We start from the raw sequence: 115,651 nt of genomic DNA, 5'->3' as shown, positions 1-115,651 counted from the left end.
GCAGTTTGTCTTGAACGAATCACCATTCTATGTGAATGGCTTTAATGCATACTCGCTGATGGTCCTTGTCATTGATCCTTCCCACCATCACAAAATTAGCTCAGTCCTTGGAGAGGTTGCTTCGGTAGGACTTACTGTAGGCCAAACTTGGGCTTTCAATGACAGATGTTTGAGGGCTTTGCAAATATCTCCTGGCGTTTATGATAAACAAGTGTTCCAAGCATGAGGAAGAACTATACCTTTCAAATTTGAGACATATAGGGTAGGTGGTTCACATTTATAAAATTGTATTCTTTTCATTTTTGGGCTCTAGATTTCATTGTAAGCGAAGCCAAGTGAAATAAAATTTCACTGATATTGAGTTTGGTCAATAACTGGGACACATATGGAGGCAAAGCACAATATGCAACGTGGGGGTGAAATGCTGGTTTGAATCTCCCCTCCAATGATGCATTCTTCTTTGATCCAACCTTAAAAAATTACTTCAAATCCTATATTAAGGTCTATAGCTCGAACCCCAGGAGGGAGTATGTTATTTGTATAGTAAATATACCTTTTTATTTCACTATCAATTTAATTAGAACTAGTTAGAAATTTCAAGCTACATTACTTTCATTTAATTTCTTCGGTTTATTCTGATTCTTCTCTACTGATGAGTGTGGGATTGGTAATGGAGTTTGTCACAGTCAATTCCATTTGTCAATTGGTGAGAAATTTTTTATCTGGTGTTTCCACTGGTTCTTTTCCCTTTGGTCCCAACAGTTTCCTTGTTTTGTGGTAGGTTTTTTGTAATCTCATGACATACTCTTTTCCCAAAACTCATAAAATTTGAATTTCAAAGAAAAATATAGTTGACTACAGAGATATTCACAGGTACCCTTGTTTCCCTTGATCAAATTATCAATGGCATGTAGTTTGTCTTGAACAGATCACTATTCTATGTGAATGGTTTTAATGCACACTCGCTGATGGTCCTTGCCATTGATCCTTCCACCAGACACAAAATTAACTTAGTCCTTGAAGCGGCTACTTCGGTAGGACTTACTGTAGGCAGAACGTGGGCTTTCAATGAAGGATGTTGGAGGGCTATGAAAATATATCCTCGTGTTTATGATAAACAAGTGTTCCAAGTATGAGGAAGAAGTACACCTTTCAGATTTGAGACATATAGGGTAGGTGGTTCACATTTATAAAATCATATTCTTTTCATTTTCAGGCTATGGATTTTGTCATAAGCGAAGCCAAGAGAAATAAAATTTGACCGATATTGAGTATGGTCAATAACTTGGATGCATATGGAGGCAAAGCACAATATGTAACGTGGGGGTGAAATGCTGGTTTGAATCTCGCCTCCAATGATGCATTCTTCTCTGATCGAACCTTAAAAAAATACTTCAAATCCTATATTAAGGTCTATAACTCGAACCCCATGAGGGAGTAAGTTATTTGAATAATAAATATATTGTTTTCTTTCACTATCAATTTAATTAGAACTGGTTAGAAATTTCAAGCATAATTACTTTTATTTAATTTCTTCGGTCTATTTTGATTCTTGTCTACTGTTGTGTGTGGGATTGGCACTGGAGTTTTTCATAGTCAATTCCATTTGTCAATTGGTGAGCCAGTTTTTATCTGGTGTTTCCACTGGTTCTTTTGCCTTTGGTCCAAGCAATTTCCTTCTTTTGTGGTAGGTTGTTTGTAATCTTGTGACATACTCTTTTCCCAAAACTCATAAAATTTGAATTTTAGAGAAAAATATAGCTGAATACATAGATATTCACACGTATCCTCATTTCCCTTGATCAGGTTATCACAAATCTGAGAGTTGTTATGGAAATATACCAGTTTTATGTTTGAGTTTGTTTTGATCACGCGGATGGAGAATGAATGGGAGCCGTCATGGAGTATGGTGGGAAGAAATGGCATGTTGTTTGTCTTGAACGGATCACCATTCTTTGTGAATGGCTTTAACGCATACTCGCTGATGGTTCTTTTCGTTGATCCTTCCACCCAACACAAAATTAGCTCAGTTTCAAGCTACAAATTTGATTAGAATAGAGTGGAAATTTTAAATAGCAGAGATTTTCAATAATCCAAGATTCATACATGATGTAACGATGACATTTTGAGTTTTTCTCAATACTATATCAATCTAGATTAGTTTTTCCTAATGCTGTATCAATTCAGATCCTCAAATATTCATTTATAATTATGGATTATCTAACTTTTTATATTACCAAATTCTCACCATTTAAAAACATTGTTACAGAATTACATCACTTCCAGACCTGTTAATTTATTTTTGAATCCAGAGAAGCAATAGCTTTTCACTTTGTATAAACTCTTTTTTTATTTGAATTTTATACTTCGACTGGATCTATCTCAATTCGTCAAAGGAATATATATATATATTTTTTGTATATATTCCATGGCTTTAACACTACTACTATGTTATTTTGTCAATTAAATTATTGCAACAACCTATGGAAAAATGAGATAGGAAACTCTGTTACAGGGTATAAGTACAAAGCTTAAATCAATAAATGACAGTTGAAACATGTGGCAGCAAAAAATAAATACATCCACACTATCAAGTACCGATCTTCTTTTATATCTTTGTGCTTTGCATTATTTTACACAAAATGCAAGATTAGAATATCTCTTGTGCCCTAATGCCAACACCAAGGATCTTATATCCTTTGCTCTAATACTTGTTCTGTCTTCTCTTGTTGTGTGAACATACTTCTTTTAACTCGTGATGCATTGTATTGACTGTAGCATCCTCTCCCCATTTGCAAGCTATTTGTGCATCTTTGAACTCTCCTACCAAAGCAATGCACCACAACTTCCCTGTGTATTTTGAGGTAGGTCACACTTATCTGCATAGTGTAGTAATTGTAGTTTTCTTTTTGTAGCATAATTTAGACTGAAGTTATTTAGATATCTGAACCCTCGTCTGTTGACTCCTCTGCAGTATTTATTCGACTCTACAAAGCTTATCAGCGTATTGCCTTGTGGTCACACTATTCACATGCATTGCTTGAAAGAGATGCACGAGCATCTTCAGTAAGTTTCATATGTGGCCTGTTTTGTGTCCTGGCTCACAACCTCTTGTTATGACTTCTAATTGAATGGGTCGACTCGAGCTAATTGTACCTGCTTTCTGTGAACAATGAGTAATTGTGTGCTACTGTAATCCAGTAGAAGTCGTGGGGTAGCCTCTTTGTGTCCATGACCCAGCAATAAATTTCTGTTGGCACCCTTTAATGCAGTCGGTTTTATTTCAAATTTCTCTCTAACAGCGAGGTCTATAGAACAACACTTGTGTCAAAACGAAGCTGTCCTGGCTATCAACTACCTTTCTTTATGATTTAGTTCTTTCATTATACTAAGTATAGTTCTCTATTGAAGGAGGGGAAACTTTGGGCATTCTCCTTAATTGAAGGAGGAGAAACTTTGGGCATTCTCCTTAATTGGTAAAAAAAAATGGAGTGGATTCTCTCTGTTGCTAACGTTGGAAACCTATAGTTGGTGCATGTGTTCTTTATGTGGAACTAATTTCAATTCTTAACTTTATCTTCTTTAGAGCTGAAAAACTATTACATATTATGCGGGGCTATGGTATCCCACATATTTGTTCTATTTATCCCAAATTTTGGCCATAAGCAAACCTATCTCATCTCATAGAACAAGAAAAGAGGTTGTGCCAAAGTGACCTCTTTGTATTGCTAACATGAGAAGAGTATTTCTGTGTGTCTCTCTATTTTCTTCAGCTTAATTTACTTTCTACTAAGACAATGAATCTCAGGGAATTGAAGTGTGCAAAAATAGCATTCATTAACGTGGGGCTATGACATTTCTGTTTTTAACTGTGAAGGAATTCATCCTGGTCATTTGTTGTCCTTAACATAAATATTTAAGGTAGTGAGTGTCTACATTGTTTGACATGCATACCCATACTGTATTTGGTATTTCTTCTTTGAAATAGAATGGAGATGTTAAATACACTGTTCTTTAATGTAACATTTATACCTTTTATTTATTATATATAATTTTGATATATTCTTATTGGTATCTCCATGCATCTTACAAAGTGGTGAAAAATGTGCCATACAGGGATGATTTTACTGATGTGTGTTTTCTTGATACTGATAATTGATGGCAGATGTTCACACTACCGCCGGAGATGCCAAATAAGGGCTCTGTGTTGTAATGAAGTCTTTGACTGTAGGCATTGTCATAATGAGGCCAAAGTATGCTTCTTTTTCTTTACTTCATTTGTAGCTATTTCAAGTTCAACGGTTGTGTTTGGTTTATATACTTGTTAAAATAGAACTAGAAAATTACGTCTCTTCTAATTTCATTTGTGAGGGTATAGTATGGACTGATCTCACATCTGCACAGAATTCAATGGATGTCCATCCACTTGACAAACATGATGTACCACGCCATGAAGTTCGAAAGGTAAGGTTCTATCTTGTTTTCCAGTTAGATGTTATTCATTATGATGTTTATCTTAATGCTCTGGACAATATGTATTCTTTGTAATTAGTAAAGATTTTTTACGTTGTAACATCATAATATGTTCTGAAGGTAGATTTGAAAGATGTAAAGATTTAAATTTTATTCTTCTCAAAAGATAAATGGTCAATTATCTAGCAAATTTTATCTAACTTGCTGGATTACTATATTGCTTTTGTTTATTTATAGTTATTCTCGTATGTTTGCAGTATATTTCTCTTGTTATTTATAGATATTCTTGTATGTATGCAGGTTATCTGTTCACATTGTAGAACTGAACAAGATGTAAGAGCTGAGCCTTTTTAATTTTATGTACCTTTTTCTAGGATGTTGCTACTCTATCCGCTTGAAGGATTGCCACCCTTGTGTGGAAAAAGCAATGCACCACAACTGCCCTGTGTGTTTTGAGGTAGGTCACACTTATCTGCATAGTGTAGTAATTGTAGTTTTCTTTTTATAGCATAATTTAGACTGAAGTTATTTAGATATCTGAACCCTCGTCTGTTGACTCCTCTGTAGTATTTATTCGACTCTACAAAGCTTGTCAGCGTATTGCGTTGTGGTCACACTATTCACATGCATTGCTTGAAAGAGATGCACGAGCATCTTCAGTAAGTTTCATATGTGGCCTGTTTTGTGCCCTGGCTCACAACCTCTTGTTATGACTTCTAATTGAATGGGTCGACTCGAGCTAATTGTAGCTGCTTTCTGTGAACAATGAGTAATTGTGTGCTACTGTAATCCAGTACAAGTCGTGGGGTAGCCTCTTTGTGTCCATGACCCAGCAATAAATTTCTGTTGGCACCCTTTAATGCAGTCGATTTTATTTCAAATTTCTCTCTAACAACGAGGTCTATAGAATAGCACTTGTGTCAAAACGAAGCTGTCCTGGCTATCAACTACCTTTCTTTATGATTTAGTTCTTTCATTATACTAAGTATAGTTGTCTATTGAAGGAGGGGAAACTTTGGGCATTCTCCTTAATTGGTAAAAAAAAATGGAGTGGATTCTCTCTGTTGCTAACATTGGAAACCTATAGTTGGTGCATGTGTTCTTTATGTGGAACTAATTTCAATTCTTAACTTTATCTTCTTTAGAGTTGAAAAATTATTACATATTATGCGGGGCTCTGGTATCCCACATATTTGTTCTATTTATCCCAAATTTTGGCCATAAGTAAGCCTATCTCATCTCATAGAACAAGAAAGGAGGTTGTGCCAAAGTGACCTCTTTGTATTGCTAACATGAGAAGAGTATTTCTGTGTGTCTCTCTATTTTCTTCAGCTTAATTTACTTTCTACTAAGACAATGAATCTCAAGGAATTGAAGTGTGAAAAAATAGCATTCATTAATGTGGGGCTATGACATTTCTGTTTTTAACTGTGAAGGAATTCATCCTGGTCATTTGTTGTCCTTAACATAAATATTTAAGGTAGTGAGTGTCCACATTGTTTGACATGCATACCCATACTGTATTTGGTATTTCTTCTTTGAAATAGAATGGAGATGTTAAATACATTGTTCTTTAATGTAACATTTATACCTTTTATTTATTATATATAATTTTGATATATTCTTATTGGTATCTCCATGCATCTTACAAAGTGGTGAAAAATGTGCCATACAGGGATGATTTTACTGATGTGTGTTTTCTTAATACTGATAATTGATGGCAGATGTTCACACAACCACCGGAGATGCCAAATAAGGGCTCCGTGTTGTAATGAAATCTTTGACTGTAGGCATTGTCATAATGAGGCCAAAGTATGCTTCTTTTTCTTTACTTCATTCATAGCTATTTCAAGTTCAACGGTTGTGTTTGGTTTATATACTTGTTAAAATAGAACTAGAAAATTACGTCTCTTCTAATTTCATTTGTGAGGGTATAATATGGACTAATCTCATATCTGAACAGAATTTAATGGATGTCCATCCACTTAACAGACATGATGTACCGCGCCATGAAGTTCGAAAGGTAAAGTTCTATCTTGTTTTCTAGTTAGATGTTATTCATTATGATGTTTATCTTAATGCTCTGAACAATATGTATTCTTTGCAGTTAGATGTTATTCATTATGATGTTTATCTTAATGCTTTGAACAATATGTATTCTTTATAATTAGTAAAGATTTTTTAGGTTGTAACATCATAATATTTTCTGAAGGTAGATTTGAAAGATGTAAAGCTTTAACTTTTATTCTTCTCAAAAGATAAATGGTCAATTATCTAGCAAATTTTATATTCCCTTCACTCGCCGGACGCAGCCCCTGACACACTGCAGATTTGTTTTGCTGCAGGTTTTTCTCCAGGGCACCAGAGTCCGCCATTGCTGCAGAACGACAGTCAAACTCTCTCCAGGCTTCATCACTCGAGGGCTTTCCGAGTAAGCGAGATCTTCCATGATGACTTTAGAACTGGAAGACCGGGTCCGCTGGTTATTCGGAGCTGGGGTTCCATCCCTAGGCACTTTCCAGGGTTTTGTTTATTTTTCTTTTAGAAAGAGAATTTGGTTCTGTAACAGTTTCATGGTATGAGACCGAGAGTCAAATTAGTCCAGCTCGGCATATATTTTTGAGTTTGCTCCAAGGGTTTAGTTTCTGGCTTCCAAATCGCAAGCTAAGGTCGTGTCGGTATCATTCTAATCTGTAGATGTAATTTCCTTTTTCCTTAAGCTTTAGACTGGACGGTTCTGCGGATTAATTCCAGAGATGGAACTTGTTTTCTCGAATTTATCCAACGAGATCTTTTGAAATGTTTGTGTACCAATCCTGATGATGAATCATTTCTCATGTTTGTGTACCAATCCTGATGATGTATCCGAATTTATCCAGCGAGATCTTTTTGAAATGTTTGTGTACTAATCCTGATGTATCATTTCTCTTATTGCCGGTTAAGGGTTTTGTTTTCCCCATGAGAAGAGTTTATCATAAAACTGTGATGTTGAAATTACCGCTTGCATGCAGTTATTGTTCACTGAATAACTTAGACAGAGCTTCTCCCATTTAGCTGTAAGTCGAGATTCTTACATGTCTCTACTGGTTTGCTAATTCATGTTACATATATTTTATTGCGCAGAGTATTACGTTTGTGGGTATCACGTCTAATACAAGGTTTTCTGGGTTTCTCATTGCTATTACGGAGTTTCACTCTAAATTAATTTATGTCTGTTAATTCAATCTTACTGCAATGTGTTAGAAACCCTTCCACATTAGAAACCCTACACTCCAGGAGGGAGTATGTTATTTGTATAGTAAATATACCTTTTTATTTCACTATCAATTTAATTAGAACTAGTTAGAAATTTCAAGCTACATTACTTTCATTTAATTTCTTCGGTTTATTCTGATTCTTCTCTACTGATGAGTGTGGGATTGGTGATGGAGTTTGTCACAGTCAGTTCCATTTGTCAATTGGTGAGAAAGTTTTTATCTGGTGTTTCCACTGGTTCTTTTCCCTTTGGTCCCAACAGTTTCCTTGTTTTGTGGTAGGTTTTTTGTAATCTCGTGACATACTCTTTTCCTAAAACTCATAAAATTTGAATTTCAGAGCAAAATATAGTTGACTACAGAGATATTCACAGGTACCCTTGTTTCCCTTGATCAAATTATCAATGGCATGTAGTTTGTCTTGAACAGATCACTATTCTATGTGAATGGTTTTAATGCACACTCGCTGATGGTCCTTTCCATTGATCCTTCCATCGGACACAAAATTAACTTAGTCCTTGAAGCGACTACTTCGGTAGGACTTATTTCGTAATCTTAAATCAATTTAAATAATAGAAACGAGACAAACACTAAGCGATGTTATTTTTTGAATAATAACGCTTCGTTTATGAGAAGTTCTCATTTTGCTTAAGATTAAAACATTTAATATCGAGCAACTATATACGTGGAAATCCAAGTTGCACAAAATCAATATATCAATTTCATTTCGAGATGCAGCAAAAGCTTTAATTATGCGAAATAGGGAGATACAAGGGAAGCACATTGAAAACCTTTTCCTTATTGACGCACTTCACACAAATTTAAAAGATTAAAACATTCAACATTATTCGAACTTCATAGCAAATATAATTACTAAAATTAAAAAAACTCTTAACTACAATTCTATTATGTATTCTTGTTAGATGTATGTATGATATAATATAGGAGCTTAAAGCATAAGTATCAAACATTAAGCAACACAATTACAGTAACAAAACTATATCGAGATTCAAATTCCAATCATCATAGCTATGATTAAAATAAATACTATACACGAAACATATATTTGAAATCTAAAATTGTTCTTGAATATTCATTTTCATTGTGATCAGTAACAAAAGATTAGATATAATATAAAATTTAAAAGCATATCCTCGAAAACTTATGTTCTATTAATGTTTTTGAGCAATGTCACATAATTTAGATCCATACAAGATCTTATGCAAAACATTAAGAACCCTGATTTTTAGCGGAAGTCGCTTATATCAGTAATGAAAATGCCCAACAACTCAACTCATTCACTATGATATTCTGGCATCTTCTCTTGAACTATTTGCTCCAACATTCCAGGGAAAATGAGTAAACAAAATAAATTATAATTTGTCTTTTAAACAAATATATTTGGTAAGAGGAAAGCATGTGCAAATGGAACAATTATTTAAGTGAACCTACATTTATGTTTGATGTTTAAAGCAAACATCAAAATCTGGCTACCCAATCATAAAAGTAAATGCGTTTGTCCCAATGGGGACTAGGATTGGGATCTTATGAACTGTAATATGGAAAAAGGTATCTGTAAAATAAAACAAGGAACTACATCGCTCAATTAATTTAGGCGACATTAACATAACTAACAAATCTCAATAATTAAATACTAGTAAACAGAAAAACGAATGTGCCAAGATTTAAGGACACTTACAATATGTGAAGGCATGTACTATAATTATTTAGCTATCAACTGTGTTTCATATCCATGATGTCTTGAACGAATCTCTCCAACATAGCTTTAATGAAATCTTTCATTGGACCTGTTGTAACATGATTTGTTTTGATAATTTAAAATTTGCTGATATAATAGGTTTTAGTATTTTAGAAATAATAAATGGGTCTGCAAGAGCAAATGCGCCCTCAAATGTAAATTTGAGTTTCATTAGCTGGTTGATTTAGTTAATCATGCATTTAAACATGATTAAATGATGTAATAAAGTAAATTAAAACATGGTTTACAAACCACTGAGAATGAATTTTCAAAAAATGAAAGAGGTTTTTGTTGATAACATCCTCATGTACAAAAGCCTCTCTCAGTTTTGTAACATCTATTATGGGTTGGGAGATGAAAATGCATCTTTGAAGGAATATTTTCCAGAAATTTCCCATTTTAGTCACCTTTTTGCAGAGGATAGTGTGACTAAAAAAAGATGAATATTTGGAAACTGGAAGATGTTTTGGTTCATAAGATTCCAGAATACAAAAGCCTATTTCACTTTTCACACAGGTGTCAGGGGTTGGTATATACACTCTCATCATGTTTAGCCTATTTTTCCGACTGTGCAATGTTCTGTTTAAGCCACCTTTTTGCAGAAACTATTGTGGATAATTAGAGACAATTCTTGAGAAACTGAAGGAGTTTTGTGTTCCTAAGGTTCTAAAGTACAATAACCTACTTCATATTTTACTCGGCTATTACATAATCAGAGATACAAATACATCTTCAAAGCCTATTTTTCGGGCTGTGTAAATTCCTTTTTAGACATCTTTTTGCAGAAAGTATTGTGAACAGTTGGAGCCGAATTTTGGGAAACGGAGAGAGGTTTATCTTAATAACATATTCATATATAATAACCTTTCTCAATGTTTACAAAACCATCTCGGACTGAGATATACAAAGGCATGAATGGACCCTATTTTGCAGGATTTCGGGAGGAAAATGCTCAAAGACAATTAGGCCACCTCATCAACTAAGAGTTGCAATTCAATTCGAATTTCTCTTTTTTGTAAACAACAATGCATAATGATAGTGCCAAGTAGATACATTAGTTTTTAATGTCCTATATTTCGGTTCTATTTGTGTAAAATAGTTTAAGATATTTGTAAACAAATCTTGATATTTTTTCAAGATATTTTAGTTTAGAATTTGTATAAATACTTCATTAATTGAAGTAATTGGGGTTGGATTTTGATGCCAAGGCTCTTAAACTATGTAATAGCTTCTCTTGTAGAATTCTAATGAAAGCCTTCTGGCTTCAGTTATGACAGAATTTTGTGTTTCTCGTATGTCTTTCTAGTGTTTTCATAACTTGTTTCTACATATGTTCAAAGCAATTGTAGGAAGGTCTAGGTAAGCTAGATTAAGTCTTAATCTCCTTGTAATTCCCTGCAAAATCATAACCTTTAGAAAGAGATTAGCTTATTAGACTATCTGTCTGAAATAGCTCCTCTTGGAATCGGTTTCACTTTGGCCTTCTGTTAACTTTGAATATGTTTTTGTTGGGCTGTAGAAATCTTCTACACGCATCTAAATTTCCCTAGTTGTTAAGTAGTTAGTTTGACTGCTCAATTATTAGGAATCTCCTTACATTCTTCTACCATAATTCTTGAAAAAGATGAGTCATTCTGTCAGGCTAAAAGTTGACACTTTCAGAAGGGACCCTGTGAGAGAGGCCTTTAATCACGATTAGGGATTATCATTGATCGCCAACCATCCCCATTAAAACCATAAATCTGGCCATTGTGCTTCAAAGGTTGTTGTTCAGTGACAGGTGAACAACGTTAAACAAAGCCTCGTAACAACTAAGGGAGACCCCTTTGGTTCAAGGGTCAGCTTGAACCTAAAGGCTGGTTGAGTTGGTTTCCTGGCATAATTTTTTCAACCAAGGACTACCTATGTGAAACAGGTACAACAGGACCTATTATAATCTTTAGCTTAACATGTTCATTGAATATTTGCTTCTCACTCTCTATAGCCCCTTTTCGTAAATGAGCAGCTAAGACAAACTTCTCTTCATTAATACTAACAAAAGTAATTAGGCATTTGCTAATTTCTTCTGTAGTAAAATTAGTTATATCATCAAACTCTCTTTCCCTTGACTCTTTTAGAATTTTCAATTCCACTATTAGTGTATCTTTTGTGATTAATTTAGAATCGTGTATGATGCGTGGAATATTTAGATCTTCAATAATTTGCACCACCTTTAGAACACATCACCTCTTCTATTCTTGATCCAAAATGGATCCTAAAAACCCTCTAAGTCTTCAAAATTAAAAACTATCGCAAAAGGATGAATTTATAAAAATGGCGGATTACACTATCGGGCCTGAAAAACATGAAGAAATGGCCAAAAATAGAGTTATCAGAGGCTTGGACAGTGATGCACAGGAGCTGTTGGATATGGCCGATCAACGGTCCAGATCTGATCGGCATATCGCAATCGGCAATGGCAAGCGGAGGCTATCAGAGGCTACCACATAAATGTTGCGACATCGATCAAAATACAATGGAGCAAAATACAATGGAGCACTTATACAAAGGCCCGGGGACTATGCGATGTGCGATTGCGATATCGCAATATTGCATCGGAGAAACACAAAGGAGTGGGGTCGATAACAAATGCGACTGCGATAGCCGGACCCGATAGGATTATGGATGAAATTTAATATATTTTGAGTTCTGGGAAAAGTGCTTTTTATTTGTATTTCGCATTTTCGTTAAATAAACGAAATACAAAGGGAATGCGCCCGATGCGATGAATCCGGACCCGAAAGGGTTTATAAATGCAAATGTATATTATTTGAAGTTCGCCATAAAGCCATTCGACGGTATTTTCAGTGTTTTATTGTATTTTTACAAATACAAAGGAAATGCGAATTGGGCGATATAACGGACCCGAAAGGATTTTTATACGCAGCGAGATGTGTTTTGAGTTCTGAAACGAGCGGAATTTCGGGCGGGCCTTAGGTGGTAAGTGGTATTGGTCGGGCTCCGCCCGAGCCCATACACTGGCCGCCACGTGGCTAGGCGCCGGAGAGAGAAAACCACCCTTTTCAGGCGGGTAACCTCCACGCGCATAAGCCACCCGAAATTGATAATAACCGTTGGATCAGCGATGACTTGCGATAGCGCCCAAAGGCGGATGAGAAAGGAATCTAGGGCGGATTCAATAATTTTTGAAGTCTGATAAACGACAGATTGGTGGATTTTCCCGTGTTTTAGTGTATTTCTCTCTGTAAACAGAGAATGACCATTTTGAGGATTTTAAAGGCGCCGATGGTCCTTCCATTACAGAACAGGTGGCCACCATACCTGAAGATGTTTAGCAATGATTGCTAACGCTAAGAGGGAGATTTAAGCGAACAGAGGCTGAGAGCCAGAAAGCCTAGAAGAGGAAATGAACAAACATTGCTGATTGGATTTAAAGCCACAAAATGATAGAGACAAAGACAAGCAGTGCTGAGACATAGAGAAAACAGAGACAGAGAGCGAGTCTGTGTACTCAGAGAGACTTGAGGGATTCAAGTAAACTCCTGATGTTTTGTATATGTGTGTTGAGACTCAAGTTGAGCTCACTTTTGTAAACTTTGCTCTTGAAGACATAATAGAGAGGTCACCACTGAAGGCTGGACCAGGAGACGTAGCTCAGGAGTTTTGGGTGAACTCCATATTAAACTTGTTGTGTTATGTGTGTTTGTCTATTATGCTTCTTTAACTGCTTCCTTATCTATGTTATTCACAATCTTATTGATCCATTACACTAAGTAATATAGGCAAATCCATGCACATGAGTCTGTAATACCTTAAAGTAATATAAGATCTCATTTTCAGATCAAGTGGTATCAGAGCTTTAGGTTTGCTAAGGTTAGACAAGCTTGTGCTGGATTGTTGAATGCTGACTAGGTCAAAGCTCAAACTAGGAGAAGGAGAACTTGTTGAGGCCAATCCAGAAATTGGAAGAGTCAATTCTAGGAGGAGAATGGCAGAACAAATCCCATTGGAATCAGAATCTCAGTTCATGGACAATTCATGACCATGAGAGCCATGGTAGAAGAGATGTATCGAGAATTCAAGAAGGGTCGAGGTGAAAGCACTTCGACACCCAAGCAAGACAAGGGAGCAGAGGAACCTTCTCTAGATGCCCCAGAGGGCAAAGGGAAAGGGGAAAGCTCCCTCCATCATCTCCTTCACCATCACCTCCATCATCCTCATCTCTTAGCCTTGAAAAGAAAAATAAGAAAACATCTGTGATTAAATTAGATGTAAAGTTTGATTTGCCAATCTATGATGGAGAATTAAATGCAGAAAAGCTAGATAACTGGGTTAGACAGATTGATGTATATTGCAGGGTGCAGAACATTGATTCAGAAAGGAGAAAGATTCAACTGGCTAGCCTTCGCCTTGGAGGAACTGCACTAGTGTGGTGGGAAGTAAAGACACAAGCTGATTTGAAGAAGCATGGTAAAAATCTTTCTACCTGGAATGAATTTGTTTCTACCATTAAAAAACAATTCTATCCACTAGATTATATGCAGCAAGCAATGATAAGTTGGCAAACTCTTCGCCAATTAAAAGGGTAAAGTGTACAAAGCTATACCCAGGAATTTAGAAAAAGAGCTTTAATACTAGGAATTTCTCTAGACTCACCTAAAACTTTGCTGAAGTATATAGGTGGTCTGCATAACTATTTGAGGCACACCATTCTCATGTTTAACCACACTAGCCTAGATGATCTATCAGTTCAGGCTACACATCTAGAGGTTAGAGGCAAGAATGTGAACCCAAAGATTGGGGGATGATCAAAACCCTCTGCAAGCAAGAACAAGGAAAAGAAGAAGCTGAAATGGAAAGAGAGGAAGGCAAATGTTATACAGAAAGACAAACCTTCATGCACTCACTGCAAGAAGGAGGGGCACGATGATGAACACTGCTAGTCTTTGGATCTGGAGCTGAAACCCAAGAAGTTTGGTGGTAAGAAGAAGAAGACTGTTGCTGCTATTCAGAAAGACTTGGGGTCAGACTCAGGTGATGAAACAACAGTCACAACTACAGGTATAAAAGGTAAAAATTCTGAAGCATCTACAAGTAATTCTGCTCAATCTATTGATAATGAAGATAATGAGAGGAAAAGTCATGAGCTTTTTCATATTAGAGTTATTTCCAAGCACCAAAAGATTGATACTTTATTTGATAGTGGTTCACAAGTAAACTTGATTTTTGAAACCATTGCAAAGAAGTTGGGCTTACTAACAACACCTCACAAGAAGCCATATCCATTAGGTTGGGTATGTGATAAAGAAAAACTACAAGTGACTAGACAATGTAAACTTAGGTTTGCTATTGGAACAACATTTGTAGATGAGGTTGAGTTAGATATAGTTCCCTTGGATATATGTGGTATTGTTTTAGGAAGTCCTTACTTGTATGATAGAAAAGCCATTTTCTATAGCGCTGAAAATGAGTATCAACTCACTAAAGATGGAACAGAATACATTGTAAGAGCTCATAAACTCAAAAATAATTACACTCTCATAAACTCAGGGCAGATGAAAAGAATTGTAAATTCATGCAAGTAATTTTTACTAATGGTTGTAAAGGAAGAGAACCCTGATAAAACCAATGTATTTGAAGGCTGTGATGCTAAACAGAAAGCTGATTTAGAAAAATTTGTTTCAAAATATGATATCATATTTCAAGAACCTAAAGATCTGCCACCCAAAAGGGAAATAGTACAAGATATTCATTTGCAACAAGATGCTCCATTGCCTAACATCGGAATGTACAGGTTATCCGCTTTAGAGAATGCAGAGATCAAGAAATAGGTACAGGAGCTGCTCGATAAAGGGTTCATAAGACCAAGCACATCACCATGCGGATCTCCAATCGTGTTGGTGAGGAAGAAAGATGGTTCATGGAGGATGTGCATTGATTACAGAGCATTGAATAAAATAACGATCAAGAATCGTTATCCTCTTCCTCGCATTGATGATCTATTAGTTCAGCTGAAAGAAGCAGTTTACTTTTCCAAGTTAGACTTGCGTAGTGGCTACCATCAGGTCAGAGTTGCAGAACAAGATGCATGGAAGACTGCTTTCAAAACAAATCAAGGGTTGTATGAATGGCTAGTTATGCCTTTTGGCTTAACTAATGCTCCTGCCACTTTCATGAGAGTTATGAATGATGTACTCCGACCTTTTATTGATGATTTTGTAATTGTATATTTAGATGACATTCTTGTTTTCAGCAATACATGGGAATAACATTTGAAGCATGTAAAGCAGACTTTAGATGTTTTGAAAAGAGAAAATCTCTATGTGAAGCTATTAAAATGTGAATTTGGCAAAACATCTTTAAATTATTTGGGTCATATTGTAGGGGGTGGTGAATTGAAGATAGATCCCTCTAAGGTTGAAGTCATTGTGAACTAGCCTAAACCCAAATCTGCTACAGAAGTTAGGAGTTTCCTAGGAGCAACACAATATTGGAGAAAGTTTATTGCTAACTTTTTCTTGATTGCAGCTCCCTTACATGCTTTAACAGGATTGAACAAAGTGTTTCAGTGGGGAGGCAAACAGCAGAAAGCCTTTGACACCTTGAAAGAAAAAATTAGTACAACACCAGTACTAGCACTGCCAGATCTTCAACGACCATTTGAGATTGAAACAGATGCCAGTGACTATGCCATGGGAGCAGTGTTGATGCAACATGGTAAACCCATATGTTATCATTATGCATTAGTACAGAGTGTGCAAAAGTGGAAACTTTACCTAATGGGTAAAGAAACAATTATACATACAAATCATCAACCACTTCAACATTTACACTCACAAACTAAATTGCAACAATCAAGACACTATAGGTGGATGGGTTTTCTACAACAGTTTCATCTTGTCATCAAGTATAAGAAAGGCATACACAATAAGGTTGCAGATATGTTATCAAGACCAATCATAAATGCATCTACTATACTTAAGCATAACTCTGTATTGCATGAAAGCTACATTGAACAATATGCTCAAGATGTAGATTTTAAAGATGTATATGAAACTTTAATTCATGGAAAACAAGTAGAAGAATAGGATTATCGTGTTAAGGACCAACTCTTATATCATTTGGGAAAGTTATGCATTCCTCAAACTGAAAGCGTTAACATAATCTGAGAAGTACATACTTCTCTAATATCAGGTCATTTTGGTGTAAGTAAAACAGTTTCACAGCTGCAAAGGTTCTGTTATTGGTCAAGAATGCATGAAGCAGTTTCTAGATATATTAAAGGGTGTACCATGTGTGCTAAAAGCAAGCCCAACAATAGAAAATTAGGCTTGTACACTCCACTTCCAGTCCCTTCTTGTCCTTGGGAAAGTGTTTCCATGGACTTTGTTGGGGGATTGCCAAAATCTAGAAAAGGTCATGATTATTTATATGTTATTGTGGATAGGTTCAACAAAATGTGTATTTTAATACCTTGTAACAAGCAGATTAATCGAGCCCTAGCCGCGCGCTGCTCTGCACAGCGGAGTCGCATCAGAGCCACAGCCGCCATCGATCGACGCAGCCATGAGCGGTCCAGGGGGCGGGGAGGCCGCTCCCACCCCTCCAATCTCATCTGCAGAAGATTTTAGTAGCCTGTTAAAACAGCAAGGGAAGAAATGCAAATCTTCAGAGGCGCCGAAGTTCATCAAGAAACTGGAAGAGATTCCAGAGATTGCTCTCCCAGAGGAACAATCGATCAAAATCGCTCTGGCTCTGGCTGACAGAGGCCTAGTAGGGCAGTTTATGGGCCGCTGGCCATCTACAAAAATCACGGACGAATGGATTCAGAGGAACTGGAGACCTCAGCTAAAAAACAATGTGATCTGTTATGCTGTGGGACGAGGCTACTTCATTTTTGAGTTTACAACCAAAGAAGATCAGGATTTGGTGTTCAGAAACGGGCCGTATTTTATGGGAAATCAAGGTCTGTACCTAAATAAATGGAGCCCCGACTTCGACCCCTCCGTAGATGTCCCTAAGGAGGCGCCGGTCTGGGTTCGCCTCCCTAACCTCCCGATACGTTGCTGGAGCTATCAATCCCTGCAGAAGATCGGAAATGGGCTGGGTCGTTTCATTGATAAAGCTGATCATAAGGGCCAATATACCTGCGCCAGAATCTGCGTGGAAGTCGATCTGGAAGCCGGTCTGCCCGAAGCGGTCAAGCTCTCAGTAGGAGAATGGCAGCACTATCAGAAGCTGGATTACGAGCAGTTGCCGTTCAAATGCCGAACCTGTCATGAGCATGGACATTTCCAGCGTGACTGCCCAAAAGCTTCAACAGGGACCACGGTTGAAGAGGAAGGATGGAAAGAAATTAAAAAGGGAAAGGCTGTCCCAAAGCCCCCGGGGCAGAATTCCTCTGCATCGTTGGGGAAACCTCAATCTAATCCAAAGCCCAATGCTGATTTCAAAGATTGCCCCTCCTCAGGAGAACAGGTGGAGACCATGGAGACTCAAGAGGAAACTGGAAATAAGTCAAAGCAAGTGAAAGATATTGAAGGCGAATCATCGGCTCCTCCAGTTGATGATGGTCAGCAGGGGAAAGAAGGAAATGAAGAGCATATCAGCCTCGCCTCCGAATCAGAGGAGGACTCGGAGGAGAGAGATTCTGAAACAGATAACTCGCAAGTCACTCCTATTAAATCGACAAGGGGCCGGAAATCCAAGAAGAAACAGCGGGAGGAAAAAACTTATCTAGATGTCCTCCAAGGTTCTCAAAAAACCCTCAAAGGAATGATGAATACGAGATCTGGGCGCAAGAGTAACAGGGCTCCAAAAGGAGCCTCAACCCCCCAAATCAGTAAATAATGAAATACGTCTCCTGGAACTGTAGAGGATTAGGCAGCAGGTTGAAATAGGAAGCCGTCAAAGACACAATGAGAATATATGCGCCTGAAATCCTTCTCATCCAGGAGACTAAGCTGGAGGAACCCCCTCTCCTCCAATCCAGTGAAGTATTTTGGCAAAAAGGTCAAGGAAGAGCGGTAAGTGCAAGAGGTGCTTCTGGTGGAATAGCCACCTTCTGGAACAGCTCCATTTATGATCTCATTCAAGAAAAAAGCAGCCCCCATTGGCTTTTCACTCAGCTCCTTCACAAAGATTCTGGTCAACAAGTAAGTATGTTTAATTTATATGCTCCCGTTTTGCCAGGGGAATTTTTTTTTTGTTGGAACTCGCTTCAATCTTTTCTTTCAGAACAAAATCCAGGAAATATTATCATTGCAGGGGATCTGAATGTCACCCTTGCTCTTGATGAGAAAAAGGGAGGCTCCATTGTCAGGGACCCTGCTAGAGAATGGGTTGAAGATATTATGCTGGGTTGGGACCTGGAGGATATAAAACCTACTTCAGGCAAATTCACCTGGTCCAACAAAAGATTAGCCCCAAATCATATAGCTGCCCGTTTGGACAGATTCCTTGTCCATTCATCCTTCCTGACTTGCGGTCTAATGGCCACTTCTAAAATTCTTCCAAATCTCATTTCTGACCACAAGCCCATCCTCCTTGAGCTTTCACTGGATGGCAATTTAGGTCCCATTCCATTCAGGTTCAGCCCATTGTGGATACAGCAAGAATGATTTCAAGATGTTGTTTCGGATGCCTGGAATAGGCCTGTCCATGGCTCCCCTTTCTATGTGTGGGAAGAGAAAATTAGAGTTTTAAAAAGAAGCCTTAAGGAGTGGGCAAAAAGAATGGAAACACCTACTGCCAAAAGAAAAGAATCTCTCAACAACCTTGCTGCCCATCAAACAACAATGGAGAATAGTCCTATATCTCAAAATCTCCTTCAAAAAGAAGTCGAGCTGCAAAAAAAGGTTCACAAATCTAGCAGGGAGGAGGAAGAATTTTGGAGACAGAAATCTAGAAATTTATGGTTAAAGTCCGGAGATAGGAACACCAGCTTCTTTCACAAGCAAGCCGAAGCCAGAAAGCACTTCAAAACAGTTTCTGAGATTCAATACCAAAACACAGTTATAAAGGATTTTGATGGCATTAAGAGAGCTACTTACTCATTCTTCAAAGATCTTTATTCGGCTCCTGAAGAAAACCCTATAGATCCCCAGGCCTATTCGATGGATTTAATTCCCAATAGCGTTAAGGATTCGGATAACGCCATGCTGACTGCTCCGATCAGCTTGGATGAAATTAAGCATATTCTGGACTCTATGGAGCCTGATAAAGCCCCAGGTCCTGATGGGTTCACTGTCAGGTTTTTCTTGGCTTGCTGGTCGACAATCAATAAGGATTTACTGAGAATGGTCAGAAAATCCCAGAATTGTGCAAAGCTGGGCGGTGGCATCAATTCGGCATTCCTAGCATTGATCCCAAAGGAGAAAGGCGCTTCCGACTTTAGCAGATTTAGGCCCATATCATTGTGCAACTCTAGCTGCAAGTTGGTCTCCAAAATAATTGCCAACAGATTAAAGAATATTTTGCCAGCCATCATCCCTGAAAATCAAGGTGGATTCATAAAAGGAAGAAAGATTTTGGATAACATTGTGCTGGTGCAAGAAGCTGTCCATTCAAGTTGTCAAAGAAAAGAGAAAGGTATGGTTATAAAGCTCGATCTGGCTAATGCTTTCGATAGGGTAAGACATGATTTTTTGTTTAATGTAATGAAGAATCTAGGTTTCTCATCCGCCTTCATAAACTGGGTGAAAGCCTGTATTGCCTCGCCATGGATCGCACCTCTGGTCAATGGCCGCTCAACTGACTTCTTCCAAGCCTCTAGAGGCCTCAGACAAGGCTGTCCCTTGTCTCCTCTCCTTTATGCTATTCAGGCCTCGGTTCTCAGTTTCCAGCTTGATCACAATCAGAAGACTCAAATTCTTCCTGGCCTTAGAACGACTCAGAGGGTAAAGGATATCAACCATGCACAGTTTGTAGATGACACTTTGCTGCTTGGAGGAGCCAGCCTAATCTCTGCCAGATCCTTCAAGAAAGAGCTGGACATTTACAAATCGATCTCAGGAAGCAAAATTAACTATTGGAAATGCTCAATCTATGGCTGGAACTGCACGACTAAGGAGCTGTCTGACATTGCAAGGCTTCTAGAAATGGATGGAAATCGTAATTGGGAGTCTTTTAAATACCTCGGGATCCCAATCTTCAAATCCAAACCCAAACTAACCCATTGGATGCCGCTGCTTGATAAGTTAAAGAACAGAATCCAATCTTGGGGTGCCTCATGGCTGAATAATGCAGGGAAAGTCATACTGATGAAGTCAGTCCTTATAAGTATGCCGCTTTACCAAAACTCAGTTCTCCTCGCCCCCAAATCCTTTCTCAGCAAAATGGACAGTTTGTTGAGAAGGTTTCTATGGGAAGGTGGGAACAACAACGACAGAAGGATCCACTTAGTGAACTGGGAGACCATCAAGAAACCTCTGCTGGAAGGCGGCCTCCATCTTCGTAACTTGGCTGCTCAAAACCTTGCTTTGGGAACCAAGATCTTGTGGAATTTAGTTTCCGGTAAATCTAGTTGGAGCAAAAGAGTCATCTGGAAGAAATACTACCAAGGACAGCGCTTGAGATGCCTGGATAAGCCTCCAAGAACCTTAAAAGGATCTCCAATCTTCAATCTCTGCAGTCATGCTATGGAGCAATTCAGCCAGCAACTTTACTGGATCCCAGGTAATGGGAGAAAAATTAAAATCTGGGAAGATTCAATTCTGGGAGACCAACCTTTGATTCAAGTGGAGGGGCTTGCAAATATCAGAGCTTGGCTTCAGTCCGCCAACTTGCACACCTTGTGGGACATTTCCACCTGGAAGAACGATCCTGATAGGCTCTGGGATTGTTGGAATTTGGGAGAGATTCCTCATATGTTGCAGGGGGAAGCTTCACTACTGCTGGATCTGCTCCAAGGCAAGTCTCCCTCAAAGGCCAACTCTAAAGACAAAAGAGGCTGGGGCTCCCTCTCAGGCTCTTACACAGCTGCCGAAGGTTACAAAAGAATTATGGCTGTCCCTTATGCCCCTCCTAACCCAGCAATATGGAAATTTATATGGGATTTCCCCTCTCTCCCCAAAATTGACTTTTTCTGTTGGACTGTTGCGCACAATAGCATCCTCACCAGAGACAATTTGAGAAGAAGAGGGATGGAAGGGCCCTCCAGATGTCCCCTTTGTTTGGCTGCTGAAGAAAATGTCAATCATCTGCTGTTGATCTGCCCCTTTGCTCAGGTAGTATGGAGGGGAGTTCTGAGGTTAAACCATGCAAATTTTGTTCTTCCAGAAAGCATCTCTAACCTATTCCGAACCTGGGTCATTCTATCTCCCTTTTGCCTCAAAAAAAAAAGTCTTCTCAAAATAAGCTGGATGTGGATCCCTAAGTTTATATGCTGGAAGCTGTGGTTGGAGAGAAATAATAGGATTTTCAGAGGAGAAAGCTGCAACCCTACACGGGTAATTTCTAAAATCAAAGCTATGTTAGGCGAGACTTTGGAGGCTAATTCTACTTCCAGGAATGAATTGAAGTTGGTCAAAGAAGAGGAGCAATGGCTCCAAGACCTGGTTCCGAATTTGAACGAAAGATCCACACCTTCTGCTCCTATCCACGCCAACTGGGAGATCAGACTGGAGGAACAGGAGTTTATAAAGTGGAGATCAACCTTAGGTGAATACTGTTTGTTCTTTGATGGGGCTTCTAAAGGAAACCCTGGGGTGGCAGGCAGTGGTGGGGTTCTCTTGAAACCTGGAGGAGCAACAGAATTTCGATTCCACTGGGGCCTGGGCACCGAAACCAATAATAGAGCAGAGGCTCTAGCACTGTGGCAAGGGCTGAACCTGGCAATTAATCGAAACATCCTCTCTCTCTGTGTTTTTGGAGATTCTAGGCTCATCATCCAGGCAATGTCCTCGCATAAGACTCCTCATCAGATCCATTTGGCCACTGTTATCAACAAAATTCAACTCTTTCTGCCCAAGTTCAGGAAAATCTCCTTCTATCACATTTTAAGGGGGCTCAACTCTGAAGCAGATTTAGAGGCCAACCTTGGCTCCCTCTGCAACCGAAGAGCACTGGTGGTTAATTCGAGGGAATCCATCTGTCCTATTCCATAAGGTTCTTGCTATTCGATCTGCTGTTTCTGATCCAATGGTTATTTCGATGCTCTGCCCTCCTCTGCTTCTTGGGTCTTTGCTTTTAAGAAGTCTTGATTTCAGGTCAGACATCCCTCTTATCAATACCCCTATCTTCTGTCAAATCTCCTCTAGCGGATTCAAATCTCCTCTAAAGTCATCTCAGATCCAGCCCTGAACCTACCCGGCACCAGAACATTGATTTCCGCTCATATCTGAACACCCTCAAAGCTCTTAATCCCCTAATGGAGGCACTCGTTCTGTAGTTTCAAGAAACGCATTTCTGTGCGATGAAGATCCTCAAGCCATCTGTATTTCTGTGCGATGAAGATTCTCTTAAGCTCGATTCTCCTTTGCTAGCTGGTACAGGGATGGTCCAAAGAAGTCCATTGACATCAGTCGTTACAGCGTTCATAGCCGGGCAGCTCCTTCACCTATGCGGATTCCTCTCTTATCAAATCATCTAATGCTTCTATAATGAATCGCCTGTTGTGTTAATTCTTGTTCTCGGCGTTAGTATTGACAGAACAGTTCCTTTGCTAGCTGGTACAGGGATGGTCCAAAGAAGTCCGATGACCTCAGTCGTTACAGCGTTCATAGCCGGGCAGCTCCTTCATCTTTGCGGATTCCTCTCTTATCAAATCAACTAATGCTACTGTAATGAACCGCCTGTTGTGTTAATTTCTGTTCTCGGCGTTAGATTGACAGAATAGTTATGAACTCTCTCCTTTTGACAAGCTGAAATGTAAATGCTAGCGGCAGGCTTTTTGCCGCCATAAATAAAATCTATAACCGTTAATGTCAAAAAAAAAAAACAAGCAGATTACAGCTGAACAAACAACAAAGTTGTTCTTTCAGCATGTATGGGTTCATTTTGGGTTACCCACTTCTATTGTATCTGATCAAGATTCCCGATTTGTTGGGAAGTTTTGGTCAAGTCTATGGGAGTTGATGGACACCAGATTGAAGAAGAGCACAATATTTCATCCACAAACAGATGGCCAAACAGAGGAGGTCAACAAGATAGTGATCCAGTTGCTCAGGGGCTATTGCAGCAAGCATCCCAAGCTTTGGGATGAACATTTGTGTTATGTGCAACATGCTTACAACCATGCTAAGCACTCTTCTACACAAAGATCTCCTTTTGAGACTTGTTTTGGTTTTACACCAAAGTCTCCCTTGGATTTTGTCTTTAGTAAAGACATAACAGTTGATGGACATAGTGATGTGGACAAAGCAACCAGGTTCATTGAACATATCCAAGAAATTCACTAGGCAGTGCAGGAAGGCATGACAAGCATCGAATTGAGCATAGCTTCCAAGTTGGTGATCAAGTCTGGCTGTACATCAACAAAGATAGAATGCAAGGTGAAGGTAAGAAGTTGAAGCTAATAAGGTATGGTCCTTTCAAGATACTTGAGAAATGTTGAAAAGTGTGCAACAAGAAATTCTTGTTGAGATTGCAACAAGATGATGGAGCTTAGTGAAAAGAGTCGCCTTCACTAAGTGGGCCCGCAGGCTATTTTTGGCGCAAGTCTATTTTTAGACTATGTCTATTTTTAGACATATGGATCATGTCTATGTTTATGGATGATTGATCAAGTTGGGAAAAATAGATGGACTTCTATTTTTGATGAAAGTGTGAGTGATCACAGTGTGAGTGATCAAAGTCTATTTTTAGACTGGCTGTCAAAAATAGAAAAGTCAAATATTATTATCTCACAATAATATTTGGACTATAAACTTGATCTTATTCTCTTGGAGCACTTCAGTTTGAGCTACAGAGGTGGCACATGCAGCTGTCAGAAGGAAATACGCTTTTCTTATGAGTCAGTTGAGTTGTTGCATGCATGACTTCAGTTAGAACTCAAGTGAGTTGAGTTTAGTGGACTGGAGGTACAGTTGATGGAGTTGTGTTCAGTTTGACTTAGTTAAACTAGTTGTAGTTAGTCTAACTGCAGATAGACTAATGATGAGTTGTTAAACTAATTATTAACTCATAATACAACTAAATAATACATCAGTTAACTCAGTTGCATGTCAGTGCATGTTCAGTTCAACAGGGACAAGTGGTAGAGAATCAGATTGCTATCAGTTGTGACTATAGTTGTGCATCAGATCTTGCACAATCAAGGGATTGAGTATGCCAATGAGTTTTCTCACGTATTTGGCCCACATTTTAGCCTTTGCTCACGTCCACAAAGAGTGAGTGACTATTTTGCAGGTGAAAAACGAGTTTGGGAAGCCATTCTCATCAGTTCTTGAGCAGGTATTGAGTAGTGGAGGCAGGCAAGCAGTGGAAGAGATTTGGAGATCAGATCTGAGCTGTATTGTGTGTAACAGAGGTGGAGATACTTGTGAGAAGTATTATGCTGTGTAATGTTACATGACTCAATCAATATAATATACAGATAGTGTGGGGTTTTTAGCGAGATGCTTTCCCCGGGATACATACTGTGTTTATGAGTTTGATTGATGCTTCTATGTGTGCCTGTGAATGTTTCTGCTTCTGTAAATTGATGATCAACGTAGAGGAGATTATGTATTATACATGTTCCGCTTATAATTGTATGATCAGGATAATCTCTGTGAATATGTGTTAAATTATTCAAAATTTCTACATGGTATCAGAGCTAGATAATTGTAGAAAAAGTTTCTACATGGTATCGGAGCTAGATAATTGTAGAAAAAGTTTCTACATGGTATCGGAGCTGCTTGATTTGTAGAAGAGATTTTTACAGGATATCAAGCGAGGATTGATCATCAGATCTACTATTCAGAAAGTGTTTACAATTTATTTCTTCAGGCAGAGTCTGTAATCGGGCCAGGTAGCCTCTGGATTCATCCTTCTTTTGGAAGGTGAGATATCCGGTGAATGCCCATACAGTCGATCTCTGTACAAGAAATACTTTGTTCTCACGAATTCTAGATCGGAAGCGGTTGAGTTTTGTGCTGGTGGAATTCGAATTTAATTCCAAAGCAAGAGATAAACTCAGAAACATTCAGTGTGAGAATGGAGACAGTATGCCCCAGTATCTCACAAAGTTCACTCAATGCCGGGATGAGCTGGGAAGTGTGGGGGTGACTGTCGGATGAGGATGGTGAGTCTAGCACTCCTTGACCTTCCTAAGAGTTGGCATAGCTACCAGGACTTGGTGAATGGAAGGGAGAAACTGCCAAATTGGGAACGACTATGGTCGGATTTGATGCAGGAGGAGATTAGACGGAGCACCAGAGACGGTTCTTCATCCATGCAGGATGAGGAGAACTGTGCCTTAGCGAGTAAGGCGAAGAAGGGGAAGGAGAAGGTTTCTCTTTTCGAATCTTGTTCTTCCAGTGATGGGAAGAAGGTTGACAAGTCGAAGGTGAGATGCTTTCGTTGTCATGAGATTGGTTCACAGGTCAGGAACCTGTATGCTCTTGAGGTTCAAGATGCATGCAAAGCCTTGAGCAGCGAGGCAACTGATGGAGACTTGGTGGTTGAGAGGGAGCGTATATTACCTCTCAACATGCAGAGCCAGAAGAAGTCTCAGACGATTGTGGAGGAGCCACGATTGGTGCAGCAGCTTCAGGAGATTGTGGAGGAGCCACAACAGGGGAAGCTGAGAGGAGATCGAGTAGAGACATCTACTCATCCAGAGACCTCCAGTAGGGGGAAACTTCAAGCCAGGTGGGCTGAGGGATCGCATGCATCCATACCTCCAGGTAGGAGGTGGGGTGATGTGGATTGATCATCCCAAGGAGGAGGGGCAAGATCCTTGAGGCACCCAACCTCTTGGATGAGACCTTGCTACGGGAGCCCCAATGTGTAGTAGCAGGAACTGACTGATTGGGTAGAGACAGATGCGGATGGAGCGGCAGAGAGAGCGACAGTGCAGGGAATCCCAGGACAGCGCATAGCTAGCAGGCTGTAGCAATGCGAGAGGCACAAGTGTTTTGCACAGTGCTAGGTGGCACAGAGAGGTGTGCAATGGTGCGAGATGCATGGAGATGTTGCAGTAGCGTAGATGTCAGAGAGGGAGCACTTGTCAGCAGCAGGTAGAGCTTCAGCATCAGAGGATGTTTCTATCCCAACAGGGAGGTCAGTTGGGAGGTGCAGTGCGGATGCAATGCTGGGAGATAGAACCAGCAGCAGCACGGATGCAGTCAGAGATCAAAGTGACAGAGGCTAGAGCAGTCAGATACTGAAGAGCACAGAGATGCAGAGTTTCAGTCGACAGAGGCAATAGCAGTCAGAGACTTTGATGACAGAGCAAGTGGACCGGCCAGATGTGTTGCATGGAGAACATTCCAGAGTTACAGGATCGGGTTTGAGAGGAAGCCTTTCTTGTTGAGAGGGAGTGTTGAAAAGTGTGCAACAAGAAATTCTTGTTGAGATTGCAACAAGATGATGGAGCTTAGTGAAAAGAGTCGCCTTCACTAAGTGGGCCCGCAGGCTATTTTTGGCGCAAGTCTATTTTTAGACTATGTCTATTTTTAGACATATGGATCATGTCTATGTTTATGGATGATTGATCAAGTTGGGAAAAATAGATGGACTTCTATTTTTGATGAAAGTGTGAGTGATCACAGTGTGAGTGATCAAAGTCTATTTTTAGACTGGCTGTCAAAAATAGAAAAGTCAAATATTATTATCTCACAATAATATTTGGACTATAAACTTGATCTTATTCTCTTGGAGCACTTCAGTTTGAGCTACAGAGGTGGCACATGCAGCTGTCAGAAGGAAATACGCTTTTCTTATGAGTCAGTTGAGTTGTTGCATGCATGACTTCAGTTAGAACTCAAGTGAGTTGAGTTTAGTGGACTGGAGGTACAGTTGATGGAGTTATGTTCAGTTTGACTTAGTTAAACTAGTTGTAGTTAGTCTAACTGCAGATAGACTAATGATGAGTTGTTAAACTAATTATTAACTCATAATACAACTAAATAATACATCAGTTAACTCAGTTGCATGTCAGTGCATGTTCAGTTCAACAGGGACAAGTGGTAGAGAATCAGATTGCTATCAGTTGTGACTATAGTTGTGCATCAGATCTTGCACAATCAAGGGATTGAGTATGCCAATGAGTTTGCTCACGTATTTGGCCCACATTTTAGCCTTTGCTCACGTCCACAAAGAGTGAGTGACTATTTTGCAGGTGAAAAACGAGTTTGGGAAGCCATTCTCATCAGTTCTTGAGCAGGTATTGAGTAGTGGAGGCAGGCAAGCAGTGGAAGAGATTTGGAGATCAGATCTGAGCTGTATTGTGTGTAACAGAGGTGGAGATACTTGTGAGAAGTATTATGCTGTGTAATGTTACATGACTCAATCAATATAATATACAGATAGTGTGGGGTTTTTAGCGAGATGCTTTCCCCGGGATACATACTGTGTTTATGAGTTTGATTGATGCTTCTATGTGTGCCTGTGAATGTTTCTGCTTCTGTAAATTGATGATCAACGTAGAGGAGATTATGTATTATACATGTTCCGCTTATAATTGTATGATCAGGATAATCTCTGTGAATATGTGTTAAATTATTCAAAATTTCTACATGGTATCAGAGCTAGATAATTGTAGAAAAAGTTTCTACATGGTATCTGAGCTAGATAATTGTAGAAAAAGTTTCTACATGGTATCGGAGCTGCTTGATTTGTAGAAGAGATTTTTACAGGATATCAAGCGAGGATTGATCATCAGATCTACTATTCAGAAAGTGTTTACAATTTATTTCTTCAGGCAAAGTCTGTAATCGGGCCAGGTAGCCTCTGGATTCATCCTTCTTTTGGAAGGTGAGATATCCGGTGAATGCCCATACAGTCGATCTCTGTACAAGAAATACTTTGTTCTCACGAATTCTAGATCGGAAGCGGTTGAGTTTTGTGCTGGCGGAATTCGAATTTAATTCCAAAGCAAGAGATAAACTCAGAAACATTCAGTGTGAGAATGGAGACAGTATGCCCCAGTATCTCACAAAGTTCACTCAATGCCGGGATGAGCTGGGAAGTGTGGGGGTGACTGTCGGATGAGGATGGTGAGTCTAGCACTCCTTGACCTTCCTAAGAGTTGGCATAGCTACCAGGACTTGGTGAATGGAAGGGAGAAACTGCCAAATTGGGAACGACTATGGTCGGATTTGATGCAGGAGGAGATTAGACGGAGCACCAGAGACGGTTCTTCATCCATGCAGGATGAGGAGAACTGTGCCTTAGCGAGTAAGGCGAAGAAGGGGAAGGAGAAGGTTTCTCTTTTCGAATCTTGTTCTTCCAGTGATGGGAAGAAGGTTGACAAGTCGAAGGTGAGATGCTTTCGTTGTCATGAGATTGGTTCACAGGTCAGGAACCTGTATGCTCTTGAGGTTCAAGATGCATGCAAAGCCTTGAGCAGCGAGGCAACTGATGGAGACTTGGTGGTTGAGAGGGAGCGTATATTACCTCTCAACATGCAGAGCCAGAAGAAGTCTCAGACGATTGTGGAGGAGCCACGATTGGTGCAGCAGCTTCAGGAGATTGTGGAGGAGCCACAACAGGGGAAGCTGAGAGGAGATCGAGTAGAGACATCTACTCATCCAGAGACCTCCAGTAGGGGGAAACTTCAAGCCAGGTGGGCTGAGGGATCGCATGCATCCATACCTCCAGGTAGGAGGTGGGGTGATGTGGATTGATCATCCCAAGGAGGGGCAAGATCCTTGAGGTACCCAACCTCTTGGATGAGACCTTGCTACGGGAGCCTCGATGTGTAGTAGCAGGAACTGACTGATTGGGTAGAGACAGATGCGGATGGAGCGGCAAAGAGAGCGACAGTGCAGGGAATCCCAGGACAGCGCATAGCTAGCAGGCTGTAGCAATGCGAGAGGCACAAGTGTTTTGCACAGTGCTAGGTGGCACAGAGAGGTGTGCAATGGTGCGAGATGCATGGAGATGTTGCAGTAGCGTAGATGTCAGAGAGGGAGCACTTGTCAGCAGCAGGTAGAGCTTCAGCATCAGAGGATGTTTCTATCCCAACAGGGAGGTCAGTTGGGAGGTGCGGTGCAGATGCAATGCTGGGAGATAGAACCAGCAGCAGCACGGATGCAGTCAGAGATCAAAGTGACAGAGGCTAGAGCAGTCAGATACTGAAGAGCACAGAGATGCAGAGTTTCAGTCGACAGAGGCAATAGCAGTCAGAGACATTGATGACAGAGCAAGTGGACCAGCCAGATGTGTTGCATGGAGAACATTCCAGAGTTACAGGATCGGGTTTGAGAGGAAGCCTTTCTTGTTGAGAGGGAGTGTTGAAAAGTGTGCAACAAGAAATTCTTGTTGAGATTGCAACAAGATGATGGAGCTTAGTGAAAAGAGTCGCCTTCACTAAGTGGGCCCGCAGGCTATTTTTGGCGCAAGTCTATTTTTAGACTATGTCTATTTTTAGACATATGGATCATGTCTATGTTTATGGATGATTGATCAAGTTGGGAAAAATAGATGGACTTCTATTTTTGATGAAAGTGTGAGTGATCACAGTGTGAGTGATCAAAGTCTATTTTTAGACTGGCTGTCAAAAATAGAAAAGTCAAATATTATTATCTCACAATAATATTTGGACTATAAACTTGATCTTATTCTCTTGGAGCACTTCAGTTTGAGCTACAGAGGTGGCACATGCAGCTGTCAGAAGGAAATACACTTTTCTTATGAGTCAGTTGAGTTGTTGCATGCATGACTTCAGTTAGAACTCAAGTGAGTTGAGTTTAGTGGACTGGAGGTACAGTTGATGGAGTTGTGTTCAGTTTGACTTAGTTAAACTAGTTGTAGTTAGTCTAACTGCAGATAGACTAATGATGAGTTGTTAAACTAATTATTAACTCATAATACAACTAAATAATACATCAGTTAACTCAGTTTCATGTCAGTGCATGTTCAGTTCAACAGGGACAAGTGGTAGAGAATCAGATTGCTATCAGTTGTGACTATAGTTGTGCATCAGATCTTGCACAATCAAGGGATTGAGTATGCCAATGAGTTTGCTCACGTATTTGGCCCACATTTTAGCCTTTGCTCACGTCCACAAAGAGTGAGTGACTATTTTGCAGGTGAAAAACGAGTTTGGGAAGCCATTCTCATCAGTTCTTGAGCAGGTATTGAGTAGTGGAGGCAGGCAAGCAGTGGAAGAGATTTGGAGATCAGATCTGAGCTGTATTGTGTGTAACAGAGGTGGAGATACTTGTGAGAAGTATTATGCTGTGTAATGTTACATGACTCAATCAATATAATATACAGATAGTGTGGGGTTTTTAGCGAGATGCTTTCCCCGGGATACATACTGTGTTTATGAGTTTGATTGATGCTTCTATGTGTGCCTGTGAATGTTTCTGCTTCTGTAAATTGATGATCAACGTAGAGGAGATTATGTATTATACATGTTCCGCTTATAATTGTATGATCAGGATAATCTCTGTGAATATGTGTTAAATTATTCAAAATTTCTACAAGAAAATTGGTGAAAACGCTTTTCGCCTTGATTTGCCAGCTTATATGCATATCTATTCAGTCATTAATGTATAGAACTTGAGACTATATGAACCTGCATTGATTGAAGATCCTGAAGAGCAAAGTCAGTTGCTTTCTATTGATGATCTGTTGCCTGAATATCTCAATGAGTTGCAGTAAGACACAGTTCTGGACAGGAAGGTGAGAACTACGCGCAGAGGGGATATTGAGTACCTAAGAATTGGAATCAAGGGTTCAAAACCAAGCAGTGCAAGATGGATAGAGATTGGACAAGTGAGGAAGCGGTATCCTCACTTGATTGATGCTTAAAAACCACCTTTTGGTGGTCCAAAATCTTTTTCAGTGGGAAGGCGTGATCCAAAATGGATCCTAAAAACCCTCTAAGTCTTCAAAATTAAAAGCTATCGCAAAAGTATGAATTTATAAAAATGGCGGATTACACTATCGGGCCTGAAAAACATGAAGAAATGGCCAAAAACAAAGTTATCAGAGGCTTGGATAGCAATGCACAGGAGACGTCGGATCTGGCCGATCAACGGTCTAGATTTGATTGGCATATCGCAATCGGCAATGGTAAGTGGAGGCTATCGGAGGCTACCACATAAATGTTGCGACAACGATCAACGTGGGTCAACGAGGACCGTCAATCAAGTGCGCAGATCGAGGGCCTAGATTAGCCCGCAATATCGCGTCGGCAAAATACAGTGGATCACTTATACAAAGGCCCGAGGACTATGCGATGTGCGATTGCGATATCGATATAGCATCGGAGCAACACAAAGGAGCGGGGCCGATAACAAATGCGACTGCGATAGCAGACCTGATAGGATTATGGATGAAATTTAATATGTTTTGAGTTATGGGAAAAGGGATTTTTCTTTGTATTTCACATTTTCGTTAAATAAACGAAATACAAAGGGAATGCGCCCGATGCGATGAATCCATACCCGAAAGGGTTTATAAATGCAAATGTATATTATTTGAAGTCCACCATAAAGCCATTTGACGATATTTTTAGTGTTTTAATGTATTTTTACAAATACAAAGGAAATACGAATTGGGTGATATAACGGACCCGAAAGGATTTTTATACCCAGCGAGATGTGTTTTGAGTTTCGAAATGAGTGGGATTTCGGGCAGGCCTTAGGCGGTAAGTGGTATTGGTTGGGCTCCTCCCAAGCCCATACACTGGCCGCCACGTGGCTAGGCGCTGGAGAGAGAAAACCACCCTTTCGGGCGGGTAACCTTCGGGCGCATAAGCCACCCGAAATCGATAATAACCGTTGGATCAACGATGACTTGTGATATCACCCAAAGGTGGACCCAAAAGGAATCTAGGGTGGATTCAATGATTTTTGAAGTCCGATAAATGACAGATTGGTGGATTTTCCCGTGTTTTAGTGTATTTCTTTGTGTAAATAGAGAATGACTATTCCGAGGATTTGAATGGCGCCGATGGTTCTTCCGTTACATAACAGGTGGCCACCATGTTTGAAGACATTTAGCAATGATTGCTAACGCTCAGAGGGGGATTTGAGCGGACAGAGGCCGGGAGCCAGAAAGCCCAGAAGAGGAAACAAACAAATAGCGCCAATTAGCTTTAAAGCCATAGAATGACAGAGACAAAGGCAAGCAGTGCTGAGATAGAGAGAAAATAGAGATAGAGAGCGAGTCTGTGTACTCAGAGAGTCTTGAGGGATTCAAGTAAACTCCTACTGTTTTGTTTCTGTGTGTTGAGACTCAAGTTGAGCTCACTTTTGTAAAACATTGCTCTTGAAGACATAATAGAGAGGTCACCACTGAAGGCCAGACCAGGAGACGTAGCCCAAGAGTTTTGTGTGAACTCCATATTAAACTTGCTATGTTATGTGTGCTTGTCTATTATGCTTCTTTAATTGCTTCCTTGTATATGTTATTCGCAATCTTATCGATCCATTGCAGCAAATCCATGCACATGAGTCTGTAATACCTTAAAAGTAATCTAAGATCTCATTTTCAGATCAATTCTTTATGCTTTAACATTCATAAATAATGTTTTTCTAGTCTGCTAATTCTTTTAGACCATCTAGCTTTGATCTGCTTCATTCGATTAGCATTTGGGAGTCCTCTATTTTTTTTTGTCTAGATCAGACAACAAACCAAGCCTTTGACTAAAAGTAAGTAAGTCATTGTTAACGAAATGCTTGTCTTCGTTAACATTACTTTTAACCAAATTGGAAAATGAGTTAATTCCCTATGCTAAATGTAGCAGATCAGAAGCTGTTTTCCATGCATGTTCAATGATTTCTAATCTTTGGCATATATTAGTGATAATATGATATTTGACTGCATTAAGGAGTTTCAGAGCTTTATTAGGTCCATGGGATGTGCTGGGAGTAGAAATTGCAGATGGTAGCGTCCGTATTTCCAGTAGAGTCGTTAAAAAAGTACCCAGATTTAGAGCATCTTCTAGCTCTTTTATTCTTGCTTTCAGTATCAGGTTCTCTGCTTCCTGTTGGCCAATAGACACTGCAAGTGTGTTACTAGTAGCTTGATGCAATCTCATGAGTCCATTGGTTGCAATTCTAGACACATCAACATTCGTTTCTACTTTATCAATAACTTTTTTTATTTGGACCTTTACTTTTTCAATTTTCAATTTTTTACTGTCCTTGTCATAGTTTGAATCTTGCAAAATGATAAGGCGATCATCGAAAGTCGTAGCTTATTTGGAAATTTGCTTCATTATTTTATGTTTTTATGCTAAACAAGTACTAGCCCAATCAAGTAGCATAACGCTTTCAATTTCCACGTTCATAGCTTGTTCAATGCTTGTTGTTTTTGGGGGACTTTTAGATTTGGCTGATTCAGCGATGTGCATTTTGTCTGGAATGAATGTCCAAGGAGGCTCTTTGTCATCTCCGCCAGTTGACAACTGATCGTTAATCAATTTTGCATTTGTAATATCCTTTCTCTTTCTTTGACTGGAAGATGAAGTCAGACTGGTATTAGACGTGCAAGGTGAAGATTGTTGCGGAGGGTTTGTGCCTCTTTTCTTATACTTTGTTTATGTGTTGATGTTCGCTTCTTCAAAAATTTCTCCAGTACTCATTATCAATTCTTGATTGTTGCTTGGAGCACTACGACTCTCTTCGCTTTTCTCTACAACTCGTATAAACAAGTTCTCGTATTTAACAACACGTAGGTGTGTGATAAATATGCCTTCTGGATCAAAGCCTTATAGGAGCTTTAGCTTATTTTAAATGAAAACAATGCAAAGACTTTGCAAGCTCTACAACATGAGCTGCATTCTTCATAGTGACTTATCCAACGTTAAATGAAAAGGAAACATTTTTTTTCTTTTTCTATTCAAATTTAACTATCCAATCATGGTATTGTTTGTAGACTTCAACAACAAAATACTTATCTATAACAATTCTTGGAAGTAATAGTGGTTTACCTTTAAATCCATAAATTTGAATAACTGTATTATTTTCTCTTTCTTCGTGTACCCCTTTTCTCCATAGGAAAACTTGGGCTTGGGCAGACATTTGATGGGGATCTTGTCGAGTTATCATGTAAATGATCTGCTTTACAAATACATCTTGGATTAGATAAAGATTTAAAGCAATTTTTTGCTTCCATACAATGGGATACAAAAATTGCATCAGTTCTTCATTAGAAGTGAATTTACATTTATGGGGAAAGTCATGAAAGACATGAGTCAAGACAAGGGCTGTTATCAAATACGCCATCGTGAAGAATCTATTCCTTTTGGACAAATTCACTAACTGAAAAGCTATTCATTTGAAATAAGATCAACCTAGTCAAATAAATAATCTTTTTTTATATGAATAATAGAGCAAATAGAGAATGGATTTTGGGACATTGAATGTAGTTTCTTGGCCCATGAGACATGCACAAAGCCAACAAAAGTCTCTAAATGATTGTCTAAACAAAGAAATATCTAGAACAAAAATATCAAAAGGAACTTGAGAAGTTGGTGAAATGAATTCCTAAATGATGTTCATGCCCCCTGCTTGTGACTCCATAAAACTATTTGCTTCCGCTAATTTTAAGCATATATCTGGTTTTCATAGCTTGAATATGCATCTAGGTGCCTCAGGAATCAAAGGAATAGGAGTCTTCTTTGTTGCTAGCATAATTTTTCTCTTGTTTGAATCAAAATTCTTTGCGCACAAATATATAAATTCTATAAAATCAAACACTTTTGGAATGCATGCAACATTTGCTAATCCACTATGTTAGTGTCGGTCTTGAAAGCCCTCCATCAGTGATCAAAGCTCTTTGCATTTGCATTAGTAGGTGTCTCATCAGTGTCAAAGTTTGCATCCCGTTAGGCATGCCATAACCCTGATGGAGGAGCTGGTCAACTCATACCCCTCTTGGCTTTGCTGGATCAGGTCATATCAGTCATTGAGTTTTTTTAAGCTTGTCTTGATGTGTCTTAATGTCAAAATTCTAGGTCTAGGGTTTTGGTCATTTGTCTCTGCAAGGTCATGTCTCTGAAAGTCCTTGAGTGACCAGCAAGCCAGAGGGAGGATGGTAAACATGTTTCTTTGATATTCTCATTATGTACAGTTCATTTTTAAATTTGGATTTAAAAACTCTGTTTTTAAAGCCAAATTCATGATAAATTTTTGTAAAAAGAATAAATTTCCAAAAAGTCTTCAAAAAGGCAGCAACAACCCTGGTCCCCTTGCCACAGTCCTTCAGATGATCTACCTGCAAGAAAAAGCAAGTCAAAGCACTCAAAAAGTCAACTTCAGGATAAAGGAAACCAAAAAATCAGTGTTTTAAAAAAGTGTCAAAATAGACTTTATAAAGTGGGTTTATGGATGAAATTTTTTCAAATGAAGATTATAAAAGGTAATATTCCCTCCTTTCACTCTCATTGTGCATTTCAAAGCTTTCAAGAGAGATTGTGAGAGAGTGATAGGCGAAAGAGGCAAAAACACAGTGATTTCGGGCAGTTAGCAGTTGCGCGACCCGTTCAAGCCTGTGCGCGACCTGTTGGGTGGTGCGCGACCCGTCCAGGGCACTCCAGCAGTGTAAATTTAATACGGGCGCGACCCGTTGGGCTGTGCGCGACCCGTTGGGGAGCCTGCGCGACCCGTTCAGCTGTCTGCAATCAAACTTCAACCAAATTTCCTCAACCTCCCTTCAACTCATTTACATTGCTCGAGGAAGGGTCTTACTCATTGTTTTGGAGGTTGATGATGAAAATAAGCTTGTATGCTATGATTCTAACCTCATATCAAGCGAATGAAAAGACTTATATGGCTGCTTGTTAATGTTTGTAAAATGCTAGGGTTTTGTGACTGTTTCAAGTGATTTTGTCCCATTTGATTCCCTCCCTTCTTTCCCCTTTCATTCACAGTCATGCTTTCATCTCTGTCCCATATTATTTGTACATAAAATGTAAACTTTTTCCCCCATCCCTAATCTATAAACCCTACCCCTCTCCCAAGCACACAAAACCCTAATTCCCTCTACCATACACATGCAAAAATAAAGGCCAAAAGAAAAGATATATTTGCAAATAAAGAAAAGAGTCATGTGAAAATAAATGTTGCTGTATATCTAAAGTCATGTACATAACCCCTACATGCCCTTGACATCCCCTTGTACATGAAAACCTTCCCTCTATGTTAAAACAATGTACATGTACTCCTTATCAAAAAATTTGCCTTATGATACACATGAACTCCTATAAGTAAATTTGGTGTATGGTTTCCCTATGTCCCTATTGATACATGTATGCTCCTTCCATGTTTACTATCACACATGTTTTTTGTCCCATATACAAACATCTTTGCAAATGATTTCCTAAATTCAAATACATGTTCCTATAAGCATGATCATTTGTAAAATTTCCCTTGAAATTCCCTGTTATTTTCATGTATTCCCATTCCTTGTTAAGAAGTTCCCTCCCCTAACATTTCCCTCATGTTTGGTTCCCCTTGAAACAGCATAGATTTCAGCATCTTTTGCAGGCAGAGACAGCAGTTCATTTTTTCCACTTTGCTCCAAAACCATGTCAGAAACCGAAACTTATGAGCAAAGTGATGACCGTTCATCATCTACAGAGGTTGAGGAACAGAGGAGGCCTCGTAGAGGAGGTAAGGGAGGACATCATAAGCGGGAAGAGCCTACTTCTTTGGCAGAATTACAGGCTTGTCCTTTGGCAGTGAATTGCTTCCGGTACATGTCTTACTATCAGTTTTGTGAGAGAATCTCTCAGATTCAGCATCATAGAGAGTTGGCCCGCTTGTTTGTCTTACACCTCCATGATGGACAGGTCACTCTTGCAGGGGTGAACTTCATATTGACACCTGAGGTGATCTCAGAGGCTACAGGGATACCAAATGTGGGTGAGGTGTGGCCTAAGCGCAGATTACTTGATTTTGTTCACTTTGAGCCCTATGTCCGGCCATCATTTGTGAGACTATTGACGGGTGTTTTCCCATTCAGATTTCTCCGGAGCGAGTATGCTCCCCTCATGAGACTTATCATGCATTACTTTACCTGTGAGGGCAGATTTTCACAGGTGTATTCATATCACATTCGCCTGTTGATGCATTTCACCCGGGTGAGGATGATGAACCTCCCGGTCTTCTTGTTTCATAACATTCAGAGGATGGTGCCCATGTTGCAGAGGAAGACCCCGGCTCAGCAGTGTAGGAGCCTTTGCCATTATGGTTTGATTCAGCTCATAGTTTCACATCAGTTGACTCAGCAGGGCATCTCATGGGAGGAGTTCATCTCCCGTGAGTTTTTCACAGTGCCACCTCAGCCACATCAGGAGGCCATTCATGAGGAGGGAGGACCATCTCAGCAGCCTGATGCTCCCGTCACCCGACATGTCAGCTCCATTCCTTTGGTCACATATCAGAAAGGCCCAAGGGCCTTATTTGCAGCAGCTAGGCGAGTACTATCTCCACAGCAGGTGGAAGGGGTCTCGCCTTCATCTTCAGATCAGCGAGTGTTATCTCCACATCAGGTGGAAGGGGCCTCGCTTTCTTCACCAGCACATGTACTGCAGAGGGGCAAAGAGCCCATCATTCATGAGGATCCGGTGATTGATCTTGAGGCCAGTTCTCCTAGCCAAGAGGCAAAGGAGATCATTCATCATCTCAGGGTCGAGAATGATGTTTTGCAGTGGAGACTCGAGGGTGCCCAATGGACCATCACTTATCTAGAGCAGCGGAACACACAACTAGAGGAGGAGAAGGCGCTTGATGAGCTTTGGAGGATTCGTAGTGACCGAGTCCTAAACCGTAGGAGGCCCGGTGATCCATTGCCTGCTGATCGGGAGTCATTGCTCATTCAGGAGAATGCTCACTTGGAGAGGCTGTTGGCTAAGGCCAACCAAGAGAAAAAGCTGTTGAGAAACATGAAGAATCACTATTGGGCAAGAATGCATGTATGCAAAGCCAAGATGAAAATGTTCCAAAGGAGGTTGTCCGAGGCTCTTAGGCGGAGGAAGAAGACAAATCCACTCCGTATCTTGGCTGAGGCATCCCTCAAAGATCATGGCACTCACTAGCATCAGCTACAGCACAAATCCCAAATTTTTTTAAGAATTTTGTGTAATTTTAATATTTTTGGGAAATTTACAGGTTTTGGCTTCTCAACGGGTCTCACCCCCGGTGAGACCCTTTGTCATCATAGCTCCGTTTTGCAAAAAATCAACATTTCTAGATTTTTCATGCAAAGTTACACATGCCTATGGATGGAATTGAGTTTTTATGGGGGTTTGGGCCTCCAGAAGGTCAAAATACAGGCAAAATTTGACTTTCTGCCCTTTTTTTGAGTTGCAGAAGCAGTCTTGGGAGAATTGACTTTTGACTAGGAAAATGACCTCCAAATCCAAAAATTCTAGTTGGGTTGGAAAGTAGACTCAGAGACCTTTCCAACGAGCTATCCTGCACCTAATTCTGACACCGGGAAGGCCTCCAAACAGAGCTCCAAAGTGCGCGACCCGTTGAGGAAATGTGCGCGACCCGTTGAGGAAACTTTGCCAGATTTGACCAGTTCAGCCCAGAAAACGCAGTTTGGCTCCAGTTTGACTTTTTGAGGTGGATGGTGGTCCTCTTGGATGTAATTGTGACACTTTTTGGATACTTTTACTCTTGTTTAACTCTTCTAGAAGATTCTTGCATGTAAATGGTAAAAATTGAATGTATGAACTGGTTTCCAAGTTTATAGAGGCAAGTTGTTTTGACTGCCTATTTTCTAGTGCTTAGTTTAGAAGTGGTTCAAACAGCTCCTAGGATAGTGAGCTCGACCCATGGAGGCAGGGAAAGAGGTTAGATCATCTATATTATGTAATTTCTTGCTCATTTTCATGGTTGGACTCTTGAGGGAGCAGCTATCATTGTACATTTTCACTGTATCTCTGCAATTTTTGGCTAAGGAAGACCAGGGTTTTGCAGTCATCTTTGGGATTATTGTGGACTCATGTGTTGATGGTGTGTTTCTCCATGTTATTGTAAGCTTTGTTATCTGATTCATTTCCTTTTTATACTGCTGCATATTAAACAAATGAAGTGTTAAAGTAAGAATTCATGCTTGCCATGCTCTGCTTTTAAATTTGTTTAATTTCGATGTTTTCTACTGTCTAAAGAGAATTCAAATTCATTGTTTGCTCTCTTTAGCCTTCTAATATTTCATTCCTAACCATCCACTTCAGTCAAAGACATCAGCACTGTCTCCTACCTCGCCCCAAGGAACCCCCTGCAGAAACTGTGTCAAATCCCCGCACCCTAAATTGCAGTTCCTCAATTTGCCACCAAAAACCCCAAAAACTCCAAAATCAACCTTTTTAATCAGTTTACTAGCCTAATATCAGTGTTACCTTGTTGGTAATCTCATCCCATTGAAGATCTACCGAGATTGACCGGAGAGAGCCTTCTCCTGCCCCGTAGGGCTAGCTACGAGGCTAAATGGTTTGATGTAGCCTTGAGGTTTACCTTTCTCAGCCTGAGGTGAAATTTCAAGCGCTAACATACTGGCGACCATACTGGGGAGAACAAACTTGTTTGTGGATTGATGTGTTTGTTTCATAAGTCTTAGACGGAGCCTGAAGTTACGCCAGGTAGCCTTCGAAAACGCTCTTGTTTTACATCAGCGTTAGTAGATAAACGCTGCTTCAGTCAATCTCCGTGAGCTTGTGAATACAACACTTCATTTGCATTTTACCCCAGTACATATATCAAGTTTAGATCTGATTGTTGATAGTGGACAACGATCAGACACTTGAAAGGCTGAAATCATTCACTTGGCGACTCCTTTCACTGAAGAAATCCAGCAACCTATGCTTCATGGTGACTTCACTGCAGGAAGATCAGTAGCTGTGAGATTTTCATGATGGACCTAATTGCAAGAAGATATGCTCCCATGAGCCGAGATCACATTCCAGGTTTTCCGAATAAGATTCCCAAGGTAGATTGGTCAAGGAATTTGCCTACATTTAAAGATGATGGTAAGAAGGATGCTGCTCTTCATCTAGTTAGATTTCATATGCATATTCGCAAATTGAAGGTCGATTTTCCTGAAGATTGCTTGATGAAGATATTCTTGGCCACTCTGGAAGGTACAGCTCAATCTTGGTATGAAAGTTTGCCATCTGCTTCAATTTATTGTTTAAGGGATTTTCATACCGTGTTCTTTGAAAAGTATAAAGAATCATATCCATCTTTGATTTTAGTTCAGAACTGTTGTAGCCATGTACATAATTTTATTGAAAGCCTTGAGAAGTTTTATGAAGATGATAATTTCATGGATGAAGAGATCATGGAAGCCCTGTATGAAAAGCCGTTTCAGCAGCACATAGAAATCTTAGAGGATACTTGTCAAGATCAGCAGGTTGAAGATGGCCATATGGCTGTAATTGATGAAAGAGAAGAGCTTGTTTCAGATATGCCCACAGAAGAAGACAACATGCAGATTGAAGAATGTGATAATGTTAGGACAGCTACTTCAGTTCTAGATTCAGATCATGGTGACCAAGAATACCTTCTGCCGAATCCTGAAAAGGAGAGTTTTGTTGTTGAGATCATAGACAAAGTTCTTGATCCAAATGTCCTTATGCCATCATAATAGAGCCTGCATGAGGAGGTAATTCAGCCAGCTCATGAACATCAAGATGAGATCTTTGTTCAAGTAAGTGAAAACTCTTCTTTCAATCATAATTTGGATAGTTTGATTGCCATGTCATATGAAGATGATCAACAATGTTTCCAAGTTTCAAAAGATCAGGACTGTCATTCAGATTTTTCATGTTTTGAAATGTTATTTCAAGAAGACAAGACTTGTTTGAGCAAAGGGAAACAGAAAGTCTTATCTCCTTTGTCTAAAGAGGAGATAGATCAGCTTTTGAAAGGTCATGCTACAACCCAAGTTAAAGCAAATCGGCAGTGTGCACATGGTCACGAAAGTGTTGGTGAAACTTCTTCCTCTTTTGAAAATGATGACAGTCTTGTAATTAGTTTTATAGATCAGCAAACAAATAATATTTTCTTTCATGAAGATGATGAGGCTGTCATGTTTGATGATCTTGAGGATTGTTTTCTGTTTAAGAATGATTTAGCCCATGAAATTGAGGAATATAAGCTTGAGAGAGACAATATGTCAAAATTTCTCACGGTCAAGGAATTTACAGCCAACACTCATATGGCAGAAGCTTATACTTCTCTGTGCCTTCCTATCAATTAGCAACCCACTGTTCTTTCAGATCAGAATGAAGCGAGTACTTATATTTTTGCAGCTGGATCTCCAAACAAGGTAGTGCTTCAGGATTATCAAGATCCCTTTGGCATTCTTCTGCAAGCATTAGAAAAGATAAATGTTGCCTGGTTCATTATCATAAGCTTTGGTTTCAGTGGTTATTTTGAGTTGCCTACAGGTTCATCGTTTCGCCTGCTCGAGATAAGCGAGAGCAGAAATTTGGTATGTATCCATCTGCTGGATTGGTTACATTGGAAAGCTCATTATACATGATTGTACATATTTCATTAGTATGCAGGTGGTTGTCATCATGATTCCAAATCTTGATGGATTGTTGCCGTTTTTCCAAAAGCTTTGTAAAGTTTTGTTTTAAGTCGGTCATGAGTCATTTGTGTTTGGTCTGTTGAGTGAGTTTTTTCAAGTTATTTCAGTTTGCCATCGAGTCAGTTTGAGTCAAGTTTCAGTTAAGTTTCAGTCAGTTTTCAGTCAAGTTTTCATTCAATAAATGTGTCAAAGTTTTGTGTCAAAAGGTGTAAATAATGACTCCATCGCCCAATGACAAAGGCACTGGCCTGCTCTCCCAGAGGTCTGAGGTTCTTGGTACCTCCAAGGAGCTACCATCCCCATTGGAGCCAATGTTAGTGCCGGTCTTGAAAGCCCTCCATCAGTGATCAAAGCTCTTTGCATTTGCATTAGTAGGTGTCTCATCAGTGTCAAAGTTTGCATCCCGTTAGGCATGCCATAACCCTGATGGAGGAGCTGGTCAACTCATACACCTCTTGGCTTTGCTGGATCAGGTCATATCAGCCATTGAGTTTTTTTAAGCTTGTCTTGATGTGTCTTAATGTCAAAATTCTAGGTCTAGGGTTTTGGTCATTTGTCTCTGCAAGGTCATGTCTCTGAAAGTCCTTGAGTGACCAGCAAGCCAGAGGGAGGATGGTAAACATGTTTCTTTGATATTCTCATTATGTACAGTTCATTTTTAAATTTGGATTTAAAAACTCTGTTTTTAAAGCCAAATTCATGATAAATTTTTGTAAAAAGAATAAATTTCCAAAAAGTCTTCAAAAAGGCAGCAACAACCCTGGTCCCCTTGCCACAGTCCTTCAGATGATCTACCTGCAAGAAAAAGCAAGTCAAAGCACTCAAAAAGTCAACTTCAGGATAAAGGAAACCAAAAAATCAGTGTTTTAAAAAAGTGTCAAAATAGACTTTATAAAGTGGGTTTATGGATGAAATTTTTTCAAATGAAGATTATAAAAGGTAATATTCCCTCCTTTCACTCTCATTGTGCATTTCAAAGCTTGCAAGAGAGATTATGAGAGAGTGATAGGCGAAAGAGGCAAAAACACAGTGATTTCGGGCAATTAGCAGGTGCGCGACCCGTTCAAGCCTGTGCGCGACCTGTTGGGCGGTGCGCGACCCGTCCAGGGCACTCCAGCAGTGCAAATTTAATACGGGCGCGACCCGTTGGGCTGTGCGCGACCCGTTGGGGACCCTGCGCGACCCGTTCAGCTGTCTGCAATCAAACTTCAACCAAATTTCCTCAACCTCCCTTCAACTCATTTACATTGCTCGAGGAAGGGTCTTACTCATTGTTTTGGAGGTTGATGATGAAAATAAGCTTGTATGCTATGATTCTAACCTCATATCAAGCGAATGAAAAGACTTATATGGCTGCTTGTTAATGTTTGTAAAATGCTAGGGTTTTGTGACTGTTTCAAGTGATTTTGTCCCATTTGATTCCCTCCCTTCTTTCCCCTTTCATTCACAGTCATGCTTTCATCTCTGTCCCATATTATTTGTACATAAAATGTAAACTTTTTCCCCCATCCCTAAACTATAAACCCTACCCCTCTCCCAAGCACACAAAACCCTAATTCCCTCTACCATACACATGCAAAAATAAAGGCCAAAAGAAAAGATATATTTGCAAATAAAGAAAAGAGTCATGTGAAAATAAATGTTGCTGTATATCTAAAGTCATGTACATAACCCCTACATGCCCTTGACATCCCCTTGTACATGAAAACCTCCCCTCTATGTTAAAACAATGTACATGTACTCCTTATCAAAAAATTTGCCTTATGATACACATGAACTCCTATAAGTAAATTTGGTGTATGGTTTCCCTATGTCCCTATTGATACATGTATGCTCCTTCCATGTTTACTATCACACATGTTTTTTGTCCCATATACAAACATCTTTGCAAATGATTTCCTAAATTCAAATACATGTTCCTATAAGCATGATCATTTGCAAAATTTCCCTTGAAATTCCCTGTTATTTTCATGTATTCCCATTCCTTGTTAAGAAGTTCCCTCCCCTAACATTTCCCTCATGTTTGGTTCCCCTTGAAACAGCATAGATTTCAACATCTTTTGCAGGCAGAGACAACAGTTCATTTTGTCCACTTTGCTCCAAAACCATGTCAGAAACCGAAACTTATGAGCAAAGTGATGACCGTTCATCATCTACAGAGGTTGAGGAACAGAGGAGGCCTCGTAGAGGAGGTAAGGGAGGACATCATAAGCGGGAAGAGCCTACTTCTTTGGCAGAATTACAGGCTTGTCCTTTGGCAGTGAATTGCTTCCGGTACATGTCTTGCTATCAGTTTTGTGAGAGAATCTCTCAGATTCAGCATCATAGAGAGTTGGCCTGCTTGTTTGTCTTACACCTCCATGATGGACAGGTCACTCTTGCAGGGGTGAACTTCATATTGACACCTGAGGTGATCTCAGAGGCTACAGGGATACCAAATGTGGGTGAGGTGTGGCCTAAGCGCAGATTACTTGATTTTGTTCACTTTGAGCCCTATGTCCGGCCATCATTTGTGAGACTATTGACGGGTGTTTTCCCATTCAGATTTCTCCGGAGCGAGTATGCTCCCCTCATGAGACTTATCATGCATTACTTTACCTGTGAGGGAAGATTTTCACAGGTGTATTCATATCACATTCGCCTGTTGATGCATTTCACCCGGGTGAGGATGATGAACCTCCCGGTCTTCTTGTTTCATAACATTCAGAGGATGGTGCCCATGTTGCAGAGGAAGACCCCGGCTCAGCAGTACAGGAGCCTTTGCCATTATGGTTTGATTCAGCTCATAGTTTCACATCAGTTGACTCAGCAGGGCATCTCATGGGAGGAGTTCATCTCCCGTGAGTTTTTCACAGTGCCACCTCAGCCACATTAGGAGGCCATTCATGAGGAGGGAGGACCATCTCAGCAGCCTGATGCTCCAGTCACCCGACATGTCAGCTCCATTCCTTTGGTCACATATCAGAAAGGCCCAAGGGCCTTATTTGCAGCCTCTAGGCGAGTACTATCTCCACAGCAAGTGGAAGGGGTCTCGCCTTCATCTTCAGATTAGCGAGTGTTATCTCCACATCAGGTGGAAGGGGCCTCGCTTTCTTCACCAGCACAGGTACTGCAGAGGGGCAAAGAGCCCATCATTCATGAGGATCCGGTGATTGATCTTGAGGCCAGTTCTCCTAGCCAAGAGGCAAAGGAGATCATTCAGCATCTCAGGGCCGAGAATGATGTTTTGCAACGAAGACTCGAGGGTGCCCAATGGACCATCACTTATCTAGAGCAGCGGAACACACAGCTAGAGGAGGAGAAGGCGCTTGATGAGCTTTGGAGGATTCGTAGTGACCGAGTCCTAAACCGTAGGAGGCCCGGTGATCCATTGCCTGCTGACCGGGAGTCATTGCTCATTCAGGAGAATGCTCACTTGGAGAGGCTGTTGGCTAAGGCCAACCAAGAGAAAAAGCTGTTGAGAAACATGAAGAATCACTATTGGGCAAGAATGCATGTATGCAAAGCCAAGATGAAAATGTTCCAAAGGAGGTTGTCCGAGGCTCTTAGGCGGAGGAAGAAGACCAATCCACTCCGTATCTTGGCTGAGGCATCCCTCAAAGATCATGGCACTCACTAGCATCAGCTACAGCACAAATCCCAAAATTTTTTAAGAATTTTGGGTAATTTTAATATTTTTGGGAAATTTACAGGTTTTGGCTTCTCAACGGGTCTCACCCCCGGTGAGACCCTTTGTCATCGTAGCTCCGTTTTGCAAAAACTCAACATTTCTAGATTTGTCATGCAAAGTTACACATGCCTATTGATGGACTTGAGTTTTTATGGGGGTTTGGGCCTCCAGAAGGTCAAAATACAGGCAAAATTTGACTTTCTGCCCTTTTTTTGAGTTGCAGAAGCAGTCTTTGGAGAATTGACTTTTGACTGGGCAAATGACCTCCAAATCCAAAAATTCTAGTTGGGTTGGAAAGTAGACTCAGAGACCTTTCCAACGAGCTATCCTACACCTAATTTTGACACCAGGAAGGCCTCCAAACAGAGCTCCAAAGTGCGCGACCCGTTGAGGAAATGTGCGCGACCCGTTGAGGAAACTTTGCCAGATTTGACCAGTTCAGCCCAGAATTGGCTCCAGTTTGACTTTTTGAGGTGGATGGTGGTCCTCTTGGATGTAATTGTGACACTTTTTGGATACTTTTAAGCTTGTTTAACTCTTCTAGAAGATTCTTGCATGTAAATGGTAAAAATTGAATGTATGAACTGGTTTCCAAGTTTATAGAGGCAGGTTGTTTTGACTGCCTATTTTCTAGTGCTTAGTTTAGAAGTGGTTCAAACAGCTCCTAGGATAGTGAGCTCGACCCATGGAGGCAGGGAAAGAGGTTAGATCATCTATATTATGTAATTTCTTGCTCATTTTCATGGTTGGACTCTTGAGGGAGCAGCTATCATTGTACATTTTCACTGTATCTCTGCAATTTTTGGCTAAGGAAGACCAGGGTTTTGCAGTCATCTTTGGGATTCTTGTGGACTCATGTGTTGATGGTGTGTTTCTCCATGTTATTGTAAGCTTTATTATCTGATTCATTTCCTTTCTATACTGCTGCATATTAAACAAATGAAGTGTTAAAGTAAGAATTCATGCTTGCCATGCTCTGCTTTTAAATTTGTTTAATTTCGATGTTTTCTACTGTCTAAAGAGAATTCAAATTCATTGTTTGCTCTCTTTAGCCTTCTAATATTTCATTCCTAACCATCCACTTCAGTCAAAGACATCAGCACTGTCTCCTACCTCGCCCCAAGGAAACCCCTGCAGAAACTGTGTCAAATCCCCGCACCCTAAATTGCAGTTCCTCAATTTGCCACCAAAAACCCCAAAAACTCCCAAATCAACCTTTTTAATCAGTTTACTAGCCTAATATCAGTGTTACCTTGTTGGTCATCTCATCCCATTGAAGATCTACCGAGATTGACCGGAGAGAGCCTTCTCCTGCCCCGTAGGGCTAGCTACGAGGCTAAATGGTTTGATGTAGCCTTGAGGTTTACCTTTCTCAGCCTGAGGTGAAATTTCAAGCGCTAACACACTAGACCAAATCTTATTGTTATTCTTCTCTTCCATTGACAGATTCACATATTGCTGATACACAAATGACCACTGGAATATCTCATCGATAAGAGCAAGTGAGTTAATCGTATCAGTGCAAATAACTTCTTTCCTTCCTCTACTAGCCATTTCCACTTTGTACTTTCAAAATATTCTCTCAATTAGTAACATTTTCAATGCCCTTTAAGTATAGATTTCTTGATATGCTAAATAATCACCATCTGTTACTATTTTGCATGTGAAATCTGTTTTACATGTTACTCTCAATAAATATCAATTGAAGATAGAAAAGCTATTGTTTACGGGAAGTAGTGGAAATAAATCTCGAAATTCTAAAACCATCTACTCTATTTACTTCACACTTTGTTGTTGCTTTAATATCATCGATATACATATTCTAAGTTTTAGAAGTTTAAAAACCAAATTAAATGTGAATTCTTTGTGATAATGGCAACTAGCCTACAAGTTGTCAATAATAACTCAAAGTCGAAAGGTGTGCAAGCACAACCACAAATAAACATTTTGTGGAAACCTAACCAGTTATCTCTGTTACGAAACGAGTTCATAGTTCAGTTAGCACCCACTACTATGTCGATGTCAATTGGCTCTATTTGATATAAACAAATTTTTATACACGACAATACTTACCATTCCCGATTATGTGTCAATTATTGATTCGTTGAAAGAATGCCGAAATGCCTTAGTATTGAGTAAATGTCATTATGCGGAAGATGAAAATGCAGAAAACACATTCCGCACAATGAAATATTTTTCGGTTGTACATGACGCTAATTTGTAATTTTGTGCTCTTTCCATTTGCGTTGTGCTTCGTCCACACTCATTACAAGGACTCTATTTTTTCCATTGTGCATTGTGCTTAATATTCCTTAGTATATGCTTAATATGAATTTCTGAGCTCCGCACAATGGATGAACTTGCACCTCCACATAGATTCCCTTCTGCACAAATAAAATGATATATAATATTGCTCAATATTTTCTCAATATGAATTTTTGGAATCCGTACAATGCATGAATCCGCACCTCTGTACTTCAAACAATGCATAAATTTTTTTAAGACATTTTGTTGATCAACCACATGTTGAGAATGAAAAGGTGCAGGAAAATTGTGAGGAGTTTCCTTTCATTGTGCGCAGTGTGGATGTGACAATAACGCCATATAACCTATTGTATCTGCTACAACGCCCACCCAAATTTTTAGCCCAATGCCAAAATTTTGGGTACCCCTCTGCTTGCCTAGGTTTTGTGAGTTGTGCCAATGACTTTGAATCAAAACAATATTTCATTAACATGGTTTCTATAAAGCACCATTGATTCCCATACTCTTGCGATGCATATGAAATTTTCTCTTGGTGTTCTGTCTTGGATATGGATCTTAGTGATGCATAAGGGTTTATGATGCATTAAGGGTCTCATGTGATTTCAAGGTTTTATCCTTTTGCGATATGCATTGTAATGAGGCAAAGGACTCTTGTCTCAATGATTGCAGGATCAGGTTTGTAAAACACTACTTCACTCGTGTACCCTCAAAACCCTAATTATCATGACAAAACTCTTAGTCGTGTTTTACTCCACAACTCGTGTGGTGCATTTGTTACAATCATTTCATGCCACCTGCATTAAAAATGCACTATCATGTTAGGCATCTTATAACATGTCAGGGTCACATGTAACCAACAATTCCATCAGATTGTTTCACCACCAAATTAATTCCATCAAATTGTTTCACCATCAAATTTTTGTGAAAGTAAGGTTTTGTTTGTATAAGTAAAATGAAGTCTTTAAAGTTTCACCCTCATAACTTTTACAAGAAAAAGCTATGAAAGCTATTCATATCAAGGGTATCTGTAAACATTTTGTATAGTAACAACAAACTCTTTTGGTAACTCATTTTACACTTTCCCACTCACTATGATTTCTAAAGCCTTAATGCTCTATTTCTTAGAAGTTCACCTCGCAACACATATCCCCACTAACACCTTATTATTATTTTGTGCATATAGGGTGAGTAATAGGGCATGTCCCAAATTACAACATGAAGATGATATGAATAATGCATGCCTCTTTTCAAGCAGCGCTACCCTAATTTAAATAATGAGTTCCCTTGATTACAAAGGTTCCCATTACGAGGAATAATGCTCAGGGTACGGTGCTTGGAAATGTAACACATGTTTATAACACATCAATTAGAAATTAATGCATACATCAAACTCCGTGTTGAAGCGTTTTGCAACAAACGATGCAAATGTTGGTATTGTGCTGGGGCTAAAGAGACCTCCCAATGTGGCATGAATTTATAATGGAATTTTAGGCATGTTGGATAGTACTGAAACAAAGGGAAGTTAGAAGTTGAAATGACATTTTCAATACTGTTGTTAGTTACACTAAACATGTTTTAAACTGAATACAATGACTTAGTTCGCAGCAAGAATCTTTACTGTTTCTCAATTGCTAAGGGGTAGCTCTGTTGTTTCAAGACACGATGGAAGTATTTAAGCACGCTTGGGAGTTTATCTGAGGTGGTTGGATTGTACCATCAGATTCGACAGAGAAAGTGTCTTTATTGCAGGTTGAAAGTGGCTCAATGATAACGTTCTCGTATTTTTAATAGCAACCAGCCCTTTGGTAAACCGTAATGTTGGTATATCATTGGTCGTGTGTTCAAACCTCAAACCGACCAAAATTTCGTATTGAAAAAAAAGACGTTCTCGTATTTTTAATAGTTAGAGGAGTCATCTCGACAAAAATTATGGCCTCACCTGTGAATTAATGAGTGAATACGTGTGTCACAACGACGGAGAATTCATCATGGATTCTATTGAAGAGAGAAATATTGTTATTGACTCAGACGATGTCCGTTCAACACATGTCATTAGATTGTATGCAAGTTACTTCTATCGGAAAGATTTAACGTGCTTGATTGGATTATATGTTGGGAAGAGTTTAAAGTTGATTACAATGTACAATGATGGATGAAGAATCACTTGCCCCATTTATAGTTGTTGTAGTCATGATTGTTTTTAATAGTTAGAGGAGTCATCTCGACAAAAATTATGGCCTCACCTGTGAATTAATGAGTGAATACGTGTGTCACAACGACGGAGAATTCATCATGGATTCTATTGAAGAGAGAAATATTGTTATTGACTCAGACGATGTCCGTTCAACACATGTCATTAGATTGTATGCAAGTTACTTCTATCGGAAAGATTTAACGTGCTTGATTGGATTATATGTTGGGAAGAGTTTAAAGTTGATTACAATGTACAATGATGGATGAAGAATCACTTGCCCCATTTATAGTTGTTGTAGTCATGATTGTGTAGACCTGGACACTAAATCCATAGTTTTTATTCCCTAAATGGATTCCACTCTCAATTCTTCCTGCGTTTTACAAAGGAAAGTGTTAGTTTTTATTCCCTAAATGGATTCCACTCTCCATTCTTCCTGCGTTCCATAAAGGAAAGTGATGAGCCATTTATATAGTGTGCCAAAGAATGAATATTAAACTGTGATAAATACACATTGAGAGGTGATCTTGGTGATAACGCACTCAGGTTATGAGGGCCTCTTACAAATCATGAATTGTTGAGTTGTCATGTTGAGAAACTTGGCCCCAATGAGAGCGAATCAAACTTACCTACAAATGAATACTCCAAGTGCATTAAGTAATGTAGTCCCGCCGAATAAGAAACAAAGAAATGAAGAGGCATTGCATAAAATACCTAGTTCAACTACAAGAGAATATGAGTGGCATGAAATCGTGCTTTTAAAGGTGATATAACAACATGCAACACAAAGAACTACCACAAAGGTAATGATTCTATATGTTATTATGTGAACAAAGGTAATGATTATATATGTTACTATTCGAAAAATTTAAAAGAAGTTAGTGAGATGAAATACAACAGTGTACCATAAATTGTCAATCCAAATGAAGAATGCATTTCACATTTCAAAGAAATGCTTGTCTAATGATTTAAGGCCATTTCAAGTTAAACAAAAAACATGCATAAAGTCTTCAATGTCGATATGATGAAAGGTGCATTAGACAAAATTGATCTAGAAGAATTAAAAGAACTTCTACTCATGAGTTGCATTTTTCACTAGCGAGTTCTTAAGTCGCAAAATCACAATGGAGAACCTCAACAATGCGACCTGAAGGTGTGACCTACCTATCTCTCGATTGTGTGACCTCTCCCAAGTTGCTAAGTCATAAAGCTGCAGTGGCGTAAATAGATGACATTTGCGACTTTCGCTACGTTGCGACTATGCGACCTCCACAAGGCACAATCCTTGGATACGACTAGTCACAGGGTCGCAAGGTCACAATTGAGGGAGCCAACATCTACTGTGACCTACTCTCTTGTGGAATCCTGTGACCTTTTATCACTATGTGACCTAAAATTTGCTGCGACCATGGGAATCACCTTCACCTTGCTGCCCTACGACCCATGGTCCTCGGGAGACTTGCAATTCACTCTCAATTTGCAACTTCCTTTACCTTGCGTTCGAATTTTTGGCTAAGGATATGTTTAAAAGGACAAAGGGTAAAGATACTCATACATTGTGAAGGCTGAGTTGATATGTACACTCAGCTTCAACATGATGGTGCCTACCCCTTAGTACGATGAAGTGTATGTTGAGGAAGATGTGGAAACAAAAGTAAAAGGAGAGATCACTACTTGTAAGAAGGGGAAACTATGACTTTGTGTATGTATTTTAATCGACTGGAACTACCTGAAAGAAATTTTTACTTTGCATCTGGGAACTAGCCAAGAAATGGGCACTTTGAGGAGAAACTTAAGATGATACTCACATCAAAAGCGTGACCTACATGAATGTAAATGCAGATAATAGTGATAGGGGAATGAGAATCTTCAAAGGTTGCAATAAAAAATAATGTTGGAATTATGAAATGAAGTGTGACTTGTATCCTCAATAAATCTTTCACACTATTATTGAATCTGATATAGTTACTGTTCATAACATGAACGGGACTTGCAGGTTGAAAACATGAAAGATACTCCAAGGAAATTTGAGAGAGAACAAAAGTTGAACCAGAGGATGATTATAACAATTTAACAAAGAATGATAAAAGGGGAAAACACACATGTAATCTCAACCTCAAAATCCAATTCAAAGATTGTAGTTGGCTACTCTCAATATTGGCAGTACACTAAAATGAGAAGTTTTGGGCATTCTCATTATCTTTTCTCCGTGAAATTTGTTGGAAACATAAATAGCCCTATGCAAAGAAACATGGAATATTTTGTTGGTATTTTTCATTTTAGCATGAAAGTTGAAGAGCAACAATCTTCAAGCATTGATTCATGCACATTAATCTACATGGATTACCACCTGCATTTCTGGATGGATCTTTCTTAGAGCTAGGGATTTTGGCAAACTTAGAGTTGGCTAAACTCTTTTGATTTGGAAACCTTTAATATGTCAGCTAAAGTGCCATAACGAACTCAGATTCTAACATATGGATACAATGCACTCCATGAAGCTTATAATGTGGAATAACACCCTTATTCCAACACACTAGGGATAATTTGGGATATCTATATTGAATGAAAGAACAATGATGCAACATATCAATATTCAAAAGGGGAGAGTCGCAAAAAAATGCAACTGATGGACATTTCAAAATAAAAGGTGCAACCTATAGTCAAGTCGTAGTTTGAATTGTGTATGGGGAAATCACATTATGGGAAAGTGACTAGTCACATAGTCACAAAACCACACATAAGGAAGTTAATGATTTATGTGATATCACCCACTATGCGACCTTCCGACCTGTCCAATCACATGCGAGTTCAATGCAAAAGGAAAACTCATATCCGTATATGCAAAATGCGATTTGGTTGAGGTCGTGCCTCCCAACTGCAACTTGAATGGTAATGGAAGTAATGACAACTCAACATGTGCTAGAAATAATGTTATCGTGGAAAGTGAAGTGCTGTAATGAAGGCACATGGTGAATATTGCATCAAGGGTTGCGTTAAAATAAGAAATGTGTTGATTGATGTCTTTAAGGCTACGCACAAGGGAAACATTATAAAGTGTTATATGGACAAACTAAAAGTTGCATGGATATTAAGGATGCGACTACGTGCTGAGAGGATAATAAAGCGATCAACAATTAAAAAGGAAATATCCTTGTTAAAAGGATGAAATAAAATGATGATGAAAAACCCATCACCCACACTCAGGAGAAAAAAAACTCTTTCTTCCCCTCAAATTGATCATTTATTAATTCATTTTTTTTTGTAGTAATTATTTCTTATCTTATCACCATATGTCCATCTTGAGTTTTAATTGATGACTCCGTGCTTGTAGGATTATGGGGTGTGAATGCGTGATTTAAAAAAATTCGCTACCAATTGGAGCGTGATTCAAGCTTATGAGGATTATGGAGCATGTTTTCCAAAGGGAGACTCATTGCGATTTGTTCCAAAGGGTTGCAACCATAACACATCGAAGCAAAGCCACGCATTCATTGGTGCAATGTTTAATATAAGGGTTACAATCAAGTAGAAAATATCAACATTGGAGACCCCTACATGTCAATGAAGCCCCGGTGATACATATTATGTTTTGATTTGGTGAGAACCATTGAAGGTGAAGGTGATGTGAAAGCTTTTGATCACTTGAAGTTGCCTCAACCACAAAAGGTAGAGGCAAGGAAACAAAATGTTGATTTGCATGGAGAAAGCTAGGGTTCTTACAAGAAGCTGTGTAATTAGGGTTTCAAAAAATAAGAAAATTGGCTCCACATAGCTGCCTAAGGCACTGTGTCAACCTTGGTGGTAGGTATAGTAGCAATACATGGTCATTCAATTCAACAAGTGAACCACACAACTTTGTCTCATGGCCTAGTAACCACATTGTCAACAAGAATTCGAGGGTTTCCAAGAACCCTCTACATCCTCCTCTTCTCTTTCATCATAATATAAATATTTCTCATCATAATGCTGACAACTATGTTGAGACTTATTGGAGCATGTAACAATGATTAGGCATGGGAGACAAGTGAGGAAGTTCAAGAGTCATGAGGGTAGCTAAAGGGTCACAGGAGAAGGTGAACACTCACCTAACCTATATAAGTATACCCTCATGCCTCATTTCAAGGGACTTTAGCACTTGAGCTTAGACTAGGAGTACATATTTGATTTGTGCTTGAAGAGCTAGAGGAACTCAACTCTTAGTAGCTAGTAGGGTGATCTAGGGTGAGACTAGGATTTTGCATTAGAAAATGGCATGAGTAGCCCATGTTCCACTATTGGGATTTGATGAATTAAAAGATATGTGCTTGTATTTGTAGCAACAATAATAAGAAGTCCCCCATTTCTGGCACTGACTCCCATGCTTACTCACAGTGGTTATATCAATTGTCTGGTGTTTTCCCTGTATTTGTATGTGTGCTTTCATACATGCAATATGTTATGGACTAGTTTGTAGTTGTTGCATGTATTCTTTATTTTGAATATGTGCTTACTTATTCCACACCATGCTGGTTTTATTTTGAATATGTGCTTACTTATTCCACACCATGCTGCTAACTTATTGTGAACTACTTTGCAATTGACCTCTGGAATGTTCTTGTTCTTGTATGTTTGAGGTGGTTTTGGATTACTAATCCTTGTCATGTCGTACTTCTTCTTATGGTTGTTGTGACTTCCTTGTATCTATTTTTGCATTTTGTCAATCTTGGGTTGACCTTGTTCCCATTGTCCAGGCACTTCTTTCTTGCCTTCACTCTAACATCTTTTCATTTGACATCCAAGAACAAAACATTCATGGTGGCAGATGGTTCCATATACCAAATGGGGATCTTATCCCAAATAGTGTGAGGTCTAATTGGGATTTCACACTGGGGAGACCCCCTAGCTATTGGTGGCATCCAACATTGTCAACGTACCCGAAATGATTGGCTAAAAAAAGAATTCTTGAATAATGACAAAACACATATTAGTGCATTAAATAGTTATTATTTTCATGCAATATTAAATTAGGTGTCTTTTTAATATGCGTGAACAAGTAATGCTGTGCGGGAGAATGAGTGTGTGGAGAAAGGAACAAATACTTTTTTCGACATTGTTTCGATCCTCCTTCCACACATGTCTCTCCCACACAAAAATATATATTATTAATTAATTAATAATGTGGGACGATGTTACACAGGGAACTTTATTCCATATACATGAAATTGTTAAAACTTTAAGCAAGAATTTAGTATCCAATATTAAATGAAGTGTATTTTTTTGTGTGTGAGAAACAAGTGTTATACGAGAGAATGGATGTGCGGATCAAGGAACAAAAACTTAAATTCGTAATGTGATAGAAACTTTCATTCACAATGTTGTCATAATCCGTATAAATTTCCCATGGATAAATTTCTTTCGCACACCCGTTTTATTAGATGCTGTCAAATACTATATGCATTTGTGATACTGCGTTTGTGAATTAAATGCATGTGAGAAAGAAGTGTTGTGCGAGAGAATGGGTGCACAAAGAAAGGAACAAATATTTTTTTCATGCAATGCTCTGTATTTTCATATGCATTCAATATTATTGAATTTCATAGAATGTGGATGTTGTTACATGTTAAGATTGGAAAATTGGAACCATTAGGCTTTCTTAACAAATCTGTAAACATTTTATATGATGCATTTGACATTGAAATTCCAAGTGTTATCATGATTATGTGTAAACTGTAATGGGAAATTCAAAGCAATGTTGATTTCATTAATGAAATTCCAAGATGGTAAGCTTTATTTTAAATAAAATTGAATCATCATAAAATATTGCGGTCTCTGATCAAAACAAGGATGCATACGCATGTGAAACACATACAAAAAGCAATGATGATAATGATCACTATGATGAAGAACCAGTTACAAAAACACAATAACATGGATTTAAAAATTCGTATAGTATTTATGATCTTTGTTAATTTGTGATTTGTGTCAAATAACAAGTACGCACAATAACAAACACAATCTTTCTTCCGTAAAGTTCTGCACTTTCGCATGCATTCTCCCTCTGCACAGTTCTCGCACACCTTCCTTTCGCACAATACTAACTTTTAAATGATCGAAGCCACTTAATATTAATCACTCCGAATAATGTATCAACAACAATTACCATTTAAAGTGCGAAGAAGCAGAGGAAGTTGTGAGGAGTATGGATTTGAAAGAAAAGATACCATTGTGCTTCTTCCGTAATTGCGCAAAACCACACCTGTTCCTTGCTCCGCACACCCACTCTTCCACATATTCATAATGGGATTACCCTATTACCACAATTTGACATATCACTAGTGTAATAGTTTGTTCGCTTTCAATGTGCAGACGTGGAAAAAAGAAAGTGCAATGTGTGAATCCATCTCCATGCTCCACACAATGAAAGCCAGAGAGTCTTCCATGCCAAGAAGAAACAAGTTGGACGAATCAACGCTTGACTTCTGATGCCCGTTGGATCAAGATTCTATAAAATATATTTCACAAGCAATACAAAATATATTTCTTTGAAGTGCGAATATGCAGAACAAGCTTTGATTGTGTTTCTTCCACACATACGCATCTCCTCACTTCGCATAACAAAATTTTCTTTCGTATGTCACAATGAAATTGATGTATTATTTTTGCGGGGACTTAAATTTGTGAACACACGTTTTAACAATTTCAATAATAAAAAGTAGAAACAAAGCTCAAAAAACCAATAAGAATTGCAATTGGAGCTTTTAGCATTAACAAACACTTTGTATTGTTCTATAGTTTGTCTAATGCTAAATACATATCATTATTCTTAGTATCCACAGATTTGAAGGTCATTCAATCCTAGACTTATTTGGATCTCTGCAAAGATTACTCACGAGTTAATACCGTAATTTCTTTACATCGATCCAGAGTTGTTTTTGCAAACCGTACCCCACATTGTGTGTAATGAAATTCACATGAAGCAGTTGGATAAAATAGAATCGAGGTAATTTAGTATGTAGAACATGAAGAGCTTTTATTGTGTGTGGTTTTCTTTTCACTTTCGCACTCTGCACAATGTAAAAGCTTATGCACAATTATTTATATACATGGATGCATTTACCTGCTCAATCAAAATTATTATTCGCGATTTGCAGAAGAAAAAACAAATCGTTCAAGCATCTTTCATTCTATTTCCGTGTGCAAATATTCCATACAAACAAATATCAATTATCTTCAACGATTCTCTTCTAAAAAATCGTGCTAGTCGTCGTTAGTGATATTCATAAGTGACCTGTCACCAAATTTTCATTTTGAAAACATAAGATCAATATTATTTATTAATGAGATGGATTTTTTAATGAGAATATTCAAAAAGCATATAAGAATTATCATAACAAAATCTAGCCCCAGTTCCATTGAACACAATAGCAATCGTAACACTAAGTTATATGTGATAACTTGGTTGTGTCTTGAATCATGATCGACTTATGAAATGAGATGCAGAGGGAGAAAGATTCTTCCATACTCTACACATCGTATCTACCTTATCAAGATTCTTCCTCCACATTCTGTTTAGCTCCCCACCCCTTGATTGCTTCCTCAACACTTTCGTACTCTTCATAGTTATGAAGATTAAATATGAGATTCTTTCACACTTCGCACAAAGAAATATTTGATGCACACAATGAAAGGTTTTTTTTTTTTTTTTTTTTCTTCGCATTTCCAAACACCACACAATGATCATTACACAATGTGTCATCACAAATGCCATTAAGCACTTGAACAACGTCCTGATTATGCCTCGATTAAACCTCAATTAATTTTAAAATAAATGAGAGTGCCCACTGCAGAAGATTGATTAAGTGTATGTTACATTTCACATATGTCAAATAGCATGAGAATTAAAACTTTGGAGACATGCACAAAAAAACAAAGAAATAGCATGCTTAGATTGGATTTCGATGGATATAAGTGCTCTAGAAAAGTCTATGAAGAGAAAAATGTGTCAAGATATGCAATTGTGAGTATGTACAGACATGTGACAAGCTAAAGTTTGTGCAAATATAAACAATGTACACACATAAAGAATCCGTCGAATTAAAGGAATAACTATCATTTGGTTTCTTGCACAATTGTAAAAGCACATAGTAGTATAGTCTTACTCGTAAATTATTCGTGCAACACAAACATATATCGAAAACTAGTAAATTCAAATATAAAAAGAACACTAGATATCATATAAAAGATCAAAGTATATCCTCGTAAACTTATGCAAAAACATTATCTTAGAATTCTACACAAAACTAGTAAACAAAATCAAAACTAGAACAAAGTAATCTGTATTTGTGCTTGACATGCCTTCAACAATAACCAACAAATTTATAGTAACGAAAAAAATATTAAGATTCAAATGCCAATCACTATAGCTATGGTTAAAATAAACATTATAGATAGAACAAATATCTGAGAACCAAACTCTTGCTAAAAGTTCATTTTCAGTGTCATCAATTACAAGCCATTACATACAATTTAAAAGCTCAAATGCATACACCCATAAACTTATGTTTAATAAATATTCTTGTAGAACACTACAAAATCGAGAGCTATACAAGTTCATATGCAAAACATTATCAAAGAATTCTTGACAAAAATCGTAAACTGTCTTAGTATTATAATAGAGTATTTAGAAATTCATTTTGATTATCATCAATTACAAAACATTAGCTAATATATAAAAGCTCAAAGAAAATACTGGAGAACTTATGTTCAATTAGTGTTTTGCACAATGTCACAAAATTTAGACATATGCAACATCTCATGCAAAACATGACCTTAGAATTCTTTACATAATTGGTAAATAGAACGAGAATTAGAACACTTAGTAATCATAATTGAAATAAGGATTGATTATAGAGTCATGGTCTTGACAATAAGATTTGTTCCATAAATCACTTATCAAAATATCGATAATTAGATCACAAAATTAAATTCATTCATCCCAATGAGGACTGGGATTAGGCTCCCTTGAACGGTAATATAAAAAAGGCACCTGCAATGAAAAACAAGAAACTACATTCAGGATAGATTAGTTCATGATAACTTACCCAAGAAACTTGAATAGCTAAACACCATAAACAAAAAAATGAATGTTCGAAGCTTTTAAAACACTTACAATATACAACAACATAGTTCGTCATTGTTTGACTGCTAGCTACTTTCACAATCACAATTTCTCCAAGGAATTCTTTTACTTTAGCTTCAATGAAATCTTTCATCGTAGCGATAGTAATATCCTATTTCACATGTTCATTGAATATATCCTCCTCAATCTCCCTAGATTCTTCTTGCAATTCCGAAGCCAAGGTAGACTACTTCTAGTTAACACTAACAAAAGTAATTGGCCATTTACTAATTTCCTCTGTAGTAAAATCAGTTATGTTATTGAATTATGTTTCCTTTGATTATTTTAGCATCTCTAATTCAACCATCAATATTTCCTTTGAAATTAATCTAGACTCATATGTAATGCACAGACCATTTAAATCCAAAACAATTGCTACCACCTTGACATACACATCAACTCTTCCACTTTCTATGCTTCCACATTCAAAAGTAATGTCCTCTAACGTTCTGATTCTCTCAAACCATGCAACTTTGATTTTCTTTATTCGATCTACATTAGGAAGTCCTTATTTCTCTTTCTTTAGATGTGACAGTAAATCAAGATTTTGACTAAAATTTAATAAGTCATTGTCTACAAATTCCCTGTCTCCCTCGAGCTCATTTTTGACCCACTCGATATATGAATTAATCCTTTGCCATAAATGTTGCAGATCGAAAGTTGCTTACCATGCATATTCAATAATTAACAATGTTTCAGATATATTATTGATAATATACGATTTCACTGCATTAAGGAAGTTGACCGATTTCTCAAATCTATGGGATGTTTTGAGTATCGAAATTGCCAATGGTGGTGCATGTATTGCTAATGGAGTCATCAACAAAGGATCTAGGTCTATAGCATATTCTAGCTCTTTTATTCTTGCTTTCAGTTTCATATTTTTTGATTCTCGCTGGCTAATAGACTCTGCAAGCACGTCACTAGTAGCTTGATGCAATTTCATAAGCCCTATCGTTCCAGCCCCAAAAAAATCAACATCCATTTCTACTTGATCAATAACCTTTTTGTTGCGAGTTTGTACTCTTTCAATCCTTAATATTTTATTGCCCCTGTCATAATTTTCATTTTGAAATATGATAGAGTAATCATCGAAAGTAGTGAACTCTCCAGCAATTTGCTCCATCATTTTTTGGTTTTCTTGCAAATAAGTACTAACCCAATCAGGTAGTATAACACTATCAACTTCCATGTCCAAAATCTCTTCAATGTCACTTTTTTTACGTAGACTCTTGGATCTGGCTGATTCAATCATGTGTGCTCTATCTAGAGTGACTCTATGAGGAGGCTCTTCATCATCCCCTCCATTTGATGGCCCACCATGAACCATTCTTTCACTTGCAATAGTTTTTCTCCATTTTTGACAGGTAGATGAACTCATACTGGTACCATGTGTGCAAGATTGAGATTTACTTGTAGGTTTTGTGCCTCTTTTTTTGTATCTTCCTCCCATGCCCACACTTTCTTCAACGATTTCTTCAACATCTATTAACAATTCTTGATTTTTTGTTGGTGCATTGTGACTTTCCTCTCTCCGCTCTTTAGTAGTTGGAAACAAGCTCTCATATCTAATGGACTCTAGGTGTCCTTTAGAAAAACCTTTTGGATCAAAGGCTTTAATGATTTCAACTTTACTTAAGTTAAAAGGATCTAAAGACTTTGCAAGATTAGTAGCGTGATCCGTATTCTTCATAGTGACTTCTCCAGCAGTTAATGGAAAATAAATAAATTATTTTTTCTTTTTCTGTTCAAATATAACTAGCCAATGATGGTATTTCCTGTAGACATCAAGAACAAAATATCTATCTAGAACAAGTTTTGGCAACAACAATTGCTTGTCTTCAAAACCGTAAGTTCAATTTTTTGTATTATTTTCTCTTTTTTCATGCTCCCTTTTTCCATATAGAAAAACTTGAGCCTTTGTAGATATTTGAGGAGGCTCTTTTCCAGCTATCATGTAATATATATTTTTTTACAAAGACAAATTGAACTAAACAAAAATTTAAAGAAGTTGCATGCTTCCACAATATACGATACCAAAATTGCATTAGTTCCTCACTAAAATTGAATTTAGGATTACAAGGTAAGTCGTCAAACACATGGCTTGACACGAGGGCTTCTATCAGATATGCCATCATAAAGAATCTATTGATCTTGGAAAAATTAACTAATTGAAAAGCTAAACATTGGAAATGACACCAACCCAGTCGAATAGACAATTTTTTTTGCATGAGTGATAAAGCAAATAAAAAATGCATTTTTGAACATTTGTTGTAGTTTCTTGACCCATCACAAGAGCATAGAGCCAAAAAAAATCCCTAAACAACTGTCTAAACAAAGAAATATCTAGCAGAGAAAGATCAGAAGGAACCTGAGAAGTTGGGGAAATGAATTCTCGAATAATGTCAACTCCACTTGCTTCTGACTTCAGGAAACTATTTGCATGAAATATTTTTAAACACTTATTCAGTTATGGTAACTTGAGTAACCATCTGAATGCCTTAGGATTCAGAGGAATCTTCTTCACTCCTAGCATATTCTTTCTTGTTCTTGAATCAAAATTGTTTGCGCACTGGTAAACAATTTATCTGAAATCATAGGCTTCTGGAATATACCCAGATTTCACTAATCCACTACTCCAAATCTTGTTGCTTTTTTTCTCTTTTGTTGGCAGATTCACATATCGCTCATATGCCCTCGACCAGGGAATATAATAGCACTTGTGTCAAAACGAAGCTGTCATGGCTATCAACTACCTTTCTTTATGATTTAGTTCTTTCATTATACTAAGTATAGTTCTCTATTGAAGGAGGGGAAACTTTGGGCATTCTCCTTAATTGAAGGAGGAGAAACTTTCGGCATTCTCCCTAATTGGTAAAAAAAAATGGAGTGGACTCTCTCTGTTGCTAACGTTGGAAACCTATAGTTGGTGCATGTGTTCTTTATGTGGAACTAATTTCAATTCTTAACTTTATCTTCTTTAGAGTTGAAAAACTATTACATATTATGCGGGGCTCTGGTATCCCACATATTTGTTCTATTTATCCCAAATTTTGGCCATAAGTAAACCTATCTCATCTCATAGAACAAGAAAGGAGGTTGTGCCAAAGTGACCTCTTTGTATTGATAACATGAGAAGAGTATTTCTGTGTGTCTCTCTATTTTCTTCAGCTTAATTTAATTTCTACTAAGACAATGAATCTCAGGGAATTGAAGTGTGCAAAAATAGCATTCATTAACGTGGGGCTATGACATTTCTGTTTTTAACTGTGAAGGAATTCATCGTGGTCATTTGTTGTCCTTAACATAAATATTTAAGGTAGTGAGTGTCCACATTGTTTGACATGCATACCCATACTGTATTTGGTATTTCTTCTTTGAAATAGAATGGAGATGTTAAATACACTGTTCTTTAATGTAACATTTATACCTTTTATTTATTATATATAATTTTGATATATTCTTATTGGTATCTCCATGCATCTTACAAAGTGGTGAAAATGTGCCATACAGGGATGATTTTACTGATGTGTGTTTTCTTAATACTGATAATTGATGGCAGATGTTCACACAACCACCGGAGATGCCAAATAAGGGCTCCGTGTTGTAATGAAATCTTTGACTGTAGGCATTGTCATAATGAGGCCAAAGTATGCTTCTTTTTCTTTACTTCATTCGTAGCTATTTCAAGTTCAACGGTTGTGTTTGGTTTATATACTTGTTAAAATAGAACTAGAAAATTACTTCTCTTCTAATTTCATTTGTGAGGGTATAATATGGACTGATCTCATATTTGAACAGAATTCAATGGATGTCCATCCACTTAACAGACATGATGTACCACGCCATGAAGTTCGAAAGGTAAAGTTCTATCTTGTTTTCTAATTAGATGTTATTCATTATGATGTTTATCTTAATGCTCTGAATAATATGTATTCTTTGCAGTTAGATGTTATTCATTATGATGTTTATCTTAATGCTCTGAACAATATGTATTCTTTTTTAGGTTGTAACATCATAATATTTTCTAAAGGTAGATTTGAAAGATGTAAAGATTTAACTTTTATTCTTCTCAAAAGATAAATGGTCAATTATCTAGAAAATTTTATATTCCCTTCACTCTCCGGATGCAGCCCCTGACACACTGCAGATTTGTTCCGCTGCAGGTTTTTCTCCAGGGCACCGGAGTCCGCCATTGCTGCAGAACTACAATCAAACTCTCTCTAGGCTTCATCACTCGAGGGCTTTCTGAGTAAGCGAGATCTTCCATGATGACTTTAGAACTGGAAGACAGGGTCCGCTGGTTATTCGGAGCTGGGGTTCCATCCCTAGGCACTTGCCGGGGTCTGATTTCTTTTGTTTATTTTTCTTTTAGAAAGAGAATTTGGTTCTGTAACAGTTTCATGGTATGAGACCGAGAGTCAAATTAGTCCAGCTCGGCATATATTTTTGAGTTTGCTCCAAGGGTTTAGTTTCTGGCTTCTGAATCGCAAGCGAAGGTCGTGTCGGTATCATTCTAATCTGTAGATGTAATTTCCTTTTTCCTTAAGCTTTAGACTGGACGGTTCTGCGGATTAATTCCAGAGATGGAACTTGTTTTCTCGAATTTATCCGACGAGATATTTTGAAATGTTTGTGTACCAATCCTGATGATGAATCATTTCTCATGTTTGTGTACCAATCCTGATGATGTATCTGAATTTATCCAGCGAGATCTTTTTGAAATGTTTGTGTACTAATCCTGATGTATCATTTCTCTTATTGCCAGTTAAGGGTTTTGTTTTCCCCATGAGAAGAGTTTATCATAAAACTGTGATGTTGAAATTATCGCTTGCATGTAGTTATTGTTCACTGAATAACTTAGACAGAGCTTCTCCCATTTAGTTGTAAGTCGAGTTTCTTACATGTCTCTACTGGTTTGCTAATTCATGTTACATATATTTTATTGCGCAGAGTATTACGTTTGTGGGTATCACGTCTAATACAGGGTTTTCTGGGTTTCTCATTGCTATTACGGAGTTTCACTCTAAATTAATTTATGTATGTTAATTCAATCTTACTGCAGTGTGTTAGAAACCCTTCCACATTAGAAACCCTACACTCCAGGAGGGAGTATGTTATTTGTATAGTAAATATACCTTTTTATTTCACTATCAATTTAATTAGAACTAGTTAGAAATTTCAAGCTACATTACTTTCATTTAATTTCTTCGGTTTATTCTGATTCTTCTCTACTGATGAGTGTGGGATTGGTGATGGAGTTTGTCACAGTCAGTTCCATTTGTCAATTGGTGAGAAAGTTTTTATCTGGTGTTTCCACTAGTTCTTTTCCCTTTGGTCCCAACAGTTTCCTTGTTTTGTGGTAGGTTTTTTGTAATCTCCTGACATACTCTTTTCCCAAAACTCATAAAATTTGAATTTCAGAGCAAAATATAGTTGACTACAGAGATATTCACAGGTACCCTTGTTTCCCTTGATCAAATTATCAATGGCATGTAGTTTGTCTTGAACAGATCACTATTCTATGTGAATGGTTTTAATGGACACTCGCTGATGGTCCTTGCCATTGATCCTTCCACCGGGCACAAAATTAACCTAGTCCTTAAAGCGGCTACTTCGATAGGACTTATTTCGTAATCTTAAATCAATTTAAATAATAGAAACGAGACAAACACTAAGCGATGTTATTTTTTGAATAATAACGCTTCGTTTATGAGAAGTTCTCATTTTGCTTAAGATTAAAACATTTAATATCGAGCAACTATATACGTGGAAATCCAAGTTGCACAAAATCAATATATCAATTTCATTTCGAGATGCAGAAAAAGCTTTAATTATGCGAAATAGGGAGATACAAGGGAAGCACATTGAAAACCTTTTCCTTATCGCCGCACTTCACACAAATTTAAAAGATTAAAACATTCAACATTATTCGAACTTCATAGCAAATATAATTACTAAAATGAAAAAAACTCTTAACTACATTTCTATTATGTATTCTTGTTAGATGTATGTATGATATAATATAGGAGCTTAAAGCATAAGTATCAAACATTAAGCAACACAATTACAGTAACAAAACTATATCGAGATTCAAATTCCAATCATCATAGCTATGATTAAAATAAATACTATACACGAAACATATATTTGAAATCCAAAATTGTTCTTGAATATTCATTTTCATTGTGATCAGTAACAAAAGATTAGATATAATATAAAATTTAAAAGCATATCTTCGAAAACTTAAGATCCATAGAGATCTTATGCAAAACATTAAGAACCCTGATTTTTAGCGGAAGTCGCTTATATCAGTAATGAAAATGCCCAACAACTCAACTCATTCACTATGATATTCTGGCATCTTCTCTTGAACTATTTGCTCCAACATTCCAGGGAAAATGAGTAAACAAAATAAATTATAATTTGTCTTTTAAACAAATATATCTGGTAAGAGGAAAGCATGTGCAAATGGAACAATTATTTAAGTGAACCTACATTTATGCCTGAATATCTCAATGAGTTGCAGGAAGACACAGTTCTGGACAGGAAGGTGAGAACTACGCGCGGAGGGGATATTGAGTACCTAAGAATTGGACTCAAGGGTTCAAAACCAAGCAGTGCAAGATGGATAGAGATTGGACAAGTGAGGAAGCGGTATCCTCACTTGATTGATGCTTAAAAACCACCTTTTGGTGGTCCAAAATCTTTTTCAGTGGGAAGGCGTGATCCAAAATGGATCCTAAAAACCCTCTAAGTCTTCAAAATTAAAAGCTATCGCAAAAGGATGAATTTATAAAAATGGCGGATTACACTATCAGGCCTAAAAAACATGAAGAAATGGCCAAAAAAAGAGTTATCAGAGGCTTGGATAGCAATGCGCAGGAGCCGTCGGATCTGGCCGATCAACGGTCCAGATTTGATTGGCATATCACAATCGGCAATGGCAAGTGGAGGCTATCGGAGGCTACCACATAAATGTTGTGACAACGATCAACGTGGGTCAACGAGGACCGTCAATCAAGTGCGCAGATCGAGGGCCTAGATTAACCCGCAATATCGCGTCGGCAAAATACAGTGGATCACTTATACAAAGGCCCAAGGACTATGCGATGTGCGATTGCGATATCGCAATATCGCATTGAAGCAACACAAAGGAGCGGGGCCGATAACAAATGCGACTGTGATAGCGGACCTGATAGGATTATGGATGAAATTTAATATGTTTTGAGTTTTGAGAAAAGGGATTTTTCTTTGTATTTCACATTTTCGTTAAATAAACGAAATACAAAGGGAATGCGCCCAATGCGATGAATCCATACCCGAAAGGGTTTATAAATGCAAATGTATATTATTTGAAGTCCACCATAAAGCCATTCGACGATATTTTCAGTGTTTTAATGTATTTTTACAAATACAAAGGAAATACGAATTGGGTGATATAACGGACCCGAAAGGATTTTTATACCCAACGAGATGTGTTTTGAGTTCCGAAATGAGTGGGATTTCGGGCAGGCCTTAGGCGGTAAGTGGTATTGGTTGGGCTCCTCTCAAACCCATACACTGGCCGCCACGTGGCTAGGCGCTGGAGAGAGAAAACCACCCTTTCCGGGCGGGTAACCTTTGGGCGCATAAGCCACCTGAAATCGATAATAACCGTTGGATCAACGATGACTTGTGATAGCACCCAAAGGTGGACCCAAAAGGAATCTAGGGTGGATTCAATGATTTTTGAAGTCCGATAAATGACAGATTGGTGGATTTTCCCGTGTTTTAGTGTATTTCTTTGTGTAAATAGAGAATGACTATTCTGAGGATTTGAATGGCGCCGATGGTTTTTCCATTACAGAACAGGTGGCCACCATCTCTGAAGACATTTAGCAATGATTGCTAACGCTCAGAGGGGGATTTGAGCGGACAGAGGCTGGAAGCCAGAAAGCCCAGAAGAGGAAACAAACAAAAGCGCCAATTAGCTTTAAAGCCATAGAATGACAGAGACAAAGGAAAGCAGTGCTGAGATAGAGAGAAAATAGAGATAGAGAGCGAGTCTGTGTACTCAGAGAGTCTTGAGGGATTCAAGTAAACTCCTACTGTTTTGTTTCTGTGTGTTGAGACTCAAGTTGAGCTCACTTTTGTAAAACACTGCTCTTGGAGACATAATAGAGAGGTCACCACTGAAGGCCAGACTAGGAGACGTAGCCCAAGAGTTTTGTGTGAACTCCATATTAAACTTGCTATGTTATGTGTGTTTGTCTATTATGCTTCTTTAATTGCTTCCTTGTATATGTTATTCGCAATCTTATCGATTCATTGCACTAAGTAATATAGGCAAATCCATGCACATGAGTCTGTAATACCTTAAAAGTAATCTAAGATCTCATTTTCAGATCAATTCTTTATGCTTTCACATTCATAAATAATGTTTTTCTAGTCTGCTAATTCTTTTAGACCATCTAGCTTTGATCTGCTTCATTTGATTAGCATTTGGGAGTCCTCTATTTTTTTAGTCTAGATCAGACAACAAACCAAGCCTTTGACTAAAAGTAAGTAAGTCATTTTTAACGAAATGCTTGTCTTCGTCAACATTAGTTTTAACCAAATCAGAAAATGAGTTAATTCCCTATGCTAAATGTAGCAAATCAGAAGCTATTTTCCATGCATGTTCACTTATTTCTAAACTTTGGCATATATTAGTGATAATATGATATTTGACTGCATTAAGGAGTTTCAGAGCTCGATTAGGTCCATGGTATGTGCTGGGAGTAGAAATGGCAGATGGTAGCGTCCGTATTTCCAGTAGAGTCGTTAACAAAGTACCCAGACTTAGAGCATCTTCTAGCTCTTTTATTCTTGCTTTCAGTATCAGGTTCTCTGCTTCCTGTTGGCCAATAGACATTGCAAGTGTGTTATTATTAGATTGATGCAATCTCATGAGTCCATTGGTTGGAATTCTAGACACATCAACATTCGTTTCTACTTTATCAATAACTTTTTTTATTTGGACCTTTACTTTTTCAATTTTCAATTTTTTACTGTCCTTGTCATAGTTTGCATCTTGCAAAATGATAAGGCGATCATTGAAAGTCATAGCTTATTTGGAAATTTGCTTAATTATTTTATGTTTTTATGCTAAACAAGTACTAGCCCAATCAAGTAGCATAACGCTTTCAATTTCCACGTTCATAGCTTGTTCAATGCTTGTTGTTTTTGGGGGACTTTTAGATTTGGCTGATTCAGCGATGTGCGTTTTGTCTGGAATGAATTTCCAAGGAGGCTCTTTTTCATCTCCGCCAGTTGACAACTGATCGTTAATCAATTTTGCATTTGTAATATCCTTTCTTTTTCTTTGACTGGAAGATGAAGTCAGACTGGTATTAGACGTGCAAGGTGAAGATTGTTGCGGAGGGTTTGTGCCTCTTTTCTTATACTTTGTTTATGTGCTGATGTTCGCCTCTTCAAAAATTTCTCTAGTACTCATTATCAATTCTTGATTGTTGCTTGGAGCACTACGACTCTCTTCGCTTTTCTCTACAACTCTTATAAACAAGTTCTCGTATTTAACAACACGTAGGTGTGTGATAAATATGCCTTCTGGATCAAAGCCTTATAGGAGCTTTAGCTTATTTTAAATGAAAACAATGCAAAGACTTTGCAAGCTCTACAACATGAGCTGCATTCTTCGTAGTGACTTATCCAATGTTAAATGAAAAGGAAACATTTTTTTTCTTTTTCTATTCAAATTTAACTATCCAATCATGGTATTGTTTGTAGACTTCAACAACAAAATACTTATCTATAACAATTCTTGGAAGTAATAGTGGTTTACCTTTAAATCCATAAATTTGAATAACTGTATTATTTTCTCTTTCTTCGTGTACCCCTTTTCTCCATAGGAAAACTTGGGCTTGGGCAGACATTTGATGGGGATCTTGTCGAGTTATCATGTAAATGATTTGCTTTACAAATACATCTTGGATTAGATAAAAATTTAAAGCAATTTTTTGCTTCCATACAATGGGATACAAAAATTGCATTAGTTCTTCATTAGAATTGAATTTACATTTATGGGGAAAGTCATGAAAGACATGAGTCAAGACAAGGGCTGTTATCAAATATGCCATCATGAAGAATCTATTCCTTTTGGACAAATTCACTAACTGAAAAGCTATTCATTTGAAATAAGATCAACCTAGTCAAATAAATAATCTTTTTTTATATGAATAATAGAGCAAATAGAGAATGGATTTTGGGACATTGAATGTAGTTTCTTGACCCATGAGACACACACAAAGCCAACAAAAGTCTCTAAATGATTGTCTAAACAAAGAAATATCTAGAACAAAAATATCAAAAGGAACTTGCGAAGTTGGTGAAATGTAATCTCAACCTCAAAATCCAATTCAGAGATTGTAGTTGGCTACTCTCAATATTGGCAGTACACTAAAATGAGAAGTTTTGGGCATTCTCATTATCTTTTCTTCGTGCAATTTGTTGGAAACATAAATAGCCCTATGCAAAGAAACATGGAATATTTTTTTGGTATTTTTCATTTTATCATGAAAGTTGAAGAGCAACAATCTTCAAACATTGATTCATGCACATTAATCTACATGGATTACCACCTGCATTTCTGGATGGATCTTTCTTAGAGCTAGGGATTTTGGCAAACACAGAGTTGGCTAAACTCTTTGGATTTGGCAACCTTTAATATGTCAGATAAAGTGCCATAACGAACTCAGATTCTAACATATGGATACAATGCACTCCATGAAGCTTATAATGTGGAATAACACCCTTATTCCAACACACTAGGGATAATTTGGGATATCTATATTGAATGAAAGAACAATGATGCAACATATCAATATTCAAAAGGGGAGAGTCGCAAAAAAATGCAACTGATGGACATTTCAAAATAAAAGGTGAAACCTATAGTCAAGTCGTAGTTTGAATTGTGTCTAGGGAAATCACATTATGGGAAAGTGACTAGTCACATAGTCACAAAACCACACATAAGGAAGTTAATGATTTATGTGATCTCACCCACTATGCGACCTTCCAACCTGTCCAATCACATGCGAGCTCAATGCAAAGGAAAACTCATATCCGTATATGCAAAATGCGATTTGGTTGAGGTCGTGCCTCCCAACTGCGACTTGAACAGTAATGGATGTAATGACAACTCAACATGTGCTAGAAATAATGTTATCATGGAAAGTGAAGTGCTGTAATGAAGGCACATGGTGAATATTGCATCAAAGGTTGCGTTAAAATAAGAAATGTGTTGATTGATGTCTTTAAGGCTACGCACAAGGGAAACGTTATAAAGTGTTATATGGACAAACTAAAAGTTGCATGGATATTAAGGATGCGACTACGTGCTGAGAGGATAATAAAGCGATCAACAATTAAAAAGGAAATATCCTTGTTAAAAGGATGAAATAAAATGATGATGAAAAACCCATCACCCACACTCAGGAGAAAAAAAACTCTTTCTTCCCCTCAAATTGATCATTTATTAATTCATTTTATTTGTAGTAATTATTTCTTATCTTATCACCATATGTCCATCTTGAGTTTTAATTGATGACTCTCTGCTTGTAGGATTATGGGGTGTGAATGTGTGATTTAAAAAAATTCGCTACCAATTGGAGTGTGATACAAGCTTATGAGGATTATGGAGCATGTTTTCCAAAGGGAGACTCATTGTTCCAAAGGGCTGAAACCATAACACATCAAAGCAAAGCCACACATTCATTGGTGCGTTGGTTTAATATAAGGGTTACAATCAAGTAGAAAATATCAACATTGGAGACCCCTACATGTCAAAGAAGCCCCCGTGATACATATTATGGTTTGGTTTGGTGAGAACCATTGAAGGTGAAGGTGATGTGAAAGCTTTTGATCACTTGAAGTTGCCTCAACCACAAAAGGTAGAGGCAAGGAAACAAAATGTTGATTTGCGTGGAGAAAGCTAGGGTTCTTACAAGAAGCTGTGTAATTAGGGTTTTAACAAATAAGAAAATTGGCTCCACATAGCTGCGCAAGGCACTGTGTCAACCTTGGTGGTAGGTATAGTAGCAGTACATGGTCATTCAATTCAGCAAGTGAACCACACAACTTTGTCTCATGGCCTAGTAACCACATTGTCAACAAGCATTCTAGGGTTTCCAAGAACCCTCTACATCCTCCTCTTCTCTTTCATCATAATGTAAATATTTCTCATCATAATGCTGACAACTATGCTGAGACTTATTGGAGCATGTAGCAATGATTAGGCGTGAGAGACAAGTGAGGAAGTTCACGAGTCATGAGGGTAGCTAAAGGGTCACAGGAGAAGGTAAACAATCACCTAACCTATATAAGTATACCCTCATGCCTCATTTCAAGGGACTTTAGCACTTGAGCTTAGACTAGGAGTACATAGTTGATTTGTGCTTGAAGAGCTAGAGGAACTCAACTCTTAGTAGCTAGTAGGGTGATCTAGGGTGAGACTAGGATTTTGCATTAGAAAATGGCATGAGTAGCCCATGTTCCACTATTGGGATTTGATGAATTAAAAGATATGTGCTTGTATTTGTAGCAACAATAATAAGAAGTCCCCCATTTCTGGCACTGACTCCCATGCTTACTCACAGTGGTTATATCAATTGTCTGGTGTTTTCCCTGTATTTGTATGTGTGCTTTCATACATGCAATATGTTATGGACTAGTTTGTAGCTGTTGCATGTATGCTTTATTTTGAAGATGTGCTTACTTATTCCACACCATGCTGGTTTTATTTTGAATATGTGCTTACTTATTCCACACCATGCTGGTAACTTTTTGTGAACTACTTTGCAATTGACCTCTGGAATGTTCTTGTTCTTGTATGTTTGAGGTGGTTTTGGATTACTAATCCTTGTCATGTCATACTTCTTCTTATGGTTGTTGTGACTTCCTTGTATCTATTTTTGCATTTTGTCAATCTTGGGTTGACCTTGTTCCCATTGTCCAGGCACTTCTTTCTTGCCTTCACTCTAACATATTTTCATTTGACAGCCAAGAGCAAAACATTCATGGTGGCAGATGGTTCCATATACCAAATGGGGATCTTATCCCAAATAGTGTGAGGTCTAATTGGGACTTCACACTGGGGAGACCCCCTAGCTGTTGGTGGCATCCAACATTGTCAACGTACCCGAAATGATTGGCGAAACAAAGAATTCTTGAATAATGACAAAACACATATTAGTGCATTAAATAGTTATTATTTTCATGCAATATTAAATTAGGTGTCTTTTTAATATGCGTGAACAAGTAATGCTGTGCGGGAGAATGAGTGTGTGGAGAAAGGAACAAATACTTTTTTCGACATTGTTTCGATCCTCCTTCCACACATGTCTCTCCCACACAACAATATATATTATTAATTAATTAATAATGTGGGACGATGTTACACAGGGAACTTTATTCCATATACATGAAATTGTTAAAACTTTAAGCAAAAATTTAGTATCCAATATTAAATGAAGTGTATTTTTTTTTGCGTGTGAGAAACAAGTGTTGTACGAGAGAATGGATGTGCAGATCAAGGAACAAAAACTTAAATTCGTAATGTGATAGAAACTTTCATTCACAATGTTGTCGTAATCCGCATAAATTTCCTATGGATAAATTTCTTTCGCACACCCGTTTTATTAGATGCTGTCAAATACTATATGCATTTGTGATACTGCGTTTGTGAATTAAATGCATGTGAGAAAGAAGTGTTATGCGAGAGAATGGGTGCACAAAGAAAGGAACAAATATTTTTTTCATGCAATGCTCTGTATTTTCATATGCATTCAGTATTATTGAATTTCATAGAATGTGGATGTTGTTACATGTTAAGATTGGAAAATTGGAAACATTAGGCTTTCTTAACAAATATGTAAACATTTTATATGATGCATTTGACATTGAAATTCCAAGTGTTATCATGATTATGTGTAAACTGTAATGGGAAATTCAAAGCAATGTTGATTTCATTAATGAAATTCCAAGATGGTAAGCTTTATTTTAAATAAAATTGAATCATTGTAAAATATTGCGGTCTCTGATCAAAACAAGGATGCATACGCATGTGAAACGCATATAAAAAGTAATGATGATAATGATCACTATGATGAAGAACCAGTTAAAAAAACACAATAACATGGATTTAAAAATTCGTATTGTATTTATGATCTTTGTTAATTTGTGATTTGTGTCAAATAACAAGTACGCACAATAACAAACACAATCTTTCTGCCGTAAAGTTCTGCACTTTCGCATGCATTCTCCCTTTGCACAGTTCTCGCACACCTTCATTCCGCACAATACTAAGTTTTAAACGATCGAAGCCACTTAATATTAATCACTCCGAATAATGTATCAACGAACAATTACCATTCAAAGTGCGAAGAAGCAGAGGAAGTTGTGAGGAGTATGGATTTGAAAGAAAAGATACCATTGTGCTCCTTCCGTAACTGCGCAAAACCACACCTGTTCCTTGCTCTGCACACCCACTCTTCCACATATTCATAATGGGATTACCCTATTACCACAATTTGACATATCACTAGTGTAATAGTTTGTTCGCTTTCAATGTGCAGACGCGGAAAAAAGAAAGTGCAGTGTGTGAATCCATCTCCATGCTCCACACAATGAAAGCCAGGGAGACTTCCATGCCAAGAAGAAACAAGTTGGACGAATCAACGCTTGACTTCTGATGCCCGTTGGATCAAGATTCTATAAAATATATTTCACAAGCAATACAAAATATATTTCTTTGAAGTGCGAATATGCAAAACAAGCTTTGATTGTGTTTCTTCCGCACATACGCATCTCCTCACTTCGCATAACAAAATTTTCTTTCGTATGTCACATGAAATTGATGTATTATTTTTGCGGGGACTTAAATTTGTGAACACAAGTTTTAACAATTTCAATAATAAAAAGTAGAAACAAAGCTCAAAAAATCAATAAGAATTGCAATTGGAGCTTTTAGCATTAACAAACACTTTGTATTTTTCTATAGTTTGTCTAATGCTAAATACATATCATTATTCTTAGTATCCATAGATTCGAAGGTCATTCAATCCTAGACTTATTTGGATCTCTGCAAAGATTACTCATGAGTTAATACTGTAATTTCTTTACATCGATCCAGAGTTGTTTTTGCAAACGTACCCCACATTGCGTGTAATGATATTCATATGAAGCAGTTGGATTAAATGGAATCGAGGTAATTTAGTATGTAGAACATGAAGAGCTTTTATTGTGTGTGGTTTTCTTTGCACTTTCGCACTCTGCAAATGTAAAAGCTTATGCACAATTATTTATATACATGGATGCATTTACCTGCTCAATCAAAATTATTATTCGCGATTTGTAGAAGAAAAACCAAATTGTTCAAGCATCTTTCATTCTATTTCCGTGTGCAAATATTCCATACAAACAAATATCAATTATCTTCAACGATTCTCTTATAAAAAATTCTTCTAGTCGTCGTTAGTGATATTCATAAGTGACGTGTCACCAAATTTTCATTTTGGAAACATAAGATCAATATTATTTATTAATGAGATGGATTTTTTAATGAGAATATTCAAAAAGCATATAAGAATTATCATAACAAAATCTAGCCCCAGTTCCATTGAACACAATACCAATCGTAACACTAAGCTATATGTGATAACTTGGTTGTGTCTTGAATCATGATCGACTTATGAAATGAGATGCAGAGGGAGAAAGATTCTTCCACACTCTACACATCATATCTACCTTATCAAGATTCTTCCTCCACATTCTGTTTAGCTCCCCACCCCTTCATTTCTTCCTCAACACTTCCGTACTCTACATAGTTATGAAGATTATATATGAGCTTCTTTCACACTTCGCACAAAGAAATATTTGATGCACATAATGAAAGGTTTTTTTTTCGCATTTCCAGACACCACAGAATGATCATTACACAATGTGTCATCACAAATGCCATTAAGCACTTGAACAACGTCCTGATTATGCCTCGATTAAACCTCAATTAATTTTAAAATAAATGATAGTGCCCACTGCAGAAGATTGATTAAGTGTATGTTACATTTCACATATGTCAAATAGCACGAGAATTAAAACTTTGGAGACATGCACAAAAAAACAAAGAAAGAGCATGCTTAGATTGGATTTTGATGGATATAAGTGCTCTAGAAAAGTCTATGAAGAGAAAAATGTGTCGAGATATGCAATTGTGAGTATGTACAGACATGTGACAAGCTAAAGTTTGTGCAAATATAAACAATGTACACACATAAAGAATCTGTCGAATTAAAGGAATAACTATCATTTGGTTTCTTGCACAATTGTAAAAGCACACAGTAGTATAGTCTTACTCCTAATTTATTCATGCCACACAAACATAGATCGAAAACTAGTAAATTCAAATATAAAAACAACACTAGATATCATATAAAAGATCAAAGTATATCCTCGTAAACTTATGCAAAAACATTATCTTAGAATTCTACACAAAACTAGTAAACAAAATCAAAACTAGAACAAAGTAATCTGTATTTGTGCTTGACATGCCTTCAACAATAACCAACAAAGTTATAGTAACAAAAAAAATATTAAGATTCAAATGCCAATCACCATAGCTATGGTTAAAATAAACATTATAGATAGAACAAATATCCGAGAACCAAACTCTTGCTAAAAGTTCATTTTCAGTGTCATCAATTACAAGCCATTACATACAATTTAAAAGCTCAAATGTATACACCCATAAACTTATGTTTAATAAATATTCTTGAAGAACACTATACAAGCTCATATGCAAAACATTATCAAAGAATTCTTGACAAAAATCGTAAACTGTCTTAGTATTATAATAGAGTATTTAGAAATTCATTTTGATTATCATAAATTACAAAACATTAGCTAATATATAAAAGCTCAAAGAAAATACTGGAGAACATATGTTCAATTAGTGTTTTGCACAATGTCACAAAATTTAGACATATGCAACATCTCATGCAAAACATGACCTTAGAATTCTTTACATAATTGGTAAATAGAACGAGAATTAGAACACTTAGTAATCATAATTGAAATAAGGATTGATTATAGAGTCATGGTCTTGACAATAATATTTGTTCCATAAATCACTTATCAAAATATTGATAATTAGATCGCAAAATTAAATTCATTCATCCCAATGAGGACTGGGATTAGGCTCCCTTGAACTGTAATATAAAAAAGGCACCTGCAATGAAAAACAAGAAACTACATTCAGGAATTAGATTAGTTCATGATAACTTACCCAAGAAACTTGAATAACTAAACACCATAAACAAAAAAATGAATGTTCGAAGCTTTTAAAACACTTACAATATACAACAACATAGTTCGTCATTGTTTGACTACTAGCTACTTTCACAATCACAATTTCTCCAAGGAATTCTTTTACTTTAGCTTCAATGAAATCTTTAATCGGAGCGATAGTAATATCCTATTTCACATGTTCATTGAATATATCCTCCTCAATCTCCCTAGCTTCTTCTTGCAATTCCGAAGCCAAGGCAGACTACTTCTAGTTAACACTAACAAAAGTAATTGGCCATTTACTAATTTCCTCTGTAGTAAAATCAATTATATTATTGAATTATGTTTCCTTTGATTATTTTAGCATCTCTAATTCAACCATCAATATTTCCTTTGAAATTAATCTAGACTCATATGTAATGCACAGACCATTTAAATCCAAAACAATTTCTACCACCTTGACATACACATCAACTCTTCCACTTTTTATGCTTCCACATTCAAAAGTAATGTCCTCTAACATTCTGATTCTCTCAAACCATGCAACTTTGATTTTCTTTATTCGATCTACATTAGGAAGTCCTTATTTCTCTTTCTTTAGATGTGACAGTAAATCAAGATTATGACAAAAATTTAATAAGTCATTGTCTACAAATTCCCTGTCTCCATCGAGCTCATTTTTGACCCACTCGATATATGAATTAATCCTTTGCCATAAATGTTGCAGATCGAAAGTTGCTTACCATGCATATTCAATAATTAACAATGTTTCAGATATATTATTGATAATAAACGATTTCACTGCATTAAGGAAGTTGACCGATTTCTCAAATCTATGGGATGTTTTGAGTATAGAAATTGCCAATGGTGGTGCATGTATTGCTAATGGAGTCATCAACAAAGGATCTAGGTCTAGAGCATATTCTAGCTCTTTTATTCTTGATTTGAGTTTCATATTTTTTGCTTCTCGCTGGCTAATAGACTCTGCAAGCACGTCACTAGTAGCTTGATGCAATTTCATAAGCCCTATCGTTCCAGCCCCAAAAAAATAAACATCCATTTCTACTCGATCAATAACCTTTTTGTTGCGAGCTTGTACTCTTTCAATCCTTAATATTTTACTGCCCCTGTCATAATTTTCATTTTGAAATATGAAAGAGTAATCATCGAAAGTAGTGAACTCTCCAGCAATTTGCTCCATCATTTTTTGGTTTTCTTGCAAATAAGTACTAACCCAATCAGGTAGTATAACACTATCAACTTCCATGTCCAAAATCTCTTCAATGTTCCTTTTTTTACGTAGACTCTTGGATCTGGCTGATTCAATCATGTGTGCTCTATCTAGAGTGACTCTATGAGGAGGCTCTTCATCATCCCCTCCATTTGATAGCCCACCATGAACCATTCTTTCACTTGCAGTAGTTTTTCTCCATTTTTGACAGGTAGATGAACTCATACCGGTACCGTGTGTGCAAGATTTAGATTTCCTTGTAGGTTTTGTGCCTCTTTTCTTGTATCTTCCTCCCATGCCCACGCTCTCTTCAACGATTTCTTCAACATCTATTAACAATTCTTGATTTTTTGTTGGTGCATTTTGACTTTCCTCTCTTCGCTCTTTAGTAGTTGGAAACAAGCTCTCATATATAATGGACTCTAGGTGACCTTTAGAAAAACCTTTTGGATCAAAGGCTTTAACGATTTCAACTTTACTTAAGTTAAAAGGATCTAAAGACTTTGCAAGATTAGTGGCATGATCCGTATTCTTCATAGTGACTTCTCCAGCAGTGAATGGAAAATAAATAAATTATTTTTTCTTTTTTCTGTTCAAATATAACTAGCCAATGATGGAATTTCCTGCAGACATCAAGAACAAAATATCTATCTAGAACAAGTTTTGGCAACAACAATTGCTTGTCTTCAAAACCATAAGTTCAAATTTTTGTATTATTTTCTCTTTTTTCATGCTCCCATTTTCCATATAGAAAAACTTGAGCCTTTGTAGATATTTGAGGAGGCTCTTTTCTAGCTATCATGTAATATATATTTTTTTACAAAGACAACTTGAACTAAACAAAAATTTAAAGAAGTTGCATGCTTCCACAATATACGATACCAAAATTGCATTAGTTCCTCACTAAAATTGAATTTAGGATTACAAGGTAAGTCGTTAAACACATGGCTTGACACGAGGGTTGCTATCAGATATGCCATCATAAAGAATCTATTTTTTTTTTTTTTTACAATGTCGGCTACTCATATATTAAAAAAAACTTTCTGAAAGAAGTGCTATTACATAATGAGGAAGAGTATGAGAGCAGAGGCACAAAATCGGGTACACAGACCCGCAATCCTCGTTGCTTCTCGTGATTGTAAACAAAGTTGAAAGTAAACGGCTATACTGCCTTACATAGGATCCTACTAACAAAACAAATTTGCAATGCATAAATCACGGAAAGTGTGGAGTGACCGAATCATCCTTCTGGGCGCTGGCTCTAGTCGATGCTTCTGCCTGGTTGCTTTCAGTGAGAGTGCGGAGATGATCAATTACCGCCTCCATGTGAATGCAGCGGTCCTTCAGATCTTCAATCTCCTTTTTTCGTTTCCCCAGCTTCTTTCTTTTGGATTCTCTATCTGCATGGTAGTCCTCTGTTAATTCTTTTAGCTGTTTTTTAATGCTGTTGATCATAACAGTATGTGCAATGCACATATTGCATTCTTTGCTGTTGAAGAGATTCGCCATAGGGTCTTTGTTTGGGCCCTGTTTGGAAGGCTGGCCTTGCTTGTCCTCCATCGTTTTGGCCTGATGAATGAAGTCAGAGGATTCGCTGTTGATTAAAGAGACAGGTACTGCTGTGAGAGGAGCTTGACTGCGGGAGTGCTGTGGCTTTAGACAGAGGGGCGGTGCTCTCAGGATAAAACCAGAGGTCGTGCTGTTGATGGGGGGGCCAGGGAACGTGGTGGAAGGGACAAGGCTTCTGAAGAGCTGAAGCTTTAATAGAGAGCGGGCTATCCTTACCTGCTTCCAGTTACTGCTAAAAAAACAAGGACCACTGTTAGTAGGCAACAGAAACAGATGAGAAAGTCTTACCCTGAGGTCTCTAAAGAGCCGAGGCTTTGGCGGAGGAAAATCATCTGCGATGCACCAAGAGATTAAGAGAGCTCTTAAGACTTGATCACAGTCTGGCGAGGAGTCGAGGGCATGCCCAATATTTAAAGAGGGAAGAAGGTCGATGGCGCTGATGGAGGAAAGCTGAATGTGCCCAAGGGTGAGGAGGAAACGGTCAAGGGCGATGATTACCCTGCTGTCAAAACTCGTGGGGGAGGTATGGGTTCTACTGATGACGCAGAGAGTGTCTGCCTCGGAAGGACGAGAAGTCACACATTTTCTGAGAAAGGTGATTGAATTGGAGGCCCGAGGAGGAAGAGATCCGCTCAGGTGCCCGATAGTGCTACTTTGTGATCTTGGAGGAGATACGATCAGATTTCCTTGCTGCCTGAAGTGACTCGGGACTGCGAGAGGCTTGATGCTACGGAATATCCCTGACATAGATGAAACTATTCTCCCTGACTTGACCCAGTTCCCTTCTAACCGCCTGGTTCGCTTGCTGGTCTGCATCTTTGTTGAAGTTCCTGAGGATATGTTTGAATGTCACCTCACCTAAATCTCTGATATTCTCCATGACTCGGATTTTGATGTTGTTAAGGGCCTGTTGATTAAAATCTCTCCCTGTGGACATGGCAGCGATTGTAATGGCTGAGTCACCTAGGATGAGGGGGTTGTGGAGGCCGAGGTTCTTTAAGATAGACGTGCCCAGAAGAAGGCCATAGGCCTCTGCTTTGTTGTTAGTCAAATGGCCTAAACCCCATTCGAAAGAAACCATAGTATTCCCCTGCGGATCCTTTATGATCCCGCCTGCCCCGGCTTGTCCCGGATTCTTTTTTGAAGCCCCATCGAAGTACAGGATAGGCCTCCTTTGGCTTTTTAACCAGTTGTTGATTTCCTCTTCAGTACCACGCAGCTTCCAATTCTGGCTATCATTTCTTTTTCGGATATAAACATAAGGACTTGAATTGAGGTTGAATTTGCTCAGCCATTCCTTAAGCCTATCATCCGCAACCTCCATGTCTTTCTGGTTGATCCCTGTTGCTTCGAAATACTCAGCCGTGAAGGCTATAGTTTTAGCTACAATACCTGTTATGGATGGTTTTTCGTTATTGAAGATGCACTTGTTACGAGCAATCCAAATTTGCCAACTCAGGTTTGCAGGGATGCTGTTCCAGATCCTGTGCCCTATCAGATTTCCTTTTTTAGGTTGATGTATTCTTCTAGCCCAGTTTTTGTGAAGAGTCGAGATCTGGGTGGGGAGGATTTCGGAGGAGATTGCGCCCGAGAGGAGATGCCAACAAGATTTAGAAATCGGGCATTCAAGGAAGAGGTGGTTGATGGTTTCTTCAGCTAGTCTGCACAAACAACACATGGAAGGACCCTGTATACCTCTCTTTCTGAGGTTCTCAGCTGTTAAAATTTTGCCATGCAGGAGAGTCCAATTGAAAAATTTAATCTTGGGAAGGCATTCAGGGCGCCAGACAGCCTTGAACAAAGGCCAATTGTTAGCTTCTGAGATATCCTGGAGGGCTTTGTAACCTTCTTTAACTGAATAATTTCCTCCATTAGGATCCCAAACGAACTTGTCCTCCTTCCTTTTGTTGATGGGGGCTGAGCCACTTAGTGAGCTCTTGAGCTCATTCCAAAGCTTTGCTAAGTCCATGGGGAGATTGAGGGGGGTCCAGCCTGCCCAGCAGTCCTGATCCCATAGAGAAATGTCAAAGAGAGAAGTGTAATTCGCTTCATCCATCCACCGATGGAGAGGATGCAGATGGCGGATTGTGCCCCTCGCCTGGGACCCCATGATTCTGTCATTCCAAATATTAACCTCCCTGCCATTCCCTGGAGCGCACGAGATGAAAGGTTTGAAGAGGGGGAGCGTTTTCTTGATCAGATTCCAGGTTGGGGTACCATGTCTTTCTATAATGTTTTCAGTGAGGATGTTACTGTTTTGGCCATTCAGGTATTTCTTCTTTACTATAGTAGTCCACCATGCCCCTTTTTCATTTAGGATCCTCCATATGAGCTTGAAGCCCAATGCTAGGTTAGCCAGCCTTGGGACCCTTATTCCCAACCCTCCTTTTTCCACAGGGAGGATAACTTTGTCCCACTTAACCAAGCTGAACTTCTTGGTATTCTGCTTGCCTCCTTGCCACAGGAAGCTGCGGATTATTAGTTCCATGTGTTTGTGAACACTGGCAGGGGCAAGAGCTATGGCGAACTGATAGATGGGGAGAGAGGTGAGGATGGACTTGATTAGGGTCGACCTGCCAGCTAAGTTTAACCAGTGCACTCCCCACAACTGTAATTTGCCTCTGAGCTTTTCAATGATTTTGACCCAAATCCCTGATTTGATTGTCTCTTTGGCCAAAGGAAGCCCCAGATACATGAAGTGGGACCAATTCAGCTGAGCCGGAATTTCCAAGATAAGAGATATGCGATGGATGATGTGGTTAGGGACATTCCAGGCGTATAACATACATTTATTATTGTTTAGCTTGCCTCCCGAGGCAAGAAGGAAAAGATCCAAGACTTTTTTAAATCTCCTCGCCATAATGCAAGAGGCACCTCCTATGAGGAGGGTGTCGTCCGCGAACAGGGAGTGATTTATTCCTTTCAGCCCTCTGACAATTTCAATCCCCGTTATTTCTTTTTTCCTCCTCAAGTTTTCCAACTTCGAGCTGAGGGCTTCCGCCATGAGAATAAAAAGGAAGGGAGAGAGCGGGCACCCTTGTCTTAGACCCCTTGAGCTTTTGAAGGCTGGGCTTGGTCTTCCATTTATGAGGGGAGCAGTCCAATTGTCTGATATGCACTCCCTCACCCTGCTTATGAACAACTCAGATATGCCAAGCTTTTTGAGGATGGCTTGGAGAAAGGAATGATTGACTCGATCGAAAGCATTGGCCATGTCCAACTTCAGTATCATGCCCTTTTCTTTCCTAGAGATACTGCTTTGGATAGCTTCTTGGATGAGGATTACATTGTCGGCGATTTGCCTCTTAGGAACAAAACCACCTTGGTTCTCAGAAATGAGGGAGGGTAGAATAGGTTTAAGTCTGTTGGCCAGGATCTTAGTTATGATTTTGTAGGAGACATTGCAGAGAGAGATAGGGCGAAAGCGGTTGAAAGAGAGAGGGTTGAGCTCTTTGGGAATGAGGGCTAGGTAGGATGATTTCATTCCGCCTCCCATCTTGCATTTATGGAAGAAGTTTCTAACTGTTCTGATGTAGTCCTTTTTGATGATGTCCCAATGATTTTTATAGAAATCCACAGTGAAGCCATCTGGCCCCGGGGCTTTGTCTGAGGCCATGTTGCGTATTGTATGCTCTATCTCTTCGACAGTGATCTCTTTGTCCAGCTCAGAATTTTGCTCCTCTGAGATTTTACTTTCCATGGTGTTCAGTATTTCCAAACCGTCACTGTCTTGCTGGTCCGCGGTAAGGAGATCTTGGAAGTGCGCGGTCGCGGCCTCCATTATGTCCTTGTGTTCTTTTAATTCTACTCCCTCCACAATAATTTTGTCGATATTATTGCCAGCTCTCCTCATTTTCAGATTGTTGTGGAAGAAGGTAGTATTCTTATCTCCCGACTTTAGCCATAGACACCTTGATTTTTGCCTTTGTTCTTCTTCTTCTCTTCTGTTCAGCTTGTAGATTTCCTTTTGAAGTTCCATCTCTTTGACTAGCTCCTCTTCCGTATCTTGTCTGCTGTCTTTCTCTTCTTCCCACTGCGTGAGCCTATCTTGGAGCGCTGATTTAGCTCTTTTTTCTTCTATTGATTTGGATTTGGCCCAATGTTTTATGGCTGAGCGCAAGACTTTTATTTTGGTTTCCCAAACATAGTGCGGAGATCCTTTTATCTCTATTGCCCACTGTTCTTTTATCAGATCTCGGAATTCCTCCTGGTTGTCCCATGCTCTGTTATATCTGAATGGAAGCGGGCCCAAATTGGCTCCTTTGTCCAATTTTAGTGCAACAGGCTTATGGTCTGAAAGGTAACCTTGGATGATGAGGCTTTTGATGCATGCAAAATTAGCAACTATTCTGTCCTGGATCAAGATACGATCCAATCTTTCCTTTATGTTGTTTCGGCCTGCTCTCTTGTTGGACCAGGTAAAGCGCCCATTCTGAGGAGGGAAGTCCACCAAGTTGTGGTTTAGAGTGATTTCTTCTAGAGCTTCCCTTGAGGGATCTGCCAAAAAGTTGCCCCCCATTTTTTCTTCGGCATTTCTTATTAAGTTCAGGTCCCCTCCTAGGATAATGCTTCTGCCTTGGGTCTCCAGAAGGTCTGCCGCAATTGACTTCCAGCAAGCATCCTTGTCCCTGAAGTGAGGGGGAGCGTAAACATTGTAGATTGTGTATTCTTCTGTCTTTGCCGTATTCTGTAAGTCTGAACGAATCCACCAGCTGCTTTGTCTTTGATTTAAAAGGTTCCAGTTTTGTTTGTTCCAGATGGTCCCTATGCCACCTGAGGCGCCAGATGCGCTAACTGCAATTCCTTCATGAGTTCTGCTATTTTTTAGGAAATTTTCGAAATCTTGTTCACTTATTTTGGTCTCCTGGATGAGGAGGATGTCTGGGTGTTCGGATTTAAGGAGATCGCGGACTGCATTAAGTTTGAGGGAGGAGCCCATCCCCCTACAGTTCCAAGAGACCAAATTCATCATTTAGTAGTCTTGGCGTGGGTACCTCCCTTCTCTTTCCCTTTTTCCCCGTTTCCTCTCGTCTTGTCCAGATAGGTATCCATTGGTTGTTGAATCCCTGTGGTCATTTCTTTTGCTGCCGTCTCATCCCTTAGCTCCTTGTTTGATTTCCTTCCCACTTTTCTTGGGGGATCTGCTGATGTGTTGCTTTCTTTGGACTTGTTCCTGGTTAGAATTCTCTCTATTGTATGAGGAGGGGAAGAGGGAGGGGGGGAAGATGGCGGGGGAGAAGAGGGAATCACGGGGGGGGCTCTAGGGGATGGGGGAGGGGAAATTGGGTCAGCGTCAGATAGGGTTTCGAATTGGTTAGAGGATAAAGGGAAGGCCGGGCCTGATTGGGTGGAGGGGATGGGGGCTACTGGGGGGTTCTTGTTGTTTCCTTGTGGGGGGTTGGGCCTCTTTTTCTTTACAGTTTCCCAGACTTCTTCTGCTGTTTCAATGTTAGAATCAGAGAGATTTGCCTTTGCTTTACTACATCTGTTAGCGAAATGACCGTACTCATGACATACCTTACATTTGAAGGGGAGCTGTTCATAGTCGACTTGCTGAAGGTGCGTCCATTGATCGACTCTAATCTTGATGGCTTCTGGCAGTCCTTTTCCCAGGTCCACTTCGACACAAATTCTTGCGCATGCATGCATGTTCTCCTTAGGCTCCGATCTGTCAATATACTTCCCTATTCCGTTTCCAATTGCTTTCACTGACTCGTCCCCCCAGCAGTGGAGGGGCAGATGCGGGAGCCGGACCCAAACAGGAACAGCATTAGGTACGTCCATCTCCGGATCGAAGTCGGGAGTCCACTTGTTCAGGTAAAGGCCTCTCGTGTCCATGAAGTATGGGCCATTCCTGAAGATTAAGTTTCGGTCTTCCACGGATTCGAAGAGGAAGGTGAAGAACCCTCTTCCGCAGAATCGAATCGCTATCTTGCCTTGAACCATCGAATTCCAATTTCTTTCCACCCATCGCTGGACAGTGCGAGGGGAGGGCCATAAGCCCGTGAACTGGCCAACCAGGCCTCTGTCTGCAAGAGCCACCGCCGCTCTCCTTGGAAGGGCGGGGGGAAGCGGGATTTCTGGAACCTCATCCATTTTTTTGACAAAACGAGAAGTGACAGGCCTGATTCTCTCCGAAGAGTTCTCCTGTGTTAGGGAGGCAAAGGATTTCATGAGATCATCCTGATCCGGTCCAGAAGGGCCCATGGCCGCCAAGAACGGGGGACTGAAGGAGTCTGGGCGACCTAGCAGCAGCGCTGCTAGGCGCAGGAGCGGAGCTGAACCGGGGTTAGGTCAGAAGAGGCAGAAAGAAACGGGAAGGGATCAAGGAGTACGGGAGGGGGAGGAGAGCGGGCCCGAGGGCAGGAGGCCAGGCAGGGGCGCAGAGCCTTGCAGCCCTGCTGCAAGGCGCGGGGCGGCGGGGAGGTCAGAGGGCCGTCATGGCCAGGGGGAGGCGCGCGCGGAGCAGCTCAATCTCTCTCAGCATGTGTGATTTCCATCATAAAGAATCTATTGATCTTGGAAAAATTAACTAATTGAAAAGCTAATACAGTGGAAATGACACCAACCCAGTCGAATAGATTTTTTTTTTTGCATGAGTGATAAAGCAAATAAAAAATGCATTTTTGAACATTTGTTGTAGTTTCTTGACCCATCAAAAGAGCATAGAGCCAAAAAAAAATCCCTAAACAACTGTCTAAACAAAGAAATATCTAGCCGAGAAAGATCAGAAGGAACCTGAGAAGTTGGGGAAATGAATTCTCGAATAATGTCAACCCCACTTGCTTCTGACTTCAGGAAACTATCTGCATCAAATATTTTTAAACACTTATTCAATTATGGTAACTTGAGTAACCATCTGAATGCCTTAGGATTCAGAAGAATCTTCTTCACTCCTAGCATATTCTTTCTTGTTCTTGAATCAAAATTTTTTGCGCACTGGTAAACAATTTATCTGAAATCAAAGGCTTCTGGAATATACCAAGATTTCACTAATCCACTACTCCAAATCTTGTTGCTTTTTTTCTCTTTTGTTGGCAGATTCACATATCGCTCATATGCCCTCGACCAGGGAAAATTCTCATTGCTACGAGCAAGTGAGTTAATTGTATCACTACAAATAGCCTCTTTCCTTCCTCTGCTATGCAATTTTTCTTTGCACTAAAAATACTCTATCAATGAATAACGTTCTCAAATCCCATTTAACTTTACAATTCCTGACCCTCTTCACACTCACCAACTGTTACTATTACTTTTGTGAAAACATTCTCAATAAATAACAATTAAAGATATCAAAGCCAACATTTAAGGGAAGTAATGGAAATAAATCTCGAAATTCCAAAAGCATATTGTCCATTCACTCCACGCTTCGCTTCTGCTTCAATATCATTGATAAATGTGTCATAAGAAATATAAATTTATGATACAAAATAAAAATGAATTACTTGTGATCATGACAATTAGCTAAGAAACTGCGAATAGTAATTGTAAATAGAAAACTGTGTAAGGACAATTGCATATAAATATTATGCAGAGATGTGTTTAGCTATCTTCTACCACGAATCGACTTGATGGTTGAGCTAGTCCCCACCACTCTGTCGATGTCGATTTGTTTTATTTGATATTGGACTACAAAAAAAATAAACTGAACCAAATTTGATTTACGAATGACTTGACATGCGGTTTTAAACACTACAATGTAAATCTAATTGTCATAATGCGTTCAAGCCAGCTGCATAGAGAAAATAATGGAAACTCTCTTTCAAAATATTCTTTGCCTTCGCATACATTTGCCTGCACATTTCCTCTGCACATTTATATCCTGCACAACACTAAACCCAAATATTTGAACATATACAATGATTTTCTTTGATCATAATACAAAATACTTGACAAAAACTATTGTGATACAATAAAGTATTCTTGGGCTAATGCCACCAACCATGACTTAATAGTTTATGTTATTAGATTTATGTTCAATGGATTCAAGTTGGTTTAGTTTGGTAACATAAATGTTAAGATCACAAATGATGGAAAATTCAAAAATTTCAATGCAAAGAGAAATAAACATTACAATTCATTCGAAATAAAAAACCAATGGCTTCAAGCCAGTTGCACGAAGCAAGGAACAACAATTCTCTTACAAAATATTTTATATCTCTGCATACATTACCCACACATTTATTCAGAACACCTCTCTCTTGCACAATAGTACATATTAATCAATTAGTTAGCTATCATATAAAATGGATCCAAAAACCCTAATATTTGATCATAGACAAGAATTGACTCTGACCATAACAAAAAATATTGGACAAAAAGCTATTGCGATACACTAAAGTATTGCCCGACTAATGTGAAAATGCCACCAATAATGAATTAATAGTTTATGCGAGAGTTAACATCACATAAAATGACATCTCAATTTTCAATTGAGCTTGAACGACATTTCTAAACTATATTAGGTATCGATAACAAGGAATATGATACTACATTGCTATGAGATAGACTTATCCCCTTCTCATGACACACCACTTCTTGAATCTTGATTTGTCATCAATAGTGAATTAGTATTGTATGCTAACGACCTTATGTTTAGAATTTTATATTTTTCATACAATAATTAGATATGCCATTTAGATACAATTGAAAGCTAAGGATTTCATTTTATGCAATGTCAACTTTGGAGATAACAATTTATGTAAGGCAATAGAAGCTCGAAAAATACTCCCAATTTTTAAACACATTCTGCTAAGAGAAAATGTTACACACTTTGCTATTCAAAATACACAACTGATATGAGAAAATTAGCTATTTGTATAATTTCAAATAACTTTTTCCACACTCTACTAGCCATTTTAAATACTTGCTTACTAGTTTCCTTATATAGTCACCACCTGCTACTATTTTGCATGTGAAACACGTTACGAAATATTTGTATCAGAGATAAAGATTGCATCCATAGTTTTTATCATCCCAATATCTGTCCTCATTGACCAATGTCGTGTTAGTGTTGATATATCTATGTCCTAATCACTTGTATGTTTCATGATAATAAATTCATATCACCAATTTTCTTGCTCATTGTCACAAAAACATTGCGAATAACTCATGATTAAAGTTAACCAATATATATGTTTAATAGAAAACACCGTTGTGGGTAAATACTAGTCTTTTTAGCATTCAATTCACCAAATACATGTATGTGCAGGTCATCTCCTTGCATATCATTTAGAATGTATTAGTATTATGCTATTGATCTGCCCAATGATGCCATAACTAATGCAATTTCAGGTTGCTTACGTAAACAAGGATGTGCAAATGAAAAAACGAGGAAGCAACGTTTCCTCTCAACAACGATGATTTCATTAAATCAACATTCCTTTGAATTTTCCATGACAATTTATGCATAGTCATGATAACACTTGGATATTCAATACAAAATACATCATATTAAACGTTTATAGATTCAATATTAACAGGAAAGAGATGCACGAAAGAAATTTGTGGCCGATGAATTTATCTGGATGGCCGAAACATTATGAAAAAAAGTTTTTGTTCCTTGCTCTGCACACCTGTTCAAGCCAAATGATAAATATTCTGTGAAACTATTAATAAGTCTCATAGCTGCAATCTCCCTTGCTCCACAAACTTCACAGGCATTTTCAACAATTCAATTTCAAAAAATCTAATGTATCCAATTTTTCTTGCTATGAAATTCAATAATGTTGAATGCACACCCATTCTTTCCGCACAACACCTCTTCCTCACACACATTAAAAAAACACTTAATTGAATATTCGACAATAAGTATTTAATTCACAATTGTAAGATCACAAATGCACATAATATTTGAAATCATCCGGAAAAATAACTGTGCATAAGAAATTTTCTGACAGAAAATTCAAGCAAAGGACAATAACATTAAGAATTAAAGTTTCAATTACATTGCGAATTAAAGTTTTTGTTCCTTGCTCCACACACTAAATTTAAAGTTATATTGGATACTAAGTTTCTGCTTAAAGTTTAAATAATTTGACATTTACGGAATAAAGTTCTCTCTGCAACCACATCCTACATACTTAATTGATTAATAACATATACTATTGTGTGGGTGAGACGTGTGTAGAAGGTGGACCAAAATATTGGAGAAGAAAGTTTTTGTTATTTTCTCCATACTTCTGTTGTCCTGCACAACACTACTTCTTCACACACATAGACAAATGCATGTCATATTCTGAAAAATTGAAAACCAAGATTCATTGTTTCTAATTTGTAAACCATTGTTTCTAGTTTTGAAAATTGTCCATCCTATGCCGATCCATTGAACACTACGAATTAAATTTCCTTTTCTTAGTTAAAATAATTTTCTTTTTACGGAAAAAAGTTCCCTCTGCACTCCCGTTCTCCTGCACATACCTTGTACTCTGCACATACTTCATTCTGCAAATATTCACAACTTTTTTTATTAGTGTTATAGATTTCCAAATACTTATTATGCAATATTAAATGCATTTTAAAATTAAATATTTATTATGCAATATTCAATGAACAGTCCTTTTAATGCATGTCAAGAAGAAGTGTTGTGCAGGAGAGTGGATGTGCGAAGCTAGGAACATGTGCGGTTCTACGTAGTTATAAAATAAGCACAATGGAAGCTTTTTCCACACATCCACTCTCCACACAACTTCCTCCACTCCGCTGCACTCTACACGACAACTTGTGTCGATTAATTAATATTATAAGAGAATTTTTGTTCCTTGCTCCATGCAACTATTTTTTCAAAACCACGTGTAGGTAATTCGTAAGTCAAATTTGGTCCATCTATATATATATATATAATTTTATTTTTTATTTTTTATTATTTATTTATTATTTTTTTTATCAGTTCGATATCAAATAAAATGAATGGACATTGACATAGTGGCGGGGACTAGCTCATCCATCAAACCGATTCGTGGTATAGGTAACAGAGAATGTATTTGCATAACATTTATTTGTGATTGTCCTTGCACAATTTTGTATTTATAGTTATTATTGACAGTCTCTAATCTAATTGTCATGATGACAAATAATTCATATTTATTTTATATCACAAATTTATATCTCTTATGACACATTCATGTCAAATGATGACCATTTTGTGAAATTATTAATAAGCCTCTTAGCTACAAACTAGCTCCACAAGTTTTTTCAATAATTCAATTTTATTTGAAATAAACCTTACCATCTGAAAAAATTCTTTAATTAAAATGCATCATATAAAATGTTTATAGATTTGTTAAAAAACCTAATGTTTCCAATTTTTCAATCTTAACCTATAACAATATCCTCGATAACACTTTGAATTTCAATGCCAATTGCAACACATAAAAAGTTTATAAATTTGTTGAAAAACCTAATGTTTCTAGTTTTCCAATTTTAACTTGTAATAACATCCTTTTACTGCGAAATGCAACAATATTGAATGCATACAGACATACAAAACATTGAGCGGGAAAAAGTTTTTGTTCCTTGTTCTACACACTCATTCTCCTGCAACTGTTACTATTACTCATGTGAATACTATTACATACCACACACTTAATAAATAACAATTGAAGATACCAAAGCCAACATTTACGGAAAGTAATGGGAATAAATATTAAAATTCTAAAACCGTCATGTCCATTTACTCAAAACTTTGCTCCTACTTTAATATCATTGATATACATGTCATAAGAAATATAAATTTATGATATAAAATAAATACAAATTACCTGTGATCATGACAATTAGTTAAGAGACTGTCAATAATAACTGTGAATAGAAAATTGTGGAAGGAGAATCCGTTTAAAAGATGCGAGTATTGTTGGAGCCTCTGTATTCCCACATTAATTCCACCAATCATGAATTCATAGTTTATTCCAGTACCTTTATGTTCAATGCATTCAAGTCAACTGATTTTGGTAACAAAATTTCTAACATAGCACATAATGTAAATAAAAACCAATGCCTTCAAGCGAGTTGCACAAATAAAGGAACATAAACTCTCTTTCAGGATATTCTATACCTCCACATACATTACCTCAATTAGTTAGCCATTAGATACATTGTCTAAAAAACCCAAATATTTGAACATAATATGAAATAATACGAAATACTGGACAAAAAGCTATCACCATACACTAAAGTATTCTTTGATTAATGCCACCAGCCGAGAATTAATAGTTTATGCCAGAGCTGGCATCACATAAAATCACATCTCGATTTCCAATTGATCTTGAACGACATCTCCAACCTGTACTATCTATTGATAACAAGGAACATCACACTACATTTCTCCAAGATAGACTCGTCCCTTTGTAATGACATGCCACTTCTCGAGTCCTGATTTGTCATCAATAGTGAATTAATACTGTCTCTCGATGACCTTATGTTCATAATTTCGTACTTTTCATACGATAATTAGAGACACCATTCAAACACTATTGAAAGCCAAGGATGTGATTTTATCTGACCTCAACTTCAGAGATAACATTTTATGTAAGGAAACAAAAGCTCCAACAATACTCCCAACTTTTAAATGCATTCTGCAAAGAGAAAACGTTACACATTCTGCTATTTGAAATACGTAGTCGACCAGTGAAAGTTCCTATCGTTATGAGAAAATCAGTTATTTGTATCACCGCAAATAACTTCTTTCCTCTCTCTACTAGCCATTTCGAATATTTGTTGACTCGTTTCCCTAGAAGTCACCACCTACTATTATTTTTCATCTGAAACATGTTACAAATTATTTTTATCAGAGATAACGCTGACATCCAGATTTTTTTATCGTCCCAATTTCTGTCCTTTGATTAATAGAAAACACCATTGTAGGTAAATATCAGTCCTTTTCAAGATTCAATTCACTGGCTACACACATGTGAAGATTATCTCCTTGCGTATATCATTCACACTATTTCATTATTATGTTATTGCTTTGTCGAATGATGCTAAAACTCACACAATTGCATTACTATTGGTTTAATAATAGTAATTTTCTATAGTTGATACATTGTACTGAGTACTGAGGTGCAGATGAAGTGAGGGGGCCGCACAATGTATCAATGTTTCTTGTCCTTGCTCTGCACACTTGTTCTCCCACACAACACCTCTTCCTCACACATATTAAAAATACATTTAATTGAATATTCGATAATTAGTATTTAATTCACAAATGTAAGAAGTTAGAATGGGCATGTGGAAGAAATTTGTTGATGAGAAATTTATGTGGAAGACCACAAGATTGCAGATGAAATTCCCTATTACACTATGAATTAAAGTTTTTGTTCCTTGCTCCGCACACCCATTTTCCCACATAACACTACTTGTTCACATGCATTAAAAAAACACTTAATTTAATATTGCACAATAATAATAAGTATTTAATCCACAAATGTGAAATCACAGATGTACATAGTATTCAAAAATATTCTGTAAAGAGAAAATTTTACACACTCTGCTATTCAAAATATGTAGTTGATCAATGAAAGTTCCTATAAATATGAGTAAATGAGTTATTTGTATCACTACAAATAGCTTCTTTCCTCACTCTACTAGCCATTTCAAATGCTTGTTGACTTGTTTCCCTAGAAATCACCACTTGTTACTATTTTGCATTTGAAACATGTTACAAAATCTTTGTATCAGAGATAAAGTTGCCATCCATATTTTTTATCATCCCAATGTCTATCCTCTGATTAATAGAAAACATCGTTGTGGGTAAATATCAATCTTTTTAGCATTCAATTCACCGATTATGCATGTGAACAAGTCATTTCCTTGCATATCGTTCACATCGTATCAGTATTACGCTATTGCTATTCCCTATGATGCCAAAACTTACGCAATCACATTACTATTATAATAGTAATGTATCGAGATTCAAATGAAGTGAGGGGACCACACAATGTATCAATGTTTCCTGTCCTTGCTTTGAACACCTGTTCTCCCGCACAACACCTCTTCCTCGTACACATTAAAATACACTTAATTCAATATTCGACAATTAGTATTTAATTCACAAATGTAAGAAGCCACAATGCGACGAAAAAAATTACCGACGGGAAATTTATGTGGAAGACTGCAACATTGTGGATTAAAGTTTCTGTTACACTACGAATTAAAGTTTATGTTCCTTGCTCTGCACACCCATTCTCCCGCACAACACGACTTGTTCACATGTATTAATAAAACACTTAATCTAATATTACTTAATATAATAATAAATGTTTAATCCACAAATGTGAAATCACAAATGCACATAGTATTCAAAAACCTTGAATACTAAGATTCATTATTTCTAGTTTACAAACCGCTCTTTCTAGTCTTAAATTGACCATCCTTATAATGAGTGCCTGTTACATTATGAATGAAAGTTTCTGTTCCTAGTTAAATTAATTTCTTGTATGCAAAATAAAGTTCCCTATGCACCCCCATTCTCTCGCACATACTCCGTTCTTCGCACATTCTTCATTCCACACAGATTCACAACTCTATGCAACTATTCTCCCGAACAACTAAATCTGTAAAATTTTTAAATGAAAAATACTTAAAATGACATAATAAGAGATAAATGCACTAACAATACCTATCTTGCTGTTAGTGTCAGAGCACTAATTGAAGAAACACCCCACCACTCTGCCCAATGATGCTAGAAATTATACAATCGCATTACTATTGGTTTAGTAATAGTAATGTACCAAGGTGTAGATGAAGTGAGGGGGCCATACAATGTATCAATGTTTCCTATCCTTGCTCCACATACTCATTCTCGCGCATAACACTTCTTCCTCACACACATTAAAAAGACACTTAATTGAATATTTGATAATTAGTATTTAATTCACAAATGTAAAAAGTGAGAACGAATGTGTGGAAGCAATTTGATAATAGGAAATTTTTGCGAAAGACCAAACCATTGTGGATGAAAGTTTCTATTACACTATGAATTAAAGTTTTTGTTCCTTGCTCCACACACTCTTTCTCCTACACAACACTACTTATTCACATGCATTAAAAACACAATTTAATATTGCATAATAATAATAAGTATTTAATCCACAAATGTGAAGTCACAAATGCACATAGTATTCAGAAACCTTGAATACCAAGATTCGTTATTCCTAATTTACAAGTCACTCTTAGTAGTCCCAAATCAACCATCCTTATAATGAGTGCTTGTTACATTACAAATTAAAGTTTTTGTTCTTAGTTAAATTACTTTTGTGTCTGTGGAATAAAGTCTCCTTTGCATTCTCGTTCCCTCGCACATACCCCATCCTTCACACTTCCTTCATTCCACACAGATTCACAACTCTATGTAGTCGTTCTCCCACCCAACTAAATTTGTAAAAGTTTTAAATGGAAAAGAGCTTAAAATGAAATAATAAGAGATAAACGCACTAGCAATACCTGTCTTACTGTCAATATTAGAGCACTAACCAAATAAATGCCACACCACTCTCCCAATGATGCCAAAACTTACGCAATTGCATTATTATTGGTTTAATAATAGTAATGTACCGAGGTGCAGACGAAGTAAGTGGTGTGCACAATGTATGAATGTTTCATGTCCTTGCCCTGCACACCCATTCTCTCATACGACACTCTTCCTCACACACATTAAAAAGACACTTAATTAAATATTTGATAATTAGTATTTAATTCACAAATGTAAGAACTCAAAACGGGTGTGTGAAAGAAAATTGTTGACGGGTAATTTATGTGGAAGACAAAAACATTGCAGATGAAAGTTTCAGTTACACTACAAATTAAAGTTTATGTTTCTTGCTTTGCACACTTGTTATCACGCACAACACTACTTGTTCATACACATTAAAAATAAAAATATTTAACATTTTCCAAAAACTTTGGTTAAAATTGCAAAAGCTTAGTAAAGTAATACATAGTCAACGCATTTTGACCGCGAGGCGAATGCTATAGTCCCTAGTGAGGCAGAGACTAATAAGAAAAAGTCAATTTAATATTGCATAATAATAATAAGTATTTAATCTACAAACGTGAAATCACAAATGCACATAGTATTTAGAAACCTTGAATACCAAGATTTATTATTTCTAGTTTACAAACTGCTCTTTCTAGTTGTGCTTGTTACACTACAAATTAAAGTTTATGTTCTTAGTTAAATTAATTTCGCGTTTGCGGAATAAGGTTCCCTCTGCACCCCCGTTCTTCTGCACATACCCTGTCCTCTGCACCTCCTTAATTCTACACAGATTCATAACTCTATGCCACTGTTCTTCCGCACAACTAAATTTGTAAAAATTTTAAATGGAAAAGAATTTAAAATGAAATAATAAGAGATAAATGCACTAGAAATACTTGTCTTGTTGTCTCTGCTCCCTGCGGACAGGCCCGTTGCTGCATCCTCCGTCCCCTGCGGGCTGGATCGTCGAGAGCTCCTTCCTCTGGTTGCGGTCGGCTAGGGTTTGCCGTCGAAGGCCCCAGCTTCTGGCTGCGGTCGGCTCGGGTTTGACCTGCTTCATCATGGAGGAGCCGGATCCCCCCCAGGGGCCTTCCTCCCCTTCCCCCTCTTCTGCTGATGAGGCCTTTAGATCCTTGCTGGCCTCTCTGCCTAAGAAGAAAGCTGTGGAAGCCGCCAAGTTCATGAAAAGACTTGAAGACATTCCCAAGATCGCTCTTCCTCCTGAAGGGCCGATTCAAGTAGCTTTGTCTCTGGCGAATGATGCTCTGGTCGGTCAGTTTACAGGTCTCTGGCCCTCCCCAAAATCAATAGAGAACTAGGTTGCTAGAAACTGGGCTCCTCTGATCAAGAATAAGGTAACGTCTTACTTCCTCGGAAGAGGATACTTCCTATTTGAATTTTCAGATAAAGAGGACAAGGATCTAATTTTCAGAAATGGCCCCTACTTCATGGGGCCTCAAGGCTGTATCTGAATAAATGGACGCCAGACTTCGATCCGGCGGTGGACATGCCTTCTGCGATCCCGGTTTGGGTAAGGCTCCCCAACCTCCAGGTCCATTGTTGGAACTGGGATTCTTTGAAACACATCGGAAACAGCCTTGGGAAGTTCATAGATAAGGCCAACAGCAAGGACCAGTACGATTGCGCTAGAATTTGTGTGGAGGTAGATCTGGAGGTCGGATTACCAGAAGCCATCAAAATAAGGGTCGGCCCTTGAACACATGTTCAGAAGTTGGACTATGAACAACTGCCGTTCAAATGCCGGAAGTGTCAAGTCTACGGACACTTCGCTAGAGATTGACCGACCAAAGGGGTAGAGGAAAAAGGGAAGGAAGAAGGATGGAATCAGGCAAAAAGATCCAAAAGTGCTTTCAGGAAGACTGCAAATACTAACTCTAGAACCACCCAATCGGGCCCTGCTCAACACCCATCCATGGAGAGCCAAGGAAATAAATTTGAGATACTGGGATCTGAAATCATGAACACCCAGGAGACTGAAACTAAGAAAGAAGTCTCCCCGCCCAAATCTAAAAGCGAACCAGAGAGATCTAAAGGGAAGATATCAGAAGAGGAGGAGGAAACCCAAGACTCTGAGGATTCGGAGGAAGAAGGGGAAATAGGAGATTCGCAGTCTACCCCCAGAAGATCTACAAGAGGTTGAATGTCAACAAAAGAAAAAAGGGAGCAAGAAACATACAAAGACAAGCTCCAGGGAAGCCAGCCAACGCTAGAGAAACTTCTAGCAAAAACCCCGAAGATGAAGAAGATCCAAATCCAGAGCTCCAAAGGAGCTCACCACAACAAAACTAAATGATGAAGATAGTCTCCTGGAATTGTAGGGGAATGGGCTCCAAACCAAAGAAGAAGCAATGAATAGTCTAATAAGACTGGAAGCCCCGGACATTCTTCTCATCCAGGAGACTAAGTTGGAGGATTCAGCCTTCCTCCAAGCAAGCAGAAAGTTTTGGAAAAAAGATGGAGTGCATGCAACCTCTGCCCGTGGAGCATCTGGAGGTCTTGGGTCGCTCTGGAATCCAAATAAGTTCTCCCTTATCTCTGAGTCCCTAAATACTCATTGGATTTTGTTAAAACTGCAACATTTAGAAACTAAGGAAACTATTAGTTTGGTCAATGTATATGCCCCTAACAATGCAGGTGAAAAGAAAACATGCTGGAACTCCATCAAAAGCTTGGCAGATCTGGAAAATTTGGAAAACATTATCATAGCCGGGGACTTCAATCTCACCCTCCTTTCGTCACAAAAAAGAGGAGGCAGCATTGTCAGAGATCCGGCAAGAGAATCAGTAGAAGACCTCATGCAAGACTGGGATCTGATAGATATCAAGCCAACCATCGACAAGTACACGTGGTCAAACAAGAGGGTTGGCCCGGGACGCATAGCTGCAAGACTGGACAGATTTTTAGTGCAAAGCTCCTTTCTACTCCTTGGTCTAGAAGCCAGATCGCATATTCTCCATAGCAGCATATCAGATCATAAGCCCATTAGCCTTGAGCTATTGACCACTAAGGACTTGGGACCTATTCCCTTCAAATTCAGCTCCCTGTGGATCAAAGAAAAAGATTTTATGGAAAAAATCAGAGAGTGCTGGAAGAAGCCAGTCAATGGATCAACGTTTTTTTATGGGAGGAAAAACTCAGAAGAGTTAAAATCATGCTGAAAGCTTGGGCCAAGACCCTGCCTAATCCGGCAGCGGAAAGGAAAAAAATTCAAAGTGAGTTAGAAAGACAACATCTGCATATTGAAACAACGGAAATTACTAAGGCTGAATTGGAAAAGGAGGCCAAACTTCAACAAAGTTTCCACAAGGCCTGTTTGGCAGAGGAAGAATTCTGGAGGCTCAAGTCTAGGAACCTCTGGCTCAATTCTGGAGATAGAAATTCCTCATTCTTCCACAAACAAGCCCAAGCCAGGAAAGACCGCAACTCCATCAGCGAGATAAAGAAAGACAATCAAGGTCTGAAGGATTTTATTAGCATAAAAAAGGCAGCTACAACTCACTTTGAGCAGCTGTAAAGAGAAGAAGTTGGAGCTGATGTCAATGTTGCCCTGTTGGATGCAGTCCCTATCATGATCTCCTCTAAAATGAACCAGTCTCTAGAAGATAAAATCACACTAAAGGAAGTTAAGGAAGCCCTGTTATCAATGGAATCAGACAAAGCCCCGGGCCCAGATGGTTTCACGCCTAGGTTCCTCCAGGTTTGTTGACAGATAGTAGAAAAGGATTTTTACAAAATGATACAGAAATCTCAGGATTGTCAAAAGATAGGTGGCAACACAAACTCAGCCTTTCTCGCTCTCATTCCCAAAGAGAAAGGAGCGAATTCTTTCAGCAGATTTCACCCAATTTCCCTTTGCAATATTAGGTATAAAGTCATCACTAAAGTGATAGCCAATAGATTGAAAAGGATCCTCCCCAAAATCATCCCGCATAACCAAGGTGGATTTATCCAAGGCAGACAATTGGTGGACAACTTCGTGCTGGTCTAAGAGGCGATCCATTCTAGTCTTCACCGCAAGGAGAAAGGTATGGTTGTCAAATTAGATCTTGCAAATTATTTTGATCATGTTAGGCATAGTTTTTTGTTTGATGTTTTACCAAAAATGGGGTTCGACCCAAACTTTATCAAATGGATTAGAGCCTGCATCTCGGAGCCATGGATTGCCCCACTGGTAAATGGAAGGGCAGCTGACTTCTTCAAAGCCTTTAGAGGGCTGAGGCAGGGGTGCCCCCTGTCCCCTCTCCTTTTTGTTCTTCAGGCCTCTGTTCTCAGCTTCTATCTTCAACGCAAACAACAGGATCAAGAATTAACTGGTCTTTGCATAGCCAGAGGGGTCAAAAGCATCAACAATGCGCTCTTCGCAGATGACACCATTTTGCTGGGGGCTGCATCACCGCATTCAACGTCCAAATTTAAAGAAGTCCTGGAAGAATACTGTAAGATCTCGGGCAGTGTTCTAAACAACGCCAAATGCCACATTTACAGCTGGAACATTCCCGCCTCAACTGCAAATTCCATTTCTCGCTGCCTGGGGTTTGTAATCTCTGTTTCATGGTCCTCGTTCAAGTACCTGGGCTTGCCCATCTTTCACTCAAGGGCGTTGGGCAAAGACTGGCTGTCACTGTTAGACAAATTTAAACTAAAATTGCAGGTTTGGGGGTCCTCCTGGCTAAATTTAGTAGGGAAAGCAGTTCTCATAAAATCTGTGCTCAACAGTCTTCCTCTATTTAAATTTTCAGTTCTTTTGGCACCTGTAGGAATCATAAAAAAGATGGAGGACTTAATCAAAACTTTTTTCTGGAAGGGAGGTAAACAAAACGAGAAAATATTTTCTTTGATAAATTGGGATACTGTCACCAGACCATTCTAGGAGGGAGGTTTGAATTTTAAAGATCTCAATGCTCAAAACGTAGCCATGGGAGCCAAAATAATTTGGAAGATCATAGCTCCAAATCCTGGCTAGGTGCAAATTGCACTATGGAGAAAATACTTCAGAGGACCAAGAAATCGATCTCTAGACCAGCCCAAGAACAAATTCAACACCCCTTTCATTAATTTCATCAGCAAAACCAATTCTTTGATTAGAAATCACGCATTCTGGGTTCCAGGCAATGGAAAGTGTATTCATATATGGAAGGACAACGTTCTCAATAGACCCCCGCTGGCTGAAGTATTGCGCATGCCTGACTTGCAGCACTGGATGACAGAAGCAAATATCAATACGCTGTGGGAACTATCTAATTGGGAGGAAAATGCGTGGGTCGGTTGGAAACAACTCACTGCTCCTGCTCATCTGCGTTCTGACCTGAATTCTCTATCCACGCACTTACATGGGCTCGCTCCCATTCTAAAAAACAAGCATGATGTGAGAGGTTGGGGAATAAATCGAACAAGCTATTCAATGACCCAGGGCTATGCCAAATGCCTAGAGAGGCCTCATGTGCCCCCCAACCCTCCTCCCTGGATTGGCATTTGGAGAATTCCTTCAATCCCCAAGGTTGATCACTTCTGCTGGCTCCTTTGTCACCAGAAAATATTGACTGAAGACAGGCTGCAGAAAAGGGGTTTCTATGGGCCATCTAGATGCTCCTTATGTAAGGAAAACCCTGAATCTGCTCTACATATTATGATCAAATGCAGATTCGTATCCTTTATCTGGCAGGAGCTTCTAGTCCCCTGGATCCATAATTTCACCTTCCCATCTTCAGTTCCTGAATTATTTGTAAATTGGATGACCAAATACCCAGGCCACCCTCCAAAAAATAAAATTGTCAGGTCAGCATGGAGCGCTTTACCAAAGTTTATCAGTTGGCAAGTATGGCTGGAAATGAACCGAAGGATTTTTCATAATAAAGAACAAGATTTCAGATTAGTGGCCAATGCAGCAAAATGCCAGCTAGCTGAGTGGCTGGAAGACAAAGGGGATGATGCTAACTTAAGCCAGCTGGACATTGAGCTAGGATCCGCTCTTAATCTCAAATTCCCAAAAGCAAACAGTTCTCCCCCTTCTTGCAAAGACTAGCAAATCAGGAAAAATGAACAAGAATTTCAAATCTGGATGTCCAACCAAATTCTTCCATCTCTCTTCTTTGATGGGGCTGCCAAAGGGAATCCAGGTATTGCGGGAGCCGGAGGTATCATAATAAATCCAGACGGATCAGCTGTCCAAAGATTCGCTTGGGGTCTAGGCCACTCTACAAGCATTCAAGCAGAAGTGATGGCCCTCTTCCAAGGATCCAAATTTCTCAAAGAACTGGGCTATAAGGAGGAAAATGTCTTTGGAGATTCCCAGGTAATTATCCAAGCAATGGCGAACAATTCCAACTCAGCAGACCTGCAACTTGCAAGGATAATCTCAAGGATCAAAGGTATGACAAAGATTATGAATCTGAAGTTTTTCCATGTCTTGAGAACAAACAACAGAGAAGCAGACAACGAGGCAAACAAGGCAGCTCAACTAGACATTGGCTCCCTTCTCAGAGATAATGAAGTTCTTTGGGACCCAATTCCCTAAAGTGAAATGTTTTTGTCTCCTTCTATATCAATTTGTTTGTATCTTCCATCTGGGGAAATTAGCAGCAAAAACCCACTTTGCCAGATGTAAAAAGAAGAGGCTATTAAGAGTAGAGGGCATAGTTCGTTGGCTAAAAAGTCAAGCAGAAAATCTACCTTCCTATTGTAACCGATTGCATGGCTTCTGGCCGCCCAGTTAATGAAAGCTCATACCCGTTTCTGTTAAAAGAATAAAAATAAAAAAATACTTGTCTTGTTGTCAATGTTAGAGCACTAACCGAAGAAACACCCCACCCCCCGCTTACATAAAGGACATTCTCAGAGCATTTTGTCAATGCTAGTGTCAGAACACTCACCAATCAAATGGCCACTCACAAAATTAGCCTTTTTTAATTTTAAAATGAAATACTAGACATTGACAAATACCAAAAATAAATCGTGCTTCACCAGGGGAATTATGTCACATCAAAACTCACTCAGCCAAAAATTAAAAATAAAATTTCCAGAAATTAGAAAATTAATTTTAAATTTAAAAGAAAATAAAAATATTCAATATTTTCCAAAGACTTTATTTAAAATTGCAAAAACTTAGTAAAATAATACAAAGTCAATACATATTCACTACGAAATGAATACTATAATCGGTGACAAAGCAAGTACTAATAAAAAAAAGTATTATAGTTCTTGAAAAAAACATTTTTATATGATGGAACAAATTCCATCATGTAAGAAGCAACTTGGATTACTACCTTGAAGGATGGATTTACATGAGTTAAGGATGAATTTTTTTTTCAAAGGATTCATCATCGAAGCACAATCGTGTTATACATGGTTGGTTTACGTGGATAATAACCATCAATTAGAAGGAAGTGCAAATACATACTAAAGAGCACTTCAAAAAATGCTCTCATTTATTTAGAATGGTTGAAATGACTATATTAATGAAATGAAAATTAACGAAGAGTAAATTTTTTAATAGGTAGACTGAATATATTACAGTGACGTTAAAGATTATATCTGATCTTCGTTTGGTATTAATAGGACGATTCTAACTTTTGATTTCATATTTATGTTGAATTTTGATGGTAATGTATGTATGTATATTAAAAAATGGTATTGACCTTAAGCGAGGTTACTTTTTTATGTCTTATTTTTTTGGCTTATATATTGAAAAACTGGAGGAGTAGGTAAATCTGCACAGTGGAGATGGTGTTCGGTTAGGAGAGTTTGTGATAAAGCTTCTTTTATATGCAAATGATCTTGTATTGATTTCTAAATCGGCCCATGAATTGCAAATGCACCTATATTGCCTCGAGCATTTTTGTAGAGAAGAGAGGATGCAAGTCAATATTAAAAAGACCAAAATAATGATTTTCTCTAATAAAAGGAAGCAGAGCCAACATACATTCTTCTTTGAAGGCAACATTCTTGAAGAAGTAAATGAGTACAAGTACCTCGGGATTGATTTCAACAACAAACTTAATTGGGAGGATTGTAGAAAGAAGAGAATTTTAGGAGGGTGGAAAGCATTATATGCTCTTCAAAACAGATGTAGAGATAGAGTTATGGGATTGGAAAATGACTAAACACCTGGACTCCTAATTTGTCCAGTGATGCTATATGGGTGTGAATTGTGGGCTAGCGGTACCCCTGTCTCAAAATGGAAACAAATTGAGAAAATCCAAAAACGCTTGATCATGAGCAAGTTCAAAATAAAAGATTCGGTATCTTATGAGATAATGTTGAGTGAAACAAGAGCAACTCCCATCGAAGCAATTGCTATGGTGTGGCTCATAAGATATCTAAAAAGAATTGAGCAAATGAGAGTAGGTAGATGGCCTAATGTTATCTTCAATGAAGGCATGAGTGAAAGAAAGAAAATATGGATGAAACAAAACTACATATGGATGCAAAAATAGAATATCTACTTCAATCCCTGTCCCACAAATAGCAAGGAGTTAAAAGATTTTGTTATGGAGAAGTTTTGTAAATGGGTATGGGGAAAAAGGTTGGGTAGAAAGAAAAGTACTACATTGAGGAATTCAACCCTACGTGTGATCTACAACAAAAAGAGTTCATTGGAGTTAGCATTCTGTGGAGGGAAAAGGTTCTTATTGCTTAATTAAGAACCAACTCGGATCAACTTCGGTGTGAAACTTGATGGTGGAAAAGACCTAAAGAAGCTTGGGAAGAACGGGTGTGTACATTTTGCACGTCTGAGGTAGTGGAATCGGAAAAACATTTAAATTTGGAATGTGATGCATTCAAAGGCATCGGAGAAAGTTATGGAAATATGCGAGCATGAGTTTCTTGGCATTGTCTTTTCAGTGAGGGGATTGTTGGAAAGTTAGACCAGTTCATTATCAATTTGAACAAGAAAATAATTGAATTGCAATAGACGAAAAGCAAAGAACTAATAGTCCTATAAACTATTTTTAATTTTATAAATGATAAAATGTCATTTATTTATATTACTCTATCAAATTAAAATTTTGATAATTTATAATGAAAGCATGTGATGATTCTAAATTTAATTTTCCCCATTTTATATTGGATAATGCTAATGAATATAACATTGCTTGCGTATGAAAGAGGCCCATTCATCCTTTTTGTAATCATTTTTTATTTTCGAATTCCAAAATGACTCATTTAGATGAAGGTAGAGTATATGTCATTTCAAGTTTTTCATTTATAACATATGAAATTTTAATTAAAAATTTTAAAGATTTTTTTCCACTCTAGATTATATGGAAAAAAATATAACGGAACCAATACAAAAAGTAAATATTGAAAATCTTTATTTTTATTTCTTTATGTTTTAATTAAAAAAATATCTAGATTTATATATATATATATATGAATTTAAATATATAGAAATGAAAAAAGCTTTATATGAATAGAGATATATTGAATTCTAATTTTTTTTAACAATAATATTTATCTTCAAAGAAGGTATTATTAAAGTTAAAGAATTATAAAGGTAAAATTGATTTGGTGATAAATTTAATTTGATATAATAATTACCAAATTTATTGTTAGTTGTTATTGGTTTAAAGTTTCGGTAACCCATGGTATAGCCTATGATATTTTCATGTAATGTAGTTTATTTAAGGGCATGATGACTCCATTGTAAGAGGCTTTTGGGTCATTGTGAAGACATGGTAAAAATGAGGAGGATATTGTAAAAATGCCAAAGAGTTTACTGATAACATAATAGAAGACATGACCACATATCTATGGATATATCCCATATTGGGTGAACCACATAAATTTTGTCACCTATGATTTTTGTTTGTGTGCCAATTATTTTTCTATTCATCTCTCTTTTTATAACAATTAGTATCAAAATCTTAGGTTTTATGAGAGAGAGGGCACGAGGCCTGAAGAAGTTGTGAAGGAAAGAGATATGTTCTGAGATTTTGATTGGAATGAGATTTGATTTGTGGATGTGTGAGATTTGAATTGGAGATGATAAACCAAGGGGATAAACCAAGGGTTTCAACTAATCCATTAGTGATATTTTCTTGCAGTATTGCTCATAGTATAGAGTATTTTCTCTCAAGATCTGCTGTAGAAAGCCTAGAACACATGGTTGATGGTATGATGAGTACTGTGGTGCCATGTCCAGGGTTGAAGATATAGTTTGACACGTTTGGAATAAGGATATCCAACCCAACAAATGTCTAAGTTTTTGCTTTGAGCAAGTCACCAATACTGTTTGGCCCATTTTTTATTTCATTTAGAAGTGGGCGAGCAGTTTCGTGAAGAGACTTATTCTCATTGAGTGGATCATGGTCTTGTTGAGAGCTATGAAGTAAACCACTATCCAAATCTAATCAATTAGAGAGAAACATAACTTAGTAGTGAACTGTGGGGTAGAGAAAGATGCTGGAGGGAAGCTCATCTTGGAGGTCAAATATTTTCAAGAGTTGGTTTTTCTGTTATTGGATTGAGGGCTTAATTTTATGGATCGAAAGAATCAAGCTCACGCACAAAAGAGCTGGTGGATCAAGGATCCAATCTAAGCAATGTGTCTTGAGCACAAGGTGCAAAGTAGACTGCCGTTTGAAGGAGATGATTTAGGAAAGGGCCACCACATTGGAGGAGATCCATTTTCCATTCATGCAGAAGAGAAGCAACTTGTGTGAGAAGATGTTTTGAGAGGAGAATGGAGTTGAAAAAAGAGTTGATCTATAGTTTGTAATAAAGAGAGAGAAGTGAAGTGGGTGAAATAAGAGTGAGAGAAATACATATAAGAGTGCTCAGATTTCTAAGTTGCTAGGGTTGAGTGCACGTGATGCAGGAGTGTGAGGTTTGGAGGGAAAAGGCTTCAAACTTATTCCAAAAATACAAAAAAATCTACAAGCAAAGGAGTGGGATCCTTTATCCATCAATTTACTAGCTTTCTAGATAGGATTTTGAACTAGAATTTAAGATTGAATGATTATGTAATTAACTAGAATAGTTTTGATTTAGTTGAGAGCCTTGAGGAGAATATTGCTCAGATTTGATTTTTGTCTAAAATAGGCAGATTCGATCTAGTTTTTAAGGATCTGATAGTTAGAGTGGAGTTTATTAATGTAAGTTTCGAATGATGTAAAGGGGATTTGGACTGATTAGGCTATGCGTGAAACTCATATATCTCTATGTATTTTTATTAAAATTGTTCAATCCCGGAGGTATTTGCAACCTCCGAATTCTTGTTGTGTATTAGAGAAATATTAGTTTGCCTTTGTCTCATAGTTTTAATAGATCTGGCGTGTTTCCATTTATTTCTTAAGTCGTGTTAACAGTGAGTCGACCCTGGGTTTTTAATTCATGCATTAACAAAAATCCCATAAGTGGAGTCCAACTTACATTGGAAATTGGCGTTTATTATAAAAACCGGACCTGAAAAATTATAGAGGTGGATTTATAACCCTATTGGGTCCATGAGCCTGATTACATCAGAGATTTTAAGTGTTATAGCATCGGCCTTGAAATCCTCCAACTTGCAATATTGCGATGGCGGATGAGCGATTTAATCGCAATCGTCGGATCGCGATTAACCGCAATCGTTGTTTTCATTGATTAACTTGTGTGCTAGTGTAATCCCGCAAGCCGTAGAACACTCGGCCTCATCATTCGACAAATTTCGGGTTGAAAAAGTGAACGGGTGTTAAGCGAGAGGTCGGACTCGAACTTTTTTAAATTGGCAATTTATAATTTCCATCGGGTCCGGATTTTGATTAAGGGTCGTGCAGTTTGTGCGCCCAAAATCGCTATTGGTCGTCGGATCAACTGCAGGTTTGATCTACGACGTGGGAATGCCGAGCATCTTTATTGATCAGGTGAGGAGCTGACCGTTGGATTAGGGACTTGATCAGACAGTGGAGATTGCATCGCATTGTTTAAAGATTTGATGCTCGCCGGTGGTTGCGATATACAATGATATAGTGTATAGTGGAATCTGCTATGGTTGGGGGTGATATTTGGCGATCCTGATAAATCAACAGAAGAGTCAATCTTTATAATAGATGACTGATACTCTGCCAAAGATTGATGAAGGGATTCCGCCTGAATTAGAGGAGATAGTGATCAGTTTTTAACGCTTGTCAATCACGCCTGCACCCAGGCCACCATTTGTGGTATCATAGTAGATTATTGACATTGAGCAAGATCTCAAGGAGCAGAAAAAGAAATCCAACATGGCTTTCAGAGTTGGAGGAAGAGGTGGTGGTCGAAGAGGAGGACGACCAGTTGCAAATGCTGAAGTGCTAGAAGCTGTGCAATAGATGTAAGCTAGATTGGAAGCTATGGAGATGGGAAGAGATGCAGATGTTGGAGATGTTAGCGAACCTGAAGCTGGCGCTGCAAAAGATGAAAAACCTATAGAGGTAACTCTTGAAATGATATTTTTTAAGTCTGTATTGAGGTCAACATCCAAGCCTAAACTAGAAGTCTCAATCTACACAGGAAGCTTAAGCCCCGAGGAATTGATTGATTGGATAAATGATATGGAGAAATTATTCGATTATGAAGAAACAGATGAAGGGAAAAGGGTAAAGTTTGCTGTCATGAAACTGAAAGGACATGCAACACTTTGGTGGGATGGAGTACAGGCAGAAAGGAGAAGACTTGGCAAAAAACCAATTAAGAATTGGAACAGGATGGTGGCAAAACTGAGAGGTAAGTTTCTACCAAGTGACTATCAGCAAACATTATTTAGACAGATGCAGAATCTTAGACAGAGGTCTATGACAGTAAAAGAATACACAGAGGAATTCTATAAAGTAAGTATAAGAGTAGGACAAATTCAAGATACAGATGAGAAGGTTTCCAGATATGTGAATGGTCTTAGAATGGACATTCAAGATGAGATAAGTGTATTGTCTCCTAAAACTGTAGAAGAGGCTTATCAGATGGTACTGAAGGTTGAAGAAAAACTCTTGAGGAAGCAATCTGCTAGAAACATAGGTACTTTTCGGGGAAGGGGAAGACAAGGTGGTAGAGGAAGATCTAGAACACCTAGAGATGGAGCTAGTAGTAGCTCAAGTCAGTATGCACCCACAGGAGGTGACGCAAGTGGCAGAGGGAGTTTTTCTAGAGGAAGAGGAGGTAGAGGTAGAGGAAGAGGAGTAAGATGTTACAGATGTAACAAACTGGGACACAGAGCTTATGAGTGCCCAAAAAATGTGGGAATGAATCAAAGGAATGCAATTGTTGCAAAAATTGAAGAGGAAGCAACAAAGGTAATTGATGAAGAGAATGTACCAAATAAAAGGGAATCTTTGGTAGTCAACACAGTTTTGTTGAACCAACGAAGGAAATTGTTGAACTAGCACAAAGGAAAACCTTGTTCAGGACTGTGTGTAAAGTTCAAGGGAAGTGTTGTCAGATGATAATAGATGGTGGTAGTATAGACAACTTGGTCTCCACAGAAGTGGTGGAGAAGTTGAAGTTGAAAACAAAGAAACATCCAACACCTTATAAGGTGTCATGGCTTCAAAAGGGATATCAATTGATAGTAAATGAACAGTGTGAAGTGGAGTTGTAGTTGGGAAAATACAGAGACAAAATCCTGTGCGATGTGATGCCTATGGATGTGTGTCATATACTGTTGGGTAGACCATGGCAGTATGACAAGGCAGCTATGCACGATGGAAAGAAGAATACATACAAATTCAACAAAGATGGTGTCAATCATACATTGTTGCCATTAGAGGAAGAGGATACATCAAAGAAACCTAATTCAAAAACCCTTTTGCTGAGTGGAAAGGAGTACTTACAACAGATGGAGGAAGATGAGGTAAGTTATGCGTTGGTTTGCAAACCCAAGGTAATATTTACTTCCACAAAAGTTTCTGATTTACCAATTGAAATTCAAGAGATGCTGGATAAATATTGTGATATCATTGTAGATGATTTTCCTGATGAGTTACCACCCATTAGAAAAATCAGTCATCACATATATTTGATTCTAGGAGCAAATCTACCTAATAAAGCAACTTACAGGGTGACTCCCACAGAGAATGAAGAGATCAAGAAACAGGTTCAGGAATTGCTAGACAAGGGACTGGTTAGAGAGAGCTTGAGTCCTTGCGCAGTGCCAACAGTGTTGAGCCCAAAGAGATATGGAGGCTGGAGAATGTGCACTAATTCGAGAGCAATCAATAAGATAACAATTAGGCACATATTTCCTTTACCTAAAATTGAAGATTTGATGGATTGTTTGAGTGGAGCTAGATATTTTACAAAGTTAGATTTAAAAAGTGGTTATCATCAAATCAGAATTAGAGAGGGAGATGAGTGGAAAACTGCTTTCAAAACCAATGAAGGATTATTTGAGTGGATGGTAATGCCTTTTGGAATGTCAAATGCACCTAGTACATTTATGAGACTTATGAATGAAGTTTTAAAGGAATTTATTGGTAAGTTTATAATAATATATCTGGATGATATATTAGTATACAATAGATCCAAGAAGGAGCATGTGAGACATCTGCATTATGTCTTACAGAGGCTACAACAAGAGAAATTACTGTTGAATTTAAAGAAATGTTCATTCATGAAGGAGGAGTTGGTGTATTTGGGTTTTGTTGTTTCTATTGAAGGATTGGATCTAGAGAAGATCAAGGCTATCATGGAGTGGCCTTCGCCAAAGAGTGTCTTTGAGGTAAGAAGCTTTCATGGACTTGCTAGTTTTTATAGGAAATTTATAAGAAATTTTAGTAAGATCAATGCTCCAATTGTTGACACAATAAATAAAGATAGACAACCATTTAGATGGATTGCTGAAGCAAAAAAGAACTTCCAGCTGTTGAAAAGAAAGATTACTGAGAAACCTATTTTAATTTTGCCCGATTTTAATAAACCTTTCCAAGTGAAGTGTGAGAAGCCATTGGAGCTGTTTTGAGTCAAGAGGACATGCCTGTAGCTTATTTTAGCGAAAAGCTAAATGAGACAAAGAAGAAATATTCTTCTTATGACAAAGAGTTTTATGCAGTAGTACAGTCTTTGAAGAAGTGGAGACATTACTTGATGTACAAAGAGTTCATACTGTATTCAGATAACCATGCAATGCAATACATTATGTAGTAGCCAAAGCTTAATCAGAAGCATGCAAAATGGGTAGAATACCTGCAAAGTTTCAATTTTGTATTAAAACATATAATTGGTCAGTCAAACAAAGTAGCAGACGCCTTAAGTAGAAAAAGCCTTTTAACTCAAGAAAGTCAATTTCAAGTGTTGGGTTTTGATTTTCTTAAAGAGTTATATGAGAAAGATCTAGATTTTAAATAGGCATTTGAAGCTTGTAAGAATCCTGTTTTGTTAGACATAAGCAAGTGGCTGGATTATTTCCTACAAGAGGGGCTGTTGTTTAAAAGGAATCAACTTTGCATACCAAGTTGTTCCATGAGGGAGAATTTGATCAAGGAGAAAAATAGTGGAGGACTTGGAGGGCATTTCGGTGCAGACAAGACTTATGAAAAGTTGAGTGAAAAATTGCAAAGTCTGTCAGTATGCAAAAGGAAGGAAACATAACACAGGTTTGTATGTTCCATTACCTATTCCAGATAGGCCTTGGGATATGGTAAGTATGGAATTTGTTTTGGGTTTACCAGAAAATCAAAGAGGAAATGATTCAATTTATGTAGTAGTTGACATATTTTCAAAAAAGGCACATTTTATTCCATGTTATAAAACTAGTGATGCTACTGATATTGCTAATCTGTTATTTAAGGAGATTGTAAGATTACATGGGTTACCTATTGTTTCAAATAGAGACACTAGATTTGTTGGACATTTCTGCAGGACATTATGGAAGAAGATTGGAACTAGGTTGAGTTTCAGTTCTGCTTATCATCTTTAGACAAATGGATAGAATGAAGTTGTGAATAGAAGCTTAGGTAATATTTTGAGAAGTCTTGTAAGTGAACATCCAAAATAGTGGGATTAGATATTGGCATAGGCAGAATATGCATATAATGATTCTCCTAACAGGACTACAGGGCGGAGTCCATTCCATATAAATTATGGAATGCACCCAAGAGGAGTGACTGAATTGAGAAATTTGGGACAAGCTGAGAGGAGAAGTGCCAAAGGAGAATATTTTGCTACAGAAGTTCAAGCAATACATGAACAGGTAAAGCAACAACTACAGGGCAGCAACATCAAATACAAGGGCAGAGCAGATTTGAAGAGAAGAGAAATTAATTTTGAAGTTGGGGATTTGGTTTTAGCACACCTGAGGAAGGAAATATTTCCAAAAAGGGAGTATAATAAACTGAAGTTTAAGAAAATTGGGCCATGTAAAGTCTTGAGAAAATTTTCTACAAATGCATATGAAATTGAATTACCCCCTGATATTGGAATATCTCCAATATTTAATGTTGTTGACTTATACAAGTATGAAAAGGAACATGCAGAAGACACAGTAGAGGATCAAGAGGAACAAGAGGTTGATTGGGTAAAACAGTTACCTATAGCAAAGAAAATGGAACCAGAGAAGATAATGGACAAGAAATTGTTGAAGAAGACCAGAGGATAGGAGTACTTTCAGTATTTGGTCAAATGGAAGGAACAACCAATTGCTGAAGCTACTTGGATGACAGATGCCATGCTACAGAAGTTGGGTAGTTCTGTAGAAGAGCTCATGGACAGGAGCCCATGAAGAATTTTGTCCTCAGGAGTCTGATGCAGGAGCATGAGGCTTGGAGGGAAAAGGCTTCAAACTTATTCCAAAAATACAAAAAAATCTACAAGCAAAGGAGTGGGATCCTTTAGCCATCAATTTACCAGCTTTCTAGATAGGATTTTGAACTAGAATTTAGGATTGAATGATTTTGTAATTAATTAGAATAGTTTTGATTTAGTTGAAAGCCTTGAGGAGAATATTGCTCAGATTTGATTTTTGTCTAAAATAGGCAGATTCGATCCAGTGTTTAAGGATCTGATAGTTAGAGTGGAGTGTATTAATGTAAGTTTCGAATGATGAAACGGGGATTTGGACTGATTGGATTATGCGTGGAACTCATATATCTCTGTGTATTTTTATTAAAATTGTTCAATCCCGGAGGTATTTGCAACCTCCGAATTCTTGTTGTGTATTAGAGAAATATCAGTTTGCCTTTGAAATCTCAGAGTTTTAATAGATCTGGCGTGTTTCCATTTATTTCTTAAGTCGTGTTAACAGCGAGTCAACCCTGGGTTTTTAATTCATGCATTAATAGAAATCTCGTAAGCAGAGTCCAATTTACATTGGAAATTGGCGTTTATTATAAAACCTGGACCTGAAAAATTATAGAGGTGGATTTATAACCCTATCGGGTCCATGAGCCTGATCGCATCGGAGCTTTTAAGTGTTATAGCATCGGCCTTGAAATCCTCTGACTTGCGATATTTCGATGGCGGATGAGCGATTTAATCACGACCATCGGATCGCGATTAATTGCAACCATTGTTTTCATTGATTAACTTGCGTGCTAGTGTAATCCCGCAAGCCATAGAACACTTGGCCTCATCATCTGACGAATTAAGGGGCGTGCAGTTTGTGTGCCCGAAGTCGCTATTGGTCGTCGGATCAACTACAGGTTTGATCTACGATGGGGGAACACTGAGCATCTTTATTGATCGGGCGAGGAGCTGACCGTCGAATTAGGGACTTGATCGGACGGTGGAGATTGCATCGCGTTGCTTAAAGATTTGATACTCGCCGGTGGTTGTGATATACAACGATATAATGTATAGTGGAATCCGCTATGGTTAGGGGCGATATTTGGTGATCCTGATAAATCAATAGAAGAGTTAGTCTTTATAATAGATGAATGATACTCCGCCAAAGATTGATGAAGGGATTCCACTTGAATTAGAGGAGATAGTGACTGGTTTTGAATGCTTGTCAATCATGCCTACACCCAGGCCACCATCACATTAGGAGAAATGGATCATGTTTTGGAGGCCGTGGAGAAGCCACCGAGAAGAGAGCGTGTTGCATGTGTAGTGAAACACTATCGTGGCCATGACAAAGGAGAATGATGCCCACTAAATGGACATGAGCTCAAATGATGAGAGATAACATGGATCTAGCAATTGAAGATGAGGTTAGAGGGTCGAGTCAAGGTGAGACAAGTGTAATGGATGATTTTTAAGTGTAGGCACAATATAAAGTCACTCAAAAGCATGGATATATAGTGAGAAAAGTCATGTATTGCATGGACAAGAGAATATAGATAGAATCGATGGTGTTGAGGTTTGGTAAAGGAGTCAAAATGTTATGGGGAGTCACAATAGTGCATGAACACCCTAGAGTGTTTAGTCTAAGTTGCAAAGCATAGCCATAGGCGTGATGTATTTCTTAAGGTTGTTATATGGCCTATTATTCATGCATACATGTAGCGTGGTAATACAAGATGTCACCTCTCTCATGCATAAAGAGGATGACAAATTAAGTTGGGAATGAGCCACTTGAATAGGTATGAGGGTGGCAGGTGTACTCATATGCTAGCTTGAAGTTAGTTTATTGTAAGATTTGTTATTCAGGCATACATGTTGTAGTGTAGTGGCATATGGAGTTATGCATGATCAAGTTGTGGAATAGACCACTTGAATAGGTATAAGGGTGGTGGGTATTCATATGCTAGCTTGAGGGGGGAATGTGAGATCTCAGGATGTGAGATCTCAGGATGTGAGATCACAGAATGTGAAATGGTTGATGAACCATGTACGAGAAAAATTGTCTTAGAAAACTAGAAGATATAACAATTGTTACCCATATATTCTAGTGGATGGTAGCTTTTTAACGAACTTCAAAAAATATATTGGGACCGAATTAGTCTCCCCAAGTTAAATTAAAGGGGGGAATTGTTGGGGTAGTTAGGGTAACCTTGACTTTGTCATAAAGTCAAATTGATATAGTAATATGTTTACCGTTAGTACTTTATGAGCTTAAGTTTTCAATAACCCATGATTTTTCTCATGGTATTTTCATCTAATGTAGCCTATTTAAGGGCATATTGACTCCATTGTAATAGGCCTTTGGGCCATTGCAAGTGCATGGCAAAAAGGAGGATACTGTAAAAATGTTGATTTTTTTATGATATAATAAAAGACTTGACCAACTCTCTATGGACATAACCCTTACTAAGTGAACCATGTAAATTTTGTCTCTTGTAAATTTGTTATAATTTGTTTTATGCATACCTATTATGTTTTTTATTTCTCTCTTTTTTTATAACATAAAAGAGAGATAATTGTCCTTAAATTAAAATCTCTCTGGGAGATACACATGTTTAAAAACTAAACTTAAAATTATCTTTTAACTTAAAAATCATTAAATGCTTTTTAATTTATAAATTAACTTTAAACTTCTTCTCTCTCTCTTTCTTTCTTTTTTCATTTTTAATTTTTTTAATTTTATTTTTTTAATATTAAAATGATTATAAATTTAAATTCTATCATAAAAACACATAATTATTTATAAATTGTTAATTGAGATTATCTAGAGTGGTTGGGCACAATGGTTATTATCTCCCACCTAGGTTCAATTCCTCGTGAATGAAATTATGATGAGAAATATTGTTGTAATGGTTACGTGCCTATAAATATTGTTGTATTGACCCTCACTCTCACCTTGAGGCTGAAAAAAATAATTTCCTTGAAAAAAATAAAATTCTTCTTTATAAATATAAAATTATATATTTCAAAATATGCTCTATAAGATAAACCACATACAGCTTAGACATACTTTTTTATATCTTATAAAGATACAAATAAAATCAACTCAAATCAATTTGATATTACCTTTTATTCATTATTTTCTTCTAAATTATCAAAGCATGAAGAAAGTAAAATCACATACTATAGGATTTGGGGAATTTCAAATCTTTAAATTATGAATGATGAGAATTTCATATTATGGAAATATTCTTTGTCAAAAACATGATCAAATTAACAATATGGAAAGTGTACGAGTCAAGTTGGGAGCTACTGTGAGGCTTTACAGAAAAAAGGCCCAATACATCAAGTAGATGAAAAAACAATTTGTCCTATAAACTATCTTTAGCCTCGTGAATGTTAAAATAATTTCTTTCTTTTTTTAAGTACCTTCTTAATTTTAATTTATTAAAAAATTATTTATGAAAAGTGGATTTTGTTCATACTAGTATGCTGGGTAAGGGTTACCGTGCTGTCGGTTACACGAAACTTTTGACGTTCACTTGCATTACTGCGAATGTAATGTCTCCCCTCCTCCGCCCTTATGAAACGTGGATTGGGGTTATGAAAGAAGAAAGAAAGAAATTATTTTAACATCCACGAGGCTAAAGATAGCCTATGGGACAGACTGTTTCTTCATCTGCTTGATGTATTCGGCCCTTTTTTTGTGAAGCTTCACAATAAATGCTCCCAACTTCTCGACAAACCCCTCGTTAAATAGATTATCCCAAGAGCTAGCTGCCAGCGTATATGCATACCTTTCCCTGTTGTCTTTGAAGGCCTCACATTCTAAAATGAAATGTTTTTCTGTTTCCACTTTTCCGGAAGAAAAAAAAATGCATGCCCTTTCCTCCCACACTTCCTTTGGCCTTTTCCAGCGCCCTGTTTCACAACGGAGTTGATGA

General features: G+C 38.0%; 1 protein-coding gene across 5 annotated transcripts; it reads left to right on the top strand.

Moving 5' to 3' along the window:
• The first annotated feature begins 383 nt into the window (after positions 1 to 383).
• On the top strand, positions 384 to 63,833 carry LOC149158605 (E3 ubiquitin-protein ligase RZFP34-like). Of its 5 annotated transcripts, none has more exons than XR_016261710.1 (8): positions 718 to 2,864; positions 2,975 to 3,066; positions 4,166 to 4,253; positions 4,405 to 4,464; positions 4,774 to 4,930; positions 5,041 to 6,285; positions 6,466 to 6,496; positions 6,819 to 8,221. XR_016261710.1 is itself a non-coding variant. In XM_089436268.1 (5 exons), exons 1-5 carry the CDS (start codon positions 2,835 to 2,837, stop codon positions 4,825 to 4,827), a joined length of 324 nt encoding a protein of 107 aa, XP_089292394.1. In that variant the 5' UTR covers positions 384 to 2,834; the 3' UTR covers positions 4,828 to 5,028. The 5 variants fall into 5 exon arrangements, 1 of the variants encoding a protein (XP_089292394.1); XR_016261709.1 differs by having other exon boundaries at positions 6,437 to 6,496; XR_016261711.1 differs by lacking the exon at positions 6,819 to 8,221 and adding an exon at positions 63,591 to 63,833 and having other exon boundaries at positions 5,041 to 6,496.
• The last annotated feature ends 51,818 nt before the right edge of the window (positions 63,834 to 115,651 follow it).

This window comes from Pinus tabuliformis, chromosome 5_2, assembly GCF_031772625.1.
Source record: "Pinus tabuliformis cultivar Carrire ecotype Pingquan chromosome 5_2, CPIR1, whole genome shotgun sequence".
Lineage (NCBI taxonomy): Eukaryota > Viridiplantae > Streptophyta > Pinopsida > Pinales > Pinaceae > Pinus > Pinus tabuliformis.
Note: the sequence above shows the minus strand (reverse complement) of the source record. Positions and strands in the feature narration are given on the sequence as shown.

Bases quoted from the DNA above. Each gene is read 5' to 3' on its own strand.
- LOC149158605 (XM_089436268.1), top strand. From the start codon at position 2,835: ATGCACCACAACTTCCCTGTGTATTTTGAG. The intron at 2,865-2,974 runs GTAGGTCACACT...ACTCCTCTGCAG, and splicing joins ACTTCCCTGTGTATTTTGAG to TATTTATTCGACTCTACAAA. The intron at 4,254-4,404 runs GTATGCTTCTTT...ACATCTGCACAG, and splicing joins ATTGTCATAATGAGGCCAAA to AATTCAATGGATGTCCATCC.